We start from the raw sequence: 131,126 nt of genomic DNA, 5'->3' as shown, positions 1-131,126 counted from the left end.
AATTATTTAAAATTCCTACAATGTGAATTCCTGGATTTTCTTTTCACATTCTGTCTCTCACAGTAGAAGTGTACCTATGATGAAAATTACAGACCTCTGTCATCATTTTAAGTGGGAGAACTTGCACAATCGGTGGCTGACTAAATACTTTTTTGCCCCACTGTATGTCCATTTTATTTTTTGTTTGTTTATTAATTTAGGATAAAGTTCCAACCTTCCGATTACAGGACAATTTATAATAATTCTACAGTAATGAGAAACAAAAGTGTATATGCTTTAAATCAGACCTGGGCAAATTAAGGCCCGCGGGCCACATGCGGCCCGTTAAGCTTTTCAATTTGACCTGCCGGACATTCTTAAACATTTTTTTTTTAGATCTTTAAAGGCCTACTGAAATGAGATTGTCTTATTTAAACGGGGATAGCAGGTCCATTCTATGTGTCATACTTGATCATTTCGCGATATTGCCATATTTTTGCTGAAAGGATTTAGTAGAGAACATCCACGATAAAGTTCACAACTTTTGGTGCTGATAAAAAAGCCTTGCCTGTACCGGAAGTAGCAGAAGATATGCGCATGACGTCACGGGTTGTGGAGTTCCTCACATCTGAACATTGTTTACAATCATGGCCACCAGCAGCGAGAGCAATTCGGTCCGAGAAAGCGACGATTTCCCAATTAATTTGAGCGAGGAAGAAGGATTCGTGGATGAGGAAAGTGAGAGTGAAGGACTAGAAAAAAAAAAGACCGCCCCCCCACCTACAATCTGATATATCTGATATATCACTAAGCTTTAGAACTTTGTTTTAAAAATCTCCTTCCGCGTCTGTCCCTGACACCCGCATTGTGGGTGTGGAAACGCACCACACCCACACTGCTTGGTGCCTCGTCTGAGCTGCTGTGACTTGGATGACCATAGTAACTAATTACATTATCATAGTAACTAATTAGATTATCATAGGAACTAGTATATCATGCAAAAGTGCAGATTCCAACCAATTATATACTTTGTATAGTTCAAGACTTACGGTCATTTGAAAACATCAATTCACATCACAATGGCAGCTACAGTTTCCATCTTAAAAATCTAAAAAACAAATATGTGGGAATGTCCGGCGGGCCAGATTGAAAAGGTTGATGTGGCCCCCGGGCCTTAATTTGCCGAGGTCTGGTATAGAGGAACTTGGACCACTGTAAACACATTGGCAGTATTGTATTGACTTTGCTAGCAAACATACACTGGGGTCCAAACTTGTGATTTACAAAACTGAGGCGTTCCTCAGGGTGCCTCTTTAAGGCCCTGACTACATTAAGCCAGATAACTCCTTAATCTAATAATTATCTAGCCTAAACCCCGTATCAGCCAGACTAACCCATTGTTTAAGGTTCCCCGCTTTGGATATTTTTTTACACGGGTAAGTGCGTCGTCTATTTCTTGAATTTCTTAGCTCGGTATGGACTCATTGATTCTTTACAAACTGAGTTCAGAGAGGAAATAACAACTGGTTTCCACTCGGAGGTAACCACTAGAAAGATGGAGGCGAGTCATCCAGACATGCCTGTGTTTCTCCTTCTTCTACATGTGCAGGCACTTTTTAGAAATCACATATGAATACCTTAAGAGAAGGAAATGCACGATTGCAGCTATTTGGGATACAACACATTTCAGTCGGCAACATAGCAATGCTGAGCGAAGGTTATGGATAAGGCCTGGAAGAATCGCAGCCCAGGGGTATCTGCGCGGTGGGACGCTGGGGCAGAACCGGAGCGGGACCGATGTTGGACAACTTTGGAAAACGGGTCGTCTTGATTTCGCTTCAAGTCCTGGAAACCGTGAATGCCTGGGTGGAATCAGGTCCAGGATTTCATTCATGCGGGAAAATGTTAAAAATGTGTCCGGGACAGCGCTCTCTGGGCGGACACACGCTTCGGACTGAGCCCTTGTCGCTCAAGTCCTGGAAGCCCTAAGTACCTGGGTAAAATCAGGTCCAGGATTTCATTCATGCGGGAAATGGTAAAAATGTGTCCGGAACAGCGCCCCCTGGGCGGACACATGATTTAGACCAAGTCCAAGTCGCTCAAGTCCAGGAAGCTCGAAGTACCTGGGTGGAATCAGGTCCAGGATTTTATTAATGCGGGAAATGATAAAAATGTGTCCAGGACAGCGCCCCCTAGGCGTACACACGCTTCGGACCGAGTCCAAGTTACTCAAGTCCTGGAAGCCCTAAGTACCTGGCTGGAATCAGGTCCAGGATTACATTAATGCGGGAAATGATAAAAATGTGTCCGGGACAGCGCCCCCTAGGCGGACACATGCTTCGGACCGAGTCCAAGTCGCTCAAGTCCTGGAAGCCCGAAGTACCTGGGTGGAATCAGGTCCAGGATTTCATTAATGCGGGAAATGATAAAAATGTGTCCGGGACAGCGCCCTCTAGGCGGACACACGCTTTGGACCAAGAACAAGTCGCTCAAATCCTGGAAGCCCTAAGTACCTGGTGGAATCAGGTCCAGGATTTCATTCATGCGGAAAATGTTAAAAATGCGTCCGGGACAGCGCCCTCTGGGCGGACAAACGCTTCGGACTGAGCCCTTGTCGCTCAAACCTGGAAGCCCTAAGTACCTGGGTGGAATCAGGTCCAGGATTTTATTAATGCGGGAAATGATGAAAATGTGTCCAGGACAGCGCCCCCTAGGCGTACACACGCTTCGGACCGAGTCCAAGTTACTCAAGTCCTGGAAGCCCTAAGTACCTGGCTGGAATCAGGTCCAGGATTACATTAATGCGGGAAATGATAAAAATGTGTCCGGGACAGCGCCCCCTAGGCGGACACATGCTTCGGACCGAGTCCAAGTCGCTCAAGTCCTGGAAGCCCGAAGTACCTGGGTGGAATCAGGTCCAGGATTTCATTAATGCGGGAAATGATAAAAATGTGTCCGGGACAGCGCCCCCTAGGCGGACACACGCTTTGGACCGAGAACAAGTCGCTCAAATCCTGGAAGCCCTAAGTACCTTGGTGGAATCAGGTCCAGGATTTCATTCATGCGGAAAATGTTAAAAATTCGTCCGGGACAGCGCCCTCTGGGCGGACAAACGCTTCGGACTGAGCCCTTGTCGCTCAAGTCCTGGAAGCCCTAAGTACCTGGGTGGAATCAGGTCCAGGATTTTATTAATGCGGGAAATGATGAAAATGTGTCCAGGACAGCGCCCCCTAGGCGTACACACGCTTCGGACCGAGTCCAAGTTACTCAAGTCCTGGAAGCCCTAAGTACCTGGCTGGAATCAGGTCCAGGATTACATTAATGCGGGAAATGATAAAAATGTGTCCGGGACAGCGCCCCCTAGGCGGACACATGCTTCGGACCGAGTCCAAGTCGCTCAAGTCCTGGAAGCCCGAAGTACCTGGGTGGAATCAGGTCCAGGATTTCATTAATGCGGGAAATGATAAAAATGTGTCCGGGACAGCGCCCTCTAGGCGGACACACGCTTTGGACCAAGAACAAGTCGCTCAAATCCTGGAAGCCCTAAGTACCTGGGTGGAATCAGGTCCAGGATTTCATTCATGCGGAAAATGTTAAAAATGCGTCCGGGACAGCGCCCTCTGGGCGGACAAACGCTTCGGACTGAGCCCTTGTCGCTCAAACCTGGAAGCCCTAAGTACCTGGGTGGAATCAGGTCCAGGATTTCATTAATGCGGGAAATGATAAAAATGTATCCGGGACAGCGCCCCCTAGGCGGACACATGCTTTAGACCAAGTCCAAGTCGCTCAAGTCCTGGAAGTCCGAAGTACCTGGGTGGAATCAGGTCCAGGGTTTCATTAATGCGGGAAATGAAAAAAATGTTTCCGTGACAGCGCCCCCTAGGCGGACCCACTTTACGGACCAATCCAAGTTGCTCAAGTCCTGGAAGCCCTAAGTACCTGGGTGGAATCAGGTCCAGAATTTCATTAATGCGGGAAATGATAAAAATGTGTCCGGGACAGCGCCCCTTAGGCGGAGACATGCTTCTGACCGAGTCCAAGTCGTTCAAGTCCTGGAAGCCGTATGTACCTGGAATGGCAAGAGAACTGTCGAATGTCCAGGTCAGCTGTGATTCTACTTTGCAAAAACTTTGTCCATTTGTCGAAGGGGAGACAACGAGAATGCGGGCTCCCGTGGATGTGAAAAAAAAGGTAGAGTGTGCTATGTATTACCTGGCTGACAAGGGAAGACTACAGAAAACAGCAAATGCATGTGGATTGGCAAAGCAGACTGTCAGTTATTGTCTGCGATGTATGTCGTGCGATACTCAACGTCTAGTTTTGTACTCCATAACTACTGTGAAGCCATGAAGGAGCCGCTAAACGACCGCCGTTTTCAGCCTCCAAGCACAGGCTGGATTGCAAGAATAGACAATGAAGGTGAAGATAAGTGAGTGAGGAGTGTCCCGACCAGATATCTAGATTCCTAGATTGATTGTTGTAAAATTTTCTTCATCACATTGTTTACTTTCACACGTCCATTAAAGATTTTATTCATGTATGAGGTCTCAGGTGTGATTCACTACAATAGTCTAACAGCTGCTGATAGTGAGGCAAGCAAAGTTTACTGTTCGAAAGAAATGTGGCAAAAGGAAACTTTGAAAGACTTCACATACCAAGACTACGGGTACACTTCCAGGTCAGAGGTGACTATGACGTAATATATGTGCGTCTGCAATTTTCCGTGCATGCGTACTAGGTCGCATTGCACCGGCGGACAGAGGGTGGAGGGGGTCTTAAACGATGGCTTTGTGGGTGTGGAAAGGGATAAGGTGAGGTAGGTTGTATCCTGTATGTAGAGGCAGCCTAAGTCCTCTTCTCTTTGCAGTAACACATTTTTTTCGTAATGTGGTAATAGTAACTAAGGTGTCGCTGTAGTACTTCACTTTACTTGTTTACCTACTCAGTGGCCTAGTAGTTAGAGTGTCCGCCCTGGGATCGGTAGGTTGTGGGTTCAAACCCCGACCGAGTCATACCAAAGACTATAAAAATGGGACCTATTACCTCCCTGCTTGGCACTCAGCATCAAGGGTTAGAATTGGGGGTCATATCACCATAAATGATTCCCAGGCGTGGCCACCGCTGCTGCTCACTGCTCCCCTCACCTCCCAGGGGGTGATCAAGTGTGATGAATTGAATTGATTAACATGGACCCCGACTTAAACAAGATGAAAAACTTATCCGGGTGTTACCATTTAGTGGTCAATTGTACGGAATATGTGCTGAACTGGGCTTCACGGTGGCAGAGGGGTTAGTGCGTCTGCCTCACAATACGAAGTTCCTGCAGTCCTGGGTTCAAATCCAGGCTCGGGATCTTTCTGTGTGGAGTTTGCATGTTCTCCCCATGAATGCGTGGGTTCCCTCCGGGTAGTCCGGCTTCCTCCCACTTCCAAAGACATGCACCTGGGGATAGGTTAATTGGCAACACTAAATTGGCCATAGTGTGTGAATGTGAGTGTGAATGTTGTCTGTCTATCTGTGTTGGCCCTGCGATGAGGTGGCGACTTGTCCAGGGTGTACCCTGCCTTCCGCCCGATTGTAGCTGAGATAGGCGCCAGCGCCCCCCGCGACCCCGAAAGGGAAAAAGCGGTAGTATATGGATGGATGTGCTGAACTGTGCAATCTACTAATAAAAGTATCAATCAATCAATCAATGAATTAATGGGTCAAATGCAGAAAATAATCTTGCCACACCTAGTGTTTGTGTGACAATCATTGGTACTTTAACTTTAACTTAACTTTAGATGACATTTGTTCAATTTCTTAAAATGTACTGGCGGTGTTCCTCGAGGTTCCCATTTGAGGTCCTCTCTCATTTGAGCTATTCAACTGGAAACTGTGAGCAACTCACAATTTTGTATAAGGTCCTTAAAAACAGCATTCCTGTAACCCTGACGAAATAAATAGACCAAAATTAAATGTCTACTGTAGAGGGCGCTGGCTCGCCGGAATATACAAAATAATAATACAGTAACAACTTTCTGGAAATGGGGCCCTCAATTCAGTTAATACAATATTCTTGGCCTACAGTAAAAGGATGTGAATCTTACTACTACTGTTTCGATTTTATCCTGATTCTTAGTGCGAGGACTCAATTCAGGATCAATTCCGGATTCAACACGAGTCTCTATCCATGTTATTATTTAGTATAACAATGATAATAGAACCTTGGGTTACAGGCTACAAAAGCTCATCTTGGATGCTGACATACATGCACAGCGACCACGTGCTGTGCATGTATGTCTTTTTAAATGTCTTCATAAAATGTGGTTTAAAAAAATAAATAAATAAAAGTATTTTAACAAAATGTCTTCTTTTTTTTAATAACACTTTTTAAGTTAATATATTCCTCTCCTATTTTTCTTTTTTCTCTCATAATCCACTTATTTATATAATTTATGTATTGCTACGGCTTCACGGTGGAAGAAGGGTTTGTGCGTCTGCCTCACAATACGAAGGTCCTGCAGTCCTGGGTTCAATCCCAGGCTCGGGATCTTCCTGTGTGGAATTTGCATGTTCTCCCCGTGAATGCGTGGGTTCCCTCCGGGTACTCCGGCTTCCTCCCATTTCCAAAGACATGCACCTGGGGATAGGTTGATTGGCAACACTAAATTGGCCCTAGTGTGTGAATGTTGTCTGTCTATCTGCGATGAGGTAGCGACTTGTCCAGGGTGTACGCCCCCTTCCGCCCGATTGTAGCTGAGATAGGCGTCAACACCCCCCGCGACCCCAAAAGGGAATAAGTGGTAGAAATGGATGTATTGTTACATTTGAAATAATAGTAAAAATGAAAATTATTAGATAAAGTCAAATAATAATCACTGTTCATACTGTATTCTTAGTGTTTACTTCACTAGCTTTCGAATATGGGTATTATATTTGTATATTTTGTATCTGCTGATGTACTTCTGTTTTTGTTGTTGTCTCTCTCTGTCCTGTCCACCCACCCCCAAACATTGAATAGAGTCAAGCACAAACAATGCAACAAGAGAAGTATCCCACACTTCCCTCATCAAAAGTACATCTGTACAACAGATTCGGGCATCTACAGCAGTTGTTGTCAAACTGCCAAATGGGCTCCATCTAGTGGTACACCAAAGAACCACTTGATTAAAGTATTGTATTTTATTTTCCTATATTCAAAAAATGGTACCGTTCGAACTGTGTAATGTTACAGTGGCCGAAATATCAAACATACTTGTTAATAAAACCTCAGCCTTGTTTTTATTGTATACTTAGGCTTACTTCGCTTCTGTATTTTCACGTTGCTCATTATGGTGGTACTTGGAGTGCTAAGTGTGATTAACACTGATCTAGAGCAACAGTGATATTTGCCCATGTCACTGAACAGGAAAGGTTAAAAAAAGTTGATTCCTAAAAAAAACAACCAAGAATTGTTGTTTTTTTCTGTAAAAAACAAAAATCTATTTTGGAAATATTCAATTAGAATCGAAATCAATAACAAATAGATAGATAGATAGATAGATAGATAGTTAGATTGATTTATTTAAACTTTTATTAGTAGATTGCACAGTACAGTACATATTCCGTACAATTGACCACTAAATGGTAACACCCGAATAAGTTTTTCAACTTGTTTAAGTCGGGGTCCACGTTAATCAATTCATGGTAAGATAGATGGATAGATAGATGGACTAAGAATCACAATTGGATTTAAATCAATTATTTTGAGCACCCCTTCAACAGTACATACTGTAATTTAATTGAATGACTATAGTTAATGGACTATCCATCCATCCATTTTCTACCGCTTATTCCCCTTTGGGGTCGCTGGTGCCTACCCAGCTACAATCGGGCGGAAGGCGGTGTACACCCTGGACAAGTCGCCACCTCATTGCAGGGCCAACACAGATAGACGGACAACATTCACACTCACATTCACACACTAGGGCCAATATAGTGTTGCCAATCAACCTACCCCCAGGTGCATGTCTTTGGAAGTGGGAGAAAGCCGGAGTACCCGGAGGGAACCCACGCATTCACGGGGAGAACATGCAAACTCCACACAGAAAGATCCCTAGCTCGGGATTGAACCCTGACTAATCAAGACCTTCGTATTGTGAGGCAGACGCACTAACCCCTCTTCCACTGTGAACCCTAATGGACTAGTGGATGATAAATAATGTGTATAATAAAGAAGTGGTCAATTATTTTTCCATGTTATTGTTTGTCACATTTCTTCTATTTGTCCTCACCCAATACATCAATGCCAACATGAATGCGGTCATCTTGTCCGACTAAAACCTCTTGGCTGCAAAAAACATCTATATTTTCTGAGAAGGAAATCTGAAGCTAATTGCAATAGCCATAAAGCTTTGAAGTGGACTAAAAGACAATTCGGTGGAAATGACGAAAAGATGATTTCCTGAAAAGAACCCAGTTGCAGTCATTCGTGGAATCCAACACTTTAAAAATATGACGTTTTGCTGGTACTGAACTTTTACAATTCAGCTTATTTTGTTGTTTACCAAGTCAAAACTAAATATGTTTCCTTTAGAGCAGGGGTCTCAAACTCAATTTACCTGGGGGCCACTGGATGCAAAAACTGGGTGAGGCTGGGCCGCAAGAAAATATTTCTTAAAAAATCTAAAATGCACTTTTTAATGAATTCACCTTCTATGAATGGCTTTCCCGCCCTAGCAACATACTTGCCAACCCTCACAATTTTTCCGGGAGACTCCTGAATTTCAGTGTACTTCCCGACAATCTACCGGTGCAACCATTCTCCCAAATTTGTCTCAATTTTCACCCGGCCGACATTATTAAGGGCGTGCCGTGACTGCACTGCCTTTAACGTCCTCTACAACAGTGGTTCTCAACCTTTTTTCAGTGATGTACTCCCTGTGAACATTTTTTTAATTCAAGTACTCCCTAATCAGAGCAAAGCATTTTTGGTTGAAAAAAAGAGATAAAGAAGTGAAATACAGCACAATGTCATCAGTTTATGATTTATTAAATTGTATAACAGTGCAAAATATTGCTCATTTGTAGTGGTCTTTCTTGAACTATTTGGAAAAAAACATATAAAAAATAACTAAAAAACTTGTTGAAAAATAAACAAGTGATTTAATTATAAAAAAAAGATTTCTACAGCTAGAAGTAATCATCAACTTAAAGTGCCCTCTTTGGGGATTGTAATAGGGATCCATCTGGATTCATCAACTTAATTCTAAACATTTCTTCACAAAAAAATACATCTTTAACATCAATATTTATGGAACATGTCCACAAAAAGTCTAGCTGTCAACACTGAATGTTGGATTGTTGGATTATTTTTCCACAGTTTATGAACACTGTTTTGGATACTTAGATACTTGATTGAAATAGTATTCAATAAACATATGTATAAAGGATTTATGAATTGCTGCTGTTTTTTTAGCAATGTTTTTAATAAATCTCACTTGACCCTTGACATACCTACTTCCTTAACGTAAATGACCGCCATAACCACAACACCAGGGGGAGCTCCACAAAACCACGTTAAACCCAGATTTCGATCTAACAAAGGTCTTAACTCATTCTTTTTCTATGCCACATCAATGTGGAATGCACTCCCAACAGGTATAAAAGTACGTGCATCTCTATATTCCTTCAAAACCGCTCTAAAACAACACCTCCAGGCAACTTCAACACTTTACTAATACCCTCCTCCATTCAAATCCCATCTCCCCGGATTATGTACTTCTAATGTATATACTTGTTCTTACGCTATCTGAACTCACTATGTTCTCTGCTGGCTGTACATATCCTACTAAGTTAGACCTACACTGTTTCAATGTCCATTTCTTTGTTGATGCAATTGTTGATGACTGAAGTACTGATATCAACCAAAGCTCCTCATCCCACCCCCCGGATTGTAAATAATGTAAATAATTCAATGTACATACTATGATGATTAACTTGTGTGATGACTGTATTATGTTGATAGTATATATTTGTAACATGAATTGTTTAACGTGGACCCCGACTTAAACAAGTTGAAAAACTTATTCGGGTGTTACCATTTAGTGGTCAATTGTACGGAATATGTACTGAACTGTGCAATCTACTAATAAAAGTATCAATCAATCAATCAAAAACCTTTAAGTACCCCCAGGGGTCCGCGTACCCCCAAATGAAAACTACTGCTCCACTACATGTCATCGCGCACGCTTTTATATCACACAACCAATGTGCTGGCTCTGTATCATGTTGTGTGAGACTTGTGCAGAACAACGTCAGTGGCTGCAAGACGTATTTAGTCAACAGCCATACACGTCACACTGAGGGTGGCCGTATAAGCAACTTTTACACTGTTACAAATATGCGCCACACTGTGAACCGACACCACACAAGAATGACAAACCCTTTTTGGGAGAATTTCTGCACCCTAACACAACTTAAACAGAAGAGAACAAATACCCACAATACTTTGGGTATTGTGGGGGGTTGGTGGTAGCGGGGGTGTGTATATTGTAGCCCGGAAGAGTTAGGTCTGCATGGGATTCTGGGTAATTGTTCTGGTGTGTTTATGTTGTATCTCCCGAAATGTGTTTGTCATTCTTGTTTGGTGTGGGTTCACAGTCTGGCACATATTTGTAACAGTGTTAAAAGTTTTTTTTACGGCCACCATTAGTGTGATGTGTGTAGCTGTTGATCAAATATATCTTGCAATAACACACGTGCGTCTCATATGGCCAGATGCAACATACAACTGGGCTTGCACGCTGTCAGTTCAGGATGTAGGGGGCGCTAAAGGCAGTGCCATTATGGCACTTTTGAATATTGTTGATCTGGTAAAAATTGACAGGGGCTTCGAGAGAATTGGTTCCCTGAAATTCAGGGGTCTCCCGGAAAATTGGGGACGTTGGCAAGCATGTCAAGCGCCGTTCATATTAACCTCGCGGGCCGCACCAACATTAAATTGTCGTATTAAAGCGCGGGCCGCATAATAATGTCCCGCGGGCCGCAATTGTCCCGCGGGACGCATGTTTGAGACCCCTGCTTTAAAGAAAGAGGTGAAGGGTAAATTACTATAATATGAAATAAAAAGTAGTCATCCAAATAATTACTTGAGTATTTAGTAAAAAAAACAAAAACCACTCCAGTTCTGAGAAACTGGTGAGTAACTTCCGATTTATTTATTTATTAACGATACATGAACCACAACTGTACTTATATATATATATGTATATATATATATATATATATATATATATATATATATATATATATATATATATATATATATATCCATTTTCTACCGCTTATTCCCCTTGTAGCTGAGATAGGCGCCAGCGCCCCCCGCGACCCCGAAAGGGAATAAGCGGTAGAAAATGGATGGATGGATATATATATAAGATATATATATCTATCCATTTTCTACCGCGTATTCCCCTTTGGGGTTGCGGAGGCACTGGTCCCTATCTCAGCTACAATCGGGCGGAAGGCGGTGTACACCCGGGACAAGTCGCCACCTCATCACATATATATTTACACACATACACACGCACAACCCTCTTCTCTGCTCATTTTTGTATTTGAAAGTCCAATGCTCTGCAGCCAGCAGCACAGCCTTTGAAGGAGCATAGGTATGGGCAGCATCTGTGACATTTAGTTTGCAGGAAAGGAGTGAGTTTAGGGTTGAATTGTCCATCCTCGTTTTATTCTCTGTCACTATCTTTTTTTGGACATTACTACTTGCCGTAGTTTTGAAGCAATGCATGATGGGATCCCGGATGTTGTGGGTCAGTGTATTGCCGGCTGGAATACACACACGCTGAAAAATAGCTCCGTGCCAGCCTACTTTATGGGTTATAGATAAACCTGTTGTGTGTGCACTTTCCAAAAGCCGTAGATGTTATAACGTGACTGGGCCGGCACGCTGTTTATATGGAGGAAAAGTGGACGTGACAACAGGCTGTCCTCACTCAAGTCCGGCTGGAAATCGGGAGGAATTCGGGAGAAAGGTTGTCCCGGGAGATTTTCAGGAGAGGCACTGAAATTTGGGAGTCTCCCAGAAAATTCAGGAGGGTTGGCAAGTATGGTTGGAACATCTAACTGCGCCCAACACTCAACCTCTTGGCTGATAATTTTAGGTTGTCCTGAACAATTTGGAGGTAATCCTCCTTTTTCATTGTCCCATTTACTCTCTGTAAAGAACCAGTTCCATTGGCAGCAAAACTACCACCACCATGCTTGACAGTAGGATTGGTGTTGCTGGGATTAAAGGCCTCAACTTTTTTCCTCCAAACATATTGCTGGGTATTGTAGCAAAACAGCTCAATTTTTGTTTCATCTGACCACAGATTTTTCCTCTAGAAGGTCTTATCTTTGTCCATGCGATGTCAGACAGCCATGACATTATGTTCTTTAAAAGTGTATGCAAACCTTTGATCACAACTCTATATATGGACTGTTTCAACCAACCATAAATCCACTTCATTATTAATCATTTTGCCATTTATATGTCCATCAATCTATCAACCCATCCATCCAACCAACAAATCACCCAACCATCCATTAGTTGGTCGATCTATCCGTTCATCAATCTATCACCCCATCTATCCATGCAAACAACCATCAATCGGTTGATCTATCCAACTATGATCCATTCAACCAACAAGCCAACCAACCATCAATTTTTTCATCCTTCTGGCCATACATCCACACCAACCATCTATTCATTCAACCTACCACCCATCCATACATTCAACAAACCATTTATTCATCCGTCTATACCAGGGGTCACCAACGCGGCGGGCACCAGGTCGCCCGTAAGGACCAGATGAGTCGCCCCCTGGCCTGTTCTAAAAATAGCTCAAATAGCAGCACTTACCAGTGAGCTGCCTCTATTTTTAAAATGTTATTCATTTACTAGCAAGCTGGTCTCGCTTTGCTCGACATTTTTAATTCTGAGAGACAAAACTCAAATAGAATTTGAAAATCCAAGAAAATATTTTAAAGACTTGGTCTTCACTTTTTTAAATTAATTCATTTATTTTCTTACTTTGCTTCTTATAACTTTCAGAAAGACAATTTTAGAGGAAAATACAACCTTAAAAAGGATTTTAGGATTTTTAAACACCTTTTTACATTTTAAATTCCTTCCTCTTCTTTCCTGACAATTTAAATCAATGTTGAAGTATTTTTTTTTTAAATTGTAAAGAATAATAAATACATTTTAATTAAATTCTTCATTTTAGCTTCTGTTTTTTCGACGAAGAATATTTTTGAAATATTTCTTCATGATTAAAATAATAAAAAAAAATGATTCTGGCAAATCTAGAAAATCTTTACAATCAGATTTAAATCTTAATTCAAAGTATTTTGAATTTCTTTTAAAATTTTTGTTCTGGAAAATCTAGAAGAAATAATGATTTGTTTTTGTTAGAAATATAGCTTGGTCCAATTTGTTATACATTCTAACAAAGTGCAGATTGGATTTAAAACATGTCATCAAAATTCTAAAATTAATCTTAATCAGGAAAAGTTACCAATGATGTTCCATAAATTATTTTTTAAATTTTTTCAAAAAGATTTGAATTAGCTAATTTTTCTCTTCTTTTTTTTCGGTTGAATTCTGAATTTTAAAGAGTCGAAATTGAATACAAACTATGTTTCAAAATTTAATTTAAATTTTTTTCCTGTTTTCTCCTCTTTTAAACCGTTCAATTAAGTGTTTTTTTCATCATTTATTCTCTACAAAAAACCTTCCGTAAAAGGAAAAAAAATGTACGACGGAATGACGGACAGGAATACCAATTTATATATATATGTATGTATATATATATATATATATATATACACACATACATATACATATATATATATATATATATATATATATATATATGTATATGTATATATATATATATATATATATATATATATATATATATATATATACACATATGATTTATTTATTACAGGTAAATTGAGCAAATTGGCTATTTATTTAAGTGTGTATCAAACTGGTAGCCCTTCGCATTAATCAGTACCCAAGAAGTAGCTCTTGGTTTCAAAAAGGTTGGTGATCCCTGGTCTATACCAACATTCATTCATCCAGTCACACCAGTGATGCAAACTTGAAGTCAGTTCTAATCCAAACTTCCATCCCGCCTTTGTCTTCCTCTCTAACATCTCCTCCTCCTCCAAGAGGTCCATGATGTAAGCGGGACTACAAGATGAAGCTCAACAAGGCTGACAAGTATGCCCCCTACCCCCCTCATCCCCACTGCCGCTGCCCTCGACACACTTTGGTGAAGGTTAGATCTAGAGTCCTGTCAATCAAGTGACACAAGCGCTCGCCAAGATGAGCCTTGACGCTTGTGTCGGTCGCTTCCGTCCAGCGCTCCTTGACCTTTACGACTTTCCTGTGCCTGTTCTCTGCCGGATCTCACACTGAAGTTTGAAATGGCCGTGGCAGATTTCTTGGTGAGAAAAGACAATCTCTCTTCCGTATGACGGGAGTAGCTACATTGGAACTTTACACCATTTTTTTTCCTATGTACTAGTGGTCCCTTAATTTTTGTACATCCCACTTATTGTATAATATTGGTTTCAAGTATAATGTGTTCATAAAAATGTTGCTTCGGTTTTTGTATACCAGATGCTCCAGGATTTCACAGCCTCTATTTGTGAATCTTGCGGCCTAAAATGCCTCATCTTGTGGCATTTTCAAAAACTTTCAATGTTTTAAGGCTTATTTTTTCATTACCATTTCATCATCTTGTGACTTCATGAATTTTATAATCATTGTTTGCGATGATGTGGCGACTTGTCCAGGGTGTACGCCGCCTTCCGCCTGATTGTAGCTGAGATAGGCACCAGCTCCACCCGCGACCCCGAAGGGAATAAGCGGTAGAAAAATGGATGGATGGAAGGATGTTTGAAGTGTCTTTGTAATTCAACAAATACAACAAAATATGCTTTATTTGCATCGTAGATTTAATGTTTTTAAACTTCAAAAGTATTTAAATTCAATGTTTACCCACTGGGATGTGTACATTTGCAGAAGTTCATACAAAAAAGTGCAAATAGAAAGTGCGAGTTTTTTTTTTTTTAGTTTGTTGGAATAAAATTGCAGAAAGAAGGGAAAGTTGCAATAAATTGTTGTGAATTTCCATCAATAATTTTAAAAGGAAAGTTTGCTCAAGAAAAATTTATGAATGCACAAATATAAACTAAAAGATAGACAATAGCGTCTTATCAAAACGGGACACAAAATAATGTGCTAAATTTTCTTTATTTAGCCACAATCAAGTTCATTACACATGTATTAAACTTTCACAGTTAAAAAGATTATTAATTCTGAAGACATGTAAAACAATACAAATAATCTTAAACGGATAACTCTATAGAAATGACACTTTGTGTAGCAGCTGTACACTGACTACTCTAAAGTATATTCAAGCTTCATTTCTAGTATTCCCCCATGAAAAGACATTCTGTAGTAAAATGGTTGAAGGTTGTACTTACATTTTAAGATACTGTAGGTTGATACTGTTTTCAATATAATATTTTTCATAAAGTGTACATTTGGGTTTAGTGGATTTAAAACAGGGGTCCCAAACATGCGGCCCGTGGGCCGCAACGTTATTTTGTGGCCCCCACCTTAATATGAAAGTTTATTGTTAGTGTGGCCCGCAAGTTTTATATGAATGGCGCTTGACAGAGTTATGTGCGAAGCTGAAGGAATCTACCAATCACGGTGTGGTATATGGCTCTCGAGGGCCGAACACTGACGTCACTTGCATGATGCAAGCAGAGAAACGTTTTGCGCTTTTCCACTAGACCCGCACGCGCTTTTCTTCCCTCGCTCGCCTGCCCGCCTGCTCGTTCTCTCTCACTCTCTTTCTCTGTCACTGTGTGTGTGTGTGTCTCTCTCTCGCTCCCTCCCCCAGCGCTGCTGTGAACAGTCCAGACCGAGGAGACGAGAGGCCCGATGGCTTCCGAAGCACTTCGCCGAAGGACCGAGCGACAATACAAAACTGTGGTGCACTGGACCCGAGCGCTGATACTCCGACAGAGAGTCGCTGGGCTAATCGGACGTGTAACACGTTAGTCGTGATGTTAGCCTGTTCGGGGCTAATTGTGCTACCGTAACTCTCCCGTCCAAAGGCAAAACCTAGTAACTCACTTCTAGCTGATTTTGAGAAAACAAAGGAAAACCAATCTATCTTAATGCTGTCTTACAAAGATCTACAAAGTCATCAAACGTATAGATGTTTTCTTGGGCTTTCATTTTCTTGCCGATTGAGCCATGGATTTAATCTGCTCTCATGAACGTGTGCCCTTTCTCCAGATATTTTATCACAATCTCAGGTGGGCCCCATTCTGCGTTTGCACATTGGACAAGAGCCGTGTACAGCGTCCCGTTTTTATTTTGACCTCCACAGTTATCTGCCCAAAAGAGTATGCAAGGGGAAGAATCAAGAACAATACATTTAATGAAGGTGCTTGCAACGTCCTGGGCCAATCTTCCAAATATCCCCTCGTGCCATAATATCACATAATCAGGTTGACCGTCGGCCCCCATTCATGCAAATGTCTCATTGAAGACAATAAGGCGACTGACAAAGAAGCTCCGATTGGTCCCTTGAGATACTAGGTTTTTCTGTTGTATCTACGCGGTTATTTGGTAGTTGCTAGGTCCTGCCATGCGCGTAACAGCTTACTTACGGAACAAATTACAATATCGCATACACTAATGTAAAGCATATCACCTAGGAACTCCAAAATTATTATCAGCTCAGTTTTGACCAAAATTGAGTTACTGGGTTTTGCCTTTGGACGGGGGAACTGTAAACTCCACGGAGAGCCCTCCACCCCTCCCGTTGGCTCCATACAGACAATTTTTGTTATTTGGCTCGAAAATACCCCTGCGTTAGTGGAAAAGCCGCAAATGAGTGAAAGCGACAGAAACGTTGCCATGGAGACGAGGGTTTTCTTACGTGCCTGGCTACAGTCACACTGCGACACCTGTCCGTCAGTAATAACAGTCCCCGATAACCTGGACCGATTCAAATCGTTCTTTTTTTTTTATTGTTTAATTTGCATTGCCTCACACGATGCACACTATATATGACGCCGCATAACACTTCAAGGGCCGTCACTTTTTTGCGCTCGCTATCCCAGTACTTTCCCGGCTATTATCCACCGACTGCCGTGTTGCTGTAGGGAGGAAAAGCGGAACGACATACATTGCGGAAAAAACATTATTCTCTGTGCGTCGGCTAAAAACAAAAAATATTTCACAAGCCCAAACATGTCTTTTTTTAAAGCCTGCAGTGAAGAGAAAGGTTAGTGATGAGCAAAGACAATTTCAGGAAAAGTGGGCAATATTTCTTTGTTGAGCATAGTGGCAACCCCGGCATGTCTTATTTGCACATAGAAAGTTGCGGTGCACAAGGAATACAATTTGAAACATCATTATACAACTACACATGCTGAGGAGCATGCAAAATGTTGTTTTTATGAAATATTTTCTTGCGGCCCAGCCTCACCCAGACTCTGCATCCAGTGGCCCCCAGGTAAATTGAGTTTGAGAACCGTGATTTAAGACATAGCTTACAGGTGCTGTTTGCAACTTCCTGACAGTTACATTTTTCAAAGCAAAATGTATGACAAGAACATTACTAGATATCTTATGTTACAATTAATGGTTTAACAGAACAAATTTGTTTCAATCAATCAATCAATCAATCAATCCCTTTATTGTCATTGTCATAATAACACTTAAGTCATACATGTCAACGAGATTTTGTTTGAGCTTTGTCTAGCGGCATAAAAACTGCATTGATGTGTAGGTTGAAAATGGTTTACAGTTTAGCATTGTCAAAAAGATCGCGAATAGAGGGGTGTGGGGTTGGGAAGAGTCAGATGTCTGATGGATGTTACATTGATGTTGTAGCAATGCAATGTACAGAGCACAATTAATAAGGCGATGAAGACTGAGGTAATAAGATGGTCTGGGGCAGCAAGGTGGCAGGCTGTTCATAAAGCAGTCTCACAGCCTGGGGATACAGACTGTGACACATTCTGGTTGTCCTGGCGCGAATCGATCTATACCTCCTTCCAGAAGGTAGCAGGTTGAAAAGGCCAAGTGCTGGGTGGTATCTGTCTTTCAGGATGTTGTGTACTCGCTTGACAATTTTCTATATTTTTCACAAGTACAAAGTTTATGTAATAGAAATTTTTACCCGCCCGAAAAAAATGATGGGTTTTTACAGTGGTCACTCACCCGGTTTCGCCAACATACAAAAAAGCAGTCCAAGAGAAGCGGAAAACAATTTGCAGTAATGTTGTTGTTATGATGGAATATACATTCAAAGACATGCAGCTAATGCTAGCTATCTAAATTGTTATTATTAGCTGACTACTTTGTGTACCCCACCTTCTGCCCGAATGCAGCTGAGATAGGCTCCAGCACCCCCCGCTACCCCAAACGGGACAAGCTGTAGAAAATGGATGGATGGATAATTTGCTTTGTGTTACATACGTAATTACATCATTGAAAGCCGGAAGAAGTTGGGTTGTACTGTGTAAAATCTTTGCCCGTAATGGATTAATTTGATTTCCATTCATTCTTACAGGAAAATTTGCTTGAGGTTTTGTAGGACTCAGTCTTCATTGCACCTTTTGGAACAGATTGCTAACACAAACAGGACAACACAAAACGACATTGACTTAGCTTTAATTATTCAACATTAACAAACAAAATCTAGATAAAAAGCAAATTCTTTTCTCCTTTTTCTTTGACTTGAAGGCTTTTACAAGACAAGAAACTAAGAGGGTGTGTCCTTCAGACTCAAAGGACATGAAACAAGACAAAAACAAATGCTCAGTCATTCTGACTGACAAGTCTTATTGTGCAAATTCCTACAGGCTGTGATTGTGTCAAAATATTTCCAAGTGGGTGACAGTTACTTGTTTTAATTAGGCATAATGGCATCAATTCAAACTTGAACAGAATTGTTCTGCAGGAAAAAAATTGTTTAGATTCACATTCATTTTGTCGGCTAAAACAGTTGTGAAATCCAGTTTTTGTACGGACATTGCCTCAGAGCACCTACTAATACTTCCATCCATGCATTTTCTACCGCTTTTTCCCTTTGGGGTCGCTGGTGCCTATCTCAGCTACAATCGCATGGAAGGCGGTGTACACCCTGGACAAGTCGCCACCTCATCGCAGCCTACTAATACTTACTAATCATAATTACTTACTTTTGCTTTGTTTGAAATAGCGATACCAATATTTTGTATTTATAAATACAAATGTATTTTGTTACTTTTCTAAATAAAGGGGATCACAAAACAATTGCATTATTGGCCCTATTTTTACAAAAAAATCTTACAGTACATTAAACATATGTTTGTTATTGCAAGTTTGTCCTTGAATAAAATAGTGAACATACAAGACAACTTGAAAGCAAACAAAGGCTCTTAATTAGTCTGCTGACGTATGCAGTAACATCCATCCATCCATTTTCTACCGCTTATCCCTTTCGGAGTGACAAGGGGGTGCTGGAGCCTATCTCAGTACATATTGTGTCATATTCCATTCTATTTTTTTTTCAACATTATTAAGGACAAGTGGTAGAAAATTAATATTAACCTACTTGTTCATTTACTGTTAATATCTGCTGACTTTCTCTTTTAACATGTTCTACCTACACTTCTGTTAAAATGTAATGATCATTTATTCTTCTGTTGTTTGGATGCATTATATTAGTTTTGGATGATACCTCACATTTGGGTACCAATCGGATACCAAGTCTTTAAAAGATCATACACTGGTCATAATCAAAGTCCTCATGTGTCCAGGGAATTATTTCCTGAGTTTATAAACATAATACAAATTTTAAAAAAAATGAAAGAAGATGTTGTGATGCCAAAAAATATCGATGTAATCATATTAGTATGATCATAGTAGTATGACCTATAAATGCTATTGTACTTGGTATCATTATAGTGGAGCCGGTGAAGCATGTTTAGCTATTCCTCGTCCTGCAGGGATGATACTTGTACAGAGTGGTAGAGTACCGAATATGATTCATTAGTATCGTGCTACGATACTAATACGGGTATACCGTATAACCTTAGTTTGAAATGTAGAAATGTTTGTAAATTTATTAAAAAAGAGAAACTGAAATATCACATGGTCATAAGTATTCAGACCCTTTGCTCAGTAGTGAGTAGAGGCAGATTTATTTCTTTTCTTCTCCGACATCGGAGACTTCAGTGGTTTCAGAGCGCATGAGAAGAAGGAGAATGAACAAAGCGCTTCAAGACTTTTTTTGCCGGGCTACTTTTTGTACCGTCTTTTGGGAATGAACACAAGCGGCTGTGTAAACAGAGAAACGTCATACATGTTTTAAAACCTGCGGCTTATAGAGATGTGTGCGTCCTGTATATGTACAAAATAAAATTTGTGAAAAAATATAGGTTGAAAGTGGCTTATATTTAGGTGTGCTTTATAGTCTGGGAATTACGGTTTATTATTATGTTATGCATGAAAAATCAGCAAAATTCTACTCAGCACAACAAAAAACATTGAATAACTTAATTTTGAAACTGTTATCAAAATAAGAGTCCATTTTGCATATTGACATATTGTACACGTACCATTAGGCTGTAATATATTTTGCAAACTGACAGTATTGCTGGGTTGCAATCATGTGACTGAGAGGTACTTCCGAGTTTCGGACCTCCAGAACATCATGGATGCTTTTGCCAGAGCGTACCAACTCCTGGGACTTGACATTAACATAAAGAGGACTCAGATCCTGTACCAACCAGCCCCTGACACACCTTCCCAACCCCCCACAATTTATGTGGACAACTACATCTTGGAAAACGTGGAGCATTTCGCTTATCTTGGCAGTCTTCTTTCAACGAGAGCTGTCATTGATGCAGAGATTCACCACCGCATAGGTTGTGCCAGTACAGCTTTTGCTAAGCTCAGGAAAATAGTTTTTGAGAATCTGGTCATCCAGACCAATGTCAAGCTTACTGTTTATCAAGCTGTAGTTCTGCCCACTCTGCTCTACGGGGCTGAGAGCTGGACCACCTACAGCAGACACCTGAAGGCTCTGGAGCAGTACCATCAGCGATGTCTGCGCAAGATCGTCAGGATCAGCTGGGAAGATAGGCGCACCTACATTAGTGTTCTGAAGGAAGCTAACATGCCCAGCATCACCACAACTGTCATTTGGCACTGTTGCGATGGACAGGCCATGTAATACGCTTGCCAGACAGTCGGCTTCCGAAACAAATGTACTGGCAACTGGTGGAAGGACGACGCACCCAAGGAGGGCAGAAGAAGCGGTATAAAGATAACCTCAAAATCCACCTGAGGAAATGCTGATTCAACCTCAACACCTGGGAGGAGGCTGCCCACCAGAGGGTTTTGTGGAGAAGGATGGTCCATGAAGGCACTGCACAATTAGAAAAGGACCTCCACCGTGCCGCGGAAAACAAGAGGCAACAAAGAAAGGAGAGATCCACTAGCAAAACAGCTCCTCAGACCACTACCACGACCACGACAATAAAGTCTGTGGATCACGGATCGGCCTCTACAACCACCTGAGGACCCACAGATGACCAGACCCACCAACAGGAGGACTATCATACTCGCTTCGAGTGATCGCCGATGACTTCCGAGTTTCAGGAGATGGTCTAAGGCAGGGATTCTTCTCAGGGCCCAACTTTTCCACTGCAGAGGGCCTAGGGCCCACTTAAATATTAAAACTAAATTAGTTATCTTGCTCTTATTTTCAATAAATATGAGTAACCTACTTACAAATTATCAGGTAAACATTGTCAAATGATATGAAAGCATGTGTTAATCACAAAGATTATTATCAACAGTGTTGGTCATCTTACCTTAAAGTAATTTGCTATAGTTACAAATTACTTCTTCCAAAATGTAATTGAGTTAGTAACTCAATTACTACATTGTAAAAGTAACTAGTTACTCAGCAAAGTAATGGAGGCAATATTTTTCATTTCGTTATTTTATACGCAATCACGTTCGTTAATATCTTAAACACCTTTACATCTGAAGGGGTCCCAATATTAAGCATTAATCCATGAAAGACAATATTGGACTTTTTTGTGCATCGCTAAGTACCGTATTTGATTGGCATAACGAGTGCCGTGCTGCTAATATTTAAACGCAAATTTGTATTCCTAATGTTTGTAGTGACTTACAAAGGGGTAGAAAAGTGCTATACAAGAACAACCCATTTACCATTTACCTGGCCGTTAAAGTTAAGGGCTAGTGACAGTGTGTGTGTGTCGGCAGGGCGGCGGTAAAGAGGCCAGTTCAGCCAGTTGTTGTTTTGCCATTGTTATTCAATAGAAAGTTGTAGTCACTGTTTGATTGATATACTAAACAGCGCTTTATATTGTATTCAGAGTGTACAAATGTTTACTAAAATATGGACTTCTGCAGAGGCTGAAACTCATTAGTCATGTTTACATTGTTTCTTACGGACACATTTTCTTTGATATTCAAACTCTTCAATTTACGAACCCCATTCAAGAACTAGTTATGTTCATAAATCGAGATTCAAATGTGTGAATATTTTGTAAATTTTTTCATGAAGTTTTCCCACTTACTGCCACTAAGTCTCCCTGTGTCTCGTCACTTGTTTCTCTGTCAGTTTGGGCTTTGAGATAGTTGCGCATGCGTCGTATATGGGCTCATGCCAAGCCGACTGGGGGCGCAATACGCAGGAAACATGTAGTGATGAACAAACTACCTGTACTCGTACTTGATGATGAGGACAGTAACGCAAGCCCAAATAAGCAACTGCAGGAAATTTGCAAGCTCAGATTCCCTTATAATAAGCAGACTTGGCACACAAGCTTGTGGCATTGTGTTCAAAACGACTTGTGGCTATAATTGCTGCCAAAGGTGCATCAACTAAGTACCGAGCAAAGGCTGTGAATACTTATGTACATGTATTTTTTTATTTGTGGCTACTTGTCCAGGGTGTTCCCCGCTTTCCGCCCGATTGTAGCTGAGATAGGCTCCAGCAGCACCCGCAACCCCGAAGGGAATAAGCGGTAGGAAATGGATGGATGGACGGAAAAATGTTAAAATATGGGCAGCACAGTGGCAGAGGGGTTAGTGCTCCTGCCTCACAATACGAAGTTCCTGAGTTCGATCCTGCACTCGGGATCTTTCTGTGTGGAGTTTGCATGTCCTCCCCGTGACTGCGTGGGTTACTTCGGCTTCCTCCCACCTCCAAAGACATGAACCTGGGGATAGGTTGAGCAACACTAAATTGGTCATATTATGTGAATGTGAGTGTGAGTATTGTCTATTTGTGTTGGCCCTGTGACAAGTTGGCGACTTGTCCAGGGTGTACAAGGCCTTCCGCCCGAATGCAGCTGAGATAGGCTCCAGCACCTCCCTCGACCCCGAAGGGAATAAGCGGTAGAAATGGATGGATGGGTGGATGGATGGGCAACACTTGCTGTACTTTGGTATATCATCAAGGACAGAGAAGAAACCTTACATAAAACCAATCTAGACTGGTAATAGTGTTTCCACAGATGACCAAAACCAGTGACTATATTTCTCATTCTCCTGTGTGATTGACTCTTGCTATGACATATGGTGCAAACTCCTGGAGCTACAGCCCTTGTCAGTGAAAGACACCCTGGGGAGAACAGAGACTAACTCAGGGGCAACGCTGACTCACAGTGGCTTTTATGTCCAAACGCTTTCCAACGGCCAGGGACAACTTCGTGGAAGTAACAAGAGAGGAAGCTATGCCGATCAAAAAGACCGTTAATTAGAACAATTAGACCTCTTGTATCTTTGATCCATCTGAATGCTTAATCGTAAACGCTTCTGTGTTTCTCACTGATCCACAACATAAGATACAATGGCACTTGTGTTTGCTATTAAACAAGATGATGTGGCCCTTTTCTCATATTGGGCCATGCTGACACAGCCATGTTTACCTTTTATCATTAATTTCGAGGAAGACATTTTTCAATTGCTCCATGGAGCATGAGATACAACTGTGACTAATTTGATTGTCTGGACCCACTGTGTGTAGCAGCTGTAATGTCTGTCTACCTTTATTTAGCCTTTTGGGGGTGGACCTCCCGGAACAGGACAGAGGAAACCAAGGCCACCCAAGTCCTGGAAAAGTAATCTATACTTGTGTGTGTGTGTGTGCTATAGCTTCATCTAACTGTCTACACAAAACAGATTCTGATCTCAGAAGAGGGAAGCCTGTGCTCAATTATTACCAAGTAAAGAGGCATGGGCTTTCGAATCCAGATCGCCCCGATCCAACACATTCTGTATTGACCTGTACACTAGTAAACAGTCTGAAAAAGTAAAGGCAGTGAACAAAGCAAAGTAACGTGTAGCGTGGTTCATGTAGCGTTCAAGGCTGAGTGCGGAGAAACGGAGTTCTTTAAAAGTATATTTTAGAAGCATTTAGAATAATCTCAGCCGGTAAAAATTAAATAATGCAGCAGATTTTCCCTTTTTTTTTTTTTAAATACAGCATCACTCAAAATAACATAACCCACAAAATGTGTTCATTTAAATCTTTATTATTTTATTTTTCATGGCTATATAAGTCAACAGTGTGTATGAACAATTTGAAAATTTTTCTTCCCCAACATGTTTTGGTCAACCAAGGAAAAAACTTTTTTTGTCCAACAAATCATACACTGTAGATGAGGGAAATTCAACTAAATTGTTTTGGGGGCCACATTTACAGAAAGCTAAGGACTGGGGAGGGGGGGCAGACTTCTCTCTTCATTATATTGTATTGTATATTCCTTTACCGTAAATATTTGATTTAGGTCTATTTATTTTGTCGAAGTTACAGGAGCACTCATGTCTATGATATCACTGTAGTGCTTGAAAGAATCTACTGCAAAATTGTGAATCTCTCACAACCTTTTTGAACTGAACTTGCAGGCCACCAGATGAATAACCCAAATGATGAAGAAGAGAGGACCGAAATGGGAACCATGAGGAATACCACCAATATAAATAAAGAAGTTGAACAAATAACTACTGACTGCATCTAAAGTAAACAAGTTACAGCAACACTAATTTAAAAAATACTATTAGGGAAAAAAATTGTAACTTCCAAAAAGGAGAGGACTTAAAGGGGTGCCTTGAGGAATGCCTCATTTATGTCTATGTTTGCTAGCAAGATAAAATGCCAATGCAAAGATTTACCAATGTGTTTACAGTGGTCTACTCAACTCTAAACAACAGGAACACTCCAGTGTTTTTTGGAATTTGCTGCAAAAATGTTTGTCTTCACAGTTTTGAACTGATCTCAGGAGCCCCCTAATTTCCCTGCTGTAAAGCAAGCACATTTTTGGAAAAGCTGTTGACTAGACTTCATGCTTAAACAATGTAATATTAATAAATAAATCCTCTTGATACGATATTTTAACATAAACTATGAAGATACAATGATGAGAAAATACTTTAAGACCCTATAAATAAAATATGACCTTGTACAACTTGTTAAAGGGCCAACAATGTTAACTTCTATAACCCAGACACACATTGATCTACTGTTTAGCAATAAACCAGAAAGGACAACAAAATATTTCAACACGATCACAGGTCAATCTGATCATAACCCAACACTTGCATCTAGAAAACTACCGAAAAACGAAACAATCAAACTACAAACAAAAGTGGATATTTTACGTCTTCTAAAAAGGAGCTTCACAATTTAATTATAGTTAAAAATTAATTAAATCAACTTTGGTGAATTGGTGTCTGGAGTAGATGTGAAAACTGACTTTTATATGTTAACAGTTTAAAAAAGAAACAAAACCAAGACGTTTAAAAAAAAACTATTCTCCCACGGATAAATGAAAACATATTAATATTGATGAAAGAGAGAGATCTGGCCTTAAGAGCAGCATTACAATCAAAACAAGGGCAAGATATGAGCAGGTATACAACCCTCAGAAATAAAGAAATAACAAAACAAAGAAATGCTAAAGCATCCCTTTTTATAATTAAAATCTAAGAAGGGAAGGGAAACTGTGATTTTTTTTTGGGATCAACCAAAAAAAAATGACAGGAAAAGACCACAAAATTGTAGAAAGTAAACTGCAACTACTGGTAAATGGTTGTCTATCAGAAGATTCCTTGCAAGTTGCCTCTGCATTTAATAAGCATTTTGTTCAGTCTATTAAACTATTACCATACATACAGTCCTCCTCCTGACTATGTATACAGTATATATATATATATCTTTATGGTGATTTTAAATCACCATAAATGATTCCCGGGCGCGGTACCGCTGCTGCCCGCTGCATCCCTCACCTCCCAGGGGGTGATCAAGGGTGATGGGTCAAATGCAGAGAATCATTTCGCCACATCTAGTATGTGTGTGACAATCATTGGTACTTTAACCTTTTAACTGTAACATATATATATATATATATATATATATATATATATATATATATATATAAATATATATATATATATATATATATATATATATATATATATATATATATTTATTAGGGCTGCAAATCTTTATGTGTCCCACGATTCGATTCAATATCGATTTTTGGGGTCGCGATTCGATAATAAATCGATTTTTTCAATACGACGCGATTCTCTATTCAAAAACGATATTTTTCCGACTCAAAACGATTCTGTATTCATTCAATACATAGGATTTCAGCAGGATCTACCCCAGTCTGCTGACATGCAAGCAGAGTAGTAGATTTTTAAAAAAAGCTTTTATAATTGTAAAGGATAATGTTTTATCAACTGATTGCAATAATGTAAATTTGTTCTAACCATTAAATGAACCAAAAATATGAGTTATTTTATCTCTGTGAAAATATTGGAGACAGTGTGTTGTCAAGCTTATGAGATGCGATCCAAGTGTAAGCCACTGCGACACTATTGTTCTTTTTATTTTATTTTTATAAATGTCTAATTATAATGTCAATGATGGATTTTTAATCACTGCTATGCTGAAATTATAACTAATATTGATACTGTTGTTGATAATATTCATTTTTGTTTCACTACTTTTGGTTTGTTCTGTGTCGTGTTTGTGTCCCCTCAATTGCTCTGTTTATTGCAGTTCTGAGTGTTGCTGGGTCAGGTTTGGTTTTGGAATTAAATTGCATTGTTATGGTATTGCTGTGTATTGTTTTGTTGGATTGGTTAAAAAAAAAAAAAGATAAAAAAAAAAAAGAGAATCGATTCTGAATCGCACAACGTGAGAATCGCGATTCAAATTTGAATCGATTCTTTCCCACACCCCTAATACATATATATATATATATATATATATATATATATATATATATATATATATATATATATATATATATATATATATATATATATATATATATATATATATCCTTGAATTCAACCCATCCGGTGTTTTTTTCCCTAAATGAAGTCTCACAATCAAAGGCGGACAAATTAACAAGTGTATTTAAAAACTCCAGATTTCAGAACGTGAATGAAATGGACTCCACACTGTTAAAAACTCACAGAGAAAAACTATCTAGTCCTATCACCAAAATAATAAATGCATCTTTTAGACAGGTTCTGTGCCCAAGAGACTGGAAGCCAGCCATTTTCACGCCAGTCTTTAAGTCTGGAAAAACAAATGAGGTCACAAACTACATATCTATTAGCATTCTCCCTGTGGTATCAAAGATTGCTGAGAGGTGTGTTGCATACCAGCTCTTGGCCCATCTTAACAACTGCACGCCATGCAGTTTGGCTGCAGAGCCAACCATTCCACCGACACTGCCAAGTGTTTTTATATTGAACATGTAAAATCCAAGATGGACAAGGGCGGTGTGGTTGGTGCTGTTTTCCTGTACTTAGAGGGCATTTGATCCCATTAGTCGTCATCGTTCTCATCTCAAAATTGTCATGATTAAATTTCTCTACTGATGCCATACATTGGATGAAGTCGTATTTAGATGATAGAACACAAGCTGTCAGGGTTATGAATTAATTTTACTGTCATCTTGCTAATGACGCAGGTGTGCCACAGGGTTCAATTCTGGGACTAATTTTTATTTAGTCTCTACATCAGTGACCTGCCATTTGTGTGCTCTGAATGTGAAGTGCAAATGTACGCGGATGATATTGTGATCTATGTAGATAAGAAGGACAAGCAGGAATTTCGAAAACAACTTTATAAAACTATGGAGTCTGTTTCCAAATGGCTTCACAACGCATGTCTTCATTGAAATGTTAAAAAGAAAGATTGTACGTTTTTTGATAAAAGGAAATCTGATTTACCATATCCTGATGTGCTTATTTCAAATCAGGATTTTATTGTTACTGTTTATGAATACTTGGGAATCATTTTAGATTCACAATTTACATTTAAAAAGCATGTCAAGGAAGTAATTTGCAGGGCTAAACTTAATCCTGCTAATTTTTAAACCGATCTGCTCTATCTATAAGCAGGTTCTAAAAGTTCTGGACATTAAATCTTTTAATCATCACCACTGCAATATATTGGACAAATATCAATTACTGAACTGGGAAAATTTGGTAAAATTTCATGATGCTATTCTGTTTTTTAAAATCTTACCTGGCTTGGCTCCACCACGACGCTCTGATTTTGTACATCTGAGCAGGGTACAAACTAGATCCGCCTTCTCCAACAACCTGATAGTTCCCTTCAGGAAAAGTGCCTTCACACAGTCGGTTTTCTCAGTAAAGGCAGTCCAGTTTTGGAACAAGATCCGTTCTCATATGCGCTATGTTGATACATTAAGGAAATTCAAAAATATGTTAAAATCATGGCTACTTGAGAATCAGACTTGTGAACATCAACATCGTCATTAATGTGCTTTATTTTGCTGCTTTGTTCTTCCTGCCTGGTGTCAAGGAAACCATGCCTCTGTGTAATTGTTCATGGTGCTGTTGAAGCTTAATGTGTAAGCTGGATGTTGCCGTAGATGTGTGTGAGACATTGATCAATAGTTTTAGTATTTCAGGTAGGCTTTTGATTGTTGTTTTAATTGTATAGTGCTTGCTCCTGCCGATCATCTCGCCCAGAGACTATAGTTAGAAACTAGCTTTGTACCTAAAACCTGCGCATTTTACAGCAATGTACGCTGTCCCTGTTTAAATAAACTAATACAATTAAAACAAAAATGAAATGACACCGTGGGCACGATTGTTCCAATCTGTAAGTCTCTGCCATATATCAGCCTAACACACAAACTCTCAATTCAGCTGCCATTAAAACTAAAAATGTGAGCCTTTCGTAGAGATAGGTACCAATTTCGGAATGGTTATAGGTATCGACGGAAGTATGTCAATACTACTGGGTACGGATTAATGTAAAAATCAAACGATGACATATTTTGATACCTTTGTTTCATGTGACATCACCTCTCGTTCCAAACTGGCACCCGCACAAGTACTTGGCCGGGAAACAAGCAGTCAAGCACTTCGAGCAGACTCAGCTGGACTGCCTATATATTATGTTACACATACCAAATACTATAAAAAATGGGACCCATTACCTCCCTGCTTGGCACTCAGCATTAAGGGTTGGAATTGGGGGTTGAATCACCAAAAATGATTCTCGGGCGTGGCCACAGCTGCTGCCCACTGCTCCCCTCACCTCCCAGCAGGTGATGGGTCAAATGCAGACAATAATTTTGCCACACCTAGTGTGTGTGTGACTATCAATGGTAATTTAACTTTTTTTTTTACTTTTCTATAGCAGCAAAGCAAGAAGAAGGCGCTCAAAAGAACAGTGAGGCTCTATTTTTCAAAATGTACTAGCTCAATGCCAAGTAACATTGGATTTGTTATAAGTATGCTAAAGATTAGCATTAACAATTCTAACACCTCCAAGTTTGGTAATCCGAACTACAACTATGATGCACATTACAATGAATCAGCTGGTGTGTAATAAATACAATACTAAAAATATTCAGGCCCTGTTTACACTAAGGGGCCTGAATATTATCCAGGGTAAATTACACCTAACCTTATGCGTGTCCACACACAACAATGCAATTGTTTAAGACCCCCGCCTCCCTCAGTCCGCTGGCGCAACGCGACCTTTAATTGATTGATACTTTCATTAATAGATTGCACAGTTCAGTACATATTCCGTACAATTGACCACTAAATGGTAACACCCGAATAAGTTTTTCAACTTGTTGAAGTCGGGGTCCACGTTAACCATTTTATGGTAGTGCGCATGGAGGAAAAAAAAAAAAATGCGCGTGTCATATAGTTACCTCTTACCTGGAAGTGTATTCATTCTATCTGCGACTGTATAGAAAATGGCTGCTCTCGTTGAGAAGAAGAGAGAATTATTTGTGTGGTTTGACAACGAGGTGGGGTTACTCTTAAAAGTGACTCAAGACTATAAAACCTCCATGGCGGCGAGGAATGTTGATTGGGAGTCCTCGCCATCGAAATGTGGGGACATTCTGTCGCGGTTTTTGGAGTCCTACCTATCGCCTGTGGAGGCCAGCTTGAGGAGCAAAGATTTTCCCCACCAACAGGACGACATAACTAAAGGTATGTCTTTGTGACAAGGTTATTCTGTCTTAATTTAACCACACTGCCTGTGTGGGGCGCGGCCTTTCTGGCATCACTTCCTCTCCGAACTCACTTTGTAAACGATCAATGAGTCTATACAAAGCTAAGTGCTGGAAATTCAAGAATTACACGGCTGACTTACCCGTGTAAAAATTAATCGAGGAGGGATCCCTTAAACGATGGTTTAGTGTGGCTAAAACGGGGCTTAGGGTAAATAATTTTTCATTTAAGGGGTTAAACGACTTAGTGCAGACATGGCCTGAATATATTGGCAAAGACTACTTCCTGACTACCCCAACACACTGTAGTCCATGCACTACTGCCATCTAACATCTTGGTATGGCAATGGCATGCAAAGTCTATTATATAATATAGTACAGCATAGTACTTGCAAATGAGATACAGAATTGTAAGAAAACAAGATAACCATTGAATAGCACAGCTCAGTGTGATATGTTTAACAAAAATATACATTTATTTTCTATTAACACATTTGGACATACACCAGAGTACAAAAATCGGTACTGTTGAGTACCGGTATAAATTCCCAGGTACCGGGAATCGGTACCAGATCAATTTAAAAGGTGAAAGGTGTCCATTCTTAGCCCTGCGGTACATTTCCTGAAGCAACTATGCAGATAGAGCTTTCAAACACCATAGCATAAAACAATAAAACAATAGACCGATTTGTAAAGCGGACACAATACGGGTCCCCTTACTTTTAGTGCTCAGACTTGCAGCAGCTTGGGAATCACATTTTTACTCACTCCGTTGCGCCTAAATCATTAAATATACCGCTGACAAGTTTGGCACCTTTCAAACAATTTCAAACATGTCACAACTGCTTAACAAAATCAACGCGGTCACAACAGAAGAGTTAATCATGACCAAAACCACAATGTTTCCAGAGAAGGCTCTGAAGATAACATGTTTTTCCCTACTTGAGTTAAAGGCCTTTACTGGAAGAGGGATTATTGTGTCCAAAAGAGTTAAACACCCTCCAAGTTATGGGCCCATCAAAGAACAGAAGGGCATGTTAGTGAAAATGTGTGTGCGCGTGTGCATGTGTGTGCATGTGTGTGTGTATGTGTGTGTATTACTAACCACAGCAAGGCTTTGCTGCTTTCTGCTGACTGATGCAGGCCCGTGAGGTGAGTCATGGAACAGGATGACAGAGGTGGTGGTATGGGGTGAATAATAAGGGCAGTAACATGTGTCTACTTCACAATGTGGGGGCACTACAGAGGTCACAGAGCCCCAAAGAAAGTGGGTCCTTTGTTCCTCAAATGTCACAACGATTTGCACAAAACAGGAAGATAAAGTAATTTAGTTGAGGACAACAAAAAATGTCGGCTGTCAGGAACACAGAAATGCAAAAAAAAAAAAAAGATCTGGTGAAAGATAAAAAGACACATATTCTTGTGATTTGGTAAAGATGTGATTATGTAGACCAGGGGTCACCAATGTGGTGATGAGTAGCCCGCTGGCCTGTTCTAAAAATAGCTCAAACAGTAGCGCTTACCAGTTAGCTGCCTCTATTTTTTAAATTGTGTTTATTTACTAGCAAGCTGGTCTTGCTTTGCTTGACATTTTTAATTCTAAGAGAGACAAAACTCAAATAGAATTTGAAAATCCAAGAAAATATTTTAAAGAATTGGTCTCCACTTGTTTAAATAAATTCATGTATTTTTTTCACTTTGCTTCTTATAACTTTCAGAAAGACAATTTTAGAGAAAAAATACAACCTTAAAAACTATTTTAGGATTTTTACACACATATACATTTTTACCTTTTAAATTCCTTCTTTTTCTTTCCTGACAATTTAAATCAATGTTCAAGTAAATTTTTTTTTTTTATTGGAAAGAATAATAAATACATTTTCATTTTAGCTTCTGTTTTTTCGACAAAGAATATTTGTGAAATATTTCTTCAAACTTATGATTAAAATTCAAAAACGTTATTCTGGCAAATCTGTAGAATCAAATTTAAATCTTATTTCAGAGTCTTTTGAATTCCTTTTAAAATTTTTGTTCTGGAAAATCTAGAAGGAATAATGATTTATCTTTGTTAGAAATATAGTTTGGTCCAATTTTTTATATATTTTAACAAAGTGCAGATTTGATTATAACCTATTTAAAACATGTCATCAAAAATATATATTTATTGTGAGATATCATTAAGATGATCAGTGTTTCCACAAAGATAAATATGATTAATTATTAATAATAACATAGAGTTAAAGGTAAATTGAGCAAATTGGCTATTTTTGGCAATTTATTTAAGTATGTATCAAACTGGTAGCCCTTCGCATTAATCAGTATCCAAGAAGTAGCTCTTGGTTTCAAAAAGGTTGGTGATCCCTGATGTGGACTCTACAACTATATTGCATATTATTGTGCATAAGGTGATTATGTATTTTATGCATTTTGTAGTCCATTATAAATCCGATTAATTTGAGTAGTGGGCCACATTATAAATCAGGTTAATTTGAGTAGTGATTGATTGATTGATAGTGGGGTATATTATTGCGCATAAGGTGATTATGTATTTTATGCATTTTGTAGTCCATTATAAATTAGGTTATTTTGAGTAGTGGGGCTGGGCAATAGGTTTTATGTAGATTATATTGTTACATTTTAGTGTTAAACCAATGAAATTAATTATTTAAGTACAGAATCGCCTCCACTTGCTCGCATTAAAAATCATATTTTTGCATTAATACCTGATTCTTCCCCATATTTTCTATACATAAATGTGTGATCCATATGTTTACAGTGTTTTGGTTCCGTTTGTTATGCTTCACTACATGATGAATGGCTTTGTGCTAGTTTTAAGAATCGTAAAAGGTCATCTACAAGGGAATGACTCAATCATACAAACAATAAAAAAGCAGCTGAATGGCTTTCATGACGCATTCGAGGTGGCACAAACCAAAACATCAGAGGCAGGAAACAAAGTAGTACACATTTAAGTGAAACTCTGGTGATGAAAACAAGCCACAGAGGTTTGTGTGAAATGAGTCTAACATTACTGGATTCAATAAAGGAAAATAGGCATCACATTCAAAAGGTCTTAGAATGTTCCACAGCAACAAAGGTCAGATAAAATTATAACTGTTGTTTTCTTTTTAAAGGACTGCTGGAAATAAACTATTTGTGTTTTTAGAAATGCTATAACATTGTTTATAATTGCACAGAGAAAACTTAGTTTGTATTTATATTAATAATTATGTTATATACTAATAGTGAGAATCATATCATACATAGTTTGTGTTATATTATCAACAAGAAAACTCTAATGTACAATCAAATTAACATACAGGGACATATGGCAATAATAAATAAAGTAAAACGTTTTTTTCCATAAAAGGAATATTTTAATGATATATATTTTTTGTGAAAAAAAACAAAAGTCATTAAAAAAATACTAAAGGACACCAAGACGCATTTTAAGTTTGATATTTAATACCTATCTGCTTTTCTCCCGCTTCTTGGTTTTTTAATTTTTCATTAAGTTGCTCACAGGTGATGCCTTTTATTTCCAAATATTGAGCTGCACTTTTCACCACAATTGATGTTTTCTCAGTCTTATGCTTAGCTTGAAATGTACAGTTGATCACTTCAGCCATGAAACATACAAAGTTTCTTTTTTAACAATTAACGAGTCAACACGTCTAATCTTTCCACAAATGTATTTCTCTGCACTTTGTAACTGCCTCTGCATATGATATTTACACACTTCTCCCGACACCATTGTTCCACACTTGCCATATTATTGGCGTCGCCAACACCTTCTACATGTGTGTTCCCCTTAACAACAAGCCGCTATATGTCCATACTTCTGGCATTTAAAACACACAGAGGTGGTGGTACAAACAACCTCACAAATTTAGTAAGAATTTCCTCTTGAAATTCCACTAATATTGACAGGCTATACTCTTTTTCTCCTCCTCTCTATGCTTTTAATCACCCCATGTTGGATACTTTCCTTTCTTTATTTATCTCTTTCATTTTGTCCAAATCCTAACTCACTGGAATAAAAATTGGTCTCCTAAATTCTACCTTTCTCTCCTCTGCAACTTATTTTTATTTTTTCAACTTGTAATATACATGTTTTGTGGGTATATAAAAATGTACTTTCTCAACTTCAAACAGTTTGATTTGAGGGGGAAATACATTTATTTTACCTGCCCCTACATAGAGTTGGCTCGAATCAAAGTTTCTTTTTTTTTTTTTTTTAAATTGAATTAATGAATGTAATTATTTGAATTGATTAATTTAACTGATTAATCGTTACAGCCCTAATTTCAAGTCAACACATTGAGCTTCAATTTAATGTAGGAATGACTCTTGAAATATTTTTTGATGATGAGCAATTCCCACTAGAGTAAAAAAAAAAAAACACCTCTTTCTCCGCTATTAATTAAAAACAGTTCAAACAAGTATGACCCTCTTTACCATGGCCAAGCATGGACATAAAAAAAATGCACATACAGGTATCTCCTTCCCTACTATATATAAAAAAAAAAAGTCTGCCCATATAAAAAACACATTCACCTGCTTTAATGTACATTTTGGCCAATCAGAGGCCTATGAAAATAACAATAGCTGACTTGGGCACATTATACAGCCTTTGTTCATCAACACAATAATATTTTTCCCAAGCTTTAAACCAGGGGTCACCAACGCGGTGCCCGTGGGCACCAGGTAGCCCGTAAGGACCAGATGAGTAGCCCGCTGGCCTGTTCCATAAATAGCTCAAATAGCAGCACTTACCAGTGAGCTGCCTCTATTTTTTTAATTTTATTTATTTACTAGCAAGCTGGTCTCGCATAGCTTGACATTTTTAATTCTGAGAGACAAAACTCAAATGCCATCCATCCATCCATCATCTTCCGCTTATCCGAGGTCGGGTCGCGGGGGCAGCAGCCTAAGCAGGGAAGCCCAGACTTCCCTATCTCCAGCCACTTCGTCTAGCTCTTCCCGGGGGATCCCGAGGCGTTCCCAGGCCAGCCGGGAGACATAGTCTTCCCAACGTGTCCTGGGTCTTCCCCGTGGCCTCCTACCGGTTGGACGTGCCCTAAACACCTCCCTAGGGAGGCGTTCGGGTGGCATCCTGAACAGATGCCCGAACCACCTCATCTGGCTCCTCTCGATGTGGAGGAGCAGCGGCTTTACGTTGAGCTCCTCCCGGATGGCAGAGCTTCTCACCCTATCTCTAAGGGAGAGCCCCGCCACCCGGCGGAGGAAACTCATTTCGGCCGCTTGTACCCGTGATCTTATCCTTTCGGTCATGACCCAAAGCTCATGACCATAGGTGAGGATGGGAACGTAGATCGACCGGTAAATTGAGAGCTTTGCCTTCCGGCTCAGCTCCTTCTTCACCACAACGGATCGATACAACGTCCGCATTACTGAAGACGCCGCACCGATCCGCCTGTCGATCTCACGATCCACTCTTCCCCCACTCGTGAACAAGACTCCTAGGTACTTGAACTCCTCCACTTGGGGCAGGGTCTCCTCCCCAACCCGGAGATGGCACTCCACCCTTTTCCGGGCGAGAACCATGGACTCGGACTTGGAGGTGCTGATTCTCATTCCGGTCGCTTCACACTCGGCTGCGAACCGATCCAGTGAGAGCTGAAGATCCCGGCCAGATGAAGCCATCAGGACTACATCATCTGCAAAAAGCAGAGACCTAATCCCGTGGCCACCAAACCGGAACCCCTCAACGCCTTGGCTGTGCCTAGAAATTCTGTCCATAAAAGTTATGAACAGAATGGGTGACAAAGGACAGCCTTGGCGGAGTCCAACCCTCACTGGAAACGTGTCCGACTTACTGCCAGCAATGCGGACCAAGTTCTGTCACTGATCATACAGGGAGCGGACTGCCACAATAAGACATTCCGATACCCCATACTCTCTGAGCACTCCCCACAGGACTTCCCGAGGGACACGGTCGAATGCCTTCTCCAACTCAAATGGAATTTGAAAATCCAAGAAAATATTTTAAAGACTTGGTCTTCACTTGTTTAAATAAAATCATTTATTTTTTTACTTTGCTTCTTATAACTTTCAGAAAGACAATTTTAGAGAAAAAATACAACCTTAAAAATGATTTTAGGATTTTTAAACACATATACCTTTTAAATTCCTTCCTCTTCTTTCCTGACAATTTAAATCACTGTTCAAGTAAATGTATTTTTTTATTGTAAAGATTGATTACATTTTTTTTATTTAATTATTCATTTTATCTTCTGTTTTTTCAACGAAGAATATTTGTGTAATATTTCTTCAAACTTATTATGATTAAAATTCAAAAAAATATTCTGGCAAATCTAGAAAATTTGTAGAATAAAATTTAAATCTTATTTCAAAGTCTTTTGAATTCCTTTTAAAATTTTTGTTCTGGAAAATCTAGAAGAAATAATGATTTGTCTTTGTTAGACATATAGCTTGGTCCAATTTGTTATATTATAACAAAGTGCAGATTGGATTTTAACCTATTTAAAACATGTCATCAAAATTCTAAAGTTAATCTTAATCAGGAAAAAATACTAATAATGTTCCATGAATTATTTTTTTAATTTTTTCAAAAAGAGTCGAATTAGTTAGTTTTTCTTTTCTTTTTTTGGTTAAATTTTAAAGAGTCGAAATTGAAGATAAACTATGTGTCAAAATTAAATTTTCCTTTTTTTTCCGTTTTGTCCTCTTTTAAACCGTTCAATTAAGTGTTTTTTTCATCATTTATTCTCTACAAAAAAACTTCTGTAAAAGGAAAAAAAAATGTATGACGGAATGACAGACAGAAATAGCCATTTTTTTAATATATATATATATATATATTTATTTATTAAAGGTAAATTGAGCAAATTGGCTATTTGTGGCAATTTTTTTAAGTGTGTATCAAATTAGTAGCCCTTTGCATTAATCAGTACCCAAGAAGTAGCTTTTGGCTTTAAACCTACAGGCTTATAGAACGGTGCAGCTGATTTTATAGATACAATAGGTACAATGATATGCACATGATTGGCAATGTGTAAGGCGGTAGCACCAATGCATATTGCTGCACAAAATGAACACGTTATGTTGTTAAAAAAGGTTTAAAGACAAGCACCTTCATAAAAAACAAGTTAACTCGTGATTAATCAGACACAAATATTGCATTAATCATGTACCCATATATAGGCAGATAAATCACACTATTTATTTTGACAGTGCATGCTCCTTTACCATAACCTCGATGGCTACCTGAAAAGCGCAGCAGGTTGCTTTACGGTGAGACCCGACTGGTGTGCTCAGTGGCAAATTTGACTTAAAAAAAAAAAAAAATCAAGATCGAAAACCTGCTTTTGTGTGTGGAAACAACATGCACAGAAGAATATGCATTTTTAGTAACCATATTTATGCCAATAGTAAACAATCTTAAATATGAACGCTAAACCTTCAGTGCTTCTTACCTCATGTAGAGTATGTGCGTCGATTTTGTCATTATAATTCCTGCACTATTTACTGAGAAATTGAAGGGGACATTTCCAAAAGAAGTGACTGTACAGTATTTTCTCTCATTGCAACCCTATTTTTTAGACTTTCGTAATTTTTGCAGAGTCCCAGTAGTAATAATGAAAACATTTCTGGTTAAGTAAAAGGGCGATAACAGTGTTTTGGTAGGGTGAGAAAATGACGCATAATCAAAGATGATAAAAATAATAAGAAGTCACACAATATGTTGCTAATGGTGTGTCATTCTTACTGTGGTGTCCACTGCTGTGACTGCCGGAGTTGGAACATGTTTAGAAGAGGGATCCTGCACGTCAAGCACCACACATCCTTGGGCTCCCAAGGTGATAATGACTGCGCCACATCCTCGCCTCAGCAGCTCCCGGCCGGCCTGATGCGCCTCCTCCACCTTATTTACTGACAAACCTGTCAGCAACTCAGCCTAGATGGTGGCAGAGGAACATAATTTTATTCTACATATCGAACTAAATCTGGATAATACTGTTACTGTATAATATAGTATAGTTACTGTTAAAACTATTAAGGAATTGTAATAAAAATACAATAAACCAAAAAGATTACAATTTGGTACAATTTCAATGTGATTTGTATGCTTTTTTTTGCAAGTTTCAGTTAACTGTTTAGTGTGAGTAATTCCAGCATAAGGTATTACACAATGTGTGCAGTCAGATAGATTTCTTGTCTGTTTTTAAGCTGCTGGATTTGTCAGCACTCCGTGCCGCAGAAGATGTTTTAGCCGTAACGCTGTCTTACTATGAACCGACTAAATGGTGAAAAAGCAGATGTTTAAACATTTGCAAATAAACTCAGAAGCAGAATGTGTCTTACATCATAAGTTTGCCCTCTAAAATTAACAAACAATATTATTTTTTAGGGGGGGCTTTGCTTTCTACAGATGTGCAGCAAATGTACTTGCATTTGAGAGAAGCTAACTAGTGCTTACTGTAATTTACTTTTTGAGAATATTTACACACATTAATTTGTTTTCTATAAATTGTGTATTTATATATATATTTTTTCTATAAATTGCGTAGCTATACAAACAGTTGATTTTTACAAATTATACAGCAACTATCAATAAAAAACACCAAAGCTCATTTCAAAATAACACAAAACTTTTCTAACAGGGATTATTACAAAAAAATGTGACGATAGTGTGATTGTCAAAATTATAAAAGAAAATTGTAAATTTAAACATTGTGATTTTGTTATGCTTCCAATTTTAGACGGATGATATGATTTTGGGAAGATTTAAAAAAAATTCTTACACATTATTTGTAATACATTGAATAATATTTTTGGGAAAAAATTGCTGGTGAGTCTACATTCATGAAAAGTATTTGCATAATATTTATTAAGGTAAAATAAGGTGAGACCTTTCATGCAGACAATCTTGCTGAATGCATTTAGACGCATTATGTCACGTATCACATAGACGGCGTGGGTATATGTATCCTAGACTGCGTAGGCAAATCATGGTGACTCGTAGAAAACGATGACTCAAACATATCCTGTAGTAGTATGACCACTCATATGTCTGACACTCATTATGAAGGTATTGGTTGTAAAACAAAGGGGATGTAAAAAATCAATTTAATTATATTATCAATATGTTAATACTAGCATATAGTGCAATTATTCATTATTTAACCAGGCAACAAATATACATTATATACAAACCCCGTTTCCATGTGAGTTGGGAAATGTGTTAGATGTAAATATAAATGGAATACAATGAAATGCAAATCATTTTCAACCCGTATTCAATTGAATATGCTACAAAGCAACATTTTTGATGTTCAAACTGATAAACATTTTTTTTTTGTGTGCAAATAATCGTTAACTTTAGAATTTGATGCCAGCAAAACGTGACAAAGAAGTTGGGAAAAGTGGCAATAAATACTGATAAAGTTGAGGAATGCTCATCAAACACTTATTTGGAACATACCACAGGTGTGTAGGCTAATTGGGAACAGGTGGGTGCTATGATTAGGTATAAAAACAGCTTCCCAAAAAATGCTCAGTCTTTCACAGGAAAGGATGGGGCGAGGTACACCCCTTTGTTCACAACTGCATGAGAAAATAGTCAAACAATTTAATAAGAATAACGTTTCTCAAAGTGCAATTGCAATAAATTTAGGGATTTCAACATCTACAGTCCATAATATCATCAAAAGGTTCAGAGAATCTGGAGAAATCATTCCACGTAAGTGGCATGGCCGGAAACCAACATTGAATGACCATGACCTTCGATCCCTCAGACGGCACAGTATCAAAAACCGACATCAATCTCTAAAGGGTATCACCACATGGGCTCAGAAACACTTCAGAAAACCACTGTCACTAAATACAGTTTGTTGCTACATCTGTAAATGCAAGTTAAAGGTATACTATGGAAAGCGAAAGCCATTTATCAACAACATCCAGAAACACCACCGGCTTCTCTGGGCCCGAGATCATCTAAGATGGACTGATGCAAAGTGGAAAAGTGTTCTGTGGTCTGACGAGTCCACACTTCAAATTATTTTTGGAAATATTCGACATCGTGTCATCCGGGCCAAAGGGGAAGCGAACCATCCAGGCTGTTTTCGACGCACAGTTCAAAAGCCAGTATCTGTGATGGTATGGGGGTGCATTAGTGCCCAAGGCATGGGTAACTTACACATCTGTGAAGGCACCATCAATACTGAAAGGTACATACAGGTTTTGGAACAACATATGCTGCCATCTAAGCGCCATCTTTTTCATGGACGCCCCTACTTATTTCAGCAAGACAATGCCAAGCCACATTCAACACATGTTACAACAGCGTGGCTTCGTAAAAAAGAGTGCGGGTACATTCCTGGCCCGCCTGCAGTCCAGACCTGTCTCCCATCGAAAATGTGTGGCGCATTATGAAGCGTGAAATTCGACAGCAGGGACCCCGGACTGTTGGAACGACTGAAGCTCTACATAAAACAAAAATGGGAAAGAATTCCACTTTCAAAGCTTCAACAATTAGTTTCCTCAGTTCCCGAACGTTTATTGAGTGTTGTTGAAATAAAAAGTGATGTAACACAGTGGTGAACATGCCCTTTCCCAACTACTTGGGCACATGTTGCAGCTATGAAATTCTAAGTTAATTATTATTTGCAAAAAAAAAATTAATTTATGAGTTTGGACATCAAATATCTTGAACTTTGTAGTGCATTCAATTGAATATGGGTTGAAAATGATTTGCAAATCTTTGTTTTCTGTTTATATTTACATCCAACACAATTTCCCAACTCATTTGGAAACGGGGTTTGTACTAGACTTAATGACACTTGACTGTCTGTACAGTGATAGTATTTTTAGTCGATTAAACCTATGTGGTATTTTCTATATTATATTAAAAACTTTTATGTTCTCAAATCTAATGTACAGTAAATGCGCTGTACACCAACTAACATACAGTACACTCTGTCAGGACACCTAAAAAATTCCTCAGTGTTCCTGTCAATATAGCATAACATAAAGTTATTAAATGTAAAATGTTACAACTTAAAAAACATTTGAGCAGACAACTTAAATAAATACATATAATATTAAAAAAAGGACAGGCACAATTTGTATAGCAGATATATTCAACAAAGGAAATGAAAAGCTGGAGTTGGCAAAAACTTAAAGGGGATAAACACACACTAAGGAAAATCACTCAAAACAAATTTACAAGTGTACCTCAACTTGAAGGGGTACTGCATTTTTGGGGGGAATTTTGCCTATCGTTCACAATCATTATGAAAGACATGACTAAAGATGCATTTTTAAATGCATTTTAACTCTTAAATAAACGTGAATAAAAGTTCACTTACAATGAAGCAATCCAATCAACTTTATTTGTAGAGCACATTTAAAGTTAAAGTACCAATGATTATCACACACACACACTAAGTGTGGTGAAATTTGTCTTCTGCATTTGACCCATACCCTTGTTCACCCCCTGGGAAGTGAGGGGAGCAGTGGGCAGCAGCGGTGCCGCGCCTGGGAATCATTTATGGTGATTTAACCCCAATTCGAACTCTTGATGCTGAGTGCCAAGCAGGGAGGTGATGGGTCCCATTTTTTTTATAGTCTTTGGTATGACTCGGCCGAGATTTCAACTCCCAACCTACCGATCTTAGGGCGGACACTCTAACCCAGGGGTCGGGAACCTTTTTGGCTGAGAGAGCCAAAAAGCCAAATATTTTAAAATGTATTTCCGTAAGAGCCATATAATATTCTTTTTAACACTGAACACAACTAAACGCATGCATTTTTAAGTAAGACCAACATTTCTAGAGTATAATAGGTCTATTATTCTTTGTAATAACATTGTTATTCCGAAGCTAACTGTGGAGGGGGCGTGGCCTGTGGGCCTGCAATGAACTGGGGTGTGCCAGGACCGGGCTCTAAATCAGCGACAGGTGCGTAGACGGCCCACCTGGGCCTTGTTATCTAATCACCTGTCACTCTGTTATAAGTAGGAGCCAGGAGGAGAGACAGGGTCGGGGCTGGAGCCAGAGCGCGAGCGAAAACGAAAAAGAAAAATACAATTGCTGGAAAGCAACTGAGGGACTTATTGAAAAATAAAACAATATTGTAACCCTGAAACAGGCTCTCATGTCGGTGCTTGGTGGTCTGAAGAACCCCCAGGAGGGCAAGCCCCACACTAACCAATAATAAATAAATAACTTCTTACAATTAACACAACTTCTTGAACAGGTGCGGTGGAAACGGATGGATGGAATTAAACATGCATGAGAATGTTGTCCAGGATGTACCCTGCCTTCCGCCCGATTGTAGCTGAGATAGGCGCCAGCGCCCCCCGCGAATCCGAAAGGGAATAAGCGGTAGGAAATGGATGGATGGATGGAGAATGTTTTATATTTTGAATATTATTTTTAAAACTGTGATTACAAGTGGAATTATTCATTATTTATCGTGATAAGCAATGCCAGCTCAGATTTATCCGAGAGCCAGATGCAGTCATCAAAAGAGCCACATCTGGCTCCCGAGCCATAGGTTCCCTACCCCTACTCTAACCACTAGGCCACTGAGTAGGTGTATAAATGTAATTTAAACAACAAAAATGTTTTCAAACTGCTGCACAACAATATTAAAAACAATATTCAATTATTATCCTTAGCTTCACTAATGGCTGAATAAAAACAACAAAAAAATGAATAAAAAACTAATATAAAAGCCAATGAGAGGTCATCTATTCCTCTCATAAAACCCAATAAATAACCTTTCAAAAACTGCCATACACCATATTTACATTTTGTGACTTGAATATTAACCGAGTATTAATGATTTGTTTATTATAAAAGTGAAAACGCAGACAAACTATTTATGGCGGAAATGAAAGATGTTGATTTGAGAGACAAGTGTTTTGTGTTAAAGAGGAACTGCACTTTTTGGGGGAATCGTTCACAATCATTATGAAAGGCATGACGACGGATGTATTTTTTTTCTGCATTCTAAATATTAAATACGTTCAATCAAAAGTCTGCTTACAATGGAGCCTATGGGAACTGCGATATTCTGCCGAAAAATCCATTCATTTTCTACCGCTTGTCCCTTTCGGGGTCGCGGGGGGTGCTGGAGCCTATCTCAGCTGCACATGTGCGGAAGGCGGAGTAAACCCTGGACCAGTCGCCGCCTCTTCACAGGGCCAACACAGATGCATGATTTATGATATACAATAAGCTTACAGGGAGCAAGAAAGCGAGAAAGCAGCAGACCACTCAATGATGTAAACATCGGCACACACGGTAGTGATCACAGTGCCGCTATTAATAGTGCTTGTAATATAAATATCGCTAATATTTGGTTAATATTCAAGTCACAAAATCTAAATGAAGTATTGTTGGCGGTTTTTGGAAAGTTATTTACTGAGTTTTATGGGCGGGATACAGAAGCTCTCATTGGTTCATCTGTAAGCAGACTTGTATTTACATTTATATACAAGTTATAATGCATTAAAAAAATTACATCCATCATCATGTCTTTCATAATGATTGTGAACGATAGGCAAAATTCCAAAAAAGTGAAGTTCCCCTCTAAAAGGTTGATTCTACAACAATGTCTTAAATAATGATCGTCGGTCACGGTAAGTTGAGGTGTTACTGTATCTGCATCTTTGAACACATTTTTACCAAATTTGCGTCCATCTCTTCATATGATATATTTTTTTAAAAGGCATGTTACATAATAAATTGTTCTGTTTGGCTTGTTATATATGAAACATGCGTAAAGTCTCTAGTCAATGAGCTTTATCATATTACGGGTTTTAGTGGCAAATTAAAAACAATATTTATATTCTGATAGGTTGTTGTGGGATCTCATTTTTCTGTATCAGTCGGGGTCATGATAGACACTTTTGGCATGTGGGGCCCCAAGATGGGCGTGGAAGATAATGTCAACCCTCTCAATAAGGCTCCTCAACATTGCATGCGGGCTGCTGATCAAAGAGCGCCTGCACTTTGTCTTGCTTAATCCCGGTCATGCACCACCTTCCCACGTCACCCGTCAGCCTTGTACAGTGAGACCACACATGCTTACGCAAACTTGCACACGCACCTGGACTGTGTGTGTATCTCAGATATCCTACCAGAACTCATGAGAGTTCAAACACGACTGACGCTGAAGTCAAATGGCAGCCTGAGAATGTGATCTATCTAAGAAAGCAATGACCCTGGACAGTTAAAACACAAACCACAGTGAAATAATGCTTTAAGAGCCTGCAGTCATGCAGGTACTGTCAGGTGCAAAAAAAGGATGTTTTGTTAGTCATCATCTGAGTCCCTCTTGTTACCAAAATAAGATCAAGTGTGTATAAAAGTAAAAACACAAACACTTACACACACATACACTTTTGTTAAAGTCGAGACATAATTATGTGATATTGCAAAAGGAATATATAGTAGATTTTAAATATATTCCTGTCACAGGGCTTCTACAGGTATAATTTAATTTATAATTGAATGCTTTGTAATGCCATTTTCAATGCCACTTAATACACTTTTAATGCCCATGTCTGACCACATATGGTTATTATATATAGTCAAAAGCTTACAATTGTCAGTTGTAGAAAACTTTTTAAACCCTTAAGAACCAATGATAATGTTGTATAGTTCACAAATTCACATTAACTTTTACTATCTAGTGAATTAGAAATTGGCTCGCAAGACTTTTTCATTTCACAATGTATTTTTAATTATTTATTTTTCTATAGTAGCACCCAGTGTTATGAATTCATGCAGGGCCGTAGACAACAGTCAATTAAAAGGTTCCGCCTGTCAATCATCACACTGTACCTTCAACCAAAATTATTAAAGGGGAACTGCAATTAAGCCCACATCCAATTCTGAATTAATTGATCAATATAATATAAACAAAAATATATTTTTTAAATGTTATCGCTTTTAAAACATGCTGTAAAAATGCTTATTCTCTGAAAATATGCCTTATAAGCGCCACAAATTACAGGTTACGTTTTAAATTAGGATACACTTTTTTTTTTCATTAAATTAACATTATACTAGGAATGCAAATTATGCACGTGTTTGAAAATGGATGACTAGTTTAAACATTTTGCAAAAAAAACATGTCATGGGACGATACTTGGAAAAGTGCCAAAAAGCCCCTTATATGCAATAAAAATAAACTGAGTCAATTAAACTTCTTGAATAGGTTGTATTTTACAACCTCTCAGATGTTTAAAAAGGGTACAGTAGATGACAAGATATGTATAACGTATGAGGCAGCTAAAGGAACTAAGTCAATATATAAAGGAGATGTGATCAATTTTGAGAATTTCCTTGTTTGCTAAAGTTCGCAAAGTTAGCTTATGTGTTGAACTGGAGACAACTGAGAAAAAAAGTTGCATATAAAACAAGCTCAGCTTCGTCATTAACATGATATAGTGGGAAAGTTAGGGACTACATGCCTACCGTGACCAAAGACTGGCAGAGTTTGGGCCCCGAAACCGTTTGATTTTGTCACCCATCAGAGTGTCTGCTATAAAAGCAGCACTTTTCACTCTTTCGGACCTTACAAAACCTCTTGTATCCAGTTTTAAAGCCAGAGACGGAAAAAAAAAATCCAGAGACGTAGCAATTTTTCGACGACCGCAACGTTCTTAATTCATTTTCATTTGTAGTTCGATGAATTGACGTATTGACTTATCGGTGGAGTCCTACAATTGTATTACATTTTTTAATTCCTCTGGACGTCCCATTTAATGTTTTTTTAATGCCATTTAAGCCTTTAATTTAAAAAAATATATATTTATTGTATTTTAATGTTTTTAATGCCCCACAGAAACCCTTTGTAATATATTGCTACAATTTTACAAATTTAGGGTTAAAATTTTCACATCATTTCGCAAACGAGATTTAGCCTTTCTCAAACATTTGCCATCGTTTGAAGGATATTTGACATCTGCTTCTCTGTCAAACACACCATCAGCAGCTTTTCCATGAATAGATGTCCGCCATTTAAAGATATTATTTTACCATTCTTGGCTGGCGATTTTGACACATTCTGCTTCAGTACGATGCAGACTACCAGTGATATGCAAGTTGACGGCTATTTTATTAAAGATTCTTTTTTTTATTTCAATGAATATCATCCGCGTCTTCTTCTAAGCACTCTCTCCTTCACACTCACAGTCTTTATTTCCACGGTTGGAAAACAAATTTATGTCCATTAGCTATAAGCTAATGATAGAGAGTAAGATCATATGTTTTGGGCAGATCTTACAGTGTTCTCTGTGACATTTGCTCTGTCATCTAATAGCGGGATGCATGAAACTCAAATATTTTCTTTCAACTTAAAGCATAAAAATTAGCCGAAAGACAGAATTTATCTCAAAACACTCTTAAGTAGAGGTACCACTGTACAAAGACTCAAAATAATACAACCCTTATACAAAAAAGGCATTTTGTGTTTCCACACACCTGGCTATAGAGTGTTTTTTTTGCTGTGCAGTACGACATCAAAAAGCATTTCACATTAACGCCCAAGGGGTGGCTGAGTCAAGAAAAAAGCCTTGTTATTAATGTAATTCCCAGCTACCTACGCCCACTTTTACTCTCTGTCATCACCTGGGGTGAGATGTTATGACTGTAGGAGAGGGGAGGAAAGTACAGTAGTATATATATATATATATATATACACACACACATATATATATATACACACACACATATATATATATACATAAAGTATATATATACATACAGTATATATATACATATATATATCTATATATATATTTATATACATATATATATACATATATATAAACATTCAGTATATATATACATATATATATGAATATATACATATATATATACATATATATATACATATATACATACATATATATATATATGAATATATATATGAATATACACATATATATATATATATATATATATATATATATATATATATATATATATATACATATACATATATATATATATACATGTATATATATACATATATATGAATACTACAGTGGGACTACTGATATGCTGGTGGGGGTCATGATCACGAACAGTGGTTTTTAAAGCAAATATTCGTTAAAAACAAGTCAGAAGTTTTATTTAACAAGTATATTTAATATTTTTGGCCAGTATAACATTACACACAGTTTTAACAGTAACCCTGTATTTGAATATAGGAAAATAAAACACTGCACTTTAAATTAAGGGATTCTTTGGTCTGCAACCCAAAACACTGAAAGAGCCATATTGGACCAAAAATACAAAAAAAAAATCTGTCTGGAGCCGCAAAAAATGAAAAGTCTTATAATTAAGGCAACACATGACGTAAGTGTGTATATTAGCTATAATAACCTACAATCAAAATGACTATGGCTGAAGCAAATCTTCGTTGACTGAAATGTTATATTTATTCTACACTTTTTTACAACTTTATAAACCATTGGTAAATCAGAGGCTACCCAGAAGTGATGGGATAACTCCTGGAAATTACTGGCTTTTAATGGCCAAAGGTATAGATGTGTGTGTCCAAGTTAAAGGAAACAACAGACTGTCTTCTTTTAATAGATTTATTACAACCTTTTGCAGGCTAGGTAATGTTAGCTGTGGTTTGGAACAACATGGCACACAAACAACTATCTGAAATGCAGCCAATATTACATACTGATAATGTGTCATGAGACATGCAAACTAAATTATATACAAAGATGATAAAAGTAAATGGTATAAACTGAGCTCAAATATACCTAAAAATGAGGCATAATGATGCAATATGTACATACAGCTAGCCTAATTAGCATGTTAGCATTGATTAGCTTGCAATCATACACTGACCAAATATGCCTGATTAGCACTCCAACAAGTCAATAACATCAACAAAGCTTACATTTGCACATTCACGCACAGCATGACACTTTTGGTAGACAAAATGAGACAAAGAAGGAGTGGAAGATTTTACATGTAAACAAATTGTTATGTCACAGTCCACACTATGGTAAGTTCAAGAACCGCAGAAATTCTTTCTTTCTTTCTTTAGATTATTTCGAACATGGACATACTTACAGTATAATACATCACACAGTTTCATATAATTTCACTTTACATCATGTCCGAAAAGGAGTAGGAAGAAGCAAAGCTTATTTAATCCTACCCCTTTCCAACTTCAGAGTGTTTACAAATATATAGAATCATTTACTGACCTTTTAGTAATAAAGTAACATCTGTGAATTAGTATACACAACAGTTTTGTAATATGTAATCAATTAATTCAGTCATTATTAACATACTGTGATGCAGAATATCTTATTTTCAATAAGGTTGAAAGTATTTCTCATAATTCTTCTTCTTTGTACTTTGTAAGCACTATTAATTTGTACAACCTCTTAAACTGGATCATATCATTGTTTAACTTCTTTACTTAATCCATTCCAGAATTTAATTCCATATACTGATATGCTAAAGATTTTAAGTGTTGTAAGTGCATACAAATATTTTAAATTAGATTTTCCTCTAAGGTTATATTCCTCCTCTTTAGTTGAGAAGAATTGTTGTACATTCTTTGGTAGCAGGTTATAATTTGCTTTGTACATCATTTTAGCTGTTTGCAATTTTACCTAATTACCGAACTTTAATATTTTTGATTCAATAAATAAAGGGTTTGTATGTTCTCTATATCCAACATTATGTATTATTGTAATTGATCTTTTTTGTAACAGAGTTAACAAATGTAGCGCACATTTGTAGTTATTTCGCCATATTTCTGCACAATAAGTCAGATGTGGTAACACTAGCGAGCAGTATAGAATATGAAGTGAGTTTTGGCCCAGGACCTATTTTGCTTTATTCATTATTGAAATGCTTTTGTTAGTAGGAGAAAACGATGTTCACCAAATACACTCAGTGAAGCACATACACAAACTTATTAAACAGTAGGCTTTCTAACAATTGGGAAGGGTTGTGTCATGGTTGTCCTCAAACAAAAAACATAATATAACAAAAAAAATATTTCCCCTATATCTTTTTCCATTTTCAATCCTTTTTTAAAAAATGCTCCAGGGAGCCACTCGGGTGCAGCTCCAGAGCCACGGGTTGCTGACCACCGCACTAGGGGTACACATACTATAGTTTGAGAATCACTGATCTAGAAGACAAGGTTCAGTTACTGTTCAAGGGTGTGTGCTCTTATAATTTCAGGATGGTTCTAATCCTACCATAATAGGCAGTGTACTCCACTAATTATCTAATTATGAGAATTTAGCAACCGTACAGTAAATCCTACAAATGTACAAGTCATGTACTGCCAAGATTTAAAGACTTATTGAGTATGTTTAAGTTTTCTGTTAATTAAAGGAAGAGAGAAGATATATATTTTTTTATAATCCCAATAAAAAAGTGCAGTATTTAACTGACGATCTAATTGTGTGTGTGTTTGTGTGATTCATTACCTCAGACTCATTGCAGCAGAACACATCAGAGAATCGGTAGAAGTCAGGATCCAAGTCAGGGATAGCTGGTGCAGGGTTGAATATGGTTTTAACTACAACAAGAAAAACAGGCAATTTCACTGACAATATTAACTTGTAAAATGATATCTACTGTCAATACAGTAGCAACAGTTTGGACTGTCTCACTCATGGCTGCACTGTGCCAAGATCCCATGACAACTACAGACTTCCAGAGAGACATCAGCTTGTCAAAAGAGAAGAAAAAAAATATTGTATGGTGGACTTTCTATAACCGAACACAAAATGTTGGCATTTTTTTAAAGAAAAAATAATGACTTTTTAGTGTCAAAACAAAAACAGTTAGAACCACCGCCACACATTAAGTCATACCAGATGTCAGCGCCCTTCAAACATCAAAGGATTAACCCAAGGCGTGTCAGGCGGTTTGCGTTTTCTTTGTCTTTTTTTTTTAAAAGACTTAAACTTAATAACAGAACAATATCTTTTTTGTGGACTAGACCTGCCAGGATGTAGTCTGGGTTGTTGTCAAACTGCACCTAATTATTTGTCTATCATGGCTGTCATGGTTTTTCAGCTTTGACTTTTTGTCATTTTGTTGACCTGTGTTTGTCTTTTTTTATTTATTTTTTTCGTTTTCCAGTTCTGCATTTAAGATAAGTTCCTGTCAGTCACTACTTCCTGTCATGTTATGATTTCACCTATGTCCTGTCATGGTCCAATCAGCTCTCCACTTCCACACCCATCCAGGTGTGTCTTCCAGTCTATTTTGTTTGTGTGTATTGTATTTAGTTTGCTAGTTTGGATAGTTCGCAATAATAAATGATAATTGGGTTGTACTTGTATAGCGCTTTTCTACCTTCAATGTACTCAAAGCGCTTTGACACTACTTCGACATTTACCCATTCACACACACATTCACACACTGATGGAGGGAGCTGCCATGCAAGGCGTTAAAAAGCACCCATCAGGAGCAAGGGTGAAGTGTCTTGTTCAGGACACAACGGACATGACGAGGTTGGTACTAGGTGAGCATTGAACCAGGGACCCTCGGGTTGCGCACGGCCACTGTACCACTGCGCCACACCGTCCCTAGTAATACATGCCCAGTTTAACCCACTTCCCCTCCTCCTGCACAATTGATATAGCTGGGCCAAGGTACTGCATCATTGCATAAACACACACATGCAAGTGTACTATGTAGCTAAGTCTTTCAATTACTGACGTGATTGCTCCTTGCAAATTCTTAACAGTAAAAAAATATAATTGAGATCAAATATGGTGCTAGCGTGTGTATAATGTAGATGCATGGGATTATGGGTATTTTTACTGTTGTGTTCATGTTGTCTTACAGTGCGGATGTTCTCCCGAAATGTGTTTTCCATTCTTGTATGGTGTGGGTTCACAGTGTGGCGCATATTAGAAAGAGTGTTAAAGTTGTTTATATCACAACCCTCAGTGTACCGTGTATGGCTGTTGACAACTATGTCTTGCAGTGGTGAGCGTGCGTCTGCAGGATCCACATACAATGTGTAACTGGACTGGTAAGCAGTTTGTGCATGTTGTAGAGGGCGTTTAAGGCAGCCCTTTCATTGCACTCCCTTATTATTGTTGTTTGGATGAATATCATCAGATATTCGCGAGAATAGATATTTTGAGAAGACGGGAACCTCCGGAAAATATGGGAGGGTTGGCAAGTGTAATGCTTTTATTTATAAATGGTTGATTTATGTAGGCTAGTAAGGTACCTTACTAGCCTACATAAATCAACCATTTATAAATACACGTCAGTAGGCTAAATTAACGTCTTCAACATAAGTGTAATACTGTCAAGCGGCATTCATGTAAAACTTGCGGGCCGCGTTAAATTTTCTTATTATATAGCACAAAGCAAAAAAAACAACAACTCTGTATGCCGTGTTATTTCATTATAAATTTCAAAAGAGTTTTGCGGCTCCCATTATTTTTTGTTTATTTTGTGAAACGGGTCAAAATGGCTCTTTGAGTGGTAAAGGTTGCCGACCCCTGTATTAGGTGCATGCAGTTGGTGACATTTTTCTACAATAATGAAATTCATTTGTTCCTTTCCAAACTCTACTATCAAGGTCTAAAACTACCTAACTAATTAAAATTTATGTGGTACAAAGCATCATAAGCTACTGCTGGGGATTCTGATTGCTGGCAAAGCTCAAGTGGATAAGCTTCTATAAAAATGCACCTTTTAAACGATTAAATTAGCATTTACTTGGAAAAAAAAAAAGAAAATACTGGAAACTGGCTGATGGAAACAGCCTCATATCCCGTTGCTGTAACCCTTGTATTTCCAAGATGTTGTGTGTGTGTGTGGACTCAAAATAAGGTCTTTAACCCTATAAATGTGTGTCAATGTGTGGGTGATGAGATGCGTTGTGACCTTTTCTATGTGTGTATATGTTTGAGAGCACAATTTGTCAGGAATAATCCTTTGAACATGTTGCACATCACAGTTTGATGCAAATTTATGAGCAGCAGGCAATAATGCATCTAATATCATGATTTCTGTGTACGTGTGAGGATAAGCCCAGCTTGGCAAAGCGATTAATTCTGATACTGCTGTATACAAAATAAAGCCTCATGCAAGTATGCGCGCATGTGTATTAGTGATATGTATATTCAAGAAGGGTGATCTCAAAGTCAGTTCTGTAAAAGTGTGTGTGCGTGTATTTGCGTGGGCATGTAAGAGAGCAGCTGCGTGGGTTTGAGCTGGGCTATAGCCACCTGGCGCTTTGAGGTAGATGTTGGGTAAAAGTGGAAATAATGTCTGCCATTTCAACACACACACTCACATTGTTAGTTTACGAGCCAACATCTTGTCACTTTATATCACGGGAGCTGTCCCTCGATAACAGACTAATACTCTGAAATGTTTTCTCAGGTGAATATTGTATGAAGATTAGTGAACTGTTAAATTATTGGGCTGTTACACAACTAGTAACTTTGCTCTAGTCCTGTCAGAAATGTGTTTAACCCCAGTTGAGCAACTCCACCCAGCATTTTAGAGCCATTTTATGCAAATCCAACTTTTCTTACCTATTGGTACCTTTTGTAGTGTATTTGGAATCTGCATCAGTCCAGAAAATTTGAAAGCAAACCATGGAGGCATTGCGGAGATATAAAACAATCTTGCCTTTCATCAAACTTTTACCAAAGGAGCCGCTTGGAATTTACCCCATTTGTGACGTCCCACTGTTGACGTCCGTGGATTATACTGTACATATATGGTAAAAACAGGCCACGTAAGTAAGACATCCCACAAAACAGGATAGCTTTGTGGCAACCAATTGTCTCTGCGAATGCATCTTTGCTAAGCCTATCACCGGGCTAAGTTCATCTTTCTTTGGCCAGTCATGCAAGCGGGTCCTTCTTTCCAAACGATTAACAAATTGTCCCGCTCCATATTTTGGCTGCCCAATCACAACCTCAATGCAAATTTTTTTGGCTCGCCCCTTTAGAGCGATTATTTGTAAATTGAGCTGTATGCACTTCTTGTTGCGGTGGGACAGGCAAAGTCCCAAACAAAATGAAAATAGCCAAAGACGTACCAATTTATAGGATTGGAGACAAACACCAATTTGCAAATCATCAACCTGTTTGTTTCTTCCACAAGTTTTTAAAATCATTGAAAGACTGTTCAATAACAGATTGGAGAGTTTCATAAACAAATATAGAATACTCACTGAGCTGTAGAACTAATATTTCAACTTCGATGGCTTCAATCAAATAATAGAGGAAATTACCAATGCAATAGATGGTACACAACGCGCAGCAGTAGTGTTTATGAATCTAACTAAAGCATTTGACACAATTCATCACAATATTTTAATAAACAAAATATAACGGTATGGCATCAAAGGGTTGGTCTTAAACTGGATTACAAAATACTTAACCAACAGGAAACAATACATAAAGCTAGGCGAACAAACATCTACAACACTAAATATGTTCCGTGGCATACCACAGGGACCAATACTGGGAACATTATTGTTCAATCTTTATATAAATGACATTTTTAAAGTTACAAAAGACTTAAAGTTAGTAATATTCGCGGACGATAGGACAGCGTTTTGTTCAGGAAAGAACACAGACGCTAATACAAATAATAACAGAATAAATTTACAAATTAAAAATATGGTTTGACAAAAACAGACTATACTTAAACCTCTGTAAAACTAAAAAGAAAATGTATTCAATAGCTGTAAAAGGGAAAGTCAAACACAAATACAAATTGATAGAATAGAAATTGAAAGAGTAAATGAAACAACATTTCTAGGTATAATGATTGATGATAAAATGAAGTGGAAATCTCATATATAAAATATACAACATAAGGTGGCAAGAAATTAATAAAGCAAAATATGCATTGGAACAAAAATCACACCATATTCTCTACTGCTGGCTAGTGTTACCATTTCTGAGTTATTGTGCAGAAATATGGGGAAATAACTACAAAACATGGATGGATATATATGTATATATGGATATAGAGAACATACAAACCCAGTATTTATTATATCAAAAATACTGAAATGCGACGGCATAGTGAATTTTCAAACAGCTAAAATTATGCACAAAGTTAACTATATCCTGCAACCCAAGAGTGTACAACAAATCTTTTCAACAAAGGAGAAGAAATATAACTTTAGAGAAAAATGTAATTTAAAACATTTGTTTGCATGTACAACACTTAAGACCTTTGGTATATCAGCATGTGGAATTCAATTGTGGAATGAATTAAGCAAAGAAATCAAAGAACATACTAATATGATCCAATTCAAGAACCCCTTTAAACTTTAAGTGTTTACAAAGTACAATTAAGAAGAACCATGATAAACATTCTGAATTTACTGAGAATCTTCTCTACTGTATCTCTCCATATAAAATACAACTTACTTCATTAATTATTATCTATTTATTGTTCAATTTGATTACTTATGGAGTATATTGTGAATACATTGAGAACAGGAAATTAATGTTTTTGCTATGTATAGGAAAAGGGGTTGGATCAATAAATAAACTCTGCTTCTTATCCTTATCGAACATGTTGAAAAGAGAAACTGGAAATAGTGATGTACCATGTTGTATGCATGCTTGTTCAGAGTAAACTCAAACTCAACTCAACTCAAACACATTTCAGGCTTTAGGCCTAATAGTAATTTCACTATTAATAATATCTTAAGTTATTATGTTGTGATCCGAAACAATATTGCCAATGCATAGTTGTCTGTTTTCTATAATTATGCATATGGATAAAGACCCTTTTTTTGGATGTATTGTCTGGTTATTAGTAGGCGCGTAAGCACTGTCCGTTGCTCTATCCGACATCTTTGCGCGAAAAACATTTTTGTCATTGTTGCTTGTTTTAAAATGAACTATTTATTTAATATTTATGGGTCAAATCCAGTTAAAACTACTTTTGTATCAAACATGCTTGTGCTGTGTATCATAACTGATTTTATTGAAAAAATGAGAACTGAAGTCATGAAAATCGATTATTTTCTTAGCCCCTCCACAAATCAGTCAAGCCCCTCCTAAGCGCCGGGACAGAAAACAATCTTGCAGCCTTCCCTGTTGATAGGTGACCAAATAAAAACACAATGTATCATGTTTAACCACTGAAAAAATTAATTGAGCTACTTTGAGCAGATTGCTGCACAAAATGTTCAAGTGAAATAATAGTTGTAGATACCTTGTTGATTTTTGTGACTATAGTTCTGTTATTTGCTTAAAATCATGTAGGGAACCAAGAATGATGTTAAAAATGTACTTTCTGCTATCTGTTCCTGTATCTGCCATCTGTGCCGTGATCACAGTGTTTGCGTCAAGCGTGATATTTCCAGTGCTGATGGCAAATAAATGGGCCGGCCTGGTGCTCATAAAGTAAACATGCAATAAGTCTCTAATAGACTGCTGTAGATGGCAGCTAATGAAAAATACAGGAAATTTAAGAGATCTGCATACTTCACATTGATGTCAGTCTCAGGTTGCACTCATCCTTTGCGCAAGCGTCACAGAAACCAACGGATGCATGTAAACAGCTGCTTGCACAGATGTTGCAATATTGGATACTCACAAATTGAGTCATATCTGGTCGGTAAGTGTGTGTGTCTTGACTGGATTGTCTGCATGGGTCAAGGACTAATAGAAGTGCTGGACAAATAATGGCAAGAAAAATACTTCTAGAGTAAAACAAAGACACAGCTACTTGTTGCTCATTTAAAGAGGTCATGTTATGATTTTGTTTCTAAATTTAGTAACAGTGTTTTTTTTGGTCAAAATTGTGCATAGATTATGATTTACAGAGCGTTTTCCAGCTGCCTTCTGACCGTCTCTTCAGGATGCGCCCTTTTGTGGGCGGTCTTATTTACATGCCTCCATTTTGTCTTTGTCTTCACTCCATGATTAATTTTGTAGTTGTTAGCGCTTCCATGGCGACTCTACTGATAATAAGTTCGAACAATATGACACTTTGCATTAGAAGTGGCAACTGCGGAGAATGCATGCACGTACGAGACAGTCTGCCCCACAACAAGACGATAACGAAAAAGAAGGAACTTATTGACCAAAGTGTCAGACTACAATGGCGAACTCGCTCAAAGCACTTTGGTGTGAAAAACCTCACAGGACATAGCAAATTCCAAACGGCTTGTTTAGGGTTAGTATGAAGGAAGGCAATATTGTTTTATAAATATCTTTACAATGCCTCCACTGTTTGATTTCATATTTTCGAGACTTATGCAAATCCCAGATGCAGAAAAACAGGTGGCAATGGGTGAACAAAAGTTGTTTTTGCAGTATATGTCCCCTTTAAAAAAACAGCGAATGGGAATACAGAGCGGTATAGGAAATTGACTATAATACACAAACACATGCACTCGCATATACACGCACACACACACACACACACACACACACACACACACACACACACACGCACGCACCTGCACACGCACACACACACACCCACACACGAGTCATCAACGCATGTGAGAGGGTTTTAAGTGGCTCAAATTACATATGTTGGTCAGAAATACAAGCTTGGCCTTACTCTGAGGAAAAATTTCCATATTTCCAAATATCAAACTTTCGCTGTACTAATACTGTTATAATTGCAGATATGTTAATAAAGTCCATTGACATGTGAAAATTGGCATCTACAGACGACTAACATTGGTGTAATATGAACGTTCAACCCAACGTCATCCCTGCCAAACCCATTAACACCTATTCTTTCCAGAGAATTCCATTTACGCAATGCCTTGGTGCCACAACGTCGAGGTGGCATCCTTCGCTCCCCTCGTCTCTGTCCTGCCACATGGTCTGTCCAATCTTGTGGCATGTTAAAGGAGGGGGATGATGGCATTCGCGGAGGCCATCTGGGCATCCCATCTGCAACACAGTTATGGCTGCAATTCCTTTTGTTCTGGCAGCGCGCCGCGATTGATTACCAGTAGAATACCCTGATGAGAGGCTCCCAGGACGTATTAATGACGCTGAGGGCGTCTAATAATAGGACGCTATTAAAGATGACGAATTCTGTAACCTGGTCACCACAAGAAGGAGGAAGGATGAAATGTGGGTCTAATTCTACTGACGACAACAACAGCCCGGTGAGACTGACGTGTGTAATTGTACATGTCGAGAATGGCTGAAAACACATCAGAGCAGATTTACATGTTCATTTGTCCACTCGGCTATCACATTGATTTACAACAGATAGGCAAATAAGTAGAGGAGTACATGGGGGAACATAATTACCTTAATAGGACAAAGGTACCAACCACTAAAACCATGTTTCCTAACAGGCAGTATCGTTAATGTATACATACACTAAATGTATTGTATTATTAATTCAGTATTAATTACACATTTAAGATTACTTAAGTTAAATATGATTATAAGTATCCTGTATATCATGTTTTCCTTCACTTTAGAGTATAATGTAGGGATTATCTGATTCACGTACCATTATCATCAGTGGATAATAGATATTAATTAAGTAAATTAGTATGTTGGCTTCAATTTCAGTATGCTTGTATTACTGGATAAAACACAGCAGAACTATCATCCACACACTATTTATAATGAGCAAAATTATAAACGCAGCACTTTTGTTTTAGTTCCTTACACTATTTACACAAAATACCTATTCCTCCCAAATATTGTTCACAAATCGGTCTAAATATATGTTAGTGAGCACATCTTCTTTGCTAAAATAATCCATCCCACCTCCCAGGTGTGACATATCAAGATGCTGATTAAACAGCGTGATTATTGCAGCCTTAGGCTGCCCACAATAAAAGGCCACACTGAAATGTGCAGTGCTTTATTGGGTGTCTGGGGGGGTCAGAAAAGCAGTGAGTATCTGGTGTGACCACCATTTTCCTCACGCAGTGCAACACATCTCCTTTGCATAGAGTTGATCAGGTTATTGATTGTGGCCTGTGGAAAGTTGGTCCACTCCTCTTCAATGGCTGTGGGAAGTTGCTGGATATTGGCAGGAACTGTAACACGCTGATTCCCAGCATCCCAAACATGCTCAATGGGTGACATGTCCAGTGAGTATGCTGGCCATGCAAGAACTAAGATGTTTACAGCTCCCGGGAAGTGTGTACAGATTCTTGTAACATGGGGCCGTGCATTGTTATGCTGCAACATGAGGCGGTGGTCTTGGGTGAATGGCACAACATTGGGCTTCAGGATCTCAACACGGTATCTCTGTGCATTGAAAAATCCCATCAATAAAATGCACTTGCGTTCGTTGTCCATAACATATATCTGCTCATACCATAACCCCAAACCCTCTTTGGGCCACTCGATTCACAACGTTGACATCAGCCAACCGTTTTCCCACATGGCGCTCTCTGTCATCTGCCCAGTACAGTGAAGACCAGGATTCCTCCGTGAAGAGAACACATCTCCAATGTGCCACACACCATCAAATGTGAGCATTTGCCCACTTAAGTCAGTTACGATGACAAACTGCAGTCAGGTCGAGACCCTAAGGAGGACGATGAGCATGCAGATGAGCTTCCCTGAGATGGTTTCTCACAGTTTGTGAGTAAATTATTTGGTTTTGCAAACCACTTGTTGCAGCAGCTGTCAGGATGGCTGGTCTCAGATGATAATGGAGGTGCACCTCCCGGATGTGGAGGTCCTGGGCTGGTGTTGTTACAGGTGGTCTGCAGTTGTGAGGCCGGTTGGATGTACTGCCAAATGCTCTGAATCACATTTCGAGACGACTTTTGGAAGATAAATTAACATTCAATTTAAGGACAACAGCTCCCGTCAACATTCCAGCAGTCAGCATGCCAACTGCACGCTCCCTCAAAACTTGCAACATCTGTGGCATTGTGCTGTGTGATAAAACTGCACATTTCAGAGTGGCCTTTTAAATTAAGTTAAAGTACCAATGATTGTCACACACACACTAGGTGTGGTGAAATTTGTCCTGTGCATTTGACCCATCCCCTTGATCACCCCCTGGGAAGCGAGGGGAGCAGTGGGAAGCAGCGGTGCCATGCCCGGTAATCATTTATGGTGATTTACCCCCAACCCCAACCCTTGATGCTGAGTGACAAGCAGGGAGGCAATGGGTCCCATTTTTATAGTCTTTGGTATGACCCGGCCGGGGTCTGAACTCACTACCTACCTTAAATGTGGACAGCCTAAGGCAGTGGTTCTCAAATAGGGGTACGCGTACCCCTGGGGGTACTTGAAGGTATGCCAAGGGGTACGTGAAATTAAAAAAAATATATTCTAAAAATAGCAACAGTTAAAAAGTCCTTTATAAATAAATTTATCAAATAATACTTCAACAAAATATGAATGTAAGTTCATAAACTGTGAAAAAAAAATACAACAATGCAATATTCAGTGTTGACAGCTAGATTTTTTGTGGACATGTTCCATAAATATTGATGTTAAAGATTTATTTTTTTGTGAAAAAAAGTATAGAATTAAGTTCATGAATCCAGATGGATATCTATTACAATCCCCAAAGAGGGCACCTTAAGTTGATGATTACTTCTGTGTAGAAATCTTCATTCATAATTGAATCACTTGTTTATTTTTCAACAAGTTTCCAGTTATTTTTATATCTTTTTTTCCCCGAATAGTTCAAGAAAGACCACTACAAATGAGCAATATTTTGCACTGTTACACAATTTAATAAATCAGAAACTGATGACATAGTGCTGTATTTTACTTCTTCATCTCTTTTTTTCAACCAAAAATGCTTTGCTCTGATTAGAGGGTACTTGAGTTAAAAAAATGTTCACAGGGGGTACATCACTGAAAAAAGGTTGAGAACCACTGGCCTAAGGCACACTAGTGCAATAATCATCATTTAAGAAATGCTCACTAACACAGTTTTAGACAGTTTTGTGAACAATATTTAAGAGGAATAGGTATTTTGTTTATATAGTAAAAGTTTTAGATCTTTGAGTCCAACTCATGAAAAATGGAAGCAAAAACAAACGTGTTTCATTTATACTTGTGTTCAGTGGTAATACCACTTAAAAATGAGCTTTTTCTATTGATATGCAACTTCAGTGGTTTCTTAGCTTAGAATCCCTTAACTTAAGAATCAGAATGTGAGTGTTTTAAGATAAGAGCTTGGGTAATTGTTATGATTTAAGTTGCAAACAATTTTGTCAATTTCAGTTACAAACTTCCCCACAATTAGTTAGTGTAACAAATGTGACTGGAAACCCCATTAGATCCGCCTAAAACATCCTGTCTTAGTTGCTGGCATTAGCTTATAGCTAGAGATCAACATACCTTGGTTTTCCAACCATGGGAAGGAAGTGAGTATAAAGGAAAGTTCCTAAAAGAAGAAGCGGATGATATTCATTGAAATCATCAAAAACATCTGCGTGTCGCAAACTTGGCAAAGCAATGGGAGTGTACCATTACTAGTCTGCAGTATAATGAAGGACAATGAGTCTAACGCCAGCCAAGAATGTTAAAATAATATCTAATAACATCCATGAAAATATGGAAAAGCTGCTGATGGTGTGTGTGACAGAGAAGCATCTGAAATTAGTTCACTCTCCAAGGTACATTACATTACTTCATAAAACTAGAGCAGTAATTTATGTTTATGCAATATTTGTTGTCTTCAGGTTTTTCTTTTTAAAAGGCATGTTACATGTTTAAATTATGCTTTTTGGGGGTGGAGAGTAAACACCAACTGAATTCATTTCAATGGAAGACGTTGATTTGAGATACAACCCTTTTGAGTTAAGAGCTCCGTCATAGAACCAATGTAAGTCGAAATACTACTGCATATGCATCTTTGAACACTCTTATCAAATTAGCATCAATCTTTTTTTTTTTTTTAACCAACCCACTGAAATCTAAGTGTGAAGCACCATTGAGGAACTGTTATAACTACATGTTAGGGTTAGGGATAGGAAAATCAGATCACAAATAATGAAAAATCAGCAGTGTTGGGACTAACGCGTTACAACAGCGTTATTTTCGGCGGTAACTCGTAGTCTAACGCGCTATTTTTTGTATTCGGTAACTTAGTTACTGTTACGACATGATGCGTTACTGCGTTATTTTACGTTATTTTTTATGTCGTGTCGGCTAGAAACAGAAGATCTGAGTGTGTTTTTTTTGGAGTGCGGCAGTCTGGTCCTTCTGATTTTTCTTGTGTCACAGGCGGGAGAAGAGAGAAGCGCGCTGTGTGTGGGTGTGGGCAGGGTAGGGTGGTGGGGGCGTGGCGTGTCTGTAATTACTAACAGGACATCATGGCGGAGCCGGAGTCCAGTTTCTTAACATGGGGATATTCTCACTACTTTTATTTTGTCGAGCACAAAGAAAAGAACATTTTAGTTATACGTAAGTTAAATGTGTCTTGGATCAAAGATCCCATCTACTGCCCAAAACAGCAATTCAAATCCGCTGAAACAGCTACAAAAGCAACAGGCTTCAATGAAGCTAGTAAAGACAGACACAGACTCCGATGCCACTTCACCTCCACTTAAGGATTTTAAAGGGGAACATTATCACCAGACCTATGTAAGCGTCAAAATATACTTTGATGTTGCAGAAAAAAAGACCATATATTTTTAAACCGATTTCCTAAACTAAATGGGTGAATTTTGGCGAATGAAACGCCTTTCTATTATTCGCTCTCAGAGCGATGTTGTCACAACGTGACGTCACCTAGGTAGTCAGTCCGCCATTTTCTCAAAAACATTACAAACATCGAGTCTAATCAGCTGTGTTATTTTCCGTTTTTTCGACTGTTTTCCGTACCTTGGAGACATCATGCCTCTTCGGTGTGTTGTCGGAGGGTGTAACAACACGATCAGGGACGGATTCAAGTTGACTTACGTGGCGTGTGCTTCGATTAGCACGGCATGCTAATTGATGGTAACATGCTATTTAGGCTAGCTGTATGTACATTTGTAGCTATATTTACATCCAGCCTTTCTTTCCACCCACATCTAATGCCAAACAAACACTTACCAATCGACATATTTAAGTTGCTCCAGTGTCACAAGATGCGAAAGTCCCGATCGTTTGGTCTGCACATTTTACCGGCGATGCTAAGGCACACATGGCACAGAGATGTATGGACATCCTGCAACTCTATCGAAGGCGATCGCCGAATAGCGTCAATAGCTATTCGCTCAATAGCTTTAGTTTCTTCTTCAATTTAGTTTTCGCTATCTGCCTCCATACTCCAACCATCCGTTTCAATACATGCGTAATCTGTTGAATCGCTTAAGCCGCTGAAATCCGGGTCTGAATCCGAGCTAATGTCGCTATAACTTGTTGTGCTATCCGCCATGTTGGCATCACTAAATGACGTCACAGGAAAATGGACGATGGATTTAAAGATAGCGAAAATCAGGCACTTAAAGCCTTTTTTCGGGATAGTCCATGATGGGTAACATTTTGAAAAAAACGTCGAAAAATAAAATAAGCCACTGGGAACTGATTTTTATTGGTTTTAACCCTTCTGAAATTGTGATAATGTTCCCCTTTAATGGAGGCACTGCTAGCCAGGACAATATGGATTGAGCCATTGCAGCGTATGTGATAGAAGACACACAGGCTATTTCTACAGCGGGTTCACCCGAGTTCAGGCAGCTAATTAGCACGATGCCGGTGTCAAACAGAAAACGGCACGGACAACATTTTCCACATACCTGGACACAGCGGACATGAGTACATAAACATGGAAAGCGAGCTAAAGAAAAAACTCCAAACTCTGCCTCTGCTCATCATTCATAATTGTAGGTACAGACACTCTGTCAATTCTCTTATATACTCTTTCATTCTAGACTTTTAGAGTGTTTGATTATCACATCACTCTAAATGCATATACCATAAAGTTCACAAACATCAAGAGGGATGCTAGTGGGCCAGGCCAATCTTTCCTTATCTCTAAACTAAAACGGGGGAAATGCGTAGAATGTTCTGGGCATCAAGTACAGTGTTAATCGCCTAAAGACATGATTTTATTTCCGAATTCCTTAAGAGAAAAAAATACCTGATTAGGTGTGTGCATATAGTGACATGACATATAATCATGTCATGTGTGCCTTTTTTGGGTGAAGCCAGGTTTACAGCTATGTTATTATTATGCTGTTTGTTAATTATGTATCTTATGTTGCAGCTATTCAAAATAGTTTTGTTAATTTGTTCTGGCCTGAAATAAATTGGCCCTTTGAAACATATCTTTGTCTCTGTGTTGTATGTAGACCAAATGGCTTAGCAGAGTTCATTGATGCAAATGCATGTCAAGTTGATCAACGGATTCTATTATTCTCCGGTGCAATAACAACACTGAAATGAAGGAAAAAGGGGCATTAATGGGAGCTTCAAAAAAGAAGAAATAAAGAAGTAACTACATAGTTACTTTTCACAGTAACGCATTTCTTTATGGTGTAAGTAACAGAGTTACTTTTAAAATAATGTAAGTAGTAACTGTAACTGGTTACTGGTTTTTAGTAATTAACCCAACACTGAGGATCAGTGTGTACAGGTCCATTGAAGTGTATTTAGGCCACAAGTCAACAGAGTCTTTTAATGAGATACAATGTTTGAGTTAATCTCATACATGACAGGAGTGTTTTAGTACCACATCCGGATATCCATTGTTTTTTCTCGCTGTAAAACAGGCTATAGAGTACGTCCACTGACCTTTGTTCTCTTGAGCCATGCGCAAAGCCTGCACAGATGTTTGGGGGGAGATCTCTAACTGGCAAACCAGTACTTTCGTACGACTGACAGCTGGAAGAGCCTCCTGCAGCTTCTCCACACTTAGCAGCATGTTGGCACCGGCCACAATCACAATGGCATTCTGACCTGTTTGTGGACAACCACAGGGATCATGAAAATGACAATTAGCCACCTAAATCTTCAGTGTAAGTGATGACTGTAATTTAATCAGATGGCTGAAAAAAATGGATATATTAAAAACTGCATTTAGTGTGTATTCAACAGTAGGCCATTTGTGTCATGCTGGACTAAGGTGCGATACCCCTCATAATGCTCTAATTTCCTATATTAACCCAATTATTCTGTCTTTGTGGCTATATTTGGAGTTCTATTTGGTGTATTTTTGATAATTTATTTTGTGCAAGTTGGTTGTCATTAGTTTTTTGGAAAAGGTGTGATTGCATTAATTAAATAAATCATACAGAGTGAGCAAGCTTGCTGTGGATTTGCATTTTTGATCATCTTTAGTGTTTGACTTTTTTTTATGAATTGTGTTGGTTATCATTAAGAACCTGTAAAGAGTGACTGATGTGCCAATGCAGGGAATTGTGCCGAACTCTAGCCTGCCTTTTCCAGTTGTGGCAAAGGAAGAACTGTGCTATGCCTGAGCACGGATCAGTGCGCTCACCCGAGTCAAATATGCAAGACTTTAGATGTGAAGTGGGTCCACATGGTACGATTGGCCTAGTGTGAGTATGCGTTTAACCTCAAACAGGATGTTTGCGACCCCAAAAAAGGGACAAGCGGTAGAAAATGGATGGATGGAGGTTTAAGACCAAATCCCTAAAAAGAATAACTCTGCATTAAAATAAGGGTTTTGTATAGTAATCTGTCAGATACTCACACTGTCATAACCTCCTGATGACAATGGAAAGAAGGCATTGTCTTTAAATGGGGCAAGAGGAGTTGAACAGTACAAGCAAAACCTGGACCAGTACTTTTGGACCAAATAAGACTGCCCCGTTTAGTGCAATGGACAGGAAATCACGGCAGCCTCTTCTCATCTGAGCAGGCTTCATCAGTTCATGATCACAGACTAAGACAGAGCAGCACTAGCTTGAAGGCTTGGTGCAGGATCCAAAGTATTCGTCCTCTACAAGTAGGGACATTCCTCGACAAAGAGGGTTCCACTTTATGTGGTACAAAACGATAGATACAATAAAGTGAGACCTCTGCCAACACAGCAGTCACGAGGAATGCTAAAGCGGGTGACTCCATCCTAACTGACTCACTTTAATGTATCTTCTTAACAACTGTGATTTTGTACCACAATGGAGCGAAACCATTTTTGTTTGGGCACCTCCCCTGTGGTAGAGCATATATACTTTGGATCCTGCACCAGGCCCTCAAACTAGAGCTGTCCAATCTAAGTCTGTGAGCATAGCATGGGTAAGAAGCACAATATCCCACTTAACCTTGTTGTGCAAATACCCTCTGGATCTTTCAAAAAAATGTAAATCCCTGTTTTACTGCGCCCAACCTCGGCAGTCATTACGCGTCGCAAAAGGCCTTATTTGCTAAATTACACAATTCTACCACGCTCAAATACAGAAAGCCTTCTTTGCAATCAGTCAATCATGGCGGTGTGAATGTATGAGACAAAATCATATGACAGCCACATTTTAGCACGGATTACAAGTAAGATTGCACTTTAAGTCTAAATGACTCACAGAGTCACTAGGTTCTCAGTTGAGGGGTATAGACTAGATTCAAAAGTCTGTACCTGCATCGTTGACAATAATGGAGGCAACTCCTGTGGCTGCATCAGGGGTCTGTTCAACAAAGCCTGAAAAAGCAAGACAAGATAAGATCAAGGTTTACCCTACATGTAATTGAGCGTGGCACAGAGCCATGGCAATATGAAAGCCGCCACACCTTTAAAATGACACCTTAAAAATCATTATTTTACATGAAATAACATGAATTAATATATTATATGAATGGATATCAATAGCTTATTATTTCCAAATTTTTGACTCGTGATGCATTGAAAATTAAGCCACAGAAAAACGATGATCAACAGTAAGCAAGACGCACGTGACTGTCTGGAGACTCAGGTCCTTCAACTGCGACACTCGCACAGCCCTACTTTGCCTTCCAGCCAGACCAATACTTGTCCTGACTTGTTGACTTCCAGTACCCGCCTTGTTGTATCTGACATGCCAGAGGCTGTTTGCTTTGGGGACTTGCTGGGGATATGGGTATACTGCAGTGGCGACTGCAAGACAGCTTCCCCTAAAATATCCCCCCCAAAAAGTGGTCAAATATGTACTTTTGTGTTGATTATTGGATGATCTGTCTGAGGTTGAATCCCTTTTTGGTTGACAGCAAAATGAGCAAATAAAATACTGCCATAGTATTTTTCGATTTTCATTCTGTTGTTCTTGTTGACATGGAGAATTTTCTAATCTTTTAAGTGATATTTTCTCTGTAACATCAAAAGCAAATTATGTGAGTATGTCATATTGACCACGCCCTGAATTGCCCCAACCACCACAAGTATATTGGCAAGTTGGGGTAAACCCTGTAATATGTTCATTCATAATTTTCATGGCAGGTTTATTTTAACAGATGAAGACTGAATATCAACAAAATATCAAGGAAAACAACAAAGTCAAAAATTAATTCACATTTGATTGAGTCAAGTACTTGAAACCCTACCAACCTGTGAGAATTCCGACCTCACAGATGAGGTATTGCCCATGCATTAAAGTAGGGAAATAAGTATTTGTGTATTTATTTAATTAAAATGTGGCTTAGTCTTTGGTAGAAAAACTCTTGTTGGAAAACTTAGAGTACTGAACTGTACTGAACTGTGCAATCTACTAATAAAAGCTTAAATCAATCAAAGAGGTGAGACATTTCTTACAGTCGGTCACCAGGGTTACACACACCTTGGGAGGGATTCTGGTCCACTCCTCTTCACAGATACTCACCACATCCGAAAGGTTTTCAGGCTGTTGCTTGGCAACTCAAAGTTTGAGCTCTCGCCACTGATGTTCTATGGAATTAAAGTCCAGAGACTGGCAAAGCCACTCCAGGTATCTTAATGTGCTTCTTCTTTAGCCACTCCTTTGTTGCCAAGACCTCATGTTTTTCTTGATGATTGGGGTCCTGGCCCCATTTAGATCATTAACTGGCTACCTTTGTGTAATTCTGGGCTGATCATTCACTGCTTTATGATTATTTTATTAACCCTCAAGATGAGATTTTGCGTTGTGCTCCAAAGCGAAGGCAATTTTATTATCTTGTATGTCTTCCATTTTTGAATTGTCGAGCCAACAGTGGTCTCTTTCCCACTAAATTTCTTGCTTGGAGCAGCAAAACCAGTCTGACAGGGTCAGAATTCTTATTTGCTGGTACAAGGGGCGTAACGCTACTGAATCTTCAAGGTTCAGTATGGACCTTAGTATTAAGGCCACAGTTTGGTAAAGTAAGAAAACAAAATGCAAAACAAAACGGCTTAAATTTTGTGTTCATCCATCTATCCATCCATCCATCCATTTCTCACCGCATCAGTGGGCTTACGGGACATTCGGTTCGGTACAGCATTAATTTGATACGAATACAAAACAAATACAAAACACACGTACTTGTCACACATGCTTGTTACATTGAACACTAATCTAACTAAAAAGTGTACCCTCTCATGTAACTTTGGAAAACCAAATTTTTCATCTGATGGCAAGAAAACCCTGTCTTACCAGTGTGCACGGTATTGTCCTTGAAATTCTGGATATAATTGTCTCCGAAGAAGTCTTTCCCGACCTAGAATAGACAGAAGACAAAACGATTACAAAAAGGAAGGTGTCAAGCAGGGTCAGACTTGGTTAGCGGCAACGTTTGAAAAGTGTACACCTAAACCTCAGTTGGGTTGGATTTTCGTGTGCCCTGCCAGCTTACTGGCATGGTGCCGCCGCCGAAAATGAGCAAAAACGAAAACACAAAAGCCAACAGAAGCACACACGCGCAAACACACGACCAGATGCGCCAAGCCTCGAAGACACGATTACCCCGCCTTTACGCCTCTTCATGCGCACCTCGCTTCATTTTCTTTTCTTCCGTCCACATCTGTTTCTACTTTGGGTTGTGGAAGGGGTCCCCACCTTGGCCTGGGGCACCTACTTCGAACCCACGCTTTCCAAAAAACATGCCAAAATACGGGTACTTGTAGCTGTGTCTGATGGTGGGTTGGGCTGGTATTGGCTGCTTGGCCCCGTTCTCTTTGAAGAATGGCCTTCCGTCTTGGATGTTTTTGACAAGCCAGGATGTCTATTTTTGGGTTCTCCCCATGCCCGGAGAGATCCTCCTGCACTGGGTTGTTATCGATCGGGCCTCTTTGTTCTGACAGAGGTGGGGCTCCGGTGCTTTAGTGCTTGGGTTGAAAGGCCACTCTGTGCTTACTGATCGGAGACTTGGGGTTGTGTCGTATGGGAATAAGCTTGTTTGAAGGCGTGCAAGTGTGGGTGGTGTATGCATCCAGTATGGTATTGATCAAAAGAAAATGAAACATGGAGAGTTTATGTGGGGAAATTAAGTTTTTGGAGTTGCTAAAAAGTTGTTGGAGTAGAAAGAATAGCATGCAATGTAAGATGCAGAGCCGCCAAAGGTTGGATATGCAATATTTTTTTATTTACGTACACAAATATGTACAAAAATTCAGTCGAAGACATGCACAAAATAGTTGCAGTATATACAACAAAATCAGTATTGTATTGTATAATTCTCGTTATAGTACTGTGGAAAAGTTATAGGCCTATCTTAGATTCGTTCCTTTAGCAATGCTATAATGTCATATATAACAAGAAAGTTTCCGGTGATCTGTTGGCAAAAGTAGACCATAGGTTCGCTGGCTACTTCCTGGTTCATGAAAGATGACGAGCAGATGGGTGTTACCATAAAGATTTGAGTGTTACACCGTTCCACTGATGCCATAGAGATGGAATTTAGAGCAGTCACTATATATTTTTTCATAATCCTGTCAAGTGCATCTGTCTTACTGTTTTTCTCTTGTCAACATGACTAAAATGACATAGTGGCGACCTAAAACCTTTGCAGTACATACCTTAGCAACCATGGCCGTTTTAGCCCCCAGTCTTGCAGCCTGTATGCATTGGTTGGCCCCTTTTCCTCCAAAGCCAATGAAGAAATTGTGACCATGGATGGTTTCCCCTTCCTTAGGTAGCCTTGATGCCTGGCTGAGAGTGAAAACAATATTGTATCAATTTTGATTGCACATGACTTAATGTATTATTACAATCTTATTTACCCTTGTTTTGTTGATAAAACGTCCAGTGAGCTTTTCATATGCTAGTGTCCAAATTTACCAAACAATGCAACAACTAAACGGTGAGTAGATTTCAGACATAACACTGGCAGCACCAGTAATAGCTGACTCAGCACAGCGGGTTTAAGTAGTCGTCCTGCTCAAATGTTTATTCTGCCACAGGTGGCTGACCTCAGGAAGAGCCATCTATCCCCCTCCAATCAAAGAGCGAATGGAAGGTGAGTAATACGGGCAAGAGAGAGCAACTGCATCATCTTGTGCGTCAAGACGTTGTGGTTTGGCCTTTGGCCCTCACTGCCAAAAGAGTCAAACGACCAGCGGTTGGTAAAAATGTTGTCATTAACTTGTTGTTGGTGAACTTTCTTTAAGACGGTTGTGTTAAACAGGTGTGCCTATTACAATAAATTTACTCAATCCCAGTGTTTCCAGTAAATGAGACAGTGAGAACACTAGCAGTTGCTATAAACACTGCTGCTGCTGCATGAAAACAAACAGTTAGAAGAGGATGTGATGGGCAGCGAGGCCACAATGTAGCAGGAGGAAAATGGAACAAAGGCTAAACATTTATGCATACATCCTTTTCTGCTCCTGTTTTTTACCAATATGGAACAGGAACTGAAAAATATGTACGCAAAGTCACTGCATTGAATCGTAATGTGCGCTGTATGACAGAGTAATAACCTACAGAGATCAGTTAGTTAAGATCAGCAAACTGAAAGATAGATAGATGGATAGATAGATAGATAGATAGATAGATAGATAGATAGATAGATAGATAGATAGATAGATAGATAGATAGATAGATAGATAGATAGATAGATAGATAGATAGATAGATAGATAGATAGATAGATAGATAGATAGATAGATAGATAGATAGATAGATAGATAGATAGATAGATAGAGTTCCTTCAGGAACATTTTAATTTTCAGCACAATCCCATTCAAGATCAGACACACATTAAAGGGAGACAAAACAGGATTGCTGTTCTGTCTCCCGCCAACCTCTTGTATAAGAACACATCGGCAGTGACTTGAATGGCGGAAGCTGGATTGGTACCAGGAAACCTCAAGTTTCTGGACGACTGCGCCACCATCTAAGCCACGGTGCCCCATGACTTAAGGCCAACCATAGCTCAGGACTATTACAGGTTCTGGCCGAAGTACTGTAGTTAACGCGTTTAGTCAAGTGGTTGAAACTGGATTCTTAAGTGAATACTTTGTGCTTGTCAACCTCACCCAACCTCCAGTGGCCCCTCAGTAAATTGAGTTTGCAACCCCTGGCGTAAAGGCTTCAACCAACATTAATCAGAATATTCAATTTAAGTGATGGATTAAGCATAGTTATATTAAACAAAGTACTCAAACTTCAATGTCTATCAAACTGCAACATTAGAACATTTTGACATGTCATTGGAATAGCAGTACCAGTATAATTACCCCTAAATAAATCCAAATCTATAGAATAAGCAGCATTGCAACAACTAAACATATACTGTGATAGAATGACAAATCCACCAACATACTTTGGCTCCCGCACGTATGCCAGCCCCCTTTGCATACCGCTATCGGTAGCCAGAGGAGCCTGTTCAGTGCTAGATTGCTTCAGCACAAGTGCAGGACCAATAGACTCAAAAACTCTTTTGTCCCACACGCCATCAGACTGTAAAACTCCTCTCTGGGGGAGAGGGGAGGGGTTTACTATGATGACAGGGGATGCAAAACAATAACAATTACCCCCATTATTTACTTTTTAAATTCCATCTAAATTCTGTACACTGGTGCTGGAATTTAAATTTTCCTGAGGGAACTCTCCTGAAGGAATCAATAAAGTACTAACTATTTATCTATTTAAATATATTGTACACGCACACAAACATACATGCATGAATACACACGCCTATACATACAGTACATATACAGTATACGCATACATACATAAGTAAGAACACACACACACGCACGCACGCACGCACACACACACACACACACACACACACACACACACACACACACACACACACACACACACACACACACACACACACTGGTATTATCATTTGGAATGGGGACCAAGTTTTTCATCATCACTTGTGGGGACCACCCTTTCTACAGGTCGTGGAGGCATAACAAAAAAAAAGGTAAAATGGCCACTCCCCAGTTAGCTCTTACACGTCTTTAAATCTCTGGATTGATGAAGTAATGTGCTGATCATTCTTACTGGGGATCCTGGGGGAAAAGTGTTAATATGGTTCATGGGGACCAAATTTAAATAATTGTGCATAATTCACAAAAATTTGGACATGACTATTGAGGACCATTTAAAAAAAAATACAAGTTTTAATTAAATACGACATGATTACTTAGGCATCTTCAAAATGGATCTGACTTATTTTCTTTAGGGGATCCTTTTTTTTTTGTCCCCATACCGTCAGAGGTTCTCTAAAGGTGACTGTGTAAACAGAGCGATGTCCCCATTAAGTATTGCCAGAACACAACACATACACACACACACACACACACACACACACACACACACACACACACACACACACACACACACACACACACACACACACACACACACACACACACACACACGATACATACATGCGCATTCACTGTATAAACGTACATACATACTGTACATACACTTACCGGTCACACTCATGCATACAATCACACCTCATCAAACATATATAACATTGTCCCTCCCACCCTCTGGAGGAAACCAGGTTGAAACACACCACACTTCTAAAGCCTAACTGATTTTAACATAACAATGTCGAATGTTAATCAAGTCCGCTTCTCTTTCTCTCCTCCCCTCTTACCTGCTTTCTTTTGTAATTCAAGTATTCATTACATTTATGTATTGTTACATTTGAAGCAATTGTAATGTTGATAATAGAGGTCATTATTATCATTCATTATCCATATTAGTATTTCTATTGGTATTTTTATTGCAAAAATTTTAATTGTCATTTTTGCGATATTACTACCTACTTTACTGACTGGTTCTACTTTCTAATTTTTGGTATCATATTTGTACATTTCATATTTGCTAATGTAGGACTGTAGTTGTTTTTTGTTGCTGTTGTCTCTCTGTCTTATCTCACTCTTGTCCCCACAGAAGGGGCCACTGTATGGTTTTGGCCATGGTTCCATCTTCCTCTAAGTACATAGCAGATAGATCATTAGACACAACTTTTATGACAAAAAAGCTGTATTTGTGATGCACGTGTGAGTGTGTGAAGGCATTTGGTGGGTGTCAGTCATCTGAAGCAGCACACAACCTCTGACTTTTCAAGACCCCGAGAGGGACAAACGGTAGAAAATGGATGGATGGACAGATTTTTCCACTTCAAAGCCTTGCATCACTTTGAAGGGCTGCAAATATATTCCGACTAGCCCCTCCGATCTGCAGTCTGACCTCCACCTCTAAAGCCTTCTCATTTTCTGTTGGGGCGACTTGTCCAGGGTGTACCCCACCTACCGCCCGAATGCAGCTGAGATAGGCGTTAGCGACCTCCCGCGACCCCAAAAGGGACAAGCCGTAGAAAATGGATGGATGGAGGGTTGTTATATTTGTCATTGATAACGCCTGCCATTCAAAGCAGATTCACTAGTTAAATTGCCGATGAGAAAAATTGACGACAAAAAGGGGTGAGGCGGGGGGACTGAAACCACAGTGTTTTAGGAATAAGATTGTTGAATTATGTTTAGATTTTTTTCCCCGTGTTGAACAACTTAATATTTATGGAAGATATAAGAGAAAAAACAACATATTGAGTTGGCCGGATCCTCTAAAAACAACGCTTCATCCTATTAACTGCCGATTGTGTCATTCCTTCCAAAGTTTATAGTAAATGAGGATGACAAGCCGTTTTTAACCGTGATTGGCCGGTGACTAACAACTTGTGGGAAAGGACTGCGTGGCTCAAATAATCTCTCCACCAAGAAAAATGATGCAACAGCAACATTTTTCAAAGTAAGGCATACAACTTACCTATATTCTTTAGATCGCCAACCATGCAAACACCAAAGCAATTATTTGGTTTCTGTATCTATCAAAATCTGTCTTAAACTATACATCAATCAATCAATCAATGTTTACTTATATAGTCCTAAATCACTAGTGTCTCAAAGGGCTGCACAAACCACTACGACATCCTCGGTAGGCCCACATAAGGGCAAGGAAAACTCACACCCAGTGGGACGTCGGTGACAATGATGACTATGAGAACCTTGGAGAGGAGGAAAGCAATGGATGTCGAGCGGGTCTAACATGATACTGTGAAAGTTCAATCTATAATGGATCCAACACAGTCGCGAGAGTCCAGTCCAAAGCCGATCCAACACAGCAGCGAGAGACCCGTTCACAGCGGAGCCATCAGGAATCATCCCAACTGGAGGCGGATCAGCAGCGCAGAGATGACCCCAGCCGATATCTCAGAGTCATGACAGCTGCTAATAATTAATTATTTCTAAAAAATGTTTATGACCAGAAATCTGATTACAGTTATTTTTTTTTTATTCCTAAGGTTGTCAACGGAACATGTATTACTAATGTACATTTTAGGGATTTTGGGACAAGCAACGGAAATCCGGAAGTATTGACCATGTTTAAAATACTTCCTGTATTTTGTTTAGACAGTTACAAGGCATGATGGAAAACGCCCTATATATAGCCCATTAGAAATTACAGAACAAGAAAACAATTTAATTGCTGATAGAGAGTTGTAGTTATTATTAGGGGTGTGAGAAAAAAGGTTGTGCAATTCGGATTCGATTCTCATTTTTTAAAAAATCTTTATTTTTTATTAATCCAACAAAACAATATACAGCAATACCATAACAATGCAATCCAATTCCAAAACCAAACCTGACCCAGCAACACTCAAAATGCAATAAACAAAACAATTGAGAGTAGACACAAACACGACACAGAACAAACCAAAAGTAGTGAAACAAAAATTAATATTATCAACAACAGTATCAATATTAGTTATAATTTCAGCATAGTAGTTATTAAAAACCCCTCATTGACATTATCATTAGACATTTATATATAAAAAAAAAGAACAATAGTGTCACAGTGGCTTACACTTGCATCGCATCTCATAAGTTTGACAACACACTGTGTCCAATATTTTCACAGAGATAAAATGAGTCATATTTTTGGTTCGTTTAATAGTTAAAACAAATTTACATTATTGCAATCAGTTGATAAAATATTGTCCTTTACAATTATAAAAGCTTTTTACAAAAATCTACTACTCTGCTTGCATGTCAGCAGACTGGGGTAGATAGATCATGCTGAAATCCTATGTATTGAATGAATAGAGAATCATTTTAAATCGGGAAAAAAACGTTTTTGAATCGAGAATTGTGTTGAATTGAAAAAAAAATAATCAATTTTTAATCGAATCGTGACCCCAAGAATCGGAATTGAATCGGATCGTGGGACCCCCAAAGATTCGCAGCCCTAGCTATTAAATCATTATTATTACGAAAAGTTAGAAAATATTCAAAATACCCGACTGACACGTAGAAAATCAAGCCATCATATTGGGTTATGTTTAAAGGCTAGTTGCTATTAGTATTTCCAGAATATTGCTGACAGTTTTTGTATTTGAGAAAATTGTCATGGTTGAGGGTGTGATTACAAGATGTAGAGTCAACATGCAACGTGCTGCTAAAAGAGGATTTAATGCAGCAAAGCATGCATGGACAAGGCACCAGCATGGACGAGGCAGTCGACCGCAAGTAAAAATACCACCAAGCAAGCAGGTAGTGCAAAGCACATGCAAACACGTTAACACAGCAATGTACATACAATAATCAACCTGTGTCATGATTGACAACCAGGTGCAGGTGTTTCTCCTGATTGTCAAACAGGAACACATGAAGGGAGCAAAGCTCAGACTAAAGTTGAAGTGGCAGGAAATGGAAGCGCACAGGATGTGTTAACAAGGAAATGAGAGCGCTGGAAAAGAAATAATACAAAACACGGGAAAATTATTAAAGTAAGTCCAAACCGTCATGTGGGATCACGAGAGAAAATTAACTTTTTTTCCAAAGAATGTTAGATCAGATCCAATTATTTACTGTGAGGTGCGAAAATCTTCGGACACACCTTAACCGTTAATTAATAGCTTGTCTCAACCCGTTAGTAATCCCAGAATCTTAACTTCCCCATTTTACCAAGTTAGACAATTGTGTGATTCCAACTTAATTTTGCCCTAGTGCATAAACAATGGTACATGAAGGCCTGCTTTACAGAGTTTTGTGAATAAAATACACATTTTGGGATGAACTACAGCATTGATTGAGCGACCCAATGTGAGTGAAATGTATTTAATATTTTAAAAAAGCCTTACTCCAAGCTTTTATTGTTGTAAAAAAAAAACAACCTCATATTTGCCTCCAATTTCACTTCCGTCCTGTGATAAAGAAGTTTTCCATTAATTCTGCACTCAAACTGGATTTAATGGAAGACCCCAGGCCACTGACTTCCAAAAATTAATTAAAGACTATGCATATATTTGACAAAAAAACCCATTATCTTTCCAGAGTCATTAAAAGATCTTAACCTGTCCTGACACAAATGTTGCACAAAACACAATACAAATATCATCATGGTTTTAAAACAGCGCTGTCAAACTATTTATTTGATAAACATGATAATCACATTTTGGATTTTTGATTAATAATTCAAATTTACTTTAAAAAAGACCTTAACATTTTCACGCAAATGCAATTGTATTGCCAGAATGTCATACACAAACATTCTTTTAATGTTTTACTAGAATGCAGGTCATTTATTTGCTAAAAACTCAAGCGTTTGGCCCAGTGGCCTATACATTACTATTTTTATTTCATATTGTTGTGATAACAGTGGTTGATAAATATTTTCATAATTGTATGATTGTTTTTATGGATGAATATTCATGTGTACAATTGCAATGACTTGATTTTTATGAGGCTTTTACACAGCAATTGCCCTTGCCGCATAGGTAATAATAATTGGCATATTAATTTTGTTCAGTATTCCGGTTTTCGAGATTGTTTTTTTTAATTTTTGGTTTTGGCCAAGAATGTTAATTTTACTGCATCCCAACAATCTGTTTTACATTATGTTATTATATATTCAATGTGATCTATTTCTATGAACATCATATGCATTTAAAGTATTAATTAGCCCTACACACAAGGGCTGCAATGACGGACGTTGCCAGGAATTCTGGGCCCCCTGAAAGAATATCGGTGTTGGCCCGTCTACCCCACTCATTGGCACCTTCAATTTTCCTGTTTATCAATGTTCTTGACGGTGCCTGGTGTAATACACCCAATTTGTTTCTTTATTTACGATTACATTTTCAATACTTTTTAAGTTGTTTTTTTAAATACAAAACATTAATATTTGTCTACAAATCAACGAATCGTTGCACCAACACTCCACACAGCTTTCATGCATGATTATAAACACTTTGTATACATTCTAAACCAGGGGCGCTCACACTTTTTCTGCAGGCGAGCTACTTTTCAATTGACCAAGTCGAGGAGATCTACCTCATTCCTATTTATAATTTATATTTATTTATTTATGAAAGAGACATTTTTGTTAACAAGTTAATGGTGTTTAATGATAATACAAGCATGTTTAACACACATAGATTCCTTTCTTTCATGAAGACAAGAATATAAGTTGGTGTATTTGATTCTGATGACTTGCATTGATTGGAATTAGACAGTGGTGCTGATAACGTCCGCATTTTCAAATGGAGGAAAAAAAAAAAGTCCTCCTTTCTGTCCAATACCACATGAAAGTGGTTGGATTTGGCATCTCATTTGTCCAACTTGCATACTCGTTTTTAAACACTTTGTTATGAAAGTAGCATATGTGTGTGGCCCTTTAATGTCTGGCAGCAGGTGAGTGACATCAGTGAGAGTGCGAGTGGGCAAGCAAGTGAGAAAGCGGTCGCTGAGGGCGGGGGAGAAATACATTGGCATCAAACTCCGTAGTTTGCTAGCTTGTGCACGCTAGCTTTCTGAGACTCTTATTTTGTTAGCACAGGCAGGATGAAACAGGTCTTTTATGGTGAAGACAGGAACTGTGCAGTCGGTCTTTAGAGTTTTGACAGTAGGTACGGAGTCTCTAGAAATAAAATGTGTTTCTCTGCGTCCGCCCTGTTAGTGATTTTTTTCTTAAATATGAGCTTGCAGCAGCCAGCGTCATCTCACAAGATCCTCGGGTGCCGAGAATGTTAAACAACTGACGAAAGTGAAGTCTTGGTATGATTGATGATTGCTCATTTTTATGTATATTTTTTAATGCCTGGCTTGAGATCGACTGACACACCCCCCGAGATCGACCAGTCGATCGCGATCGACGTAATGGGCACCCCTGCTCTAAACCCTATGTAATTTTAACACGAAACTTAGATGGGGACTCAAATCACAGCGTACTCAAAAGGTACTTTTAAATCTGCCATGCGCTGAAACCATATCAAATGATCCACAAAGTGGCGCGGGAACACTGTAATAGTATTACAATGTGTTAGATACCTTCTAATCAGGCCTGAAGCCCCACCACAGCACTAAAGGAACGCTGATGAAGGTGACAAATATCTGCCTTAACACAGACGGAGGAAAAGTCTCAGTCTTGGTTCTGCTGGACCTGAGCGCTGCCTTTGACACAGTTGACCATACTATCTTATTACAGAGGTTAGAAAAATGGGTGGGAATTCCTGGTTCTGCTCTTAACTTGTTCAAGTCCTATCTCTATCACAGGACAAACTTTGTTGGAATTGGTAACTGTGTCTCTGATCAAATGGCTATGACCTGTGTGGGGTTTTTCAGGACTCGACATAGGACCCCTATTGTTCAACTTGTACATGTTGCTATTAGGTCAGCTATAGTGCAGCTTCATTGTGTCCTACAACAACTATGCAGATGATGCTCGGATCTACGTGGCACTGACGGCAAGTGAATGTCGGTGTGGAGGGGGGCGTGGTCTGCGGGTCGGCCGCAGGGCGGGGTGTATATCTACCGGCCTTGAAGTCAGCGGCAGGTGAGTAGATTGCCCAGCTGGGTGTGGTTATCAAATCACCTATCGCCCTTTTTAGCAACAGCCGGTGCGAGACACGAGGTTGGGAGTTGGAGAGAGAGAGACATATGCAGAGAGCCGGAAGGCAGAGACACGCCGGACTGAAAAGTCCTCAAAATATATACTGCTGAGAAGCAAACAAGACTTGTGCATGTCAATAAAAGACTGGTTCAAACCTGCACACCGGGCTCACGAAAGATTTATTGGACACAGGAGAACCCTCACAACAGAGAGACTTTCACAGTGGCGCCCAATGTGGGACAATGGAGCATCCCTTCTCACTAAAGCAAGCGGTGACAATCTAATCACACTCTAACAAAGCAAAGTTGGGACACTGCTTTGGCTTTCATTGATAAAGCAGCAATGTTGTGATGAAAAAATGTAACATGTACTGTAGCTGTGAAAGTCTCTCTGCTATGTTGCTAGGTTTTCCTGAGTATATATTTTGAGGACTTTTCAGTCCGGCGTGTCTCTGCCTTCCTGCTCTTAGCGCGTCTCTCTCTCTCCAATTCCTAACCTCGTGTCTCTTTACCGGCTGCTGCTAATAAGGGTGACAGGTGATTAGACAACAAGTCCCAACAGGGCAATCTACTCACCTGCTGCTGACTTCGAGGCCAGTCCTTACACACCCTCCTCCGCGGCAGGCCTGCAGACTACGGCCCCCTCCACAGTCGGCCTGTTGATTCAGTTTGTCACTGCATTGAACAGATCAGTGTGTGGATGCAAAACAATTTTTTTCAACTAAACTCACAAAACAGAATTTTTTTTTTGGCCCATAAGCGTTGAGAAACTGTTCATAATCACCTTGAGACTTTCTCCCAGAAACTTAATAAACCGCTTAAAAATTTATGGGTAATAATAGACTCAGACTTGATCTTCAACAGCCACGCTAAGTCAATAACATTAACAGCATTTCACTACCTGAAAAATAGGAGGAATAATGTCTAAATCAGACATAAAAATGCTAATCCAGGCCTTTGTCTCCACCAGGTTAAACTACTGTAATAGCCTTTACACTTTCTAAAAAAGCTGTAGAGCAGCTGGAGTACATTCAGAATGCTGCTGCTTGAGTCCTGACTACAAACCCCGTTTCCTTATGAGTTGGGAAATTGTGGTAGATGTAAATAAAAATGGAAAACAATGATTTGCAATTTCTTTTCAACCCATATTCAATTGAATGCGCTACAAAGACAAGATATTTGATGTTCACACTCATAAACTTTATTTTTTTTTTGCAAATAATAATTAACTTAGAATTTCATGGCCACAACTTGTGCCAAAGAATTTCGGAAAGGGCATGTTCATCACTGTGTTACATTACCCATCCATCCATCCATCATCTTCCGCTTATCCGAGGTCGGGTCGCGGGGGCAACAGCCTAAGCAGGGAAACCCAGACTTCCCTCTCCCCAGCCACTTCGTCTAGCTCTTCCCGGGGGATCCCGAGGCGTTCCCAGGCCAGCCGGGAGACATAGTCTTCCCAACGTGTCCTGGGTCTTCCCCGTGGCCTCCTACCGGTTGGACGTGCCCTAAACACCTCCCTAGGGAGGCGTTCGGGTGGCATCCTGACCAGATGCCCGAACCACCTCATCTGGCTCCTCTCGATGTGAAGGAGCAGCGGCTTTACTTTGAGTTCCTCCCGGATGGCAGAGCTTCTCACCCTATCTCTAAGGGAGAGCCCCGCCACACGGCGGAGGAAACTCATTTCGGCCGCTTGTACCCGTGATCTTATCCTTTCGGTCATGACCCAAAGCTCATGACCATAGGTGAGGATGGGAACGTAGATCGACCGGTAAATTGAGGGCTTTGCCTTCCGGCTCAGCTCCTTCTTCACCACAACGGACCGGTACAACGTCCGCATTACTGAAGACGCCGCACCGATCCGCCTGTCGATCTCCCGATCCACTCTTCCCTCACTCGTGAACAAGACTCCTAGGTACTTGAACTCCTCCACTTGGGGCAGGGTCTCCTCCCCAACCCGGAGATGGCACTCCACCCTTTTCCGGGCGAGAACCATGGACTCGGACTTGGAGGTGCTGATTCTCATTCCGGTCGCTTCACACTCGGCTGCGAACCGATCCAGCGAGAGCTGAAGATCCCGGTCAGATGAAGCCATCAGGACCACATCATCTGCAAAAAGCAGAGACCTAATCCTGCGGTTACCAAACCGGAACCCCTCAACGCCTTGACTGCGCCTAGAAATTCTGTCCATAAAAGTTATGAACAGAATCGGTGACAAAGGACAGCCTTGGCGGAGTCCAACCCTCACTGGAAATGTGTTCGACTTACTGCCGGCAATGCGGACCAAGCTCTGGCACTGATCGTACAGGGAACGGACCGCCGCAATAAGACAGTCCGATACCCCATACTCTCTGAGCACTCCCCACAGGACTTCCCGAGGGACACGGTGGAATGCCTTCTCCAAGTCCACAAAGCACATGTAGACTGGTTGGTCAAACTCCCATGCACCCTCAAGAACCCTGCCGAGAGTATAGAGCTGGTCCACAGTTCCACGACCAGGACGAAAACCACACTGTTCCTCCTGAATCCGAGGTTCGACTATCCGACGTAGCCTCCTCTCCAGTACACCTGAATAAACCTTACCGGGAAGGCTGAGGAGTGTGATCCCACGATAGTTGGAACACACCCTCCGGTCCCCCTTCTTAAAGAGAGGAACCACCACCCCGGTCTGCCAATCCAGAGGTACCGCCCCCGATGTCCACGCGATGCTGCAAAGTCTTGTCAACCAAGACAGCCCCACAGCATCCAGAGCCTTAAGGAACTCCGGGCGGATCTCGTCCACCCCTGGGGCCTTGCCACCGAGGAGCTTTTTAACTACCTCAGCGACCTCAGCCCCAGAAATAGGTGAGTCCACCACAGATTCCCCAGGCACTGCTTCCTCATAGGAAGACGTGTTGGTGGGATTGAGGAGGTCTTCGAAGTATTCCTTCCACCTATCCACAACATCCGCAGTCGAGGTCAGCAGAACACCATCCGCACCATACACGGTGTTGATAGTGCACTGTTTCCCCTTCCTGAGGCGGCGGACGGTGGTCCAGAATCGCTTCGAAGCCGTCCGGAAGTCGTTTTCCATGGCTTCCCCGAACTCTTCCCATGTCCGAGTTTTTGCCTACGCGACCGCTGAAGCTGCACACCGCTTGGCCTGTCGGTACCTGTCCACTGCCTCCGGAGTCCTATGAGCCAAAAGGACCCGATAGGACTCCTTCTTCAGCTTGACGGCATCCCTCACCGCTGGTGTCCACCAAGGGGTTTTAGGATTGCCGCCCCGACAGGCACCAACTACCTTGCGGCCACAGCTCCGATCTGCCGCCTCGACAATAGAGGTGCGGAACATGGTCCACTCGGACTCAATGTCCAGCACCTCCCTCGTGACATGTTCAAAGTTCTTCCGGAGGTGGGAATTGAAACTTTGTCTGACAGGAGACTCTGCCAGACGTTCCCAGCAGACCCTCACAATGCGTTTGGGCCTCCCAGGTCTGTCCGGCATCCTCCCCCACCATCGCAGCCAACTCACCACCAGGTGGTGATCGGTAGAAAGCTCCGCCCCTCTCTTCACCCGAGTGTCCATAACATGAGGCCGCAAATCCGAAGACACAACTACAAAGTCGATCATGGAACTGCGGCCTAGGGTGTCCTGGTGCCAAGTGCACATATGGGCACCCTTATGTTTGAACATGGTGTTTGTTATGGACAAACTGTGACGAGCACAAAAGTCCAATAACAAAACACCACTCGGGTTCAGATCCGGGCGGCCATTCTTCCCAATCACGCCTCTCCAGGTTTCACTGTCGTTGCCAACGTGAGCGTTGAAGTCTCCCAGTAGGACAAGGGAATCACCCGGGGGAGCACTTTCCAGTACTCCCTCGAGCGCTTCCAAAAAGGGTGGGTACTCTGAACTGCTGTTTGGTGCATAAGCACAAACAACAGTCAGGACCCGTCCCCCCACCCGAAGGCGGAGGGAGGCTACCCTTTCGTCCACCGGGTTGAACTCCAACGTACAGGCTTTGAGCCGGGGGGAAACAAGAATTGCCACCCCAGCCCGTCGCCTCTCACTGCCGGCAACGCCAGAGTGGAAGAGGGTCCAATCCCTCTCGAGAGAAGTGGTTCCAGAGCCCTTGCTGTGCGTCGAAGTGAGTCCGACTATATCCAGCCGGAATTTCTCGACTTCGCGCACTAGCTCAGGCTCTTTCCCCCCCAGTGACGTGACGTTCCACGTCCCAAGAGCTAGCTTCTGTAGCCGAGGATCGGACCGCCAAGTGCCCTGCCTTCGGCTGTCGCCCAGCTCACAATGCACCCGACCTCTATGGCCCCTGCTATGGGTGGTGAGCCCATTGGAGGGGTGACCCACGTTGCCTCTTCGGGCTGTGCCCGGCCGGGCCCCATGGGAACAGGCCCGGCCACCAGGCGCTCGCCATCGTGCCCCACCTCCGGGCCTGGCTCCAGAGGGGGGCCCCGGTGACCCGCGTCCGGGCGAGGGAAATCTGGGTCCATGATGTTTCTTCTTCATAAAGGTCTTCGAGCTGCTCTTTGTCTGATCCCTCACCTAGAACCTGTTTGCCTTGGGAGACCCTACCAGGGGGCTTTATGCCCCCGGACAACATAGCTCCTAGGATCATTGGGACACGCAAACTCCTCTACCACGATAAGGTTGCAGCTCAGAGAGGAGGTCTTGTTACATTACATTTTCTTTTAACAACACTCAATAAACGTTTGGGAACTGAGGAAACTAATTTTTGAAGCTTTGAAAGTTGAATTCTTTACCATTTTTGCTTGATGTACAGCTTGAGTTGTTCAACAGTCTTGTTGTCGTATTTTACGCTTCATAATGCGCCACACATTTTCGATGGGAGACATGTCTGGACTGCAGGCAGGCCAGTAAAGTACCCGTACTCTTTTACTACGAAGCCACGCTGTTGTAACACATGGCTTGGCATTCCTTTGCTGAAATAAGCAGGGCCGTCTATGATAACGTTGCTTGGATGACAACATATATTGCTCCAAAACCTGTATGGACCATTCAGCATTAATGGTGCCTTCACAGATGTGTAAGTTACCCATGCCTTGGGCACTAATGCACCCCCATACCATCACAGTTGCTAGCTTTTGAACTTTGCGCATATAACAATCCGGATGGTTAGTTTCCTCTTTGTTCCGGAGGACACCACGTCCACAGTTTTCAAATATAATTTGAAATGTGGACTCTGAGACACAGAAAACTCTTCCACTTTGCATCAGTCCATCATAGATGAGCTCGGGCCCAGCAAAGCTGGCGGCTTTCCTGGGTGTTGTTGATAAATGGCTTTTGCTTTGCATAGCAGAGTTTTAACTTGCACTTACAGATGTAGTGACCAACTGAAGTTACAGACAGTAGTTTTATGAAGTGTTCCTGAGCCCATGTGGTGATATCCTTTACACACTGATGTCGGTTTTTGATGCAGTACCGACTGAGGGCTCAAAGGTTCGTAATATCATCGCTTACGTGCAGTGATTTCTCCAGATTCTCTGAACCTTTTGATTATTTTAAGTACCGTAGATGGTAAAATCCCTAAATTCCTTGCAATAGCTCGTTGAGAAATGTTGTTCTTAAACTGTTCGACAGTTTACTTACAAAGTGGTGACCCTCGCCCCATCCTTGTTTTTGAATTACTTAGCATTTCATGGAAGCTGCTTTTATACCCAATCATGGCACCCACCTGTCCCCAATTAGCCTGCACATCTGTGGGATGTTCCAAATAAGTGTTTGATGAGCATTCCTCAACTTTATCAGTATTTATTGCCACCTTTCCCAACTTCTTTGTCACGTGTTGCTGGCATCAAATTCTAAAGTTAATGATTATTTGCAAAAAAAAAAAATGTTTATCAGTTTTAACATCAAATCTGTTGTCTTTGGAACATAATCAACTGAATATGGGTTGAAAATGATTTGCAAATCATTGTATTCCGTTTATATTTACATCTAACACAATTTCCCAACTAATATGGAAACAGGGTTTGTAGAACTAGGAAATATGACCAAATTAGTCTAGTGCTTAGGTCAATGCACTGGCTTATCAATCCATCCATCGGTCCATTTTCTACCGCTTATTCACTTTGGTGTCGCGGGGGGCGCTGGTGCCTATCTCAGCTACAATCGGGCGGAAAGCGGGGTAAACCTAGGACAAGTCACCACCTCATCGCAGTGCCAACACCGATAGACAGACAACATTCACATTCACACAATAGGGTCAATTTAGTGTTGCCAATCAACCTATCCCCAGGTGCATGTCTTTGGAAGTGGGAGGAAGCCGGAGTACCCGGCGGGACCACACGCATTCACGGGGAGGACATGCAAACTCCACACAGAAAGATCCCGAGGCAGACGCACTAACCCCTGTGCCACCGTGAAGCCCTTCACTGGCTTATATGTATTATTATTTTATATTATCATTTTTGCCTTGTTATATTTTTCTGTAAAGCACTCTGACTTAGTTTGTGTGCGAATTGTGCTCTATAAATAAACTTACCATCTATTGTCTTAAGCAAAATTAGCCTCTGAGCACACTAGTCTTTAAACCCATTCTAAATTAGGGCTGTCAATCGATCATTATTCAAATCAATCAAAGGGTGGCTGTGAATTCAGTCCCAGTAGTTTAAACACAATAACTTATTAACTATGTATATTCTTGTTCACTTATTATTGAGGATATATAGTTTATGGCTGCATGTACCATGCATCTTCAGATGCAGTTTGTAAAACCCTAGTAAAAAGATGGTTTATCAAAAGTAATAATTGTCCTGCAGTTTTTTGCAATCAACTTGGCAATTGTGTGAATGAATCTGTCAGAGGTAGGCCTACGGAGGACGTGACGGTGGTCTGGTGTAAGGCGAGCGACACAGTCACCAAAGTAGTTGCGGCGGTATTTTCAACTAATGCATTCTTTGCATCGATGCGCTACTTTAAAATGGAAGAACTCCTTTCTGCAGAGTGTGCGGACAACCTTTTACTGATCGATCAATCCTGCAAACTTTTGTCGAACTCAAACTTTACATTTACAGGGTTGCTATGTTTTATTGAGTCATCTACGTTGATCAAGATGGTTTAGCTGCACAGAGTGTAATTGTGGGATTTTTAATCTTTATGTGCATTCATTAATCCAAACCCTTGTGTAACATCACTTGCAAGGGATAACACATCCAGTCTGAAAATTATGAAGAAATACATACATGTTTTACAGCGATGATCAATTACTCAATGTGCTGCTTTCCACAGAACCATTTCCCGGAGGCAGATTACTTTTACGAAATGGTATACTGAACCTTCTTAAGAATGACTAATTCAAGAAAGATGCACTGTTGCGTATACAAATTAATACACAGTAATGATAGTATGAGGGTTGAGGGCACTTACCTCACCAAATCAGTCATACAGGAGCCAACGACAATCACATCAAAAGCCTCTTCAGTCATGATCTGATAAGACACACTTGTGTTATTGTGGGTAAAACTCTATTATGCTAATATAATGTATTTGCGAACATTAAAAGTATTTATTCTAAATACCTGATTTTTGAATGTTTATGAAACTGGTCATTAAGGTAATAACAGTACAAAAACATCACTGGACTTCTGAGGGTATTTCAGGCAAAATATGCAAACCTACATACCTAAACAGCCTCCAAAGCTAAAACACTTGATATTGTTTAGCTCCTACATTAGCATGCGCTTGGTTGAGACAACGAAGACGGTAAAAATAGAGTGTTCATCATTGGGTGAGTTGGATGGATTCCAATAGAATTGTTGGTGTGGGTGTTGATGCGGGTGGGGGTTTCAATGCTAGACGATGTGAACACATCCCAGCTAAGCAAAGTCTTTAATTAATTCAATCCTCGGCTTGTATCAGAGCTAATGCTAGCGTGTTAATCTCTTCAAATCTCCTCCTCGGCAGTGGAGGACTTGGAAAGCCTGGCCGCTGGCTGTAGGATGCTTCTCTTCTCTCTCTGCTTTTATATTTCACAACATATTGTGTTTTCTCTGCAGAAAAGCAATGCATGGTTTGAAAACTGATGCTTCCGTTGTATGAACATTTCCTCAGATATGCTTTGTCCAATTATTGAAAAAATAAAAAAATATACATATATACACATATATATATATATATATATATATATATATATATATATATATATATATATATATATATATATATATATATAGATAGATAGATAGATAGATAGATAGATAGATAGGCTCCAGCACCCCCCACGACCCCATATATATATATATATATATATATATATATATGCATATACATATAAATGTGTATATACATATATATATATACACATCTATATATATGTACATATACATTTATATATATATATACAGTATATATATGAATATACATGTATATATACACACATATACATATATACACACACACACATATATATACATATTTATGTATACTGTATATATATGTATATATACATATATACATGTATATACATATAGATTTATATATATATATATACATATAAATGCGGGAAGGTATGGCGTAGTGGGTAGAGCGGCCTTGCCAGAAACCTGAGGGTTGCAGGTTCGCTTCCCACCTATGGACATCAAAGTCGCTGCCGTTGTGTCCTTGGGAAGGACACTTCACCCTTTATCCCCGGTGCCACTCACACCGGTGAATGAATGATGAATGAATGATTGATGGTGGTCGGAGGGGCCGTAGGCGCAAACTGGCAGCCACGCTTCCGTCAGTCTACCCCAGGGCAGCTGTGGCTACTGATGTAGGTGTGAATGAATGATGGGTTCCCACTTCCCTGTGAGCGCTTTGAGTATATAACAATAGAAAAGCGCGATATAAATCTAATCCATTATTATTATTATTATTATTATATGCACATACATGTGTATATATATATATATATATATATATATATATATATATATATATATGTATATGTATATATATACATGTATATGTATATAATAATAATATGTATACATATACATGTATATATATACATATACATATATATATATATATATGTGTATACTGTATATACATACATGTATATATATGTATTGATATACATGTATTGATTTACATGTATATATATGTGAAGTGAAGTGTGAAGTGAAGTGAATTATATTTATATAGCGCTTTTCTCTAGTGACTCAAAGCGCTTTACATAGTGAAATCCAATATCTAAGTTACATTTAAACCAGTGTGGGTGGCACTGGGAGCAGGTGGGTTAAGTGTCTTGCTCAAGGACGCAACGGCAGTGACTAGGATGGCGGAAGCGGGAATCGAACCTGCAACCCTCAAGTTGCTGACACGGCCGCTCTACCAACCGAGCTATGCCGCCCCATGTATATATATATATATATATATATATATATATATATATATATATATATATATATATATATATATATATATATATATATATATATATACATATACAGGATTTCCCCCAAATTACATGTGGCGCTGGGGGCATGGTTATGAGCGTGGTCACCATGATGACATCTTCGATAATTTGCATAATTTGCTATGATGATAGGCTTCAGCACCCCCCGCTACCCCGAGAGTGACAAGCGGTAGAAAACTGATATATAGATGGAGTGATATGATTTTATTTAAAAAGGTTGAAAAAATATATAATGAATTGTCTACATATCTGTCATATCTGTAAACTTTTTTAAGTTTCACTGCGCTGTTGGCAAAACTGTGTATCCATCAAATGAAGTAAACAAAACAATAGACACGTTCTTTTTTAGAAATAACAGAAACATCGATTCAGTTGGTTAGGAATTGGTTAGGAAAAGCACAGTATAGTGCGATTTTGTGTATTATACTTTTACAGAGAAAAAGCAGTTTCCCTAGAATTGAGAGAATATAGTCATTATTATTTATAATTAAAATACATCCATCCATTTCCTACTGCTTGTCCCTTTTGGGGTCGCGGGGGCTGCTGTGCATAATTATTATGAGCAACAATAAGACCAACCTTTTTTTTTGCATTCTAACATGTAAAAATCGATTCGCTCTTGGCGGGTGACAATGCAGCAAATGGGAGCAATCTATCCCAACACTAAATCACTTTAAAAATGCATTCAAAAACTGTCACATATACTTCATTTACATTCCGTAACCTGTATAATAACCAAACTGTAGCGACATTGTTATCGTAAGAGTGAACACCATGATTTGATTAACGTGGACCCCAACTTAAACAAGTTAAAAAACGTATTCGGGTGTTACCATTTAATGGTCAATTGTACGGAATATGTACTGTACTGTGCAATCTACTAACAAAAGTTTCAATCAATCAATCAATCAACACTGAGGCGTGCTACGGAATTAGCCGTAAAAGCTAACTATCGCAAGAGTTAAGCTAGCTTTTATGTCAGCGCGAATTTGTTGCTACGCCCCTGACTGCAACCCCAGAGCTTATATGTAACTCTTAATCAATTTTACAATTGAGTCAAGACAACAACCCATCCACCCATTTTCCACCGCTTGTCCCTTTTTTGTGTCGCTGGAGCCTCTCTCAGCTGCATTTTGACCTGATACACCTTCAAAGCCTATTGAAACCCACTACTACCGACCACGCAGTCTGATAGTTTATACATCAATGATGATATATTAACATTGCAACACATGCCAATACAGCGTTTTTAGTTTACAAAATTGCAATTTTAAATTTCCCACAAGTTTCTTGTTGAAAACGTCGCGGAATGGTGATGCGTGCGCGTGACGTCACTGACTGTCAGGAAATATTAGCGATGCACCACTAGCGGCTAAAAGTCGTCTGCTTTAATCGCATAATTACACAGTATTCTGGACATCTGTGTTGCTGAATCTTTTGCAATTTGTTCATTTAATAATGGAGACTATAAAGAATAATGCTGTTGGTAGAAAGCGGTGGATTGCAGCTGTCTTTAGCACCGAGACACATCCGGTATTTCTTTGTTTGTTGTAAAGCAGAGCGGTCAAGCGAACATGTTTTCTCTCCGTCAACCAGCATGTTTTTGGATGGGAAAATTGTGATGTATATCTTACCGGAGACATCATTGGATTATTCGTCGTCCTGCAGCAGCTGTCAAAAAAGGCAGCTGTGAGCTTGGCTCCTCAGCTTCTCTTTGAGACACCGCGTGTTCACCGCAGCCATCCGACCTCGAGGTATGTCTTTACAATCTCACTAAAACGCTATTAAAACAATAAGCAGATAAGGGATCTTCCAGAATTATCCTAGTAAATGTGTCTAATCACATCTGAAACGCTTTTTCTACTTCTTCACTATCAATATCCTAATTCACAAATCTTTCATCCTCGCTCAAATTAATGGGGAAATTGTCGCTTTCTCTGTCGGAATTGCTCTTACTGCTGGTGGCTCCCATTATAAACAACGTGAATATGTGCGGAGCCCTGTAACTCGTGACGTCACGCGCACATACTTCCGGTAAAGGCAGGGCTTTTTTATTAGCGACCAAAAGTTGCGAACTTTATCGTCGATGTTCTCTACTCAAGTCCTTTAAGCAAAAATATGGCAATATCGCGAAAATGATCAAGTATGACATATAGAATGGACCTACTATTCCCTTTTAAATAAGAAAATCTCATTTCAGTAGGCCTTTAAATCACCAAAAAATGTTTTCCAGGCGTGGCCACCGCTGCTGCTCACTGCTCCCCTCACCTCCCGAAGGGTGAGGGTTTGAGGGTGATGGGTCAAATGCAGAGGATCATTTCACCACTCTTGGTGTGCGTGTGACTATTTGGTACTTTTACTCCAACTTAACACTTCTCAAATGTACATTTTTTAAATAACAATGTTCGGAATGAATTGGAGTGATTTCAACTTTGTTTGCTAAAATACGCCCTAATCAATGACAAGTTGCCGATGCAGTACATTGTGTGTGTTTCGTCTATGTGTACCTGAAATCTGAAATCCAAAATCAACGTTGTGCAGCTTCTTAAGTTTGTAAACGTTAGAAATAGTACGTGGATAACGCGTTAAGGGAATATGAATTTCAAAAGAGCGATAGTAAAAATAACTTGATGTTAGAAGAATCAATGCAAAATAATATTTACCTTTAGTGATTTTATGATTGCCGTGCGAGGTACATTTGTAGACTTGAGGTCAAAGTTCTGATTACAGCTGTCCAAACATGTGACTGGTCCCTGGTCGTTTTTCAGTATCAGACACACTCCTATGAAATACTAAAAACATACTTATGGTAACATAATGTTGTATTTTTTAAGACAGGTATGTGGATTTATCCAAATGAAAACTGGATATCGGAACGTTGACATTCATTCACTAAACAGGCATTATTGTAGACCTCTAAAAGAGGTCCTTCAGAAGGACCCAAACAGCATGCACCCGGAACTTGTTGCAAGAATGAAGTAAACAATCAATTCAGCGTTTAAGAGATTCAATTTCGAGGTCTTCCAGGTATCACAATTTAAACAATATATACTTCTTGAATCAAGAGCACTGAATATCTATTTTATTGATGGAAGCAAATGTTTGTCTATTTGCGATTTACTTGCCATGCTGTAATTTTACAATCTCATCAACCTGTTTCGACCATTTACCAGTTTATTACTATAATATCTAATTGTTTCTGAAATCACATTTTAATGATGATTCAAATTACATTCGCAAGTTTAATAACGGGATAAACGTTGATACCTAAATAGCTCGACGTCAAACTGTCTTGCCTCTTGAAGATTCATTTTTAGAACCCCTTTTTATTATCAACGTTGTATATCTAAAGTGCAGGTACTGATTATTTTCCCGGTTATTAATGCCATGCTCAAATATAAGTAACTTATTTATGTAATCATATAGATATTATGAATGTATACATTGGGGCAAAAAAGTATTTAGTCAGCCACCGATTGTGCAAGTTCTCCCACTTAAAATGATGACAGAGGTCTGTAATTTTCACGACGAGTTGAGTTTATACCAAAATGGATACATTGATGATACAGCAGAGGATTGGGAGAATCTCACGTGGTCAGATAAAACCAAAATAGAACTTATTGGTATAAACTCAACTTGTTGTGTTTGGAGGGAGAGGAATACTGAGTTGCATCCCAAGAACACCACACCTACGGTGAAGCATGGGGGGTGCTAAGCATGTATTTCTGCTAAGGGGACAGGACGATTGATCCGTGTTAAGGAAAGAATGAATGGGGCCATGTATCGTGAGATTTTGAGCCAAAACATCCTTCCATCAGTGAGAGCTTTGAATGGTTGACCAAATACTTATTTTCCACCATAATCTACAAATAAATTCTTTAAAATTCCTACAATGTGAATACCTGGATTTTTTTTCACATTCTGTCTCTCACAGTTGAAGTGTACCATCCATCCATCAATTTTCTACCGCTTATTCCCTTTCGGGGTCGCGGGGGGCGCTGGCGCCTATCTCAGGTACAATCGGGCGGAAGGCAGGGTACAGCCTGGACAAGTCGCCACCTCATCGCAGGGCCAACACAGATAGACAGACAACATTCACACTCACCTAAGATGAAAATTACAGACCTCTGTCAGCATTTTAAGTGGGAGAACTTGCACTGACTAAATACTTTTTGCCCCACTGTATATATATATATATGTATGTATGTATATATATATATATATATATATATATATATATATATATATATATATGTTTGTGTGTGTATATATACATACATATATTTAGCACTATAAATTAAAGTGGTTGCAAGATAGCGCACACAAATTTTATGTTCTGCATTATCTATAATGTTGTTGCCTTTTTTTCCCAGATTCCTCAAGGTGGAAAAGATGAACAACATGTCTCCAGAGGTTGCACTGCACAGGATCTCACCTGAGTTGCGGCCCTTGCTGTGCAGCGTGGTGCGGAATGGCCGTGTGGGACTGGACTCTACAAACTGCCTTCGTGTCACAGATCTAAAAACTGGGTGAGATATATAGTTTTGCACGAACATGGGACTAAATCTCAGCAGTCATGCTGTTAGATGATAGACTAAAATCCATATTCCAGAGCAAATATATCAATCAATCAAATTTTAGTACAGCATTCTTTCTACACTGGAAATCAAATATTATTCGGAAAAATGGAAATTTTGGTGTGGGAAAAATCGATTCGAATACGAATCGCGATTCTCACATTGTGCGATTCAGAATCGATTCTCTTGTTTTATTTTTTTTAATCAATCCAACAAACCAACACACAGCAATACCATAACAATGCAATCCAATTCCAAAACCAAACGTGACCCAGCAAAACTCAAAATGCAATAAACAGAGCAATTGAGGAGACACAAACACGACACAAAACAAACCAAAAGTACTGCAACAAAAAGTTATATTATCAACAACAGTATCAATATTAGTTATAATTTCAGCATAGCAGTGATTAAAAATCCCTCATTGACATTATCTTTAGACATTTATAAAAAATAAGAAAAAGAACAATAGTGTCACAGTGGCTTACACTTGCATCGCATCTCATAAGCTTGATAAAACACTGTGTCCAATGTTTTCACAAAGATAAAATAAGTCATATTTTTGGTTCATTTAATAGTTAAAACAAATTTACATTATTGCAATCAGTTGATAAAACATTGTCCTTTACAATTATAAAAGCTTTTAAAAAAAAAATCTACTACTCTGCTTGCATGTCAGCAGACTGGGGTAGACTTTTTTTATTTATTTATTTTTTTATTTCCCCAAGATAGCGCCGCTGTAGTGGATGCTTTTGGCAGGAGCTCTGTGCTCTTGTGTCATCCTTTTGTGTTTCCCTCTTGTTTTCATGTGTTTTTATATACAGTATATATATATATTTTTTTGCCTTATGGTCCGGGACCCTTTGGGACTGTGTGACAAGGGGTGGCACTTTCGTGACCTCTGCGGTGCTTTTTTGTGGACTTCTGGATCTGCCTCCTGGGAGCCTTTTGGCCATGGATACCATCTGCTGGGTCCCAGTCACACCAGAGTTCGTTTGGAGAGACCAGAGGAGATGCAGATGAAGAGACAGGGCTGCAGAGCTGGCACTGAGCGCCGGGACAGACGAGCTTCACAGTGTCTGGGCTGAATGAGCAGGTTTCGGACACCTCAGTCTTCTTGGACGTATCCTCGCTCATCCATGCGGACTGGACACTGGCCGAGAGTTGGTTGGCGACCGAGAGTGAAGTCGTCTCTCATGGTGGCTTTGTTGGGTCTGCTCCAGTCTCTGGCCATGCTCCCTGCACCCCAGCAGACGACGATGTGGAACACCGCAAAGGCCACCACAGTGTATATGTTTCTTTAACTTTTTATTCATAGCTGTATTTAGAAGTGGCTGGTTGCATCAGCTCCGCTACTTTAATGTCTTTCATGTCCTTTGTATTCTTTGATGTTTGATGTTTCCCTCTTACACACATGTAAGAGGGATGTGTACTATGGCTACGAGTTGTTTTTTTCCCTTGGCCTCAGTCTTAGACCCCTTCTCCAGGGGCCTAGGCTTAGACCGATTTTTTTTATTTTATTTTAATCTTTTTTTTTTTTTTTTTTTTCCCCGTTCCCCCCACTTGTTTACCTGTATTTCACCTTTTTTGTAAGGGGGCGCCGGAAGTTGGCAGACCCGTCAGCGATCCTGTTCTGTCTCCCTGTAATGTTTGTCTGATCTTGAATGGGATTGTGCTGAAAATTTAATTTTTCCCTCAGGGATTAATAAAGTATGTCTGATTCTGATTCTGATTCTGATCCTGCTGAAATTCTATGTATTGAATGAATACAGAATCGTTTTGAATCGGAAAAATATCGTTTTTGAATCGAGAATCGCGTTGAATCAAAAAAAATCTAAATATTATCGTATCGCGACCCCAAGAATCGATATTGAATGGAATCATGGGATACCCATTGATTCGCAGCCCTAGTTTTGACAGCGTTGTGTGGCACTTCTAGGTTGCTTTGATTTCACTCTTTCAGAGGTTGAATAGTCTGCACTCAACCGTGGATGCTCTAATGCATACCTGTTGCTCTAATGTGTGAGTTATCCATTTTTTGTTACTGTTGAGTCGTCATTCTTACCCGTTTATGAGGCTTCAGAGTATTGTTGTGACAAGGACCACATACCAAAATTAATTAAGGAGCTGCATTGTTTTGTTGAAATGTTTTACTGAGCAGATGAACAAATGTACCTATTCAATAAATTGGCTGGCTAATAATGGAAATAGTTGTCTGTCTATCTGTGTTGGCCCTGCGATGAGGTGGCGATGTGTCCAGGGTGTACGCCGCCTTCCGCCCGAATGGAGCTGAGATAGGCTCCAGCACCCCCTGCGACCCCAAATGGTACAAGCGGTAGTAAATGGATGGATGGATAATGGAAATAATGAAAAATCAAATTTTTTTCTTAAGTAACTAATCAGGTTAGAGTTAGATAGTGTTAGTTTAGACTTAGTTTTGTAGCACAACATCTAAATCTACATATTTTTTGTCAGTTGTGAATAAACTATCTTTGTATATTTATGGACGTGGTTATGTTTGACCATAAACTATATTTTAAGTGGCAGTTGTATTTGAACTGTGCTAAAATAAACCACATTACTTTTTTCAACTAATAAGTCAATACAGATGCATTTACTTGCGATCAAATATAATTGGCTTGCAAATTACAAAATGCTATGACCGGTTTGTTCTCGCTCATTGATTGCGCTGTTTTTATTTTTCTAATCTTTCATGTTTAGATGTACGTCTCTGACCCCGGGCCCATGCTGTGATCGCTTTAAACTTCACATCCCCTACGCTGGAGAAACCCTCAAATGTACGTAAGTTATAGGTAAAGCTACCAAGAGGTAACTATACATTTAAAAAAAAATTGCAGCAGGGGGCAACCTGGTGGAACAGGAGTTAGTGCACGTGCCTCACAATACGAAGGTGGCTGAGTAGTCCTGAGTTCAATCCCGGGCTCGGGATCTTTCTGTGTGGAGTTTGCATGTTCTCCCCGTGACTGCGTGGGTTCCTTCCGGGTACTCCGGCTTCCTCCCACCACCAAATACATACACCTGGGGATAGGTTGATTGGCAACACAAAATTTGCCCTAGTGTGTGAATGTGAGTGTGAATGTTGTCTGTCTGTGTTGGCCCTGGGATGAGGTGGCATTCCGCCTTCCGCCCGAATGCAGCAGAGATAGGCTCTAGCACCCCCTGCGATCCCGAACGAGACAAGCGGTAGAAAATGGATGGATGGAATAGCAGTAGGGCAATTTTTAATGGTAGGGCTGAACAATTCATCAAATTTTAATCACGATCACAATTTTGGCTGTTACGATTAAATTAGGGAGATCCTAGGCGATATTAAGATGTAAAAAGCATGCTCCTCAGCATATCAAATCAAGCACTTTCACAATTGACAAACCACCAGGGGCGAATGAAACACTGTGGACTATTAAGAGTGAGTGAAAGTTTTGGGAACAGAGGGTGACAATAAATTGGCCGGTCGCCAGTAGATCCTGAAAATAATAAGAAAAATAAATGCTTTTATCACATTGGTACCTTCCTCCTGCAGAGTGACCGACAGGGTGTCAACAGGCATGCATTTTAACCCTATAACACGCTCGCACGCCTAGCCGTTCTCTAGGCACCCTCATACTTGTTCCCAGAAAGACAGAAATGCCTGCGCTGAGGAACCAACATTCAGCACAGAAGCCGCATTGCAAAATGTTCACATCCAAACAAATGGAGTTGTGGCGGCATTTTACGCTTTGACAACATTTCCCTTCTTTTTTTCAACCACCATCGTTTGCATGCAACATCAGTTGCGGTTTCATACGTGCGCGAAAAACCTCAACAAAAAACCACAAAAGCCGGGGTGCCCAAAGTACAAATAAACTTTTACAGTAACAGTGCACTGAGGGATCCTGTATCCGTCCGCCTTTTAAAGACATGCCAAAGTATTGGACACAATTATGTTTTATTTGGCCAAAATTGGTATTTTCCTATATATACCAACTCCTAATGTGACTTTTTTTTCATAATCGTATTTTGTTGTGATTGCAATTTATGAGCGGAGTCTCCAATGGCATACATGTTTGTAGTTAGCCCTTTGTGAATTAGTTTTGTTTTTTACTTTGGAATTATTTTCATTCTTAGTTTCATTTTAAAATAAAAACCAAGTTTTTATATTGTTCTTTAAAATATAAAGTACAATAAAAATGTTTTACATAACATTATGAATCATTGTGATTGATAATCGTGATTTCAATATTGATTAAAATAATTGTGGTTAATATTTTGGCTATAATCGTGCAGCTCTCGCCTATAGCCTTCCAGTATACAATATCAAAACAAACAACACTGCGCTTATCATTATTAGCAGAAATAACAACAATAGTCAACTGTTTTACATTCTAAAAAGAAGAGCAGTGGTGTGGAACCTTTAAATATATAAAATAAGCGGTATCCTAATCCAGGGCTTCACGGTGGCAGAGGGGTTAGTGCGTCTGCCTCACAATACGAAGTTCCTGCAGTCCTTGGTTCAAATCCAGGCACGGGATCTTTCTGTGTGGAGTTCGCATGTTCTCCCCGTGAATGCGTGGGTTCCCTCCGGGTACTGCGGCTTCCTCCCACTTCCAAAGACATGCACCTGGGGATAGGTTGATTGGCAACACTAAATTGGCCCTAGTGTGTGAATGTGAGTGTGAATGTTGTCTGTCTATCTGTGTTGGCCCTGCGATGAGGTGGCGACTTGTCCAGGGTGTACGCTGCCTTCTGCCCGATTGTAGCTGAGATAGGCGCCAGCGCCCCCCGCGACCCCGAAAGGGAATAAGCGGTAGAAAATGATCCTAATCCAGTATTGATATCGGTTCGATTTTGGATAATGATGATGATGATGATGGATCTTTATTGTCATTTCACAAGTACAACAATTTTTTTTCAGCACAAAGCCATTTAAGATTAAACAAACAAACAGTGTACAGGGTTCATACTTGCCAACCTTGAGACCTCCGATTTTGGAAGGTGGGTGTAGGGGGCGTGGTTAAGAGGGGAGGAGTATATTTACAGCTGTCGTGTGCACAGTTGTGCACTGCACTCTCTAAAAGCCGTAGATGTTATTGTCACATATGCATGATTGATTGAAACTTTTATTAGTAGATTGCACAGTACGGTACATATTCCGTACAATTGACCACTAAATGGTAACACCCGAATAAGTTTTTCAACTTGTTTAAGTCAGGGTCCACGTTAATCAATTCATGGTACACATACATACTATCAGCATAATACAGTCATCACACAAGTTAATCATCATAGTATATACATTGAATTATTTACATTATTTACAATCCGGGGGGTGGAATGAGGACCTTTGGTTGATATTAGTACTTGAAACAGTGTAGGTCTTACTTACTAGGATATGTACAGCGAGCAGAGAACATAGTGAGTTCAGATAGCATAAGAACAAGTATATACATTAGACATACATTCTATTAGTTACATTAGGTTATTTACAATCCGGGTAGATGGGATGTGAATGGAGGAGGGTATTAGTAAAGGATTGAAGTTGCCTGGAGGTGTTGCCTGGAGGTGTTGTGGTGCATGTATAGTAGATGGCAGTGTTGTCCTGTTTAAGAGTGTCACAACATTGCTGTTTACAGTAGACGAACTGCTTTACGATAGACGAAAAAGTGACTGCTCTTGTTGTGTGTTGTTACCGCGCTGGGAGGACGTTAATGAAACTGCCTAACAATAAACCCACATAATAAACCAAGAATTCGCCCTCGATCATTCTACAGTTATAACGTCATTGGGCAGACACGCTTATTATATTGTGGGAAAGCGGACATGAAAACAGGCTATTTTCACTCAGGTCCGCATGGAGCTGGAGGGGGCGTGGCCTCCAGCTCCGCCTGAATTTCGGGAGATTTTCGGGAGAAAATTTCTCCCGGGAGATTTTCGGGAGAGGTGCTGAATTTCGGGAGTCTCCCGGAAAATCCGGGAGGGTTGGCAAGTATGACAGGGTTACAGAAATAGAACAATGATGGGTCACCACAAGCGCCCTGTAAAAGATGGGAATAAGGTAGACGCTGGGGGAAGATGAGGGAAAAAAAAACATCGGCTTGTATTTAAAATCTCCGATATAAGCCCTGATACAAGCAGTCCTGAAGCATGTTTACAGCCAGTTAACAGCTAAATGCATTTCAACAAGGTTGGTCATTTCTTGTATTTTAGTGAAGTAATTTACAAAATGCATTGTGATTCCTGCTGGCATCGTATCAGATTAATAACAGTATTGGCCATAAATCAAGGCTCCAATATCGGTATTGTTTCAGAAGTGAAAAAGTTATATAGGAACACAGCACTAACAATATTGTTCATAATATTTTGTCAATATGGTGGTAGTGTGACATCATCATGTAATTTGTAATAAAATAGGTTAATAAAAAAGATAAAACGCATATTTAAAGATAAATAAACCCTTGTGCTTTTAATTTTTTATTAGTATCAATATGTTTACCTTTTCTTGCTATCTGTTGCCTTTTTGCTATATTTGTAAATTTTGTTTAATTTATTTTTCATGGTTTATTTTATTTCTACAATGTGCCACAGGGCTAACAAAATAAAGACTTGCATTCAGCAAATGGCCACACTTAGTTTTTCTGATGAAATAAGTAAATCAGTGGTGTTAAAAATGTTGCCAGACAACAGAAGAGTGTCTCTAAGCTGTGTTTTCTTAGCCCCTATGGAAGCAATAAATGTTGAGCTGTAGCTTCCGGAGGTTTTCTTCACTTTTTAGTAATGCATACTCCCTGGGCTTGTGGTGGCGGAGCTCTGCTGTCACTTGCGCAGCAAATACTTTTGTGACAGCTTCTGGTTGCCGAAGAAATGTATGACACAAGATACACCTCTCTTTTACTTTTATTATGTACCCCTACTTGCTAAATATAGCAACTAAGTAGATCATTTCTGCTATGTGTTATTCTCTGGCTAACTCGGCGTTGTGAAGCAAAGTTATACCACAACTACAGTTATGCTCCACTGCCACACTTCAATTATAATTTGTTTATAGGTATGGGCAAACCAAAAGTGCCAAATCACCCTTGGTGACAGGCTTCCACGAATAAACATTTTATTTTATTTTAATTTTTCGTTGCTAACTTAGTGCTCACTCACCAAGAATGGGTACAGCTCGTCAAACAAAAAGTGTACTATATTCTTTCCTGACAATATTGAAAAAAATCAGGTAATGTATTTTTTGTGTGTTGGTATCGACTTGGTATCAAAGTACCAATGTTTTTGACAACCATACTAATGAAAAAGAAGTTAACTACTGTAACAAAGTGAGTCGTTTTAATGCAGGACTGCTTACTTCATATGACTTCTTTGATATACTGTACAGCAATCATTACCTCTCATGTATTATTCTTAACACATCTTGCTAAAGCAGGCCCTTCTTTTCGTACAAAGGAACGGGGGAAAACTAGCCACGAGGACAGAATTAATCCAATGTTGTTCAGAACTGATGTCTCATGAGGTTCGCCAAGGTCTTGTGTGTCATCATGCATGATGCAAAATTTAAACAACAATTTAATTATTCCAATTTTGGTCTTAGTAGAGGTTGTAGCACCTCTATGGTATTCAATTTACAAAGACACAATTTTGTTTTATCTATTCATAATGTGCGACTCAGGCAAATTAATCTGGAACGAGTTAATACATTTTCTAAGGACTGTTTCTCTCAGCAATTGAGTTCATAGCAAACGAATAAAACGTGTGTGAGAAAAGTAATGTTTATGATTGGAAGTTGTTCATCAGATGAGGGCCGGTTATTGTTAGTGTTTGGTTCTGGGTCACTCTATTTCATAGTAAAATACCTTGATTTACTATAGCTTTTGTTTTATAAGTTTTCCCCCTCAGTTTTGTATCCTAAATCAAAATGGAAGGAGTAATATGCACTTTTTCCAATGCTTACTTGTCTTTACTCACCAACACTAAAAGCCAGATTACCGTCAGCACATAAATGCCAATATCCGAATGCCCCATTGATGAATGTATATATACACTGCCTTGGTTGTGGAAGATGTCTTTAATTCTTGCAGACGTGTAGACTGCAACTTGGGAGTAAACAAAAGCCAAGCCATTGGCATTTATCATCGCACATGACATCTCTGCAGTTGTATTTTCCTGTGCTTTGTCCTGAGGACAAATGTTTGTTCAATCAAGGATGCAAGGCTGCAGGTTGGTGTCTGCCGGCATATGGACCTGTCCACTTATTGCGTGCCAATGCACGGTACACTCTGCACGGACCCAAGCCTTATTAATTCAAAGCCAGGCCCCGTCCACTCCACCACACTGCCTGGTACCGCTGAACAACAACATGTGGCGTTTCTTGTTGTGTATGTTAAAGGGGACATGTTTTCTGCATTTGTAACACTTTGTTGTGCCCTTCGTAACATGTAGTGGTGGTTCTTTGGACACAATTTTGTATAGATTATGTTGTACAGACCATTTTCCGGCTGCTTTTTGTACCTTCTCTTCAGGATCCGCCGTTTTGTGGCTCCACTTCGACTTGTTCTGTATAAGCTCAAACTATACGCTACTTCGTATTAGAAATGGCAACAGCAGAGGATGCATGTGCATGTACGAGCCAGTCTGCCCCACATCAAGAGGATAGCAAAAAAGAAGGAGCTTATTGACTGTAGTGCACACTACAATGACATACTCCCGCAACGCACTTTGCGTACATGTATACCATATATGGATAATCAGCTGACGTCAACAGTGGGAAAAATGTCACAGGACACAGCAAATTCCAAACAAATTGTTTAGAAGAAGTAGGGCTTGGCGATACATCGTGATATTCGAGTATACGTTCTCACGCAGTTGCTGTTAGCTGCGGGCATTAAAGTGCATGTGTTTCTCCCTCTTTCTTTTCTCTCCTTCTCACAGAGACTTAAAATAAGCGCATCTTCTTACATACGTCACGCGTGCAACGTCACACACCCTCCCCGAGCAGAGAGGTAGCGACATGGGTAACATTAGCTGTGATGCTAGCGATGTGTTGCGAGTGGTAATACAAGAGAGAGAAGGTGCAAATCTGGTTACAAATGAAGGAATAATTAATTCCCAAGAAAAAGAGCACGAAGTGCATCGTTTTGTGGTGGTTTGGCTTCAAGCAGGAACATGTTGAACATTTATACGGCAGAAGCGTTGCTACAAAAAGTAGCAGCACTGCTAATTTGTAGCATCATTTGGAAAGTCACCCGCTAGACAATGAAGAGTGCTTCAAGCTGTGCATGTCAACATCTCTGTTCGTTGCCACACCCACAAAATGCCGAAGCAACTCTTTCCACATCAACACTGTATGACATATACTATTTGATATGGAGCTCATTTTTACCTGACACTTATTGAATTATCTTGTGTGACCTTATGCACAAAAGTGCACTTTATTTGTTTTTAACTATTGTAGTGGCGTTCTGTACAAAAAGTGCACTTTAATTTAGTGTTGTTTTGATATGTCATCTTAGTGACATGATGCACAAAAGTGCACTAATAGCTCGTTTTAAAATGTCTCAAACAATCTTGCACTTTGTTTTGGACATGACATGAATGTTTGTGCCACTCCTTAATAACTGTTTAATAAATACAGTTTTGCTAAATTGAATACGTTGTGATTTCTCTCTCTGCATGAAAGTTTAAAATGAGCATATATTAATGCAGTATGAACAGAAATGTTTTAATGTAGACATTTAGAATCACCATATTGCTGTGATTGTATGCATCAAGTGTTAATTCAAGGCTGAGGCAAAATATCGAGAGATATATCGTGTATCGCGACATGGCCTAAAAATATCGAGATATTAAAAAAAGGCCATATCGCCCAGCTGTAACAAGAAGTATGAAAGAAGGCAAGATTGTTTTATAAATATCTCTGCAATGCCTCCACAGTTTGATTTAAAATTTTTGGGAGATATGTGGATCCCAAATACACAACATCAGGTACCACCAGTAAGTAAGAAAAGTTATTTTTTCATGATAAGGCCCTGACTGAAATAGGACTAGTACAAAACATGTTGTACAGATCTTCACTTATTATTGTACAATGTTTACCATTCTAGGTAGAAGTCCCAATGTATAGAAAATGTTGTATAACTTGCTCTGAGAAACGTTTTTTCACCTGGATCCATGCCAGCAAATCTTTGCTTGACTTCCAGTACCTTGCAACACATCCCTTTGTCTAAGTGCTCTCTATTTGAAATGTACCTACAAAAGTTTAAATGTGTCTGTCCGTTTCTGCTGTCGTCAGTCACCCCAAAAAAGCAGAACTGAAGAGCGCATGAATAGAATTGCTCAACATAATATCAGATTTAGAACATTGTGAACTAGAATCAGCTAAACTAAAATCAGCAAAAAAGTATGATGGCACTGAGAGCATTTTCAGGGGTTACCTTTTATCACCAAACATAATTAGAATACTTGTATTTAATACATGTTGATACTTTAAAACATAAGTGACATCTCTCTGTTTGTTATATGCAGTACAATCTTATTTTGTAATGACTTGATTAATTTTCTGAAGACTGAATTTGAGTGGCATACTTGCTAAATGTCAGGTTTGCTCATTATGTTTGGTGCATGAATCAAAAAGAACCCACGGCTCAAATTCATGTCATGCGGAAAACACAACTGCTAACGAGACATTTATGTCAGACCCAGCTGTCAAGTGTGGTGGTTTAACATAATTATTTTATTGTTTATGTATTTATGTTACCCCAAAATGATTTGCCACATCTCCAAAGCAAACATACAGTAAAGGTCACCGCACATGTATTAGGTTAAGCTGCATAAAAATGGATAAATATTTGCCTTAGCATATTTTGAATATCAATCAATCAATGTTTACTTATATAGCCCTAAATCACTAGTGTCTCAAAGTGCTGCACAAACCACCACGACATCCTCGGTAGGCCCACATAAGGGCAAAGAAAACTCACACCCAGTGGGACATCGGTGACAATAATGACCCAGTGGGACGTCGGTGACAATAATGACTATGAGAACCTTAGAGAGGAGGAAAGCAATGGATGTCGAGCGGGTCTAACATGATACTGTGAAAGTTCAATCCACAATGGATCCAACACAGTCGCGAGAGTCTAGTCCAAAGCGGATCCAACACAGCAGCGAGAGTCCCGTTCACAGCAGAGCCAGCAGGAAACCAACCCAAGCGGAGGCGGATCAGCAGCGCAGAGATGTCCCCAGCCGATACACAGGCAAGCAGTACATGGCCACCGGATCGGACCGGACCCCCTCCACAAGGGAGAGTGGGACATAGAAGAAAAAGAAAAGAAACGGCAGATCAACTGGTCTAAAAAGGGAGTCTATTTAAAGGCTAGAGTATACAAATGAGTTTTAAGGTGAGACTTAAATGCTTCTACTGAGGTGGCATCTCGAACTGTTACCGGGAGGGCATTCCAGAGTACTGGAGCCCGAACGGAAAACGCTCTATAGCCCGCAGACTTTTTTTGGGCTTTGGGAATCACTAACAAGCCGGAGTCCTTTGAACGCAGATTTCTTGCCGGGACATATGGTACAATACAATCGGCAAGATAGGATGGAGCTAGACCGTGTAGTATTTTATACGTAAGTAGTAAAACCTTAAAGTCACATCTTAAGTGCACAGGAAGCCAGTGCAGGTGAGCCAGTATAGGCGTAATGTGATCAAACTTTCTTGTTCTTGTCAAAAGTCTAGCAGCCGCATTTTGTACCAACTGTAATCTTTTAATGCTAGACATGGGGAGACCCGAAAATAATACGTTACAGTAGTCGAGGCGAGACGTAACAAACGCATGGATAATGATCTCAGCGTCTTTAGTGGACAGAATGGAGCGAATTTTAGCGATATTACGGAGATGAAAGAAGGCCGTTTTAGTAACGCTTTTAATGTGTGCCTCAAATGAGAGAGTTGGGTCGAAGATAATACCCAGATTCTTTACCGTGTCGCCTTGTTTAATTGTTTGGTTGTCAAATGTTAGAGTTGTATTATTAAATAGAGTTCGGTGTCTAGCAGGACCGATAATCAGCATTTCCGTTTTTTTGGCGTTGAGTTGCAAAAAGTTAGCGGACATCCATTGTTTAATTTCATTAAGACACGCCTCCAGCTGACTACAATCTGGCGTGTTGGTCAGCTTTAGGGGCATGTAGAGTTGGGTGTCATCAGCATAACAGTGAAAGCTAACACCGTATTTGCGTATGATGTCACCTAGCGGCAGCATGTAGATGCTGAAGAGTGCAGGGCCAAGGACCGAACCCTGGGGAACTCCACACGTTACCTTAACGTAGTCCGAGGTCACATTGTTATGGGAGACACACTGCATCCTATCAGTAAGATAAGAGTTAAACCAAGACAGGGCTAAGTCTGACATACCAATTCGTGTTTTGATACGTTCTAATAAAATATTATGATCGACGGTATCGAAAGCAGCGCTAAGATCGAGGAGCAGCAACATAGATGACGCATCAGAATCCATCGTTAGCAATAGATCATTAGTCATTTTTGCGAGGGCTGTCTCCGTGGAGTGATTTGCCCTGAAACCGGATAGAAAGGTTTCACATAGATTGTTAGACGCTAAGTGTTCATTTAACTGCTCCGCAACAATTTTTTCAAGGATTTTTGAAATGAAGGGAAGGTGAGACACCGGTCGGTAGTTTACCATGAGGTCAGGATCGAGGTTAGGTCTTTTAAGAAGAGGATGAATAACCGCTTTTTTGAATGCTAGGGGAACAGTGCCCGAGGAGAGTGATAAGTTTATAATATTTAGCACTGATGGACCTAATAATACAAAGAGCTCCTTGATCAGTTTCCCAGGAAGAGGGTCAAGTAAGCATGTTGTCTGTTTTATTCCATTTACACGTTGTAACAATTCCTCTAATGTTATTTCCTCAAAACGAGAGAAACTATTTTGGAGGGCAGTATCCGCCGTATATACCATCGTGTCAGTGTTAATAGAACCCCGCTGTAGCTGGGACGCATTGTCTTTAATCTCCTTTCTAATGACTTCAATTTTCTTACTAAAGAATTGCATAAAGTCATCAGCTGAGTGGGTTGAGCTACTGGAAGGGGTCCCTTGTTGGGTTAGCGATGCTACCGTACTAAACAAAAATTTAGGATCGTTTTTATTACAGTGGATGAGATTTGAGTAATATTTAGCTTTAGCTAAGGTAAGCATGCGTTTATAAGTTATTAAACCATCACTCCATGCTTGATGGTGCACCTCAAGTTTAGTCGTGCGCCATTTGCGTTCCAGCTTTCTACATAATAATTTCTGAGCTCTAGTTTCTTCTGTAAACCACGGGGTGCGCTTTTTTGGAGCCTTTTTTAACTTTAGCGGTGCTATGTTATCAATGGTTTCGCGCAGGGTGTCGTTAAAGTTGTTAGTGAGGTTATCAATAGAGCCCACATACTTTGGGAATGGTGCCATTACCGAGGGCAGTAGGTCAGCAAGAGTTGTCGTTGTGGCTGTATTAATGTTGCGGCTGCTATAGAAGTTATTATTATTATTAATTTGACGAACATGCGTCTGAAACTCGAATTTTATAAGGTAATGATCGGACAATACTTTAGTATACGGGGGTATCGTAACTTTGGAGACGGTGATACCCCTGACAAGCACTAGGTCTATCGTATTACCGTTGCGATGCGTGGGTTCATTTATTATTTGTGTGAGACCACAGCTATCAATTACAGTCTGGAGCGCTACGCACGGTGGGTCCGATGGGGTATTCATATGGATATTAAAGTCCCCCATTATGATTATATTATCGGCGTGTGTCACTAGATCAGCAACGAACTCTGAGAATTCATTGATAAAGTCCGAATAGGGCCCTGGGGGGCGGTAGATAACAGCCAGGTGTAGAGGCAGCGGTGTGGCAGACTTCATAGTAAGCACCTCAAACGATTTATATTTATTATTTATGTTAGGACTAAGGTTAAAGTTTTCGTTGTATATTAGTGCGACCCCCCCGCCCCTTTTAAGCGGACGGGCAATATGCACATGTGTAAAGTTAGGAGGACATGCCTCATTTAGCGCAAAAAAGTCGTTTGGTTTAAGCCAGGTTTCGCTGAGACCAATGACGTTAAGATTGTTGTCTCTGATAATATCATTAACTAATAACGTTTTGGGAGACAATGATCTTATGTTTAAAAAACCTATATTATAGGTAGTGGGCTGTTTTAGGGAGTTTTTGATCAAATTATCCGTAGTAGCAATATTAATAATGTTGTGTTTATTATGCCCAGTGCATTTAGTATAGTTACGACCATATCTAGGAATTGATACGACAGGAATTTTCCGAATGTTTGATTGTTGCTTTGATAAACTGCACGCATCATGGTTAGCCACCTCAGTATCGGGGATTTTCCGATTGTTTGTTTGTTGTTTTGATAAACTGCACGCATCATGGTTAGCCACCTCAGTAACGGGGATTTTCCGATTGTTTGTTTGTTGCTTTGATAAACTGCACGCATCATAGTTAGCCACCTCGGTAAAACACATGTCCAACTCTGAAACACTCAAAGCAGAAAAAACGTGTTCTAATTTAACTGACTCCTTACCCAGACCAGTAGTCTCGCATTTTCCATTTAAATCCGTCTCCAGGATGGAGGGAAGTGGTGTTCTGTGGGGATTAGCCTTCTGCTTTGTTTTTAGCCCCGCTCGACATCCGCGTTTCCGATCACACCGCTGGCGTCTGCTCCGTAGACGGCCCCCGCTGCTACTAGACTCCCCTGCTTCACAGGCCGCTGGATGTAGCCGCCGACGTATTCCCATGCTAGTTAGCATGTTTAGCACGCACGCGTCTATCAGTCCAAAACGGCCCGATACGTCCACATCCAGCAGTGTCTGGCGGTCATACGTGATCACGGAGTGACCACGATGTGAGCCAGCCATAAAGTTTGTGGAATTGTCCGGTATTTCTGCCAAATGTTCCATATTTAGCAAGTGCCCCTCGAGGACGCAGCCCGTCCGGGCGCCGCCATCTTTCTACTCCTTCAAAGAGTAGTACATTTTGAGCTCAGTAACTGACAATATTTATTTTTAACGTGGTAACTCAGTTGTCAAAAATATTAATAAATCCCTCTCATCTTTATAGGCGGTATGGTGTAGTGGGTAGAGCGGCCATGCGAGAAACCTGAGGGTTGCAGGTTCGCTTCCCGCCTCTTGACATCCGAATCGCTGCCGTTTTTTCGTTGAGCAGGACACTTCACCTTTCCCCCGGTGCCGCTCACACTGGTGAACGAATGATGAATGAATGATAGGTGGTGTTTGGAGGGGCCGTAGGCACAAACTGGCAGGCTCGCTTTCGTCAGTCTACCCCAGGGCAGCTGTTGCTACAAATGTAGCCTACCAGTACCAGGTGTGAATGAATGATGGGTTTCCACTTCTCTGTGAGCGCTTTGAGTATCTAATAATAGAAAAGCGTGATATAAAATCTAATTCATTATTATTATTATAGGAGTATACTCTCATTCTTGTATAGTAAGAAAATTAACAATCTGTTTTCCTATTTTTCTAGGGGATATAATATTTAATGCCCGCTATCCAGAATTGCCTCCAGATTTCATTTTTGGAGAAGATGCTGAGTTTCTGCCTGAACCTACAGAATTACCTGTAAGTATTTGCAATAAATCCTTTTAGAGATGCGCAGATCCATCATTCACCGATCAATTTTAGCCGATTTCTGTAAAAAAAAAAAAATGTAATCAGCTGTACCTAATAATTATGTTTATGCCGATCACAAAAGCAGATCCTCTCTGACTGATACTTTATTTTTGATCTCTTGGCTGACAGGAATTGGCTAGCAGCCAAGTGTGTATTGCCATATAAAGTGTGGAGCCTCTTCTGTAAATAAATAACCATCCCCTCTATTTTGAAAAATTAACTATATACCGTATCTTACATGTATCACTGGAAGACTAATTTAAACTTGCATGGAGTAACAGACAAGAAGGCATGCTAATTGCTAAACTAGCTTGTGACAAGACAGGAAATATGTGCTTATTGTGTTGTTTTATTTTGTATGTTTTTTTTTTCATTGACAATTTGAAAACATCCAAGCGAGCAGAGGCACTTTTGTATAATAGTGAGATAATCATAGATTTTTGTTGTAAGATGGCTGATACAACAATTAATAATGGCTCTCTATTTTGACTTACTTTTATCTCCGCTTTGGATCATGTCTGCAGAGTTGTGATTCACTAGCACCAAGTCAGACTAAACAGATGATACAAACCTGTGTGTGCAAAATTTATGTTACCGTTATTTTTAACACAACATATTTTAGCAAGTTTACCAGCTTTATAAAGTTATGCGATGTCATGCTATTGAAGTTGATCTTTCACTTAGCATTTGATGGGGAGGTTTGCTGTCAGGAACTATTTGAGAGGTCCGTACTTTGAAAAACGACTGATAAAACTAATATTCACCTACAATAACATTGTGTTATACCATTATTTGACATAACTCTGTCTACATGTCTACTTGTAATTCAATAGGTCCGTTCCATGTTTTGCTTTTCAAAATTCTTAGTAGTGTGACGGATCTCTATAAATACATGTGTAGCGCCTTTTGTGTTACTCAGTTAACCAACCTAATGACACATACTGTGTGTTTGATACCCTTATGTTAGAAAGAACGACTCCCGAAAAGAGTCATAAAAGAGTTGTGGAAAATTAAGAGTTGAACATTTATTGCTACAAAACAACAGGCAACATACCACTCATGTGACATACAGAAAATAAAAATAATTAAGATATTTGAAATGTGTGTACACAAACCTATTACTATGACTACCTGGGTAGTTTTTTCTCTTTGTTTTGTTGTGTTCTTATCCATGTCGCTTTTAGGGAATTTGAAGTTTGAGGTGTTCAGTGCAGATGCTGCAGCTGGCCACACTGCGATCCAGTCCTGCCCACTTGTCTTGTCCCTGGGGTAGGCTGGCCACTGAACCCTCGTGGTTAAGATTTAATCTCGGTCTTTCAAAACATCAGTCGAAGCTCAGCAAAATGCAAAACTCGACGCAAACAGCTCCTGGTGTCGGTCTTTTGCACCAGTCTTTAGTGTGTCTGCTTCTTGGCTCATTTAAATAGTGGCCACCTTGCGGTGGGTTTGGGAATTGCATTTCATTTACATGAATGGGTTTAGTAACCATATTTTACACCCTCCGCTCCTAAAGCTGTATGTGCCCCTTCATGCGTTGGTCTTGGGCTCATTTAATAACTATCACAGTCATTAAAGGGGAACATTATCACAATTTCAAAAGGGTTAAAAACAATAAAAATCAGTTCCCAGTGGCTTGTTGTATTTTTTTAATTTTTTTTCAAAATTTTACCGGTCTCGGAATATCCCTAAATAAAGCTTTAAAGTGCCTTATTTTCGGCTCCCTGCGAAGACACTGGCCATTTCCCTGTGACGTCACACAGTGCTGCCAATGTAAACAAACAATGGGAATACCACAGCAAGCTATAGCGACATTAGCTCGGATTCATACTCTGATTTCAGCGGCTTAAGCGATTCAACAGATTACGCATGTATTGAAACAGATTGTTGGAGTATGAAAATATTGAAGAAGAAACTGAGGCTATTGACCGAATAGCTATTGACGCTATTCATAGCCATAGCATGGCCGAATAGCTGCGTTAGCATCGCCGGTAAAATGTGCGGACCAAACGATCAGGACTTTCGCATCTTTTGACACTGGAGCAACTTAAATCCGTCGATTGGTAAGTGTTTTTTTCGCATTAAATGTGGGTGGAAGGAAACGTAATATAGTTGCAAATGCATCTACAGGTTATCCATACATCTCTGTGCCATGTCTGCTTTAGCACCGCCGGTAAATAGCATGTTAGCATCGATTAGCGTAGCATATTAGCATCGATTAGCTGGCAGTCCACATCTACAAAACTCACCTTTGTGACTTCGTTGACTATCATTGCAATGGGGGGTCTCGGACGGCAGACACTTTCGCATCTTCAGGCCAGTGGTGCAACTTGAATCCCTCCCTGTTAGTGTTGTTACACCCTCCGACAACACACCGTCGAGGCATGATGTCTCCAAGGTTCCAAAAAATAGTCAAAAAAACGGAAAATAACAGAGCCGAGACCCGGTGTTTGTAATGTGTTGAAAATGAAAATGGTGGGTGTGTTACCTCGGCGACGTCACATTCTGACGTCATCGCCTCCAGCGCGATTAACAGAAAGGCGTTTAATTCGCCAAAATTCACCCATTTAGAGTTCGGAAATCGGTTAAAAAAATAGATGGTCTTTTTTTTGCACCATCAAGGTATATATTGACGCTTACATAGGTCTGGTGATAATGTTCCCCTTTAACAGTTTCAAGTGCCTGGTTAAAGCTCTGTAAAATAGTTTGTGCAAAAGTCAATAATGGTTTTCCTAACTGAATGCAGTGAAAACAGTCAGGTGGATGTCATGATCTACTTGATCGCCGTGTGTTAACAGTTGTGTCTTTGTCTATTGTAGTTTCATTCTCATGTGCTGCAGATGACTGTGCGCTGTAAAACTTTTACAATTTCTTCATTTGCTGGATTTCCCTTGTCATCCGCAATAGCTCGATTTCCAATTTTTTTTCTGATTTATCTTCATTGGTCGAATTTAGTGGGGTACTGTTCCTCCAATAGTACTCTGATTACCCACAAACTCTGGCTCCACTCCTGCCAAATCAGGGTGTTTCAACAGGACTAGCCGAGGGACTGTCATCTGGACCATCCCAAAGCTGGGGGGCTGTGGAACTCAATGGTATAGGTGACAAGGTTTCATCTCCTTCTAGATTAGCTTTTGATTTCTGCTTTTTTTGGAATTTCATCCTCTGACCGATTGAGTGGGATGTATGATCGAGTCGTCAGCAGAATCTGAAAATGTATCTTTGGTTGACTTTGTCTAGCTCTGGGCCTGGCAAACCTTAGGTTTGACTGGTTCGATTTCCTCCTCTTCGGTTAAGTCCACACAAGGAAGTAGTAGGTTTTTCTGTAGAGTTCAGATGGGACCATCCTTTTAGATGGGTTTCACTTTGTACATTGGCAGGTCTCCCATCTTTTCCAAAACTAGACACACGGTGGATTTGGTCCACGAGCTTGTGTTTACACCGAAACCTCAAATTTTTCACAAGCATTCGATCGCTTTCTTAGAGTGTTGACCCTCCTAATGTCCTGTCAAAACAAAATTTGACGTCTGCAACTTTTTTTGAGTTTTCAGTGGCTATCTGATAACTTTCTTGCAGTCTTGCTTCCAGATTTTTTCTATATTGGGAATGTGATCATGGGGAACCATCATTTACACAAAAATGAAAGGCAATGTCTACAGCCAATAGAGGTTGGCGTCCAAACATCTGCTCATATAGAGTGAACCCTGTGACATCACTTTTGGTGCAATTATAGCCATGGGTTAGTGATTTTACGTTATCACACCAATTACCTTTTTCTTTTTTCCTTTTACAGTGGTCTGTTTAAGCGCTTGACAAGCTGACCTCTTGAGTGGTAAGATTTGTGCGCACCTTGGTAAGACCTGCAAATGTGCATCACTTATCAGATGCTCAGTAAAACCCATAGTGCACTAAAACTGTTCCCAAAAGGTTTTAGCAGCTGTTGTATCTTTCTGGTCTTTGGTTTGTGTGGCAACGGCATATTAGGTAAAATGATCCGTGATGACCAAAATGTCTTTAGTATTGTGACTGTCAGGTTCTAGGGGTAATCGTTAATGCACACTTGTTCCATGGGTCGAGTTGTATAGATATTTACGAGAGATGCTTTCTTTTGTGGTTGTCTTTCTTTTGATGCAACGTCCACATGTCTTTATCTTTTTCTCCGTGTCGGAAGCCATCTATGGCCAATAAAATCTTGACCTTCCCAAATCTAGGATTCTTTCCAAACCCATATGTTTCATGTCTCCATGCAAGTTTCTCAGAACTGCAGATCGAAGGGACATAGGAGCAATGCGTTGGTATGTTAGATGATCTCCTGCTTGACATTTCCTGCACAAAAGGTCGTCTTTTATTTCTAATCTCTTCTTTTCTTTGAGAATTAGTCGAAGCTCTCGGAATCTGGAACGAAGCTGGTCAGCCTCTACTATCTTTATGACCTGTCCTATGAGGGAGTCAGACTTTTGGTGTTGTTTGAGTTCTGCATGGCTGTAGGTGGGTATGGTATAGCAACCAAACACTTTGTTTGATTCATTCAGAGTTTGTACAGTATCTGGGTGAGTAGCGAGGGATTGTACCAAGGTGATGGTCAGTAGAGAGTTATCTGGCAATGTTGACATAAAACAGTGACTGCATCTTCAGGTAGGTCTTGGCTGGGAGAGATTGAAAGATGGTGTGAAACTAATATTTTAATCCGCCTTTTTTTTCTCAAGAGAAGCTGGGTCATCATTTTGTCATGTGGTCGTCTTGAATGGCCCGTCTGCATCCTGGTTGCGCTTTCCAGCTGGGTGCTTAATGTTGAAATCAAAGGTTGACAGCACAGCTAGCCAACGGTAGCTCGCAGCATCAATCTTCGGGACATAAAATTTCTCCACAATGGACCACTTCAAGGCAAGGAATTCTAGCTTATAGGCGGGGTATCGCTTTTTCGCTGAATGAAAGTCCTTTGCTAGCATAAGCTACAACTCGCATCTCAACATCTTGTTGTTGGTACAGGACGGCTCCTAAACCTGTGGTACAGGACTGTGTACTGGTCTGTGTGGAGCACATATGGCAATTTTGGGTCAGCAAAACCAAGAACAGGTGCAGATATGAGTTGTTCTATTATCAGGTTAAATGCATTTTGACATTCAAACGTCAACCTCTCATTAAAGGGCTCTTTGGGATATAAGTACTTTTCAGGGTGTCTAGATGTCTTGGTGCCCTGTCTAAAAGGTGGGTAGCCTCTGGTGACTATTGGAATAGTTCTTAACAAATCGGCGGTAATAGGTGGAAAAACCTTAAAAGGACTTGAATTCTCTTAAGGTTTGTAGGCAAAGCACAGAGAGTGCTGACTTTATCAGGGTTAGTCTCTACTCCACGGCTTGAAACAATGTGACCTTGATACCGCACTGAGTTCTGTAAAAAATGTCATTTTTTGGTTGAGAGCTTTAAGCAATTCTCTTTAAGTTGCTGGAGAACATGTCTTATCCTAGTTTCGTGCTCTTCTAATGTTTTGGGAGAAAACGATGTCGTCCAGAAAAAACAGTACTTCCTTTAAATTGATGCCGGACATTACCCTAAGACTTTTTTTTTGCTCTGTCCTTCAATTCCTGTGGAAGAAGTGCATTGCCAAACTCAAAGGTCAAATACCGTGTGGATGGTTTATTATCCGTGGGAATGCTAGCACAACATCTTGCAGTGTCAGTGGGTTTGATTGGATTTTGAAAGTTGCCATAAATCTTTTCAGAAGGGTGAAGTTCAGCAAGAACCACAATTTGAAGGGAGTGTCACGTCATGCACATTTTCGTTTCTCAACCACTCAGGTAATGTAAGAGGTCGGTGTTTGGGCAAGCTGATAAGAGAACATTCCACAAATACTCCACCAGGAAAGACAGAGGATTCAGGCTTCTCGGCCATAGCAGTGCCATTGGTGGTATTAGCCCTCTAAACACTCCTTGATTTGAGCAGGTAAACCATGCTGCTCCTTGCGTTTTAGGGTTGCCTCCTGTGTGTCTGCATTTGAGCACCCGAATGATCTGCCTGTAACCATACGCAGAAGACACAATTTGTTTTTTTTTGTCACTGCAGTGCTCTTCATATAAAACATTGAGAGCATTTGTCCCGATAAGGACTGGCAAGTCAGAATTACTACGCTGATCTGGTACCGCTAAAGCTAGGATGGAAATTTTTGGTTCAATGTCAACAAAATATTTTGGGAACTTGAGCATAATGGGTATATAGCCTAAATAGGGTACATTCTCACCATTAGCACTTTCACATTTAGGCCTTGGAATGGCTGGATGTGTGGGTCTGACAGGTGAGTTTAGACAAAATATGCAGTTATCATGGTCACTTGGGACCCCTGAATCAAGGAGACAATTTGTATCTACTCCTGACAACTCGTTTCGCTTTTTTTCAACTAAATTGGGGATCGCTTCATTGCTGTAAGAAGGTCCAATGTGACTGTGCTCGCCACATTGGAAGCAGTACCGTGGCGCAGCTTCTTGTTGGTGGTCTTCAACTCTGGAGGAATTGAGGGATTTCCTCAATAGGGCCTTTGGGTTTAGCTTTCAGTTTGCTTTGTTCATTTTGCACTGAATTATGTGTTTAGTGAAACTATTTGGGATTGTAACTGCACCATTTGGTTTACAAGCTTTTGGGGTTCATTAGGGGTCTTTTTGCAATGTCATCATCAATATTGTCTTCCACTGCAACTTTGTTTGTCTGGACTTTTGTTCTGCTAGCTCCAAAGTGTTGTTTCATCCTGTTGGATTTAGCAGTTTGCCTGTCCTCTTCAGCACAAATGCAAAAGAGCAGTTCTGAAAAAGGGCGTGGCTTATTCCCCTTCTGCTCAAGCTGAAGATTGGCAATCAGATGGTTATCCCTGCAGCCTCTGCAGAACTGCTTGAGAAACTGTCGATCTAAATCAGTATCAGCCAAACCACTGTTTTTGATCAATTTACTTAAATGAGTGTGTAATTACTGCAAATAGCCAGAAGGCTGTTTGCCTGTGTCCTGGTTGATGTTCAAGACTTTTGAAAAAAGTTCATCACCATCCTTAATGACACCATAAGCAAAGTCAGGTAGGGCACGATATGCATGTGGGGAAGCATTGGGTCCTAGGTGCTTAACAATGGTGGTGGAAGGCGGAACAAGGCTCCCAACCATTTTCATGGTTGTATGTGTTAGACATGACAGGATCAGAAAGGTAGAACTCAATGTTACTTCATCATGTATCATAATTCGACTCAGAAGTAGGACATGGGGTTCTTCCTGGGTCTGGTCTGAGTCTGGCATTGCCATGGTAATGAGGGTTCATATCACTATTGTTGATATCATGGTCAACCATTACTCTGTGGTGTTTGGTAGGTAGATACTGGGTTTGGTGCCCTGTTTGAGATACACTGCTGCGTCTACCTTATGTGGTGGTGAGTGTTACGTTCCAGATGGCTCGAAGTCTAGGGATCATAGCGGAATGCAACATAAAAGTGTATAAATCAAATGAGTTGTAAATTAAAGACACTGAAGCCAATAATTGAAAACAAAAACTAGTGTATTGAAAAGTGACCAGGTGGTGGGGCGGGTACAACAAGGACACAACGCTAGCCTAGCTTGGGACTACTGGTGCTGTCAATGAAATGAACAAAACATACCAAAATACACCTCTAGAAAAGAAAGGTAAGCTGACTAACTAAAGCTATTTAATTAGCATAGACCAAAAACCTACCTAACTACTCTAACCAAAGAGGGGGTCCGAAACATACAAGGGTGACAGCCACCACTAAGCCTGGGGTCTCTATACACAAATATTTATCCTACGTGTGTAATGTATAGAGGCCTCTGTCTAACCTTTCCCAAGACTAGGCCGCAGATACTTACAAAGGTTGGAAGGTCAAACAAAAAAGAAGACAACAAAACAGGTAGCACAAGTTTAGCAAAAAGCTTAAAAAAATGATTACAAAACAAAGTAGCGCCAAAGACAAAGTAGCGTCTCTCAGAACTCCACACAGCATGTCAGAAAAAGAATCCCTCAATCCAGTGGCTAAAAGGTGGTTTTAAGCAGGTCAGGAGGATGAATGGTGGACCGGGATTGGCTGGCTGATCAACAGGTGAAATGAGGAGCAGCTGGGAACATAAACCGGTTGATTGGCAGCAGAGGTCATGATTGAGTGTGACCTGTTCAAACAAAAGAAGAAAAAAACACAAAAACAAACCACCACTACGTGGAACGTAACAGTGAGTCACGTTCATGGGAGTGGATGTCATCAGCACAATGGTTGATAGGAGTTGTAACAGCTATTAGCATGGGGCTGGTGTGCTGATTTTCCCGGTTGACTGATGCATCTGTGTCATCCCTCCATCCATTTTCTACTGCTTGTCCCTTTTGGGGTTCGAGGGGGATGCTGGAGCCTATACCAGCTACACTCTGGCGTAAGGAGGGGGTACACGCTGGACAAGTTACCACCTCATTGCAGGGCCAACACAAATACACAGACAATCATTCACACTCACATTCACACGCTTTGTCCTTTTTAATTTTTGTGGCTTCTTGAATTCTTGCCCCGTTTAACTGAGCAACATTTTTCAGTTTACTTATGTGAGTTAGTATGGAACGTCTATCGCCTGTGTACAGCTCGGAGAAAAGCCAAATGTGGTTTGTAAGGTGTAAGAAAGCTTTTATTGACTCAATAGCGAACCTTGTTTTAAATTCCACTTTAGCTGTGTGCTGGAATTTGGCCTCACTGCTGGTAACTTTACTTGCTCTGTCTATGTTACCATACTGTGCAAAATACTCAAATACTAATCATCTACATCTACAATACAATTCATCTACATCAGTACCAGTTATACCACTTACAGGGAGTGAACTAGGTACCTTGACATCCACAGAGGGGTTAGTGTGTCTGCCTCACAGTACGAAGGTCCTGAGTTCGATCCTGCGCTCGCGATCTTTCTGTGTGGAGTTTGCATGTACTCCCCGTAAATGCGTGGGTTCCCTCCGGGTACTCCGGCTTCCTCCCACTTCCAAAAACATGCACCTGGGGATAGGTTGATTGGCAACAGTAAATTGGTCCTAATGTGTGAATGTGAGTGTGAATGCTGTCTGTCTATCTGTGTTGGCCCTGCGAAGAGGGCGACTTGTCCTGGGTGTACCCCGCCTTCCGCCCAATTGTAGCTGAGATAGCTTCCAGCGCCCCCCGCAATCCCGAAGGGAATACGCAGTAGAAAATGGATGGATGGACATTCTCAGAAAGAATTGTATCCATGCTTGTGCTATTGATACAATCAAAGAAATCAATAGCAATGTTCACAGAAAACATACCATATAATGTCCAACTGTTTCACCTCCACTTAGGTAGAAGAGAGGAGTTTCTTGTAGCTGCTGGCTGGCTCGCCAAATTTTTATGTAGCGCCTTTATTGTTAACCAACCTAACAAGACATACAATCTTCCGAGATTTGCAGTGTTGGATACCCTTATTTTAGAAGGAATGACTCTCAAAAAGATTTATAAAAAAGAGTGGTGGAAAATTATAAGTTGAACATGTATTGCCTCACAACAACTGACAACAAAACACTCATATGACATACAGAAAATAGATAGTTTGTGAAATGTTGTGTGTGTACATTTCTATAAAACATATAACTACTACTAAGTGTTTTCTCTTTATTTTGTTGTATTCTTATCTGTGTTACTTTAAGGTAATTTGAAATTTGAGGTAGTCAGGGCAGTTGGTGCAGCGGGCCACAGTGCGGTCCTGTCCTGTTAGCTTGTTTTGTTCTTGGGGTTGGCTCGCCACTGAACCCTACGGTTCAAATTTGATCTCTGTCTCTCAAAACACCAAACAAAGCTTAGCAAAATGCATCACTCGACGCAAACAGCTCCATCTATCTGTCTTCTGCACAAGTCTTACTTTGTAAGGCTTCTTCAGTGTGTTTGCTTCCTGGTTCATCTACAGGTGTTTTCAACACCTGATTGAAAAGACCTTATTAAATTTCTGTTCTTAAGAGTTATGATCTTCAAGGTGTTGAATAATTTTGTGAATGAGATATTAAGAGAAATGACACTGGTTGGTATGTTACAAAATATAATGTTGTAATTCAAGTTTCATTTGTCTATTTAATGCATTAAGAAAAATTTCCTTTTTTGGTATTTTGTAAAATACAGTGTTACAATTTAAGTTGCATTTGTCTATTTGACACATCTTTATTTGATATGACTATAAACAAAATACGGAATAAATGTCCAACTTGCTAAAACACTAAAATTGTGTGGGGGTTGAATAATTTTGATCACAACTGTAAACATGTTGTTTGTTTTATCACATTTACACGCCGTAGCAATTCCTCTAATGTTATTTCATCAAAAAGAAAGAGACTATTTTGGAGGGCAATATCCGTCGTATATACAGTCGTATCTGTGTTAATGGAACCCAGTTGTAGCTGGGATGCGTTGTCTTTAATCTCCTTTCTAATGAGTTAAATTTTCTTAATTAAAGAAAGTCATCTGCTATGTGGGTGGAGCTACTGGTAGGAGTCCCTTGTTGGGTTAGCAATGCTATTGTACTGAACAAATATTTAGGATCGTTTTTGTTGAGGCGGATGAGATTTGAGTAGCATTTAGCTTTAGCTAAGGTAAGCATGTGTTTATAAATTATTAAACTATCACTCCATTATCAACCTCAAATTTAGTCGCGCGCCATTTGCGTTCCAGCTTTCTACATGATTATTTAAGAGCTCTTGTTTCTTCTGTAAACCATGGGGTAAGCCTTTTAGGGGCCCTTTTTTGCTTTAGCGGTGTATACTATCAATGGTTTCATGCAGGGCGTCGTTAAAGTTGTTTGTGAGGTTATTAATAGAGCCCACATAATTTAGGAATGGTGTCATTACCGAAGGCAGTAGGCCAGCAAGAGTCATCGTTGTGGCAGCACTAATGTTGCGGATGCTAAAGCAGTTATTATTAGCTTGTTGACAATGAGTCAGAACTTCGAATTTTTTAAGGTAATGATCGGACATTACTTTAGTATACGGGAGTATCATAACTTCCCTGACAAACACTAGATCCATCGTATTACCGTTGCTATGCGTGGGTTCATTTGTTATTTATTATCGATTATTATTTGTGTAAGACCACAGCTAACAATTATAGTCTGGAGGGCCACGCACGGAGTGTCCAATAGGGTATTCATATGGATATTAAAGTCCCCCTTATGACTATATTGTCGGTGTGCGTCACTAGATCAGCGACAAACTCTGACAAGTCATTGATAAAGTCCGAAAATGGCCTGGGGGGCGATAGATAACAGCCAGGTAGAGAGGCAGCGGTGTGACTGACCTCATAGTAAGCACCTCAAACGATTTATATTATCTACTATAGTTAGGGGTAAGGTTAAAGTTTTCATTGTATATTAGTACGACCCACCCACCCCTTTTCAGGGGACGGGCAATATGCGCATTCGTGTACTTAAGAGGAGAGGCCTCATTCAGCGCAAAAAAAGTTGTCTGGTTTGAGCCAGGTTTCGCTGAGACCAATGACGTTAAGATTGTTGTCTCTAATGACCTCATTAACTAATAACATTTTGAGGGACAATGATCTTATGTTTAAAAAGCCCACGTTATAGGTAGTGGGCTTTTTTGAGGAGTTTTTGTTAAAATTATCCGTAGTAGCAATATTACTAATGTGTTTATTTTTGCGTAGTGCGCTTTAAATAATTTAGACCATATCTAGAAATTGATATGACGGGAATATTCAGAATGTTTGCTTGGTGCTGCAATAAACTGAACGCATCATAATTTTTCACCTCAGTAAAATGCATGTCCATCTCTTACACAGTCACTGCAGAAAAAACATTGTGTGAGTTGTGTATTATTCTAGGAGAAATGCTTTGTGTGCAGGGATTTTCCAGCCTGGCGCTGGCTAGTTTTATCTTAATTGACTCCTCACCCCGACTAGCACACTCTGTAATTGCCTGTGACCGGGCTTGCTCTAGTGCAGTTAGTCAAGTGTGACTCAAACAAAAATCTGTGTGACTCAAACAAAAATCTATGTTCCTAAATAGGATGATGGCGCCTTCCTGGTTAGGGTGAAGGCCGTCTCTCATCAAAAGGCCCGGTTTGCCCTAGAAAGAGGGCCAATTATCAATAACCATTAGTCCTTCTTGTCTACAAACATTAGCCAGCCACTTGTAAAGCGAGACTAATCTGCTATATCTCTAATCATTACCTCTCGCAAGGCAGGGGGCCAGAGACAAGAAATCAATCCCTCGACATCTTTCTAGCGAGATTACAAATTTCGTAATCTCTGACCGTCTCATCCTAGTGTCATTGGAGCCAACATGTACAACTATGTTCGCATAACTAGTGGTGCGATTAGCCTTCGTACATGTTTACTAGTCCTGTTGGAATTAAGCTCTCTAAGATTAGCTTCAATATCAGTTGCTCTGGCCCCGGTAATACACTTAATTGTGGCTGGTTTGCTAAGCTTTATGTTTCGGGTGATGGAGTCCCCTATGACTAAGGTGTGGTGCCCAGTAGACTGGGGTGTAGGACTAGCTAAAGGACTAAATCTATTATGCGTCTCAACCGGTTCACCATTGCTTATAGGCCGCTTAGGGATGCTACAAGCTGGGCTAGTTAGCTCACTACAACTAACGCTAGCAGATGTGTCCGCAACGTCTAAAGTTACGAGATTACTCTCCTCTAACTAGCGGACACGGCCTTCTAGAAGAGCCAGTCTATCCATGAGAACGGTGCACAAAGCACAGGGAGCCATACTCACGGTATTTTCTGTCACCGAGTGAAGTTCTTGTTGTCTTCAAGGAAGTGGTCGCGATGTGCGGGAGCAGATTTCTTCAGACCGACGCCGCCTTTCTCCACGCTAGCTTCGTTAGCTTAGCAGCTAGCTAGCTGAGGGAGGAATGGTGAGACAGTGATCGGGTGATATGCAAGTTAAATAAGACTACTAAGTATGTTTGGGAAATACAAACCATGTATCCATATGAGTTGGGAAATTGTGTTAGATATAAATATAAACGGAATACAATGATTTACAAATCCTTTTCAACCCATATTCTATTGAATGCACTACAAAGACAAGATATTTGATGTTCAAACTCATAAACTTTATTTTTTTTTCAAATAATAATTAACTTGGAATTTCATGCCTGCAACACTTGCCAAAGTAGTTGGGAAGGGGCATGTTCACCACTGTGTTACATCACATTTTCTTTTAACAACACTCAATAAACGTTTGGGAACTGAGGAAACTAATTGTTGAAGCTTTGAAAGTGGAATTCTTTACCATTCTTGGTGATTTACAGCTTAAGTTATTTAACAGTCTGGGGTCTTGTTGTCGTATTTTATGCTTCATAATGCGCCACACATTTTCGATGGGAGACAGTTCTGGACTGCAGGCGGGCCAGGAAAGTACCCGCACTCTTTTACTACGAAGCCACGTTGTTGTAGCATTGTTTTGCTGAAATAAGCAAGGGCGTCCATAATAACGTTGCTTGGATGACATCATAGAGTATGTTGCTCCAAAACCTGTATGGATCATTCAGCAATAATGGTGCCTTCACAGAAGTGTAAGTTACCCATGCATTGCCACCAATACACCCCCATACCATCACAGATGCTGGCTTTTGATCTTTGCGCTTATAACAATCCGGATGGCTATTTTCCTCTTTGTTCCGGAGGACACCACGTCCACAGTTTCCAAATATAATTTGAAATTTGGACTCGTCAGACCACAGAACACTTTTCCACTTTGCATCAGTCCATCTTAGATGAGCTCGGGCCCAGCGAAGCCAGCGGCGTTCCTTGGTGTTGTTGATAAATGGGTTTTGCTTTGCATAGCAGAGTTTTAACTTGCACTTACAGATGTAGCAACCAGTAGTTACTGACAGTGGTTTTATGAAGTGTTCCTGAGCCCATGTGGTGATATCATTTACACACTGATGTCGGTTTTTGATGCAGTACCGCCTAAGGGCTCAAAGGTCCGTAATATCATCTCTTACAGTACGTGCAGTGATTTCTCCAGATTCTCTGAACCTTTTGATGATGTTACGGACCATAGATGGTAAAATCCCTAAATTCCTTGCAATAGCTCGTTGAGAAATGTTGTTCTAAAACTGTTTGGCAATTTGCTTACAAATTGGTGACCCTCGCCCGATCCTTTTTGTGAATTACTTAGCATTTCATGGAAGCTGCTTTTATACCCAATCATGGCACCCACCTGTTCCCAATTAGCCTGCACACCTGTGGGATGTTCCAAATAAGTGTTTGATGAGTATTTCTCAACTTTATCAGTGTGTATTGCCACTTTCTCAACTTCTTTGTCTCGTGTTGCTGGCATCAAATTCCAAAATTAATGATTATTTGCACAAAAAATAATGTTTATCAGTTTGAACATCAAATATGTTGTCTTTGTAGCATATTCAACTGAATATGGGTTGAAAATGATTTGCAAATCATAGTATTCCGTTTATATTTACATCTAGCACAATATCCCAACTCATATGGAAACGGGGTTTGTAGTAAAGAAAGCTGTAAAACATTAAAAGCACACAGAACAACACTTAGCTTTTCGCAACAGCGATCAGTCAGCGAGCAGTCACTCATGGCGAACCGAAAGTCATATTAATCAGATTAATATGGGCAACATATTGGGCAATAACTACAAAAGTATGCTTCATTCAGCAACTGTGTCAAAAAAGAGGTAATTTATAATAATACATCATATCAGATATCGAGAACACGGAAATCCTTTATTTTGTGAATCAAAAATACTCAACGATATAGCAATTTCGCAAACTGCTAAAATTTTGCAAAAAGCAAACTATTACCTGCTACCCAAGAATGTACAACAATTTTTCTCAACAAAAGAAGAAAAATAATCGGAGAGAAAAACAAAACTTAAAACATTTGTAGACATGTGCAATGCTTAAAACGTTTAGCATATCAGTATGTGAAATTAAATTATGAATCAAACAAATTATTATGATCTGGTTTAAGAAACTGTTCAAATTAAAAGGGTTTACAAAGTAAAAATAAGAATGATACATTTTGATTTTGAGATAATCGTATTCATCTCACTATATAAATTACAACTTATTTTATTATTTATGTATTTATTTATGTATTTTAGAATTGTATATATGTGGTAAATTGTGGTCAAATTCAGAACAGGAAGTGAATGCCGTATTTCCTTGAATTGCCACCTGGGCGCTAATTAATTTACAAACCAGTATCCATATGAGTTGGAAAATTGTGTTAGATGTAAATATAAACGGAATACAATTATTTGCAAATCATTTTCAACCCATATTGAGTTGAATATGCTACAAAGACAACATATTTGATGTTCAAACTGATAAACACTTTTTTTTTTACAAATAATCATTAACTTAAGAATTTGATGCTAGCAACAGGTGACAAAGAAATTGGGAAAGGTGGCAAGAAATACTAATAACGTTGAGGAATACTCATCAAACACTTATTTGGAACATCCCACAGGTGTGCAGGCTAATTGGGAATAGGTGGGTGCCATGATTGGGAATAAAAGCAGCTTCAATAAAATCTTAAGTAATTCACAAACAAGGATGGGTAAACTGTCACCACTTTATGAACAAATGCGTGAGAAAATTGCCAAACAGTTTTAGAAAAAAAAATTTCAACGAGCTATTGCAAGGAATTTAGGGATTTTACCATCTACTGTCCGTAAAATCATCAAAAGGTTCAGAGAATCTGGAGTAAATCACTGCACGTAAGCGATGATATTACGGACCTTTGAACCCTCAGGCGGTGCTGCATCAAAAACCGACATCAGTGTGTAAAGGATATCACCACACGGGCTCAGGAACACTTCATAAATTCACTGTCAGTAACTACAGTTGGTCGCTACATCTGTAAGTGCAAGTTAAAACTCTACTATGCAAAGCAAAGCCCATTTATCAACAACACCCAGAAACGCCGCCAGCTTCACTGGGCCCGAGCTCATCTGAGATGGACTGATGCAAAGTGGAAAAGTGTTCTGTGGTCTGACGACTCCACATTTCAAATTGTATTCGGAAACTGTGGACGTGGTGTCTTCCAGAACAAAGAGGAAAATAACGGTCCGGATTGTTATAGGCACAAAGTTCAAAAGCCAGCATCTGTGATGATATGGGGGTGCATTAGTGCCCAAGGCATGTTTCACTTACACATCTTTGAAGGCACCATTAATGCTGAATGGTCTATACAAGTTTTGGAGCAATATATGTTGTTACCCGAACAACGTTATCATCGACGCCCCTGCTTATTTCAGCAAAACAATGCCAAGCCACGTGTTACAACAGCGTGGCTATGCAGTAAAAGAGTGCGGGTACTTTCCTGGCCCGCCTGCAGTCCAGGCCTGTCTCCCATCGAAAATGTGTGGCGCAATATGAAGCGTAAAATACGACAGCGGAGATCCCGGACTGTTGAACGACTGAAGGCTTACATAAAACAAGAATGGTAAAGAATTCCACTTTCAAGGCTTCAACAATTAGTTTCCTCAGTACTCAAACGTTTATTGAGCGTCGTTAAAAGAAAAGGTGATACAACACATTGGTGAACATGCCCTTTTCCAACTACTTTGGCACGTGTTGCAGCCATGAAATTCTAAGAATTATTTTTAAAAAAATAAAATAAAGATGATGAGTTTGAACATCAAATATATTGTCTTTGTAGTGCTTTCAATTAAATATGGGTTGAAAAGGATTTGCAAATCATTGTATTCCGTTTATATTTACATCTAACACAATTTCCCAACTCATGGAAACGGGGTTTGTATAACGATTGTCAACAATAGGCACATTTCATTTCCCCCAAAAATTTGCAGTTTCCCTTTAGGTGCAGTTTTTGTTTTTATTTTTGTAGACGTCTAGCATAAAGCAGCTAAATTCCCCTGCTTGTGTCATAGTCTGGGAGAAGAGATGGGTGTGTTGCTCACTGTCTCATAAATCCAGCTGTGCACATAAGGGGAAGTACCTTTGCTGAGCCAGTGCTTGGCAGCTCTTTACCTGTTTATTTTCTCACATATGTTCTTGCACTTTTTCTCTTTATAGCTTTGACTGTAACTTTTTTCCTGCACATTTTCTGTACTCTTTATACTTAAAAGCACCAGAATTCCGAGAAAACTCAACCCCCCAAAGTATCTCCTTGGAGGGGTTGAGTGCATTTGTTAATTTTTTGTGTTTTTACGAACTAGGTAGTTGATTAGAGTCATCCCTCTCCACACCACACATTGATGTTTGTGGCTTCACTTTATCGCTGATGTTTTTGTGAACACATGCTACATATTTTTGTCCAATGTTCAATTATTATTTCGACTCCATTAAAGTAAGCAAATATAAAGGTGACAACTTAATAGCATGTCTGGAGGGCTCTCCTAGGGTTAAAAACTATTTTAAATGCTGTAAACAGTTTTCAATGGTCTATCAAAATATTTGATGTATGATAATTCCTACTTTGCGGAAATCATGGTCAGGCCCAGAACCAATAATAAATGAGAGACATCCGTATGCATAGTGGGAGGGTAAAAAAGTTTTCTCCTCGCAATATGATTCTTGTTCTATTAATAAAAGGGGTTATTTGTATTTTAGCAACACTTTTTTGCTTTTGTTTACAGTCAGTCAGCTCTGTACAACTATTTCTCATTTTCTCTGCTGTCAGGCTTTAAAGTTATTGAGAATGGGAAAACATGAATAACTAACTGATAATCTGTAAAACATAGTCATCAAAACAGGAAACAATGTGTCTATGGATGTTCTCATTCATCCAGGTCATTGTATTCTCAAGGCATTCAAACCTTTTTGTAGGGACATGATAATCCCTGCAAGAAGTGAAGTGAAGTGAATTATATTTATATTGCGCTTTTTCTCTAATGACTCAAAGCGCTTTACATAGTGAAACCCAATATCTAAGTTACATTCAAACCAGTGTGGGTGGCACTGGGAGCAGGTGGGTAAAGTGTCTTGCCCAAGGACACAACGGCAGTGACTAGGATGGCGGAAGCGGGAATCGAACCTGCAACCCTCAAGTTGCTGGCATAGCCACTCTACCAACCGAGCTAAACCGAAGGTGAAAATATATCTCAAAAATAAACCATTGTTGTCCACATCTGTAAAATCCTGTTTACAAAAAAGAGAGATACTTTCAAGCAAGAAACAGCACAAGATACAAAATAACTTAAGTCTGAATTTATGAAAGCCAAACAAAACTCTAAATTAAAAATAAAGAACACACCGGCTGAAAATTATCTTGGTTCATGAAGCCTTGAAGACAATGAAATCCATGACACAACTTCAAAATGCAGGTTACAGCCATAATGTCGAAAATGCCCAAATATCACGTACTATGATTCATGAGAACGTTTACCGACAAAACCACGGTTGTGCCTTGGGGTCACCTGTATCCCCAATGGGGCAAATCTTTACATGAAGGACATGGAAACGAGAGCTCTTTTAAGGGAACAGCACCAAGTCATTGGTACAAATATGTGGACGACACACGGGTTAAAATCACCAGCGTGTGAACTTACACTTCAACGACTACCGTTGCCATTGACAATAGAATTGCTTGTTTGAATCTCAACAGTTGTTCTTCTCACTACGATAGGGCGAAACCATCTTTGCCCAAGCACATACTCCTGGTGTTGGAGTATAAATATTTGTGGTTTTGGCACTAGCCGCCAGTTCTAATTCTAAGAACAGATCTGACCAATCTAAGTTTATGAGCGTGAACTGATGAAGCCTACTTGGAGGAGAGGCGAAATGTCTTCTAAGACAAACCAAACAGTCCAGTTGCGATTAATTGAATGCCCTGAGAATGCAAACATTGAAAATTAACCCTTTCAATATCTGTACAGTTTGTGCCATTGGCGGTCTGCCTCACATGTATTGAGGTTCAGTGTAGCAAAGGTCTAACTGGTGCACTAGTAGGCCATTGTGTACAGAGTGTGGTTAATTAGCCACCATCGCAGTTCCCTCCATGATTGTTTTGAAATTAATACTGATAAGTTTGTTTTAAACTGGTCAATCTTGTTACTGTAGTTTATATGCCGCAGGTTCATCAAATAAACTGTGTACAGAAAAGTGGGAAGTTGAGGAAATTTAATGATAACCTCCAACCTTGAAATAAGTATTGGGTTTAAACATGATTAACCAAGTTCAACTTGCACTTAACTGCTCAGACACATTAAGTCTACAAATGTGATGCATGCCACGTAGTTGCCTTGTTAAGGATGACTCAACCATAGAAGTGTAGTCTGACTTTTTTGGAACATGTAATGTTGACTTTGCAATGTGAAAAAGTGTAATATGGCAGCTCTTCAAAAAAGCAGTGCTTCTAAGAACTGTTCATAAGATGACATTCCAATGTCAATCAATCCAAATTTACTTATGTAGCCCTTCATCACAAATGTCTCCAAAGGCTTCACAAGCCACAACGACATCCTATGCTCAGATCCCACATCAGGGCAAAAACTCAACCCAATGGGGACAATGAGAACCTTTGGAAGAGACACCGGTCACCGCGGGGACTCCACGGTGACCGGTGCAATGGGTGCCGAGTGGATACAATTAATAACGTGACAGTCCAGTTCATAGTGAGGCTAGCAGTGGATCCTTTTGTAGAGCAGTGGTCCATCCCGGTCCCAACTTGGAACAGCTAGCGCTCCTCTGCGTAAGTTGATCTGTGGCCACCTAATAATCTCCACGCAGGAGAAGGGGGCACAGCAGAAAAGAGAGATGGCAGATCAACTGGTCTAAAAAGGAGCTTTAAATGCTAGGGTGTATGATAATTTGTATAATTGTTTTGTTGTCAAACGTTAAGGCGGTGTTCTTGAATAGGGCCAGTGTCTAGCAGGACCTATTTTCAACATTTCCGTTTTCTTAGCGTTTAGATGCAAAAATGTGCTGGACATCTATTGTTTGATTTCATTTAGACACACCTCCAGATGATCACAATCTGGCGTGTTGGTCAGCTTTAGGGGGAATATAAAGTTGGGTGTCATCACCATAACAGTGAAAGCTAACACCGTATTTGTGTATGTCACCTAGCGGCAGCATATAGATGCTGAAGAGTGCAGGGCCAACAACCGAACCCTGTGGAACTCTGCACGTTACTTTAACATTCTCCGAGGTCACGTTGTTCTGAGAGACACACTGCATCCATTCAGTAAGATTGGAGTTAAACGAAGAGAAGGCTAAGTGTGACATACCAATACGTGTTTTGATATGTTCTAACACAATGTTATGGTCGACGGTATCAAAACCAACGCTAATGTCATGTAGCAGCAACATGGATGATGGATCAGCATCCATAATTAGCAATAAATCATTTGTCACTTGTGCGAGGGCAGTCTCAGTAGAGTAAATTGCCCTGAAACCAGACTGAAAGTGTTCACAGAGATTGTTAGATGCTAAGTGTTATTGTAGCTGCTGGTCAAAAACTTTTATCAAAGATTTTTGAGATAAACGGATGGTGGGACACCGGCCAATCGTTTACCATCAGGTCAGAATGGAGGTTAGGTCTTTTAAAAAGAGAGTGGATAACCACTGTTTTGAATGCTGGGGGAACAGTACCAGAAGAAAATGATAATTTAATAATATTTAGCACTGATGGTCATAATATTACAAACAGCGCCTTGATAGGTTTCCCAAGAAGTGGGTCAAGTAAACATGTTGTTTGTTTTGTCCCATTCACGAGTCGCAGGAGTTCCTCTAATGTTACTTCTTCAAAAAGAGAGGGATTATTTTTGAGCTCAATATCCGTCGTACATACATTCGTATCTGCGTTAATAGAACCCAATTGGAGCTGGGAGGCCCTATCTCTAATTTCTTTTCTAGTGAGTTCAATTTTCTTAGTAAAGAATTGCATAAAGTCATCAGCGGAGTGGGTGGAACTACTGGTAGAAGTCCCTGGTTGGGTTTGCGACGCTATTGGAGGAAACAAATATTTAGGATTGATTTTATTGAGGCAGATGAGATTTGTGTAGTTATTTTTAGCTGTGGTAAGAGCATATTCACAAGTTATTAAACTAACACATGTTTGATGGAAATCCGAGGAATGACATAGTATTCATATGGCCAATAATTCAACGTTTTAATTATATTATCTGCGTGCGTCACTAGATTAGCAACATACTCTGAACATTTGCTTATATAGTCTGAATAGAGCCGAGTGGGGCGATAATTAACAGTCAGATGGAGATGTAGCGGTGTGACAGACCTTATAGTAAGCACCTGAAATAATTTATATGTATTACTTAGGCTAAGGTTAAGGTTTTCATTTGATAATAGTGCTACCCCTCCACCCCTTTTAAGAGGACGGGAAATATGTACACTCGTATAGTTAGGAGGACATGCCTCGTTAATTTGAAAAAATTCATCTGATTTTAGCCAAGGCTCACTGAGACGGTAAGATTGTTGTCTCTTATGACCTCGTTAACTAATAGCGGTCTGAGAGGCAATGGTCTGATGTTTAAAAAGGCCATATTAAGCCCATAATCCCATACCAGGAAGGCTGAGGAACACACCCTGTGGATCCCCTTCTCAAAGAGAGGAACCGCCACCCGGTCTGCCAATCCAGAGGTACAGTCCCCGATGTCCACGCGATGTTGCATACTCTTGTAAACCAAGACAACCCCACATCATCCAGAGCCTTAAGGAACTACAGGCGGTTCTCATCCATCCCCGAGGCCATGCCACCGAGGAGCTTAACTACCTCAGCAACTTCAGCTTCAGAAATAGGAGAGCCCACCAATGATTCCCCAGGCACTGCTTCCTCATAGAAAAATGTATGGTGGGATTGAGGAGGTTTCCGAATTATTCCTTCCACCGATCCACAACATCGGCAGTCAAGGTCAGCAGAACACCATCCTCACCATACACAGTGTTGACAGTGCACTGCTTCCCCTTCCTGAAATGGCGGATGGTGGTCCAGAATGGCTTCGAAGCTGTCTGGAAGTCGTTTTCAATGGCATCTTCGAACTCCTCCAATGTCCGAGTTTTTGCCAATACGACCGCTTAAGCCGCACACTGCTTGGCCTGTCGCTACCTGTCCTCTGCCTCTGGAGTCCCTTGAGCCAAAAGGACCCGATAGGACTCTTTCTTCAGCTTGACGGCATCCCTCACCAGCGGGTTCGAGAATGTGTTTCAAACAAGGCTTTTCGGATTCAAGGCTTTAAGCAGTGACATATGTTGCCTTAGTTACATCAGTGGATATCTACATATATGGTCGAGATTTACCCAAAGAGCTTTGCACAACACCTTTTTTATTCAGTTGTCGTCCAAAGTTGAAGTCAGTAAGTTCCTTATTTTTCTCTATCGTCTTGTTGTGGGGGAGACTGGCTCATACATGCATGCTAAAAACCTTCGATGTAGCGTATAGTATTAACCAGAGGTGTGGACTCAAGTCACATGACTTGGATTGGAGTCAGACTCGAGTCATGAATTTAATGACTGTAGACTCGACAAAATGTAAAGAGACTTGCAACTAGACTTTAACTTTAACATCAATGACTTGTGACTTCACTTGGACTTGAGCCTTTTGACTTGACAAAACTTGCTACTTTCCTCAAAACCCAAAGATTAAAAATGTATTCAAGAGCGCGCCGTATCTTTCATCGTGTATGTGTGTCTGTCAGCGTGT

The 131,126-nt window shown here is 39.7% G+C and overlaps 2 protein-coding genes and 1 long non-coding RNA gene across 7 annotated transcripts; 1 reads left to right on the top strand and 2 right to left on the bottom strand.

The window, feature by feature from the left end:
- Positions 1–21,027: 21,027 nt before the first annotated feature.
- Positions 21,028–91,148, bottom strand: LOC133550215 (ribokinase-like). Of its 5 annotated transcripts, XM_061896364.1 has the most exons (10): positions 90,879–91,148; positions 89,850–89,996; positions 86,184–86,245; positions 69,447–69,579; positions 68,086–68,149; positions 66,105–66,167; positions 64,304–64,468; positions 50,084–50,175; positions 38,357–38,545; positions 21,028–21,160 (listed from the first exon to the last, which is right to left on the bottom strand). In XM_061896364.1, exons 2-10 carry the CDS (start codon positions 89,859–89,861, stop codon positions 21,128–21,130), a joined length of 813 nt encoding a protein of 270 aa, XP_061752348.1. In that variant the 5' UTR covers positions 89,862–89,996; positions 90,879–91,148; the 3' UTR covers positions 21,028–21,127. The 5 variants fall into 5 exon arrangements, with proteins under 5 accessions (XP_061752348.1, XP_061752350.1, XP_061752349.1 ...); XM_061896366.1 differs by lacking the exon at positions 86,184–86,245 and having other exon boundaries at positions 21,032–21,160; positions 90,879–91,146; XM_061896368.1 differs by lacking the exon at positions 89,850–89,996 and having other exon boundaries at positions 21,034–21,160; positions 90,879–90,987.
- Positions 58,476–59,536, bottom strand: LOC133548834 (uncharacterized). Its single transcript, XR_009805987.1, has 3 exons — positions 59,222–59,536; positions 58,926–59,138; positions 58,476–58,855 (listed from the first exon to the last, which is right to left on the bottom strand). It is a non-coding gene; the product is annotated as an uncharacterized LOC133548834 (long non-coding RNA).
- On the top strand, positions 91,104–109,054 carry LOC133550218 (BRISC and BRCA1-A complex member 2-like). Its single transcript, XM_061896370.1, has 5 exons — positions 91,104–91,242; positions 92,589–92,744; positions 95,514–95,590; positions 108,339–108,433; positions 108,614–109,054. Exons 2-5 carry the CDS (start codon positions 92,608–92,610, stop codon positions 108,647–108,649), a joined length of 345 nt encoding a protein of 114 aa, XP_061752354.1. The 5' UTR covers positions 91,104–91,242; positions 92,589–92,607; the 3' UTR covers positions 108,650–109,054.
- Positions 109,055–131,126: the final 22,072 nt, after the last annotated feature.

Source organism: Nerophis ophidion, linkage group LG03 (genome assembly GCF_033978795.1).
Source record: "Nerophis ophidion isolate RoL-2023_Sa linkage group LG03, RoL_Noph_v1.0, whole genome shotgun sequence".
Classification (NCBI taxonomy): domain Eukaryota; kingdom Metazoa; phylum Chordata; class Actinopteri; order Syngnathiformes; family Syngnathidae; genus Nerophis; species Nerophis ophidion.
The sequence above is the reverse complement of the archived record's forward strand: the minus strand, read 5'-3'. Positions and strand labels throughout refer to the sequence as shown.

Excerpts from the sequence above, each read along its gene's own strand:
- LOC133550215 (XM_061896364.1), bottom strand. Across the intron at positions 68,150-69,446 it reads AAACGGCCATGGTTGCTAAG|GTCGGGAAAGACTTCTTCGG; the intron begins GTATGTACTGCA and ends TGTCTATTCTAG. Across the intron at positions 66,168-68,085 it reads GGACAATACCGTGCACACTG|GCTTTGTTGAACAGACCCCT; the intron begins GTAAGACAGGGT and ends TTGCTTTTTCAG.
- LOC133550218 (XM_061896370.1), top strand. The coding sequence starts at position 92,608 with ATGAACAACATGTCTCCAGAGGTTGCACTGCACAGGATCTCACCTGAG. Across the intron at positions 92,745-95,513 it reads GTCACAGATCTAAAAACTGG|ATGTACGTCTCTGACCCCGG; the intron begins GTGAGATATATA and ends TTTCATGTTTAG. Across the intron at positions 108,434-108,613 it reads CTGAACCTACAGAATTACCT|GAATTGGCTAGCAGCCAAGT; the intron begins GTAAGTATTTGC and ends CTTGGCTGACAG.